The sequence below is a fragment of the Gossypium raimondii genome, chromosome 3 (genome assembly GCF_025698545.1).
Source record: "Gossypium raimondii isolate GPD5lz chromosome 3, ASM2569854v1, whole genome shotgun sequence".
In the NCBI taxonomy this organism is placed as follows: Eukaryota; Viridiplantae; Streptophyta; class Magnoliopsida; order Malvales; family Malvaceae; genus Gossypium; species Gossypium raimondii.
Window position 1 is genome coordinate 59,751,579 of NC_068567.1, and position 143,229 is coordinate 59,894,807.

Below are 143,229 nucleotides of genomic sequence, written 5' to 3' on the forward strand. Positions count from 1 at the left end.
AAATAAAGAAGAAAAACAAACTTCAATTTCACACTAATTTTGGGCTTGGAAATATTTATCGTAACTGAAAGGATTTCTTGAAATAATTGGCAAGCAATGACAAATTTTTCTTGCCGACTGGGATAGCAACACAACTTTTTGTCCATCCTCATCGATTCCATATCAATCCCCGCTTATATCGGTGCATCGTTTTAATAATAAAATGGTATAATCATTTTTTTTCGCCTAATTTCGATTGCATCGGTTTATTTTGTCCAATTTTAATCGCACCAGCAAAACATTATGCATTCATAATTACATTTTTCTGGAATAGTGTATATCTGGTGCTAACTGCTTTAATTTGAAATTTATTTAGTACCATCCATTTTATATTTCTAAATATTTTCATATATATTAATTTTTTAAAAAATATTAAGAAATTTGAAACGATACACTGACTGAAACAGACCAATACACACCAATTTTAGTAGAAAACAGTGTATCCATGAATGTGGTACATGCTAATCCAAATTCAACTTTTATTGTTCCATTTTAAACTCATTCTCAAATTCTATTTATTTAAAATTAGATTATAGCATATTCATATGGACAAAAATATTTATAATAAATTTATAAAAAATAAAAATTAAATGTAATTTTGGTTAAAATGGTAAAGTTAGAATGATCGAATTTTTAATGTATTAGATTCAAATCTCATGATTCTCAATGTATGTATTTTTCTAGATTTATTAAACTATAAAAATACAAATAACTTCAAAATAATATTTTTATTTTATGAGTTGATCAATGACATCAACTTAGTTAACCCCTTAATGTATAGTATAGATTTTAACAGAGCCCAAGTTGAAATATTATATATTTTTATTAGATTAATTTTTATAAGATTATATAAAATACATGTTATAAAAAATTATAAATATAAAACAAACCACCTCAATAAAGATGATCTTTGAGGAATATTATAAAAATATCGATGTATTAACAATATTATAATATTATAAAAATATCAAATCACAATTACAGTATAAAATAAATAAAATAAATAATATTTTAAAATGAATAAAATAATTAATTTTTAAAACATATTCCTCTCGTTTTTGTTTTTTTTTTTTGAATTATATTCCCTCGATTCTTACTTAGAAAAGGCATTGGACATTTTCAGCCCTTAAATATTAAAAAGGAAAATTACAAAGAAATAATACAGACTAGTCAACCATAGTAGCAAAAAGGTCATCAAAATTGAATTTCCTTTTAAAAAATAATTTCTAATTAATTATTTAATCTTCTTTTAGTTTAATTACCCGGTTCCGAAGCAAATCCCGAGAAACTATTTTCTTCGAGGAATCCAACATCTTCAAAAGAACACTCAACCGTCAGATCCAAACATTCATTGCCGTTTCGCATCATTTGCAACTTCCCGTTTGTTTTTTTTTTTTAAAAGAAAAAAACCCATCAAAGTCACCGATCTCATCACCGTCAAGGAACTCTCGGGTTGAAGACGTTGGTTGATCCAGTGGAAGTTCGAGAAAACTTTGTGATTTAGGGGTTACTTAGTATACAAGGGAGACTTCAAAAGGAAGTGTTTGTTTGTTTTGGTATTGATGGGGTTTTTCAGTACTATTTTGGGTTTATTTGGATTTGGAGTTGGGATTTCAGCGGGTCTTGTGATCGGTTATTATCTTTTCATCTTCTTCCAGCCTAGCGATGTCAAGGTACTCTTTGATCTTTCTATGTTCTATTTTTTGGGGTTAAAATTTATTATAGAACCTATGTTAAGCATAGCGCTCTTAATTAGATTCAAGTCTTTTATATTTCTACATATTTCCATTATTCTGCATCAATTCGACTTCTTGTGGTGGATATTTGATGCATAAATATTTTGTTGTTAGTTGACAGTGATAGAAATCGTTTCTTTAGTCATTTTGCATCCCTTGAATGAATGAAATATGAATGAATTGACTGATAAATGCTTCACTATCGTAACTGGTGGAAGCCGTAGCAATCAAATGCAAGTGAAAACATATGGGACTAATCAAACATGCTCTTATATTATTTGAAATATTGCTTTAGTTTTGATTCTAGTATCAGGGCTCCTAGAGCTGAGTTTAACAAAAATAAGTAACAATTGGGGTGCTTCAAATCAGGCGACCTGGTCCTCCCCTTCTATGTTGCTATGACTGTTTATTTTTCTTAAGTACCCGCGGCTAACACCTAAGTCTGACCCATATCTGGATATAGCTAAGGGGATATGTTCCTCTTAAGACCTAGCTACATGAAAATCTAGGAAAAAAAAGTGAAAGTACTAGTGTTAGACTGATATCCATGTCTGACACTGAATCCCAAGTTCAATCCCACTTTTCTTGTTGTCAAGAAATTAATCATGTTTTCATTTTTTCATGGTAAATGAGGAAAGATACAGGAAATAATGTTATATGTGCTGTCAATATTTGATATCTGTCACTTTTTTTTCTTTTTCTTTTTTGTATTTTTTGGAGTTTATTTAAGCACATGTTTACTTTATCAGGATCCTGAAATCCGTCCATTGGTTGAGCAAGACTCAGAGACTTTACAAGGGATGCTTCCAGAGATACCACTTTGGGTAAAAAACCCAGATTACGATCGTGTACGTCAATGTCACTAGTGTCTGTAACATTCTTCCATGTCCTACATATGTTTTACTCTCTTCTATTCTGATAGCTACATTTTTCTTTCCATTGCGGGGTTTGTGAAGGTTGACTGGATAAACAAGTTTTTGGAATATATGTGGCCTTATCTTGACAAGGTTTAACTTCTTGTTCCCGAAAACTTTACTTTTATTGGTATCTGCTTTCCCCTTTATATGTTTGTTCTCAGATCTTTTCCCATTTTCTTGCTCCTTGTAGGCCATTTGCATGACTGCCGAGAACATTGCCAAACCCATAATAGAGGAGCAAATTCCTAAGTACAAAATTGATGCCGTCAAATTTGAAAAACTTACATTAGGATCTTTGCCGCCAACTTTTCAAGGTGAGTCAGTCAATTTCTTTTGAACTTATTTCTTTCTCTCTCAAATGTTATGTTGCTTGTCTTTTTTGCTAAATTCTTTGATAACATGAAAAAGCATTACTTAGAAAAGGCATTGAAAAGAGAAGCTGGATAGATCTTTAGAACTCTGCTTGGTGATCTTGAATTTGTATTGGAGATAGCATGAACTATATTATAATAAGCATGGATAATCATTAAAAATGCTGCTTTCTAGGATTAATTGCTATGATTTTTGCTAAATTGTTGGAGATGTCAGTTTTTTACAAAAACAAAAAAGTGGTTATTATCTATGTTAACAAAAATAATTTGCTGTGCATTCAAAGATAAATTTCCAGCCTCACAATAAAAGGTACCCCCCCTCCCACACACACACACAAAAAACCCTATAGGTCCTGGATGTTTAGAGGTGAGAACAACTTATTCCCTCAACATTCTTGGTGCTGAATTCCTTGGACCCCAGTGAGCCTAGATTTTAAGATCAAAAACTATCTGTGTAGTTTTATGTAATTGTCTTTCTTTCTTCCTCTACAGATTTTACACTGACCTAGTTGCTCTTCTTCTCCTTGATAGGTATGAAGGTTTATGTTACAGATGAAAAGGAGTTAATTATGGAACCATTAATAAAATGGGCTGGAAATCCTGATGTTACTATTGCTGTAAAAGCATTTGGGCTGAAGGCAACTGTCCAGGTTGTTATTTTTTCCCTATCCTAAAAGGGAATATTCTTATGTAGTTAACTACTTGTGTTAGGTAGGAGAGAGTAGGTTGTTTGTTAATTGTGTGTTGCTTGGATAATTTCAGGTTGTGGATTTGCAAGTATTTGCTCTACCACGTATTACCTTAAAGCCTTTGGTTCCAAGCTTTCCTTGTTTTGCAAATATCTTCGTGTCCTTGATGGAGAAGGTTTGAGAAAATGGATGAAATTAAATTCTATTTTTATTATTTAGATATTTCATGATCTGATATTTTCATTTGGCAAACAATTTTTTACTGCAAATTCTGTGGTTATCCACGTAAAGTAGATGTAGATTTGCCCTTTATTAGACATGTAATTAGTCGGTATAAGTAAATTAGTGTGATGAAGTATTTTTAATTTTTTTGATGAATAGTGATTAGTTCTCTTCTCTATTAATCATTTGCTTCTAATCTGCAGCCCTATGTCGACTTTGGATTGAAGCTTATTGGGGCTGATCTCATGTCCATTCCTGGGCTTTACAGGTTTGTCCAGGTAAAATGCCTTATAATGTTTTCTCTTATTCTCATTTTCTAGTTTCACCAGAGTACTTGATTAATGAGGCTTTATTAAATGTTTGAACGTGCATTTCTTTTACCGAAAATGCAATCTGTTTTGAGGCATCTTTTTCTTTTTTTCCCTTTAAATGCAAAAATTCTATCATAGAAGTTGTTTGACCTTTCGGTAGTGATGGTTTTATCTGTGCTAACTTCTTGAAGAATGTCATCATATTTCTCAGAGATAGGAAAAACTTCTCATTAATGCCCCTGCTGGCATTATCTTAACAATGTATCGTTTAGAGCTTTGAATTTTAATAAGGGCTGTATGTAATGCAGGAGCTCATCAAAGATCAGGTTGCAAACATGTATCTTTGGCCTAAAACCCTTCAAGTACCAGTTCTGGATCCATCAAAGTATGTTTCAAGGATGTTCTCATACTTTTTTACTATTAATGTCATCATTTTTTTTCTTGCACTTCTTTGTTTCTTGGCTTATAAATCCATTTCAACTTGCAGAGCTTTTAAAAGGCCTGTAGGAGTTCTTCATGTGAAAGTTCTAAGGGCATCGAAGCTAAAGAAAAAAGATTTTTTGGGTGCATCAGACCCTTATGTTAAACTGAAGCTAACTGAGGATAAGCTTACTTCTAAGAAAACCACTGTGAAGCATAAGAACTTGAACCCTGAATGGAATGAGGAATTTGATATGATAGTGAAAGATCCTCAGACCCAGGCCTTAGAGCTTCATGTTATTGATTGGGAGCAGGTAAGATTTAAGAAATTTGCTTTTCAACTTAATTGAAGTTCTATAATTTTTTTCCTATTGTTTCCCTAACTACTACTTCTCGTTCTCAGGTCGGGAAGCATGACAAGATGGGAATGAATGTGGTTCCTTTGAAAGAACTTACTGCTGACGAGCCCAAAGGTTTTACCCTTGAACTTCTTAAAAATATGGACTTAAATGATGCTCAAAATGAGAAGTCACGTGGGCAGCTTGAGGTGGAACTCACATATAAGCCCTTCAAAGAAGATGAAATGCCAAAAACTTTTGAGGAGTCAAAAACACTGCAGAAGGCTCCTGAAGATACACCTGATGGTGGAGGTGTGCTTGTAGTCATTGTCCACGAGGCACAAGATGTTGAAGGGAAGCACCACACCAATCCATATGTGACAATTCTCTTTAGAGGCGAGAAGAGAAAGACAAAGGTATCTTTTTTTGGGTTCAAAAAAAGAGGTATATTATGACAGTAGCATTTAAAGACTAAAGTAACCGACATTTAAGAAATTGTTTTAACCTTTGGCCCAATTTTAAATATCCATCATTTTGTTCCTTAGTCTTCTAGTGTACGCAGTTTATGCTAGGGTGCTCACATCTTTTCTTTTATAATTATTTTTATTTGAAGAAGAATCAAAGATGGTGGGTAATAGCTCTTTTTTATTGAAAGATAATCAATTCGGAGTCCTTTTAGATATTCATGTTTTCTTCGAAGGTTGAATGATCGCATTACTGAAAGTTTCAAAAAAAGTTCTGAGAATTTTTTCCAGTTGCTTGTATTTCCTATAAATGACATGTTCTTCTAATTCTATTTGTCCAGCACGTAAAGAAAAACAGAGATCCAAGATGGGAAGAGGAGTTCACATTCATGCTGGATGAACCTCCCGTTAATGATAAATTGCATGTGGAAGTTCAAAGCAGTTCATCAAGGATTGGCCTGCTCCATCCCAAGGTACACTTACATAACAGATGTTGCCCGGAATTTGGTTTGGTGTCGTAGTTGTTTTCCTCATCTTGAGACCCAGAATATTAACATCTAGTGCTAGGGTGATATGTGATGCGTGAAGAGTTGAAATCTATATAGATTCTAGATTCATAAAAATCGTCATTGGTTTCATGTTTGAGCTTTGAAAGGTTGTCGATAGTGTGGGATGTCGTCTCTCAGATGGTTGAATTTTGTGATATGGTTGTTTGATGAAAACCCTAAACCCTACTTATACATGCACAAACATGCACATGCACATGCACATGCGCATATACATGTATTTGTTAGTGTTTTGGGGCATTTTTTGTTTCGTTTTTATCGGTTCTGTGATTTCATTATTAATGGGATTATTGTTTGTATGAAACAGGAAACACTGGGTTATATTGATATCAATCTTTCAGATGTTGTTAACAACAAAAGAATCAATGAGAGATACCATCTGATAGACTCAAAGAATGGGCGGATCCAGATTGAGTTGCAGTGGAGAACTAAATGAGAGCCATTTCTTGAATTCATTCCCACACATACAGAGACAGAGAAAGTCATTTCTTAATATCTTAGATCTGTACTCGAAATTATACTTCATTTTTACTTGTAACAATAATAAATACTACTGAAAATAGCACCAAAAATGGAAGACTGGACAACCCGTTTTTTTTCATTTGAGCTTTGCTTTGTCTTTTAAATTGCTTACATTTTTCAAGGTTCAACCCTCCAATGCGCCCATAAATGTTGATTATTTTCGGCCAAGTGATGTTTAAAAGAAGCTAATATACGTATAGCATTATTGGTTCGTATACGTTGTTGGTCACTCTAGTAATTAAATGGTTTAAAAAGTTACAATTATAGTTAAAAAGATAATGTTTTAATATTTTTTCTAGTCAATAATTATTAACGCAATAAAAAAATTTACAAAAAATAAAATTTATGAATTGCAAGTTAATCTAATAGAAGTATTTTTATCTTTTAATTTTTATATAATATATATTTTACAGCAGCAGGAGCACCACTAGGGGGTTATTCATCGGAATGAAAAAAATCCTTCCACTGATGTCCTACATAAAGACACAACCCAATCTTTTCCCAATAGACAGCATAACCAATAATCTAGTGTGAACCCAACAACGAACCCTTCAATTCGACCAGATGAACAATACCCGTAGAGGCAAGCAAACCTTTTTGAAGATCAAATGTAAGTACTGAGAAGAGAGATGCAAGAGGTTCATAGTGCAATGCCTCTAGAGTTTCTCTATGAATGCTTATGAAAACACCAAAATATATTAATTAAAAGAAAGACTCCATGAATTCATTTATGATTATAACATAGAATTAAAACAATCATAACTTCAAATTAAAATTATAATTCAGAGCATTATCGTCCATAATTCACCTATCTAATCATGACCATGAATAAAATTTCAATAGCACAACCATGTAAATTTAATGGTTTTAAAATTATAATTAAGAGAAAATTTACAAATTAAGATAAAAATAGATGAACACTGTATAAATTCAACTCTTTTTCATTAATTCTTTTCTGAACTTTGTCACCAATCAAACAACAAATGAAAAATTAAACTTTTAGAGATTCAATATAATTTTCTTTCAACATTTGATAAATTGCACATATAAATTAAATTATTCATAAATTTAATTACTTTGTTCATTATCATCATTAGTATTAATTAAATATTAATTACTTTTGTTGATTGAGTCTTAATTTCATTGACATAAACATTATTATCAATATAAAAAATGTTACTTGAATGGACTTAAAGTAGAAAAATAAATAAATATTTATAATGAGATTTAAAGAAAATATATCATCTAGTTTTAGCTTCACCTTTTCAATATCTTAAATATCATTTACCTACTAAAACAAACTCTGTTTCTATATCATTATTAGGGTTTAATTTAATCAACCCTTTTCAACTGCTTTATTTGTCCCTTTCCCCCTCATTTTCCAGCTTCCAATTGTTAGGGTTAGGGTTTTAGGTTTCTTTTAGTAAGTTCTTGGAGATATAGAGGCGTTCTCTTTTAATGGTTGATGGTGTAGCAATGGATACAGTGAACCAACGGGGACTACTAGGGAGACCATACGGATATCTGCATGATGACGGAGGATTTGAGAGGAAAGACATTAAAGGAGCTCACAAGGCGGTCATGAATGGAGTCATGAGTTCAGTTCAACCTACTCGAACCAGTGAACTCACCATTGCTTTTGAGGGTGAGGTCTACGTCTTCCCCGCAGTTACTTCTGAAAAGGTTTGGTTTTCTTTTAGGTTTTCTTAATTCTTTGGTTGCATGTTGAGTTTTTATATGTTTTATTGATGGATTAAACTGTTTATCTGGAAATGCGGGGGAGTTCAAAGGTTATGTGGATAAGTAGCTTTATTTTGTTAGTCTTACTTAACTGTAAACAGAGGAAGATAGCTCTTGAGAATTTTGAATTTGTTTGATCCATTACCTTTGCTAAAATCGCTTTCAGCTTTAGGATTCAGACAAATTGTTAGAATGATACTGTTAGGATAGCTATTTCTGCTTGCTGTTTTCAGGGAAAAACTTTCATACCATTGGTGGAGTTATGGCATTTAAATCTGCTATTCCACTTGTGGCATAGGGTGGGTAAATGAGATTGACATCATCCATTTTTCCTGGCATGGGGATGGCCATTGTGGACAAGCTGTAATAAAAGTTTTAGGGCCAGTTTAACATTGAGGTTGAGAAGTGCTGTGAAAAAGTGCTTTAGAAAAATTTGATAGTGTTTACCATTGCTGTCTATAAGTGCTTTAGGGAAGATAAAATGTCTATTTAAGACTTTATGTTGAGAAGTAGAATATTTAACAAGGGTATGAAAAAGTAATTTTATTGAAAAGCACTTTTCCATAAGCCAAAAGATAAAAAATTTGGCTTGGCTTAGAATCCCAAATTAAAATCAAGGTTTGGTTTGAAAAGCTGCTTGTTTACCAAATTTTTTGGTTTGAAATCATGGTTTGGGTTGAAAAGTGGTTTTCAACGTCAATGATAAACACACCCTTAAGGTGTTACTGAAGGTCATATCGGTATGCTTGAAAAAGTTTTCCTTATTTTGAACATATAAAATGGGATTTTCTTTTTCAAATTTTATGTTACACATATTAGCTGACCTCTGTTACCCATTATATGCTTACTTTTCCCTGTTAGCTGGGAAAGGGGTTTTAGCTAGGTAGTGAAAACCAATTCTTTTTGTCATTGATTCAGCTGTAAATAAAGCATGAGGAAATATACTTAAACTCTTTTGAGTAACTGAGTTTTGTATGTGCCTTTGCTTGCATTGATTTCATAGGTCCAGGCAGTTTTACTACTACTGGGAGGATGTGATACATCAATTAATGTGCCCAGCTCCGAGTTCCTACTACAAGAAAAGGTCAAGGTATCTTATATGCATATGACATTGCTCTGCAAAATTTACTTGAATATATGGGTTTGGTTGCTAATATTTCCTTAAAATATGTTCAAGGTTGTAGGTGACTCTTCACGAGGTTCAAAGATTTCCCGAAGAATTGCCTCGCTAGTCAGATTTCGTGAGAAGCGGAAAGAGAGATGCTTTGAAAAGAAAATACGCTATACTTGCCGAAAAGAGGTTGCTCAGAGGTAAGTTGCCTTGTTTTTGTTGATAAGTAATTCTTAGGCTCTAGGACTTGTAGCTCAACTGGGATTTTTACTTGTAACAAGTTCAATAAGCTAATTAGCTTGTTCATGTGATAAAGCTTACTGCCTTTGCTCTTGAATCATGATATTTTATGAGGTCTATTCTTTCAAGTCTTGGTTATGCTTGCATATTTCTTTTTGGAGCATCACTATTGCCCTTATTTACTGAAGTTTGTAAGCTATTAGAAAATAGCTTTATGGTCCTTAACCAAACTGTTTTTGACATCTCAACTTTTAGGTCTCCTGGATGCTTGATGTGTTCCTCTTAAAATATCATTGGTGCATAGTCTAGGCTTTGTTACCTTTACCTTTGGTAGTTCTACTAGATAGGTGGGTTCTGTAAGGATAAGCTTTCACTTTGGACCTTAAAAGTTTATCACATTCTCTAGAGATGAGCTGCTAAAGAAAAAAAGAAATAAGATTTGCATGCTAGTGATCTACAAATGTGCCAATTTTCCTTAAGCTGGTAAATTAGGCTCTATCTCATCCAAAAGCACTTTTATTGTTTGTTCACAAGTTTTCCAAGTGCACTTCTAATTTTCTTGTTTGCTAGGATTCTGAAAAAACATATTATTTTATTGAATAGCCTATCTTAAAACAATGTTACAAGCTTATGTATTTATACACAAGTACTGCCAATATACACTAGGAAACTAGCAGGAAACTCCTCTTCCTAAAGTTTGTCCTAAAATGAAGCTTAAAATCTGGCCTAAGTATTTATACACAAGTACAGCCAATATACACTAGGAAACTAGCAGGAAACTCCTCCTCCTAAAGTTTGTCCTAAAATGAAGCTTAAAATCTGGCCTAAAATCAAGGTCCTAAAATCTCTACAATTAATACTTTTTGACTAATATCTACTATTATAACTTGTATCTTCCACAAGGATGCATCGTAAGAATGGTCAGTTTGCATCAGTCAAGGACTCTAACTCAGGTGAAGGAAGCTGTGATCAAAGTGATGACACCCCTGACTCTGTGTAAGTTTGAAGGAGCTTACTTTGTTTATTTCTTGTTGATGTTAATTGTGTTGAAGGTGTTTTTTCTTGTTTTGTTCCTTTTCTTATAAGCTTGCGTAGTTGTCAACACTGTGGGATCAATGAGAAGTTAACCCCGGCAATGCGTAGGGGGCCAGCTGGTCCCAGAACACTTTGCAATGCTTGTGGCCTTATGTGGGCAAACAAGGTTGGTGTAGAATAGTCAGATGCGTACCTATGCAGCTTCTTTTCTCATTTACTTATAATTAATTTTGTTCACTTTTTATGCAAGGTTGAAGACATTCAAATTTGAATTTAGTTTAATGATGAAGTTTATTATGTTCTACTAGATTTTGTCAGTTTACGGATTATATTCTTACTTGAGATATTTTGGGCATTGATTTCCCTTTCTATTGGAAGGAGTTTAACTTATTGCCTTATATAATGCAGTGGCCATTCCCCTGCTCTTACCATTTCTTATTGAATCTCTTTGGCATGATACTTATTTCTGTAATCAACCTGATTTTTCCCCGATGTTGAATTTACTAGTAGGCTGTAGGCACAATACTAGTTTTTTTTCTTATTGTTTATTTTATTTTTTAATTTCAAGGGAACACTGAGAGATCTTAGAAAAGGAGGCAGGAGTACTCACTTTGATTCAAAGGAGCTGGTATGTATATGGAGATCTAACGTGTTCTTGTTCACTACCCATAGGGTCACTTTTCTTCATCTAATTTGAGCAATTTCATGTTCAGTTTTTGAACCTGATGGACATTTTATTTAGTTCAGCATTAAGTCCTTTTATCTCGCAGGAAACTCCAACTGATATTAAGCCTTCAACTTTGGAACCAGAAAATTCTTTTGCCAATAATGATGAGCAGGTATTGATTTCCTGGGTCACTTAAGATGAACATAGCTGTAACATGATAATTTGCAAGTGCAAATTCTGTCGATGCATTAAGGACAATGCGGTTATTTTTAGCTATGTTTTATTTTTGGTTGGTTGTCCTGTTTGTCCTGTCTAATGCACATTTGTTTCATAAATAGAAACAATGTTAACTACGAAACACAGATCAGTGATGCTTCTTCAATGTGGCATAATTCTTTGCTTTCCATTTTCTGTCATCAGGGAAGCCCACAAGAGAAGAAGCCTGTACCTATGGATTCTGAAAATCATTTAATAACATCAAACGAGCAGGTAAGAATTCTATTAATGGTGGTTGGAGGGATTTATCTTGTGATTTTAAATTTTCTGGCAGATTCTAGTAGGACATTATATTTCAAACTTGCGATATCGAGTTGCAAGGGATTGCATTTTTGCTCATTATCAGGTTGCCAATGATCCGATTTTGTTGATTCACCAAATATTGTCCACTGATATGCAGGAATTCGCACAAAATTCACATCCTTTTCTCATCCACGTGGAGAATTCCTCAGTCAACCTTGATAACGAGGTATTCTTTTGGTCACACACTGTTTAAGTGGTAAAAATACGATGGAAGCTCTTGTACTAGGAGTCAAATTGTATTTTTTGCCCTCTATTAAAATATGCGCAAATTACTCCCAATGTGTTAAGATCAAACTGTAAATTGGTCATTCTGTTAAATAGTTCATCCGTTTCTACTGTTAAAAATTGGTCATTGTATGTCAAAATGAGATATACGTGGCATGTCACATGTAATTGTTTGGTTATTAAGTCAGTGTGCGAATTTTTAACTGTAGAAATAGATGATATTTTTAATAGAAATGATCCTTTTCTTTATCTAACGTACAGTGGCTAATTTGCCTAACTTTTTTTAGTAAAGTGGGCAAAATGCAATCTGACTCTTAGTATAAGAGTTTTTATAGTACTTTTACCTGGTAAATGAATTTCATAAGGGAAAATTCGTGAGGAACTCTCTTAAGATTGTTTACGTTACATCAGGACATACAGGAAACACTAGAAGAGCTTGCTGATGCTTCAGGGTCGGATTTTGAGATACCTTCACATTTTGATGAACAGGTAGTGGTCTTTTAGCAACCTAGCTTCAACATATACCTTAAGTGAACTTCTTAACTTCATAGTCAAATTCATGAAAATAAAACTTACAGGTTGACATTGATGATAGCAACATCGTGACCTTGTGGCCTGGGACTTAAAAAGATGGAGGTTTGATTTGGTTTTGACATGTTTTGATCAGCCAGCACTGATATCGACTAACTATAGGTTTCCGGAGATCTGTTGTTCATAGACACAGGATCGGGATCATTCCCTTGTAATTGAATTGCTAAAATCAATACAGTCGTCTCCTTTTTTCCCCTTTGATATTTTGTTATAATTATAATGTGAATAAATATAATATTTGGTGCTTTCCTTCTTTCTGACCCTCCATTAAGTCGATGTAATTGTGTCCAATTAATAATGGGACATAGCCTTTCTCGAGTGAGCTAAAACAAGTAATAAAGGGAGCTACAGATGTATTCAAATTAATTTATGAGTGCACTGAAATAACAGTTTGCCAGCTATTGATGATTGCTTTTTTTGTTTTTTTTTTCCCCCAAATCATCATAGTCCAAGGTTGGGCAATAAAATTTACATTAGTTCTAATGAAATGAAATAAAATTGGATACAAACATCAATGCTATCATTCTTGATCTGAATACATTCATAGTTCATACCCAAACTGTAGGGCTGTGTCAACAAATATTGGGGTAATGAGAGACTGCAAAAAGAATAGTTATATATAACGTAAAAACTATACTTCCTGAGAAAGAGAAAAAAAAGCGAGTTTCTCAGGTCCATTATTCTTTCGGAAGCAATAAACAAATTCAGTTAGAACCCTATATTATGGTAGTAGAACAATAGGAAAACATGTTGAGCAAAAAGCAAACGCATAATTGCCCGACTTACAGGCATCTAGCTTTGAAATTTTAACATCAATTTCCAATACACCGGCTTTTGTTGGAAGAATTCCAAAGAAATATGGGAGAAAATGAATATAATGCATTTATATGTGATAAAAGAAACGGGATCGACATGCACAATTGCACATTCAAACAGCTTACAGATCAACTGCAGGATAGAGGCCCGGCATGTAACTGCGTCCATTTCCATTTGAACCTGAACTAGCATACACGTGTGACTGTAGTTCCCCTGAGTGGGATGATTTGCGAGATTTTGTGTGTTTAGGAGAAGCTGCATAGGAGTCATTTGAACCACTACTTGTAGAATACATTGATGATGTCGGCAGCCCGTGGATCTTTGGCAGGCCTGTTAGATCAGAACCCAAACTGTATCCCCTCTCTACTGTTTCAGCTTCCAATGGCAATTCGTCCAATGTCTATTCAAAAGGGTAAAAGAAAAAACAGTAAATGTGGCTGCAACTTCCATATGAAATTCATGTTGAGGAAACCAAAATTTAGTAGAGCATCAGCCATGAAGTAATCAGGTAATGTGATGATAAGTTGACACACATGTAAAGGGGTGAAACCAGAAAATCTTTGTGGAGGAACGGAATTAAATTGTATATTTTTATGAGCTAAAATGCAATTTCACAATTTTAGTAACTTATATCTTTATAATTTTTAAAAGACTGAATCAAAATTTTATCACTTTTGGAAGGAGGGGGTCTGATTTTACCTTTTACTAAATTAAATTTTTATAAAACTTAAAAAGTGGAATTTATATTTTAGGGGGGCCAGACCGCTGCCAGACACCCCCCCCCCCTGCATGTAAACAATAAAAAAGATAGTTTTGGCATGTCTCTTAACGAACAGATGAAAAACTCTCGTGACCATTCTAGAGACTATAATATGTTGAAATGTCAATATGCAGTCAAGAAAACCCACCCTGAATGCCTGTTGGAGAACTCGGAGTGTTTCTCGAGTACGTTTTCTCTTAGAAGCGATCTCATCAGGTTCCTGTAACATTTCTTCAAACAGGTTTTCTCTGTTTTGGGATCATAAAACATACAGGATACTCATCAGTCAACAGAGTGTCAAAAGGATAAATAATTAAAATCAAGTCAAATTACACAAAGCTCTACGTCACCTGTAAAGCTTTCTGATAAAGACATTGTGAAGTTCACGTTTTGAATGGTTGACCTGGATATAGATATTATCGACAGATATTAATACTCATGAAATGCTTTAACTTAACAATGCATCACAAACTATTGTTAGCAATAAACTACAACATTTTAAGGCTCCAACATAAGAAACATATAGCAACTATAACCTCTTAAAACTCGAGCAAACTTTTGAACGAACTGGCTAGATCCATTCTTTATTTGGACAAGCATACAACCATGTAACTCGAGTCTAGTATGCTATCATTAAAACACATTATCCAATATAAACAGCAAGACTGTTCGGTAAGCTTGATATATACTTCTCTCCTGAATAAACTAGTGGAGGAAGGAAATCAACACAATTAGCACCAAATATTGTTTAGATCAAGCCAAATAGTTGCTAACCTGATATAAAGGAAAAAATAGAAATTAATTTGGCCAGAATAGAAAGATATATACTCTCCTAATTAGAACACCATAAAGCTTTTTGGAATTTTAGTTATCAGGAATTTAAATGAGAACAAGGATAAAATAAGAAAAAAAAAAGACAAAAGGAAATGTGATTGGCAAACCTACTCAGTCTAAAACTTACCAAGAAGTGCATAATTGCTTTAGGCACAGAGTCCTCTATATTCTTCCTGACAATATCATAGTATGATCTTAAGAGCAATTTGGTGATAGCAATTTCAATAGCTTCAGTTTCTGAACATTCTGAAGGCCTCAAGAGAGATGGGGGCTGAAAATAATAAAAAGAATCTTGTCAAGATCAAATCAACACATTTTTTAAATTTAACACAAGATCCTTAATGGATTGATCTGTATTCACCTCTTTCAAATGGATCATGGAGAACGCATGTTCCATGTTTTGAGCGGGTTCGGTATACGGTTTGTTTGTCAAGCTCTCTTTCACAGATGAGCGGTTATCACTGCTACCAAATATTGATGAGATACCCCAAGTTAACCCACTTGTGCTTCCTGATAAAACCAACATATAGAACATCATTTTACATGAAACCAACAAATAGAACATCATTTTACTTTTATGTTGCTTGATAATTATATGACAGTTGGGTCAGAATTATAAACACAAATTCACAAAATGCAATCCCCCAGACCCCTTATTTAAGCGAGAGCAAGGGAGAAAACCCTTAATATTTGGCCATCATATCACACAACAATCATAGAAAAAACATTAGACATTAGCACAGCATATTTAACTAATTCATAATGACAGCCTAAAAGTATTACCTGTGGATGGAACTTTCTCAACATCTGCAGCAGGACGGACTACCTGCACACAGAGTAAAAAGTTGAAGGTACTTAATAGATGACTAATGATGAGGGAGAAAAAAGATTGGAAAAGTGAAATGGAAAAGGCAGGAAAGAGAGCATATATTGGGCAGCAGAAACCAAAGATTCATGCCTGCTCAGCCGCGATTCCATTAACTTGTCTTGCAATAATAGTCCAAGATTTAGTGCTTTTTTCAGAAGGAGGTGCCTTATCAGGCTCCAAACCATCCTGATTAAGTCAACAAAAAAATATGGAAAGAATGAAAATCGAGAGGAAATAGGAATAAATAAAAGCAATTATACCAGAGAAATGACCACTAGTAGAGAACTACCTTTGCTTTAGATACAGGCAAATGAACCCTTGAATTCCTTATCTGCTGATTGGCAAGCTCTACAGCCTTGCTCCCACCAATAAAATTTGGGTGGGAAGTATTTATGTAATCCATCTGTAAAATAGAAGGGTGTGTGATTGTGTATCACACAACAAGTGTCTAAGGTTCTCTGAAAAGACCATACGAGTATAACAAGTGTTGCACATCAACTTTACCGAGTTCATGATTTATACACACAATTAGGAACAGAAACATAAAATAATAAAAAACTAAATGGGAAAATATTTGGTACACTGGCAGTGGAGTTTTTAGATTCCACAAGTAGGGTCAAGGGATTGACACATGTCCTATAGGGGTATAGTAAAATATAAAAAAAATATTAAGAAAATGACACATGGCAATTTTTTAAGGTTGCTTGTGGAATAAAAAAAGTACACTGCCAGTGTAACAAATACTAACTCAAACTCAATTAGCAAAACCATACCTCCATTTCAATCATATGTCCTATCATTGTCTCAGATGGTTCGAGACCTTCTTGGAGAAAATTTCCAACAACTTGGTCCATATGTTTCCTCAGAACAGGAAATCGCTGCAGTTCATTCATCATACAGCGATGGCTAATCTGGATACAAAACAATTTCATTAGAAAACTTAAGAGTGTGTTTGGTTTTAGAAAATAGAGGTCATTTTCATTTTCATTCTCTTTGAAAATGGAAAACACTAAAGAAAATGTGTTCGATTGAAAAAAACACTACAGAAAACGTGTTTGATTGAAAAATTAAAAATTGATCTTTGGAAAATGAAAGAAATATATACATGTGGGAAATTTAGAGGTAAAGAAGAGAGTTGTTTGCACTAAAGTTCTGCAAAATTGGAAAAGTTGAAACAAGGGTGTTTGAACTTTAAATTTAATTAATGAATTGATCCTAATTTAAATTCATATAAACACAAAATATATTTTCTTTCATTAACTTAAAATATCAGATCCCTTGCCCTAGTTCAAGTCTATATAAGCGTCGAATTTTTAATTCTTTTCTCATGTTTCTAATTTAAGAAAATAGATACCATCATATTTTCATTTTTGGAAATAGATTTTAATTTTCATTTAACAAACGTGTTTTCAAATTTCAAAAATGAGTTGAAATTATTTTTAAGATGAGAATATATATATATATATATAAAAATAAAGCTGTGAGACAGACATTGATAATCTGGAACATAAATCACCTTTATTAACTCATCATATATGAACCTGGCACATTGAAGACTTGGATCTAGCAAACGTGCTATTTGCCTTCTAACAAGCACTTCAAACGGGACCTATACATCAAAGTTGAAGTACAACAATATGCACCAAGTTTAACATAAAAGAATTCCAGGCAACAGTTTGGAAAACAGCAATTCAGATTCCTATAAGAGAAAAAGAATATTCTTAGATAAAATAATTTAACGTAGAACATACTTCAGGTACAAATAGTGCAGATCTAGGACCAGTTGCATTCTGAATAGCAGTTCGAATGTCATCGTCAGTCAAGCCTTCACATGGATCAACCTCCTGTACAAAAATCAGTTAATCGCAAACTCAAAACCAGCATCAGGCAAAAGTATTTACATAAAGGCTCTTGTTCAGAGGCACATCTGAGCAATTCTAGAGTCGCAATGTAAAACTAATGTCTGTGTTTTACATGAAACAGTGCCATGGCAAAAGTTAGAAAGTTCTATTTTATTTCCAGAAAAAAGGGAAGGTGAGAAATTAACATCATGAAACCAGATAACCACTTATATTGATCAGGTTTTGTCATATATATTTTAAGCATCCTGTCCTTGCAGACAACTTGTGCACAATCACATTGGTGAGTAAAATTTTTGTACAATGATGTGACGAACTACCCTGAAGATAAAAGAGATGTATAATAAATGGACCTCTAACACGGAATGGAAAAGAAATGCAGCTTAGCAAAAGATCCTCAGAGTAAAAGGGCATTCAAATATCGAAGGCATAAATATCAGACTACACACCTCTAAGCTCTTAACAAAGATTGATTGGAAAATGTAATGAATCCTTGCTCCACCAGACAGCTCAGACGTAGACATTTCTTCATTTTTCCCCTCAACCATTGATGAGAATGCTGTTTCCAACATAGCATTGATTCATGGTATCATACCAACATAGTGGAATGTAATAATAGGTGATTCAGAATATTAATAAGAAATTTACAGAAAGCCAAACAAAACATTTACCCTCACAGTATTTCGAAAGAATATTCAGTAGAAGAGCTCCCTGACCAGCCTATAGGTACAAAACCATAGTCTTGTCTTAAAAAATTATTTCAGATGATTTTTGCACAACCAAGTTCATGCTAAATGAACAAATATACATGCCTTTGATTCAGTGATTTCTCCATAGCTTGCATGCTCCTTCGCCACAGAAACCAATGCAGAACTAATGCGTGATTTCAGCCCAGGAAGTATTGCCTTGATATGTTGTACTAAAATCTACACAAGAAACAGCACAAAAAGACTCAGCAAAGCGATAAAAGAAATAAAGAAATCTCCCTAATGCCATGCATGCATGTCTCTTTTTAATGCTCAACAAAGAGGATGCAAATAAGTCCTCAACTAGCATAAACCCTTCAACAAATCTTATGAGCATGCAGACGACTTGATTCAGGTAAAAGGTACACTGAAAGCAGGAATGTTTGAGATAATATAAATAAGCCTGCATAGTATTGATCTAGGTAGGCTGTAACGATCCAAAGTTCATAATAGGTTCATGTTCTAATCTAGTTGGAAGTTAATCGAGATTTTTTTTCCCCACCAAATGTGTAGCACAAACAAGGGAATAAATACACGGACAGGATATGTAAATATTTATATGAAGTGAGGGAAAAGTAGCCGAAGGTTCATAGGCAGCTGAATATTTATAGCTAGAACAAAGCATTGACATGTGAAATTGAGTTATATTCCATAAAGCTTATGAAAACTTCATCTTGCAAATATTTTACCTGGTTCAGCTTCTTCGCCAACTGAGGTACACCACAACGATCAGCTAAACCATTATATACCTACGTACAAATTAAAAAAAACATAAGCAAATTGACTGGAAACTGTATCAAACCAGGACCAATAGTTAAAGGTTGGTTTAGCCATACTGGACGACTACGGAAGAACTGTTCCTCTGCCACAAGGGCATCCTTGATACTCCGGTTGAGTAAAATATCCTGTTTAGAGAATAAATTAAGAGTGCAATCAAATTATTGGCACACTAGTAAAATAAGATACCTGAGAAGCAGTATATGAATATAAGATCAAAGTAGAGATCATCAAGAAGCAAAACTATGATAATTTGTGGAGGGAAAGATGTACAAGGGTTTTCTGAGACCGAGAGTTGCCCATAAAAAAGCTTGTGTACATTTTTTCAGTCGCTTCCTGATCTATTGACCAGCCATTTTCAAAATTTTAAATGTCTTTAGTATCTTTTTCTCTAAATCAGCCGTATACTTGGCTTTTTCCCCTTAAAAACATTATAATGATTCTGCTTTGAATTTGATGCCTTTGACTAGTCATCTAGGTTTACCAAATTCAAGCTTTGCCTTGATCTATGCTAAACATACTTCAGGTTGCCTAGAACATAAGTCAAGGATATCAAACACCATTTGAAACAAATAGGGAAGTATGGCATATGACAACAAAAGAAAATGACAGGACATGTAAATAATCAGGAAGATCCTACCATCTAAAATGGCAGGAAAAACTAATATATGTTCTAATTCGAGGAAACAATATGAATAAAGACCAAAAAGCCTTTAGAGCATCTTGAAGTAAAGAATATGGCATAAACTTTAGAAAACTCTAGGAATGATAAATCATACACATTAACAATGTACTCAGAATAATTTATTTAAAAGGAGTAACAGCATCTTCAATTATGTAAGGTTTTATAGTTACCTCTTGACTACGATTCACAACACCTATGTAACCAAGTCGAAGGGGAATCACTTTCCCAAGCAGCAGATTACGAGCATCAGTACCTCTGTCCATTATATCCAACTGATTCATAGTCCAAAAGTAATCAGAAACCTAGAACAGCTAATATAGGTCACGTCATTAATTTTAAAAGAGATTTCATATTCAAATGTGCACCTTTGTGATTACACCAATGGTTCTATAACCTGCCCAAAAGAAAATTTGCTAAAGAATTCAATTAAAAAATATATTAAACAGCAACTCGAATGCAGAAGTTGGGATTTTGATCATATAATTTACCATCAGGATCAGCATTTCCAGCAATTTGAAGCGCATCAGAATTTGCTAAGTCAGAATTTGCAGGAGTAACAGCTATAATCAGACAGCTTGGCTGTTTAATGTATGACATAATCATTGTTCTTATTCGAGCTTCAATGTCAGAGGGCTGGTCACCCACGGGAACCTTTGTGATTCCAGGCAAATCCACGAGAGTGATATCAAGAACATTTGGCGAGAAAATCTTAAGTCGAATCTGCTTGTCAGAAACACCTTTGTTTCCTCCAGCCTCCCTATCCGTCTCAGCCTGCAATTAATTGAGACTTCAGACATTTTTCATTTTTTAATATTTAAACACACACACGTAAATGCCTTCTTTCTTGATCTCTTAAACTTCAAACCTAATATAACTTACAAGCAAAAAAGGGATATTGCAGAGAACCAAGGGGAGAGAAACCAAGAACATGTAAATTAAGAGGTTGTATCTTCCGCTCACTGTGACTATCCACCTAAGCCTATGGAAATTGGGTATCTTTCTTCTATAACCCAAAGGATTTTATGTGAAAGCAAAAAATAGCAGAGGCACCTCTAGAAACCAGAAATTTCAAATGTCACCCAATTAAAATGTTTCTCGCTTCAATGTTTAATCTTACAATTCCAATAAACCTTACAAGCAGTTTGAAAAGGGGAAAATGATAATAAAATTGCTAACTTCTGCTCTTCTCAATCATAACAAGCAAGACAGAACCTGAATCTCCCTGCGAATCTCAGAGAAGTCATAGAAGCGCTTGCCAGGCAAGTGAAGAAACTCGCCATATTCTTCCTCAGAACCATCAGGTTTACGCTTGGTCTGGAGAAGCTGAAGGACAAGAGGGCGACGCGTGCATATATCGGAACCACGAGGCAAGAAATCACGGCCAACTAGCGACTCTAGCACACTGGACTTGCCACTGCTCTGGCTTCCAACCACCGCCACCTGCGGCAACTCTATAGTGGACTGGCTACCAAGTTTAGCGAATATGTCTTGTAGCTTGTTCACTAACGGTATAACGGAAGATCCCAACGGCGCCGCAGATGATTGAGGCGGCGTCGATGCTACTGCTGCTTCTTCAGCCATTGATTTAAATGATTAACGGATTGAAAGAAAATACCAGAGATTTAGAGATGATTTTTTTATGAATCTTAGGGTTTTGGATTTTTTTTAGATAGAGATGTTGATTGAAACAAATGAGAGAGAGGGATTGAATATCTGATCAAGGCACAGTGTTTCTTTCTTTTTCTTTTTTCTCCTTTTTAAATTACAATATAATTTGCCTTTTATTTTAAATACATATAAATATAAATATAATATTACTCTCTTAATAATTACAGTCTGATTGACAAAAAAAAAAGGTAATTACCGTCTCAAAAAGTTTAATATAACTACAGTAGTATGTTTCTTTAGGTGTAATATTACTCTTCTAAAAACAATATGAACCTTAAATGTGGGTTTAGGTAAGCGATTGGATGTGGTGCGAGACATTTAGTTTATTTTTTATCTCATACTATAGTATTTAATCTTATCACCACCGCTATTTTCACACTAAATACACCTCCCATTTAAACTCACCCTAAAAATATATTTGTTATGACTATAATCACCAGATTTAGGTGAGATAATAATGATCTCTTTTTATATTAATCAGTGGTTAAATCGATTCTCGTCCTAAGTATGGAGTAGTTTTAAATCTAATGACTAGCATATACCGCTTTAATAGGCCTATCGAACGTGAAGGGTTAATCATTGGACTTGTCTATGGAATACTTTGGACAATAAAAAAAACATGACCATTGAAGCATCTTTGTTATAGATTAAATTGCATTTTGTTATATTTACTCAAAAAAATTACAATTAATATATAAATTCATTATTCATGTTCAAAATTTCATCTATTTTAATTGTTAAAAATCAACGTGGTTGACAAGATAATAATTACATGTGGCGTGTTATGTGTACCTCATCATAATATATAGGGATGAGTTTTAAAGCTGTATAAATGGATGAAGCTTTTAACAAAATGACTAGTTTACTCTTTGATTTAACATAGAGAGACTAATTCACTATTCTATTAATAAAAGGGATAAAATATAATCTAATTATTAATACAAAGATAATCATAATACTTTCACTAACATTTTTCTGGCTTCCCATGTTGAAAAGAAATATTGAGGCCTTTTCAGTAAGGTAGGAAGTCAATTCTAATCTAATTTTTTTTATTTTTAATTTATTTATAGTATTAATCAGTTTCAACTGTAAAGGTGCGTTTGGTTCGCTGTATTGGATTAGAGGTGTAATAGCAAATCAACTGTTTGGTTGAATGTAATGGAATAGAGGCGTAATAGTAATATTGTGTTTGGTTGAATGGAATAGAGGTGTAATAGCATAATGGAAAAAACTAAAATGACTAGAATACCCTTAGCATAAATTTATTTTGGTAAATGATTATTGTTATTGTTATTTAAATTTTAATAAGATTATTATTATCAATAATAAATATTTTAATCATATTTAAACATAATTATTATTAAATATATTTTAATTAAAATATATAATTTAATAAAATTCTTAATAATTAGCGAAATTTGTTTTGGTAAATTATTATTGTTATTGTTATTTAAATTTTAATAAGATTATTAATATCAATAATAAATAATTTAATCATATTTAAACATAATTATTATTAAATATATTATAATTAAAATATATAATTTAATAAAATTCTTAATAATTAATATTCTTATATGAATTTACTCAAATCATAATATATGATATTGTAAAATATAAATTAACATAATTATTATTAAATATATTATAATTAAAATATATAATTTAATAAAATTCTTAATAATTAATATTCTTATATGAATTTACTCAAATCATAATATATGATACTATAAATGAAAACTTGAAATAATTAATATTAAATATATTTTAATTAAAATAATTTAAACATGTAAGTTAATATGACATTAAACATGTAATAATATGTTTGTTGCATGATATTTTGCAAATAATATAATTTAATGGCTACCTTTTGGATTAAGACTAAAATTTCAAAATTTAAAAACTACATAGATTAAAAATATGATCAAACTAAAATATAAAGTCTAAACATGCAATTAGGGGTGAGGGTTCGATCGAATCGAATGAAAAAATTTTGAGTTAATCAAGTTGACGAGTCCTATTTTATTATCTTAACTCGATTTGAATTTTAAAAATTATTTTGAACTTTTTGTTTTGTAATTTTTGTTGAGAGAGAGAGACCAATTTGCTCATTTTCAAAATTGACAGGGATCAAAGGGATATTTACACTAATATATTATTCGAATTGCTTGAACTTGAAACTCAAATTACTTATTCGAGTTGACTCGAATAACTCAATTCAATTAACTTGAAATTCGTTTTTTTAATCGAATTGAATTTTAAGGTGCTAAGAGTAAAAGTACCACTACTAAAATATGAGGTAATAGTTAGACTTTTGTTTGATGTAACTTGGCAGGTGACGTACAAATTTATTGTTTAGCCTATAATAAAATGACAGAACAATAGTTACACTAATATATTGTTTGATGCAAGATATTGCATGGAGCTGTACCAAAGATATCCTATAATAATTTGTTCCACTAATGTAAGGGCAAGGACTGTTATAAAGTACATAATCTACCCGAAAGGTAAATAATTTCTCTTGATTAATATAGTAACAGCAAGACAATTATTTATTGTCACCTGTTCATAAAGTAACTATTTTAGAAGCAGTTTTAGTTTTGCCAATGACACTCTCATGAATCCAAAACTTAGCAAATATGATTTCATACAATGTCCTCTTACCTTGTCTAGAAAAGTAGACGTGTGTAGTACTAGCCAGGCAAATAATATAATATTCTATACATTGTTCATATATTAAATCGGGTTTCCATGTTTGAATTTACCCCAAAACTTAGAAAGCACAATAAATAATAAAACATAATCACTTCCATAGCTTCCGTAAGGACATGTTTTTCTCGCTCTCCTTCTTCATTACTTTCGCCACCGCCATCTCGAAATCTTCCTGTGTTACGTGGACTCTCCTTTCCCTCAAAGCAAACATTCCTGATTCCGTGCACACAGCCTGCAAAAAAACGGAATAGAGTTTTTCACAAATTAGCACAAACACAAACCAGTTAAGAATCACAAGCCTAAGGCCTTGGGTCTGACTATCCAACTTATGTACTAATAAATCCTCAAATAAATCATCTCTCTATGCGGTTTGGGAGTTGGGGTAAGGGAAGGAGATAGGAAACTAGAAGAAAAGATGCTATTCACAGCTTGCCAACCATATTCTGAATGGAAGCAAGATGTCTGCATATCCAGAAGCACATCTTATTATCTGAAAACATACCCAGAAGCACCGTTCATCTTCTCAGCAATCTTCTTTAGATCAATCCCTCTCATCAAATTCATTCTTCTAGAATGTATTTTTAAGATGTCGAAACGAGACTGCATATAATTGAACAGACAATATAAGTACCTAAAGAGACATAAGATGCATTCCAGAAATAAGAGAAATTCTGGTACACCCGTAGAAGCAAACACTGCTACTATGGGACTGCTCTATTCACTGCATATTTTTCATAATACCCAGAACGGGTTGAGAAAAAAAAAGACCAGGGCAAAAGAACCAGAACAAGTATGTTACTGAAAAAATTTGGCTTCTAATGTAAGATGCAATTTGAGAAATTCATTGCTCTGAATTTGAGAAATTTATACCAGTGAGAACGTAAGATGCATTTTTGCGTTTGACCAAAAAAAAAGAATCACTTCTTTTACAACATGACATGAATGAAGAAATACGCAATGCCTGTTGTTTTCCTTCCTATTTGATGTTTTTATCATGATTGTAAGTTGTAACGCGTCATATTAAGTAATTTTATTAAGAAAATAGATGAAGCACAGAATACTGAGACTCAAGCCTTATGCAGGAATCAAAATTGACTCACCGTCTGCCTTTCTAAACAAAGAATCTAGTGGAACAAGCATATCTGCGGCAAAAACCCTCAAGACTGCGATAAACAACAAATTTCATATAGGTAGAAACCAAAATAAAAGAAAAATGCAAAACTCCAAGGAACTCGCGAATCTTCACTCTTGAAGAAATGATAAATTTATTACGAACCTCCTAATTCCATTTTGTAAAGAAATGATAAATTTCAATTAAGAAAAAGGAGCTGGAAATTATTAAGAGACGAATACAATCACCATGCATTGTGAAATATTACGAATACAATCAAGCCTACCATCTTGTTATTATGTGTAAAGACACCGAGAAGCACCAGATAGCTTCCATAAATTGGGCGAGGATTTAACACAAATATGCAAAAGAATACAGTATAGCTAATCTACAATTCAAGAATACTCGCTTGTAAAGGAAATGCTCAACAAGTTCCACCAAGAAGAAAAGAAACATGCATTTTACTACAGCATAACAATCAATGATAAGTCCACCAATAAGGGACAAAAAAGAAGAAGCTAGAATCATACACTAAAACGATAGGAACAAAATAAAAGGCAACTTTTGCAAAGTATAATGAAGAACAAACACTTTCTCAGAGTAGCAAGAAAACGTAGAGTATGCCCTTTACGTACCTGGTTCCTTTCTATGGAAAAACAACACAATCGACCATAAGGTGCAAATCAGGTACATTGACAGCCCTTAATACACGCACATCGCCTGGGTGCAAGCAGGGGTTTTTGGCATAACAGATTAAATGGCATAACATAACAGATCATTATTTCTCAACGATGCGAGTTAAACATAACAGATCAAATGGCATAACATAACCTAAATTCCATTGAAATGCAAGCCAGTTGTAAAGAAACAAGGTTGAGTCTCCTCAGTTTTACCTCAAATTTATCATGAAACAAACAGAAAACCGATACAAGAGTAAAAAGAATTTTGCAAAAAAAAGGAAATATTACCTGATAAACGTAGGGTTGAAAAGGAGTAGAAAGAAAAGGGGCAGCCATTGAATGATCTCGAATTTGAAATCAAATCCTTGAAGTTTTCGAGGTTTTAATCAAATCTAATTGAAGGGAAAATGAAATTAAAAACAAAATTCACTTGTTCCATACATTCTTTGTCGGCGGTCGATGGACGGTGACATTGGTAGTTGTAAAGAAAAAGAAAAGAAAAGCTTGAGAGACAGACGGAGCAAATCGGCAGAAGGCAGAAGGAAGGAAGAGGAGACGCAATGGGGAAGCCAATCGGGAGGGTAAAACATGAAGGGTAAAGGAAGCAGCACCTAAACTGAGCTTTGGGGATGTATTACGAATCGGTGGATTTCACCGATTAAGTCAGGAATGTATTACACCCGTAATATCATTACCATGAACCAAACAAGGGAATAAAAGGGGCTTAAGTGGGGCCCACTGATTAGGGGTGTATTGGCAGCCAATACACCCAACCAAACATGCTCTAACAGTTTGTTTTTACACTATTAAATATATTTCTACTTTTTTTTTTGTAAATTAAAAAATATATTTTCTATCCAATATCAGAATAGTTTTTTAAATTGATTTCTTTTTCAAAATTACATCTCCCACTGAAAGAAAAGAGTCAACGTGGCGTTAATGATGAAAGTCAACTATTATTAACAGAAAAAATTGTCAATGTTTTACTTCAACACAAAATGTCACTCTCATCCGCCTATTAGAACATTTTGTTTTAATCTTTTAAGGTTGAGGTTTTGAAATTTCAAGATTAGTTTTATTTAATAAAAATATTATGTATAAGTTTTTAATTTATATTATATTGTATTAAGGCATATTCATAATGTGATGGGATTTTTGTTTAAAAATATATTTACAAAAAACCGGATAGAAAATAATTAAATTTTAATTGGGTCCGTAAATTTGAAATTTTGAAGATTATGATATTTTAAATTAAAATGTGCAAAACAAAACAAAACAAAATAATATTCATAGTAAGAAGGATTTTAGTCATTTTTCAACTATGTTAATGTTTGGTTAAGCTTGAGAATAATTTAGATGTATATTATATATAGTATAGATTTTTATTTAAAGCTCATTAAAAAAGGTAATTTATTTTATTTTTTCATATATACATATATATTATATATTATTTTCATTTCCATAACTAGGGTTTTGTGATATGTTTGATTAATTATAATTTTACTGTAATTATTATTTAAGTAAAAATAAATAGAAGATTAATGAATATTACATTTACAACACAATAATAATATGAGTGAAAATTTTATATAGTAATATATTTATTAAAAATTTAAGTTATAACCAATTGATATATAAGTTGTTTTTACGTCGAGTAAGTAGTTATTTATAAAAGATTGTATAAAAATATTACTGTCGATTGAATATTAGTTCAGCTATTCAACAAATTCATATTACCAAAAAGAATTAATTGCATAAAGAGTTAGCTACAACAGACATCCTCAAATTATGGCCCTTATTTTAAATTAGTCCAAAAACTTTAAAATATTTTAATTACATCTAGAAATTATTATTGTTATATCAATCATGTCATTTTATTATTAAAATCGACATGTCAAATTTTATAAAATAGGAATATATTTTAAAAGAAAAATAAAAATAAAAATTACTAAATAACAAAGCTTCCATAAAAACTTGAAAAATCCAAAATTTAAGATTTTAAAACATTTATTTTACAATATTTATTTAAAATTTACATTCGAATTATGTTACATAAGATCTGATGTGTCGTTTAGCAGCTAACTTAAGATTTTAGTAATGAAATAACATAATTGATATAACCTCAATAGTTTGAAGATGTAATTACAATAAATTGAAGTTTGGGGATCAATTTAAAATGAAGGTAAAAATTTAGGGATGTTTAGTGGAATTAACTCTTGCAAAATAATAGCAGTTCCGGGGGCTATCGAAGCAATAAACAGTTATCGTGTTGCTATTTAAGCCCAAACGGCTAAACCCTCGTTGTAGATAAAATTTGAGGTCGTCGCTGCCCCCATTTGACCACATCCAACATGCCTCGCCGAAACTCTGGTTAGCTTCTCGTATCTTCTTTCAGATCTATTCTTAATCAGAACATTTTATTTGCATATTTTATCTCTAATTTATTTGTATTTAGTTACCCGCATCCTCTTCCACCTGATTTCTAGGGTTATTATTCATTCATTGGTTTAGGATTATTTAGTTATTTGGATTTTTTTTTAGCTTGATATAGAGTAGTTTCTTATCCTTCTCTGCTATTATTACATGTTTGAGCTTGTTATTGGAACGTTTTTATTGTTATACGTGTGAAGTATCTTGAACTTGGAGGTGATGATAGATTATTGATTTGTATGTTAATGTTGTATATGTTATAACTATACCTGTCATTTCCTTTTATTGTTCTTTGTGGAATCTCTTTTCTTTTCCCTTGACTTTTTCTTTTTCCTTCCATTTTGTTGGTACTGTTTTGCAGGAAGATCTGCTTCTCGCCCAGCCCCTCGTCCTGCTCCGGCACGTAGCCCACCGCCTCAACCTGGTAACTAACTTCTTCAGTATGATTTATGTAGCAAACATGATATGGGTTTCATTGATTTGGTTAATTTTAGCATCTGTTGTTTTGGTAAGAGATCGAGCAACATGATTAATTCTACTTAATAATCTGCTCCACAGCTCAACATGCTCCTCCTCCAGCTCCTGCTCAGAGTGGAAGTGGGGGATCCCTTCTTGGAGGCATAGGCTCAACAATAGCTCAGGGTATGTGAATAGATCTTCTCAGATGGTGGACAAATTGCTCTATCTGAATCCTGATTGCTTTGTCATGATTTATTGTTCTGATTTTAGTAATTCTTTTACATTGTAGGCATGGCTTTTGGAACTGGAAGTGCTGTAGCCCACAGGGCTGTCGATGCTGTTATGGGTCCTCGTACTATTCAACATGAAACTGTTGTTTCCGAGGCTGCAGCAGCCCCTGCCAATAGTTTTACCGGCTCTGATGCATGCAGCATACACTCTAAGGCATTCCAAGACGTAAGTGGAAACTTCACTCTCTGTTACTTGGTTACTTGATGGTTTAGTTGTTTGTTAATATGTTGATAAATTTCACATGCCATGGCTGGCTGACCGGAACTTTGAACTGGAAACATGATTATCAAAATTCTAGCAGTTTTGTTGTGTTCTCTTTACAGTTAGCCTACTACCTTGTTAAATCAGGGTTTTGGTACCTATTCACTTTGTTAGTATGGATGATACAAAATTCTCTCGGTATGCCTAGCGACACTAATGCACTGATATTTTATTGTTTGCGTTTCTTGTAGTGCCTGAATAGCTATGGGAACGAAATCAGCAAGTGTCAGTTCTACATGGATATGTTGTCTGAGTGCAGGAAGAACTCTGGATCAATGTTGGGTGCCTAAATTTATGCCTCATTTGTTGCTTCTACAATGCAATGTCAGCTTTGGCCTTCACTTCTGTTTCTCTTTTATTGATGATGATGATGAAGCTGAACTCCCTTCAATGATTCAATAATATTTATCTTTACTGGCTGAACCTTGATATTGTTAAAAAAAAAAAAAACCTGGAAAATTTTATTAAACCTGGAGAACACAAGTTCCAAACTACGCACAGCTATTTCATTGTTTTGTTGTCTTAGCATATAATAAATCTGTGCTATCACAACCTCCCTAAACTTCCATCTAAACTCTTAAAAAACTTTCTTCTCAAAAATGGGTTCCTATTTACGATCCATTTTTTTGAAAATTTTCATAAGTTCGATCATAATCTACCCTTGAGGAAACTGGTGCACAATTTCTTCCATGCATCCTTATCAGGCTCTACTTTCCCCAGATTTGCTTTCAGCTCATCAGCATATGAATCCTGCATTTCATTATAATGTCAATATGTGTTATAACTAAATCATCAGGGGGCTTGAAACAGATCAAATGGTAGATATAATACTTCGATAAAGCTGAGCTGCATCAGACGGTCAATCAGGTGAAGAAGAATGTCTTTGGTGTATTCAGGGTGGCCTTGTATGCCCATCATATGATCCCCATACCTAAACATCTCGACACCAGTTTTTTCGGACCATGCTATCACCTCTGCCTCTGGTGGAAGTTCTCGAACCTATAAGCATATTAAAGAAAGATTGTTTAACAACACGAAATGTAAAAATGGTTTGATCATTTACCGAGCTAACCAATCAAAACCTCGTCTTGGTGGCACTCAATCACCGAAAGAGTCGTCGGAATATTCAGAGATGAGAAGAGTGTAGATGTAGACGATGACAAATGAATGGCTGTCACTCCAATATCCCACCCTGAGATGGCTCGCCCTGTTTTTCCTCCCAGTGCTCGACTGAGAATCTGATTAAAATAACAACAAATTACTTTTTATGGCATAAGCACGGAGCAAAAGGATACCAAATTCCATGACTCGACAAAAAAAATAACACAATGAGGTGGCAAACACGTTTTATGCATAAACTAAAACTTATCTTGTCGACAATTTTCTTGAGCTGTGCATATTTTAATAGGGAACGTATTTATCCCAACATATTATTGTGAAGTTTTAAAACATATAAAAAAAGTTATAATGGTTTTGATTGAGAGTACGTACATTCTAGAAATTATACAGAAACGTTAGATTAAGCTATTATGCATCTAGTGGAAAGCATATCCAATTCCCAATAAAAAAAATCCAAAAATCCCACACCTTCATCTCAGCCATGTGTTAGGCAAACACCAATATTTTTATTTCAGTTTTAATTTATCAAATGTTTTGATACTATAGAAATAATTTAGAAAATAAGAATTATTTAAAAGAACAGTTTCCTTTTCCCCTAAAGTTTTAGATTTTCTAAAGATAAATTGAAATCTATTTTATTTATAAAGTTAGAGATAAATTTGAAAGAAAAAGGAAGGTTGTCAGTCATCTTCCCCTCCCTAAAGTGTCAATTTATTATCAATTAATATATTACAATAAAACACAAATTCATCGACTTGAATGGTAAGAATTTCTATGTAATATACTAAAGAGCAAATTACACGCTAACCAAAAGGAAAAAGAAACACGTACTACGTGTAAATAATGGCTCATATCATACCAGAATGAAGTGCATGCTCAAAACACTTTCCCTCCACCTAAACTTGGGCCCTTTGTGAATATTAGAATCCAACCATATTGACAATAACATTTTGTACACGTGAAATAATTCTAATAATTTTTGCACACCTAACCATTTCCATTTCAAAATTATTAAAAGAAAGATGATAAAATATTAATTCGATTGATATGTGTATTATTGTCAATGTAAGAAGACGTGAGTTCAATTGCGCTAAAACGCATTACCCTCCCATTTATGAGTTGGGAAGAGTTTATAGAGAATTGTAAGCATGGGATCAAAAAGAATAGATATGATCAAAACTTATGAAATTGTTAAGAAGAACATTTAAAAAAAAAGCAATGCTGAAGATTTATTATTTCACATTTTTTCAAAATTTAAAAATCTAATTATATATAGATAATAAACTAAATTATAAAATGCTGGATAAAAATTGATACGGTGAATAAGGAAAAAGTCAGAATGGCATCATTTAATTATATATTATTATAAAAGTTAAAATGTAATTTTATTATTTTAATAGTTTATAAATTTTTTAAAATTTTATTATTTTGGGATCAAATAAAAATTGAGCCCCTGCCAAGAGGTTGGCACCACCCTAAATGCTGACGCTTACATTAATATTTTCTTTGATTGAATGGAAGCGAGTATTTTTAAAAGAAATTAAAAAAAAATTTATTGTGGAATACAAAATTCAAACAAATTGTAAATAAAATTATATATTTTATTATATTTACTTTAAATTTTGATTTAATAATCATTCATCTACTCATTTAAATTTTAAAGTTATTTTTACAAAATTTTAATGTTTTCTCTAAATTTAATTAAAATAATTAGTCTATTATCTATTTACATTATTTTCAATATTATACAAAAATTGAATATATTGTAAAAACCATTATTAGTTTGTTGAGGGTTACTAACTTATTATCCAAATTGGTTATCTAATATTTAAAATTTTCAAAGTATGCATTTGCAATAAAATACCAAAAAATCAAGTTTTTGTAATTGAACATATAATTTTATTTTATTATCAATAGTTTATTTTAGGAAAAGTGTAACAATTCATTTATATCTTTTTCCAAATTCCATTACTTTCATTATTTGTATTTTAATCAAGACATTATTTTTTAATTGATTTAACTAATTATTTTTCTATTCTTAATTATTTTCTTTAGTATTTTAGATATTTTATATCAAAATTACTAATTCAAGTCTTAAAAATTTTATAACTGTTTTTCATTTTATTTTTAAAACTAAGATTGTATTTTAATTATGACAACGTAATACGGTTTTTAAAATTTGTTAAGTTGAATTTTAAGATAATATATTTTATTTTCATTTAAAAAGTATTTTAGTAAAATATTTTAATTTTTTTATAATTATAAAATTTTAAAATTATGAAAATATATTTTAATATTTTAGTTATTTCTTAAAATTATTCTCTAAATAGATTAATTCAAATTTATAGTATTTCTTAAAGCGGAGCAATCTGCAACTGTTTTGTGACTCAGTTCAGATCGATGGACCACCCTTTTTTGACGAGTCGACTCGAAGCCCGAGGGATCACAATCCTAAAAACTGAGTTGAAACACGTTTTTTCAAATACTTGGATAGCTCAGGGCTTTCCATGTATATTAATTTCAGTAATCGGAACTGACAAAAGGAAACTAGTTTGTTTTTATTTTTTTTACCCCTAATATTAATGAGGATTTGAGTTCATTTTCCGGCTAAGATATTCTCAGAAAAATCCCAAAAGCGAAGGTTCCAGTTTGAAATGTTCAACAGAAAATTTTAACAAACAATCGAATGCTGTAAAAGAAAATTCACGAATTCAAAGGAAATGAAAAAAAAATACCTGATGACCGAAGCAAATCCCGAGAACTTTTTTGTTCATGGAATCCAATTTTTTCAAAAGAGCAATCAATTTGCAGATCCAAACATCGTTCCCATGCGCATCATTGCAACTCCCGGTTATAACGAAGCCGTCAAAGTTCGCGATCTCATCATCGTCAGGGAACTCGCCATTGGCCACCTTAAAAACTTCCCACGCCTCGCCTTCCTCCGCCAGCATTTCGACGAACACCCCGTAATATCCTCCGTACCTCTTCTTAACATAATCGGAATCCTCCGCACACAGAAGCACAGCAAATCTCTTCCCATCCCCCATAATAATAATAATTTCAAATCCTTAAAACAAGAACTATCTCCCCCTCTCTTTCTCTTTATAAATATAGATGTGTTGAAGGCTAAAGCTTGAATGTTTAGAGAGAGAAAGAGAGTGAAAGAGATAAAAAAAAAAAAGTTCTCTCTCTATGATTTGCAGAGTGAGAGAGATTTTGCTGTTCCTCTTGGTGTGTTGTTTTAGGAATGTTAAAGATTTTTGAGCGTTTATTATGGTGAGGATTAGGTAACCTCAATTAAAACTATGGCCTTGGCAGATATGCTTTGCCCAATTTGCCCTTCTCCTTCTCAGCTGGCTTACCGAATTAGATGGTTTTATAGTCATTGACAATTATTGTTTTTATATTTATATAATTTTGATATATTAAAATCCATATTTTATATAGACTTAATACAAATATGAATCTGACTTTTTTTATGTGGTATTTGTATTATTTTTTAGTCTAATGTGATAACAAAAATATATTTTTTAATATTTGGAGCTAACGATATTAATTTTTTAGTGTTTAATTTTAGGATTTAAAATTGATTTAATGAAAATTTTAATAAACTAATAAGATTAGTAATTAAATTTTATCAAATTTATTTTAAAACTAAATTTATTTGATAAACTAAATGTAAAATTAAATAAATTTACAATTAACATTACTTTTATTCCATTAAAATCATGAAAAATTCAAACATAATAATATTAGCAATTAATTTTCATCAAATTAACCCTAAAACCGAATTAAACAGAAAAAGTTAACCCTTTTACCTCCAAATACCAAAATAAAATAATTTTGTCAAATACATGTACCACATTAAAAAAATGTCAAACTCGAGTACCAAATAATATATTAAGCCTTTTATATATTAATATATTAATATTTTATATATATATATATATATTCATTTATATATATTGGGTTAAAATTTGCTATTACTCTTGTAGGAAGCATAACTTGTAGATTTAATCATTGATTCTTAATTTAATTATTTTTAATTCTTATATTTTTAAAATTTTGAAAATTCAATCTTTATCTCAATCGTTACTTGTTAAATCTATCAACTAAAATAATGTAGTTTCTTTTGTGATTTTATGTGAATATCACAAATTGACACGATATTATATATGTGATAATAAAATATTTGAATCAGAATTCAAATTTTAAAAATATATCAATTCATTTTTTGGTGAATTATAATAATAGAGTAAAGTCCGAACAACAAAGGCGACTAGCGCAACTTAAATCAAGAACACACTTGAGACAATAAACACCCTTAACCATCAGACCATCGTATGAAGACCAACTATATTCATCTTTTATTATATTATTGGATAAAGAAATGTTTCTACGGGCTAGTTTGGCAATGCTTTTGAGAAGTGCTTTTGAAAAGTTTAGTTTAAAATTTGAGTGTTTATCGTTGCTATCAAAAAGTGCTTTTGAGAAATAAAATGTTCATTTTAGACATGTTATTATCAAGAAACAAATATGCATTTAAATAATATTTAAATTAGTTAATATTATTATACTTTAGTAAGAATATAAAAATTTATTATAACTTCTTGTTAATATTTTAATATATGAAATATAAATTTTAAATATTTTTAAGCAATAAATATTAATTATTTATAAAATTTAATTAGAATATATAAATTATATTTTAAATATTTAAATATTTGTAATTAGTATTTTAAAAAAATATTTTTTTATTAACACATTTGTAATTAAGCACCAAGAAAAGAAAAAGGAAAGTACTATGTTATTTGAGGGGTGAAAAAGTAGTTAAGCACCAAAAGTGCTTTTGGAGAGAAAAAATATTTCTGAAAAGTTAAAAATTTCAGCCAAAAGCAGCTTATTCTGTACAACTTTTCTTCCAAAAGTGCTTTTTGAGTCAGAAGTGCTTTTTTTAAGCACTGAAGAATAGGCCCTACATTTCTGTCAGAAAAAAAAATATGTTTATATATAGTAAACCTGATAAAGTGACATTAAGATAATTATCAATTTGGATCTTAAAAATTCTTGTTAAGGGTATAGATAATAAAATACTAGATTCTCAAATAAAAGTCTATTAAAAATATCAATAGATAATTAAGCAAATAAAGTTTAATTGCAACTAATTAATACTATCTATACTATTAATAAAATCTATGATTAAATTAGTGTTAAAATTAATTGAGTATCAACTCGATTAGAACATTACGGATATGTTCTTCCATAATTAGAATGAGTCATATTATTTGAAGATATTTTAATATTTTCATTTTAATAAAAATCAAGAAATCGGTACAAACTTAGTTAAAAATTACGGATATATCCTTCCGTAATAAAAATGAGTCATATAATTGAGGATATTTTAATCTTTTCATTTTAATAAAACCAAGAAAAATATGCATATAATAAGATTTAAACCCGTGCCAATTTGATTAGTAAAATCTTAAACTACCACTCAACTTGAAGTTTAATTTGATGTTTTTAACACATTTTTTAATATATGCATTATTTATTATTTCTACCTATTGTATATCTAATTTTTATTTTGATGTTGTACATATTTTATGTTTTATTATTTGTTTATTAAATAAACATATATATTTTTAAATTTATAATTTTTAACTTGTGATAAAATTTCTATTATATATAATATATTTTCATTAAAGGGATTGATTTTACTTACCGGACTTTTGGGATATATTAAACATTTGTTTCAGTAAAATAATTACGCTACATTTTAAAGGATCGCGCTTTTAGTAACCTTTTTTCTGCTTTAATTGATTGATTGATTTATTGTACCTTCAGCTTCATGTATTGATTTTGGTACTTATTGAATTAAAGAGGTAGAATCCTGAAATTATTAAGCCAGAGTGAGTTAGAAAAAATAATATACGTTAGCATTTAAATAGGGTTTGCCATGGACAGTTTGAACTTGATAATAGTCCTTTCTTGATAGGTAAGTGGATCTCTCTTTATATATTGATGGAGCTGTTAAGTTGAATGTAGGGTGGGTCGCAATGAGATAGAGGCGATGTACAAGCCAAATTGGAACGAATCATTAGATACAATTGATATTTGGGATTTTACTTTATTTTCGATGTAAAACTTTAGGAAATTTTGGATGGTTTGACTCTTGTCCAAAGAAAGAGACATAATAATCTTTTGATCCATACATATACTAGATAGTTTAGAGGTTGTCAAAGCTCTTCAATATATTCATTTATCTTATTTAACTTCAGCTTTGATTAGAATGATCCACATGATTTTATAGATCATAGATCAATAGAAATTCAAGCACATTTCAAGAGAGAGAAATTAAGTTGCTAATCGATTTGCCAAGATGGCTTCGGAGAGGAGTTTAATTACGCAAGTGTTTGAAGACATCCCAAAGGAGCTATCAGTTGTTATTGAGATTGACAAAGCAACAAATTTTCTCATTATGATAGATTAATATAATTTGATTGTGGTTTTTATTCAACAAAAAAAAAGAAGTTGAAAGTGCTATCAATCTTTTGCGGTGGTGCTTTATTATAATTTAAAATTTAATCTTAAAAAGTTAAAAAATAAATAATCTTACCTTTTAATTTAAATACGATAATTCAATTATTAATATCATTAAATATTTTTATTATAAAATTAATTTGATATATTTATTTTTCATCAATCATATGTCATATTATAAGAAAAATAATCTGATAAAATTAGAAAGTTTGATAAAAACATTAAATGTTTTAATTATTGGATTAAGAGTTTTAAATTTTTTTTTGAATGAATGGTAAAATTTATTAATCCAAGAAAACAGTTAAACTGTTACAAAGAATAAAAAACATTGTACAGTAACTTTAAGCTATATAAACAAATTAACCAATAATACTCCAAGAAGCACGAAGTGAAGCATTAATAGGATCAGTTCTATTGATTGATCTTCTTTTTAAACGAGCCCACACAATCTCTTTAATTTGCACCAAGACGGCATCTTCAGTCAAGAAAGATGCACCAAAATACTTCTTGTTCCTCTGACTCCATATCACATACAAATATGCAATCCAAATAAGCTTGAGTACAACAACAAGCAAGGACTTTCCTTCTAAGTTTCAATATCGCTCAAGTTAACTCTTGCCTTCAAGTTTCCACGATCCTATATAAATGGAGCAAAAGCGCAAAACTGACTGTCACACCTTCCTTGAAAAACTACACTTAAAGAAAATGTAAGATTAAAAGTTTTAAATTGAAAAACTATAAGGAAATATTTTTTTAATTTGTTAAGCATAGATGGAAGCACATTAACAACATATTTTAACTAATTAAAAATTGTGATTCATTACCCATATGCTTTATATTTATATTATCACTTTGGTCATTATCAAAAATTTATTTGATACATTGTGGAGCTTTTAGTTTGACAAATAAATGAGTAATTTGTGTCAATTTTGATTTAACTTTTAAAATTTTAATATTATACAATGGCAACATAGTAAAAAAATCCATATACAAAATAATAATATTTTAATTTAATATATAATATTTAGGAAATTTTTATAATTGTCAATGAAAATATCATTTTAATAATTTTGAAACTATAAATTAATGTAATGGTAAAATTTTATTTTTAACTTCTCTAAATAATAAAATTTTAGTATTCTAAATTTATATAATAAATTTAGGGTTAGTATTTAATACACTGGTGGTGTATTTTATTATTCCATAAGCAATTTTAGAAATTTGCCACATATCTCTCTCTTTTCTTTTAATATTTATTTTACCTTAACATTTGTTAACCTCTTGACTTTGTTTATGGAATCTAAAACATCATTAATAGTATTCCTTATAAAATTAATGTATATTTTACTTTCATATTTTAATTGATTTTTTAATTTTCTCTCCATATATGTTAATATGACATTTTAAATTAATTAATAATTTATATATGTTTGATTTATTAAAAACCTCGACTTTTTTTGTAATAAAAATTGAGATTGAATTATATATATTTGAAATAAAAAAAGAATATAAATCTACTCTATGTTTTTTTGCTATTAATATATACTATACTCTAGTATTTGAAGAAATCTTCTTAACACTCAAGAAATTGAAAGAGGTAAAGTCCAAAACCCTTACCTGCCTTTTAGAATCGCCCTCGGGTAAGCCTAATTGCTAATTGCCAAATTGGTTAGCCTTTTTATAGTTGGATTTTTTTTTGTTTGACTTTAATTACATGCATGCATGCAGGCAGGCAGGCAGGCAATCGTCATGATGGCTCAGCCAATACGAAGACTTTTTGCTCCGTCTTATAAAATAAACAAGCTGATAACCTAAAACAAAACATCAATTATAATATTATAAGCTAATCATCGAGTGGTTTCAGTGGTGTGGAATTACTAGAAACTTGTATAATGTTAGACTTGCCAGCTGCAAGTCAATGGAATTTATGATTTCTTTATCACCAGGTCGATCGACATTGACAATTTAATGAATTAATTAAGTTGTTAATTGAATAAGTTGATTCTATGGAGTTTGTTATCTTGGCCAAAAAAGTGTGGGTTTTAATTTCTTTATTCAATTCTTTTGTAGGGTGTTAGGGCCTTAGGGGGTGAGAAGAGGGAATTTTGGCTAAGTAATGATCTTTCAAAGACTCCAACAGCACTCCTTAATCATCAATTTTTTTTCAGTCCATTATTTTTCCTTGAAGTACTGTGATTATTGACGGTTAATCCTGTTGAAAGTAGGGATGATCAAAATTCAACTCGATTTAAAAAAAAATATTTTTTTAAATTTTGAGTTAATCGAATCGAGTTATTCGAGTTAACTCGAATAAGAAATTTCAGATTTCGAGTTCGAGTCGAGTTAAATTTTTAAAATTCGAATAACTCGAATAACTTGAATAACAGATTAGTATAAATATTGTTTTGGTCCCTATTAATTTTGAAAATGAGCAAATTGGTCTCTCTCTTAACAAAAATTACAAAAATATCAAAGTAATTTTCAAATTTTGAAAATAATTTTAAAATTCAAAATATTTATAGAAATTTTAAATTTTATATTTTAAAATTTTATATGATTTGAGGATCGGGTTTGGAATTTGAAAACCTTAATTTGAAATTTGTAATAAAAAATTTAAAACTTAAATTTTGAAAAATTAAAAATTTGGAGAAACTTTAAAACTTTGGAGAAATGAGTTTTGATTTCTGAAATGGGTATTTTGAGTCCTGTTTTTCATTTTGAATCTGAGACTTTTTATAGAGGGCTATCATCTCTTTACATCATTTGAACCGAGAAATTTTCCCTTTCATCATTACATATTTGAGACTTTGATTAAAACTTTTCAGAGAATATATTCTCTGATTACAAAATACAAATTACAGAGAATATTTACTATTCATGCATATTTTCTTGCAGGGAATATTTACTGTTTTCGTCAGGGAATATTTCATGTTCACTTGTCTTTTCTTGCACCATTTTTTCTTGGTCCTAGTGATGGTCACTGAAGTGGTATCATCTGCAAGATCCACCGTCTTGATTGAGGATGCTGAAGATTTCTCGTCTTCGGATTCAGAATCCAATGAGTTGAGCATTTCAGCCATGAGTTTTTTTGTATTCCTTTTTGGTCTTGGCTTGAGCTAACATCGCAATAGCTGTCGACTTTGCTTGAAGGAATTTTGCTGTGGTTAGATCCGAGGCTGCGGACTTACATAATCTTGGATTCTTGTTGAAAAAATTATCCAAATATTTTGAATCATATTTTTCATCATTAAATTTGTTCCACCATTTAGTCATGTAGTTCCGAACTAGTAATGGAATTCCAGTATATTGATCTTGCTCATAAGAATAATTTCACGAAACAATCCAAGAAATGCACAGTTTTGAAAAAAAAATAGATTGTCCTGTAAATGTGTTTTTGGTCTGGTTCATGCTGAAATTTGTCAAAGAATTTGGGCCATAAGTTTTGAATTTTTTCTGGTAGTATCTCAAAGGATGATGGTCCATACCAATTCCACCATTCTTTGAACCAGTTTGGGAATTTGAATTGGGTACCGTATTTGAAATATATGAGCCAAGAATGTCTTATGTGTTGGTTGTTCATTAAGAAGGCATTGTACCATGCCATTTGGTAATCTTAATATGTAAAATATGGGTAGTGGTCTATTTTGGTGGTAAATTTGGCTGGGAATTTCTTTGGAGAACTTGAGTTTTCACTCCAATCTCTTGGTCGAAGAATTTTTAGTATTTGGGCTGTTGAATGGGTAATAAAATTTGGATCTTTTGGGTTTGTGTAATGTTTGAACAATACTGATCCAGTTTGAACCAGTATGTTTTCATAATATTGTTGAGGTTTTTGAGAATCCAATGGTTTGAAATGTCATCCATTGAAAAGTTCTTTTGCAAGTATATGTGGAGGTTTTTCTGAAAACTCTTCCTCCATAACAAGAATTTTTTCAAAATATTTGTTTGGAAAATATTGTGAAGATTTTTGTATAGCAGTCTGTGAAGATACTGCTATCTCTTTTGGAAAAACATCTTGGAGAGAAGCCTCTTTTAAAACATTTTTGAGAGATTTTGGTTTGTGTAAAACAATCTCTTTATTTTTTGAAATGTTCGCTGCTTCAGCAGCAATTTGTTTGAGAGGAGTTTCCTCTTTCATTTGTGAAAATGCCAATGCTACTTCTGGAGATTAAGAAAGGGACTCAATCCATTTTTTGATTTGAGAACTAATTTCATTTGGATCTTGTGCATATTGAATTATTGTATTTTGGAGGATTTTGATGATGATGATGATGATTTCTCATTTTCTTCTTCATGGCAAATTTCATACCATGACTTAATTGGTTTTGAGGGAATTTGGGTTTTGGATGACTCTCCTATTTTCCCTTTTTCTTTGTCTCAGAGTTTGGGTGGCATTTTTGAATAAACTCTCTGGTGAGAAAATCAGGCAAAGAATTAATTTATCCTTTGATGTATTCAATATCAAAATCAAATATGCTCAAAATTGCCTGCCATCTTGCAAAAATCTATTTTAAGGCAATATTTTGAACATCTTTTTGTAAAACTTCTTTTGCTTATTTGCAATCGACTCGTAAAAGGAATTTTTTATTTAATAAATCACTTTGGAATTTTGTAATGCACAAAACAATTGATAAAATTTCTTTTTTAATAGTACTATAATTTTGCTGAGTAGGATTCCAGTGTTTGGAAGTAAACTAGACTATTTGCTCTTTTCCTCCTTTAACTTGTTTTAGGATTGTAATAGCCCGATTTTAGGCCTAGTCGGAACAGTGGTTTCGGGACCACAAATCCGACGAGAGAAAAAAAATGTAATCGCCTGAATTTTCAGAGGTGTCGGAACGGTGATTCGAGATCACTAAATTCGACAAATGAGTAGAAAATATTATTAATTTAGTAAGTATAAGTTAAATATGAAGTTAGGAAAATTTTTGAAATAGTGAATAGTGCACTAGAAATAAATATTAAAATAATTAGAATCGAAATGAGGTATCAAGACCTCGGGATTTTAAACCGAGCCATAAATATTTTTATAAATATTTATGGAGTGTTAAAAGTTAGTATTAAAGTTTCGTTAAGAAATTTTAAAGTTCCGATAATTAATTGAACAAAAGGACTAAATTGTAACAAATGCAAAATTTTGGGAAATGATTAAATAGCTTAAATGATAAAAGGAAGAGGGCTTAAAAGGCAAATAGACCCAAGGTCTATTTGGGCTGGACAACAGAGGCATGAAATCAGCAAGAAAGTAAGGAGAATTAAGGGCAAAATTGGAAAATTGCAAAATTTGCTTAATAAAGTTAGGACCCAAGTGGAATTATCTAGATTTCTCTTCATTTTCTGAATTCTCATCAGCTAAAACACCATGGAAGGGCTTCTTCAAGCTGGTTGTTCATATTTTTACTACAAGTAAGTTCAATTCTTGACTATTTCTTGAAATTTTGTATTTTATGACTTTTACAACTAGGCTCACTTGTTAAATTCATTAGTTTTTGATTTTATGAAAGAAGTTGAAAGTTGATATGAATATGTGCTGAAAGTATATGATGATTTAGCATGGAATTAGAGTTTTAAATTGTTCATATGCTGATTTTATCGAAAGAATTGAATAGAAAGTGAATGTTTGGGACCTAATAGTAAAAGAGTTTTAAGATAGAGTTATATGTGGAAATTCTGAATTTCAATAGTTGTGTAACAACTTATAATGTCTAGGTAAAGTATTAATTGAGAAAATTAAATTAATTGAGGGGTTAATTGAGAAAGGACCGAATTGTATAAACTGTGAAATTTGGGGCAAAATGGAAATCTACATTTTGCACTAAAGCAGTTTTGGACAGCAGCAGTAGTGTAACTTTGAAAAATCACAAAAAATTGTAGAGATTGAATTAGAGTATGAATAAAATATGAAATTAAAGCTTATTGAGTCTAGTTTCTTATAAAAGAAACGGTGTGAGCAATGGAATTGTAAATCATGAGATATAATAGATTTTGTGAGACAAGGTCAGAATGAATTCAGGTTCCCTGTTCTGACTTTGGAAAATCATTAAAATTGTAAAAAAAAGATTATGAGTTATAATTTATATGGTTATAATCCTTAATGAGTCTATTTTTAGAAGAAACAAACGAAAACATCATCTGAATTCTGTACAATGAAATAATTAATTTTTAGTGAAGAGTGGTCGAAACTGTCAGACAGCGAAACAGGGGAAACTTTAAAGAATAAACTGTATTATTTGGCTCAACCAAAAATTCTGAAAATTTTATGCTATGAATATATGTGAGTCTAGTTTCAGGGAAAATTAACGGATCTTAATTTGGAGCTCTGTAGCTCCGGGTAAAAATAATTTAGTGACTCTGACTCGGATAAACAGCTTTGAATATACATGTTAGTGAATATTGAAATTATGGTTAATGTTGTTTAAGTGTGCTGTACACATTAAGGATGTGGAATGGAGAGGAGGAGGAGGAAAATTGGGAAATATATGAATGATTCGTGTATAAATGGTCATATGTTGATTATAACTGATAAACGATGAAATATGAATGATGCTTGTTTTTGTGCATTATTGGTCATGGTTTAAGCTCATGTGTGAAAATAAAGTTTCATAGTATGTGTGTATGGTATATTCAGTATATGATTTGGCATGAAATAATACCATGAATGGTTTATGAATTAACACATGTTGGTAAGCCTGATATATGAATAAATGATAAAATTGAGCGGAACGCCGGATTTGAGTACTTCTGATCAAGTGACAAAGTGATAAGTGGTAGCTTTAGCTACACTTATCGATCAAGTGACAAGTGGAAAGTGATAAGTAATAGCTTGGCTATACTTATCGATCAAGTGACAAAGTGATAAGTGGCTACACTTATCGATCAAGAAACAAAGTGATAAGTGGCTACACTTATCGATCGAGACAAGTGATAAGTGATCATACGTAAGACCATAGTTATACTATGGCAAAGTGAAAGTGAAGTACTCAATTTTCCGTAACTGTTCCTAATTTGATTAAGGATGGTAAGTGACAAATGGGCCCAAAAGAATTAAAGCAATTGGATAAGTGGTAGTGTATTTATACCGGGATGATGTTGTTATTTAAGTTAAAGTGATATCTTCATTGCAAAATTGAGAATTTCATAAATGTGTTAGTGAATGGTATAATCGATAAACGTTGAGTTAAATGGTAAATACGTATTAGTGTTAAACTTAGTGACATTGAATTGTACGTGAATTAAATGGAAATTGCTAGTGATATGATCTAAATTGTGAGCATGAGAAATTGCGAATTGAATGAAATGGAAATGAAGCATTGAATTGCATGAGTATGTGACGGGTCTCGTAGGCCCTAATTATTATGATTATAGTATTTCGAGGATATATGGTGAAAAGTTATAGAAGCATGTTAATTATTTTGAAAGTTTTTATTTAGATGAAATTTTATAACTCGGTTAAATACGCTTACAAGTGTATATGTTTTGGTGATACCTCGTACCCTATTCTGGTGTTGGATACGGGTAAGGGGTGTTACAAGGATCCCACCGTATCCTACTTCAGAAGCATTTGTTTCTACAATCTTAGGGCATTTGGGTCGGCTAAATATAAACAAGGAAGCTTAGTGATTTGTTTTTTGATTTGGGTGATAATATTGGTGTGGTTATTTGTCCAAGGTTGTGGATTCTTTTTGAGCCTATCATATAATGATTTACATAATTTGCTAAGACTTGGATAAAAGACTATGACATAATTAAGACTTCCTAAGAATCTTTGTAATTGGACTTTGTCAAGGATTTGGTCTGGGAATTTGTTAGCAAACTCTATAGACCGTTCTATTGGGGTAATGGTTCCTTGGGTAATGTAATGACCTAAAAACCTTACTTTGGTTTGGAACAAACTTATCTTGGATTTAGAAACTACTAGACCATTATTTTTTATGACTTTTATAATGATCGATAAATATTTGAAGTGTTTTTCTAAATTTTCTGAAAACACTAATACTTCATCGATGTATACTATTGTGAATTGATAATATTGGTAAAAAATATCATTCATTATTCTTTGAAACTCAGATGGAGCATTTTTTAACCCAAAAGACATTACATTCCATTCATATTGTCCAAATGGTATAGTAAATGCTGTTTTATATCTTTCTTCTTCTTTTATTTGGATTTGCCAAAATCCAGATTTCATGTCAAATTTTGAGAAAATATTTGCGTTACAAAGTTTCTGTAGCAAATCTTTCTTATTTGGTATTGAGTATCTAGTCCATTTTAAGGCTTGATTGAGATGTTTGTAATTAATTACTAATCTTGGCGTTCCTCTTGAGTTCGCATTTTTATTACATAGAATCTTTGAATGACTCCAAGGAGAACTGCTTTCCTAATTAAATTTTTATTAAGGTCTTGTATTTCTTTTTTACAAAATTCTTCCATTTCTTTGTTCATTTGTATGGGTCTTGCTTTTGTGGGTATTTGTCTTTCATCAAAATTGTTTTCATATGGTAATGCTACTTGTGTTTTTCCTATTCCAAAAGGCATTAGGAATGTCGAACAAATTGTTGATTCTATTTCTTCTTTGATTTGATTTATCCTTTTTTACTTCTCTTTTTCTAATTGTTCAGTCAATTTTTAAAATATATTTATTCTTTTAGAAAAGAGATTTGCTTCATTTATAATTAATTAAATTATTAATTTGCCCATTATGGATGAATAAAGATTTTAATAAGTTGAGATTTCTTATTTTTGTTTTTCTACAAAAGGAAATTCTACTTTAGTGTTTAAAACTTTGGTGGAGATAGAATTATTTGTTACTTTATAAGGTTTGAGTAAGGATATGAATGGGGTTCCTAATATGACATCTTGGGTAATATCTTTTACCATTAAAAACATGTTTGATATTTTATACCTTTGTTAGATATTTTTGCATTGGGAATTTTGTAAGTAATTTTTAGTTTTTTTTACCATTTGCAGCTTTAAGAGATTCTGATGTTTTGTTATAATATTTTGTTGGAATTATCCCATCTCTAATGCAGTTTTGGTCCGCTCCTATATCAAAAAGGGCTATTGTTTCTAATTGAAATTCATTGTTTAATTATGACAATATTTATTTTTACTAAATATCTTTGAATAGATACTTCAGTTAGAACCATCATATATTCCTGTGTATTTTCTTCAAGTTCAGGTTCAGTTTATGACGAACTTTTTTCTGAGGTTTAGTGTTTTAAGGTCTACATTTGTTCTTTCATTTCTTGTTGTTCCATTTTAAGCTGAGAAAGTTTTAATTTAATTTGTTTTATTTCCAACTTTAATTCAGAATTTGTAATTTGTCTTGGTTTTATTTTTCATATTTATTAAATATTATATCTTGTATATTATACATTTGTGATTAACTAGAAATAATTTATTTTTCTTTTTCGGTTTATCTTTTAATGAGGATTTTAATTTCAAAAGGTATTCTCTTTTAAGTTTTGGGTCTTGAATTTTATCAATAACTTCAATCATAAATTATTGATCTTTGGTTAACATATTAATTGAGAGTTCATTTTCATCACCGTAAGACTGGGATGTATGTAATTCATCTATTTGTAATTCATTTGTTTGATAAATGTATCATTTTCGGAAGAAGTTGTTTCTAATAGAATCTCATTTAACATATTAATTGAGGGTTCTATTTCTTCATCTAGATTTAAATTATTGTTTTTTCTTTTAATTTTACAATATTTTGAGATATGTCCTGGTTTTCCACATCTATAATATTTTATTGTTTTATCAATTTTGTTTTCTGCTTTTTGTTGTTTCTTTCCTTTTATGTATTTTCTATATTTGGGTTTTTATAATATTCTGAAATATTCTTTTCCTATTTTTTGGTTTTACAGGGCAACATGTTTTTGAAGAAGAAGGTTCATTCTTAATGTCAAATTGGTGGCAGAATGATCCTAATTCCTTTCTACATTGATATATTTCTTTCTTAAGTTGTTTTTGTAATTTTAAATCTTGACAAATTTTTAATCTTTCTTTTGGGTGAAACTAATTAGTTCACCATATGTAAGCTTTTCATATGGAATAATACCTCTGTAATTTTTCTTATTTGATTTCTAACTTTTTCTCCTAATAAAGTGGGAAGTCCTACTAGAAACTTTTCTTTCCAAAATGGTTGTTGGTTATCAGATCTTTGCATAACTCTAGTCATAAAGACATCTTTATACCGTTTAAAATCAGTTAATTTTTTGCATTTTAAATTTGATAATAGTTTTGAATTTCTATCTTTAAGATGAGAAAGATCTCCTATAAAGTGTTTAGAGATTGAGAAAATTAAAATTGCTATTGCATATTGGATTTCTCTTCCTTGTTCATCTAAAATAATTCTTCCTTGGTCATCATTTTTTATTGCTTTTAAAATTTCTTCCTGTTGGGTTTTAGTGAGTGCATGATCCCACCATCCTTTTAATTGACCAGTAAATCCAGCAACTAAAAGATTAGCTATAGCATGATCACTGATTAATCCATTTTGATTTTGGGTTTTATACACATTTGAAACCATTGTCATTTGTTGTAATAAACTAAGATTATTGTATTCAGACATTCCATCTATATTCCATTCATAAATTGTATTAGCATTGTATTTATTCTGGAAACCAGGTTTTTCTTCTATGTTAAGATCAGGTGCAGTGGTTTTTGGATAATATAATATTTTTGGTTCTTTCCAAGCCATCTTGTTAATTTGTTGTTCATCTGACTGGTCAGAGTCAGATTGGGAGGATTGGTGTAATGTATTTACTGAATATTGGGCTTGTATTGGGGTATCAGGGGCAATTAATTTAGACTTGTAACTTTCTAAAGCATCAAGTCTATTTTGGATTTCTGTTAAAAAATCATTTTGAGATTTTTGGAATCTCATAAGGTGTGAATATTGGTTCTTTAGAACTTTTTTCGGTTATCTTTTTTAGTGGTTCTTTTCTGATCGGTTGACTTTCCACCAAATTCTCAATATAATCTAATTGTTTTCCTATTGTATGAAGATTGATATTTTTATAATTGTTTTGTTCTACTATCATTTTAACATCTTTTGATGAGATTTGTTCTCTTACATCAGGAGCTCTCATTCTTAAAGGATTTGCTTTTATTCCAGTATTTTTGTGAAGATATTGAACCTCCATTAAAGGGGGATGTCGAGATTCAACTTCTCCTTTATTAGTTTGCCATCTAGTATTATGTTTTATTGTATTAATAGATTCTGAATAATATTCTTCAAACCATTCAAACAATTTTATATGGATTTTATGGGTATTCATAAATTCATAATATTCTTGAAGAATGCTTTCTTTTTTATCATTTTAATTTTTAAAGTAATCTTCTCTTTTTTGCTTTTTTGTTAGAATAGAAGTGCTTTCTATACCATTCTTTGTTTATCTCAAAAGTTTTTTCTAAAACAAATATTTCTGAATTTTCTTATTGTCTTGCATTATTAGCCACTGATGATTATGTTGGTGACATATTAGGTGAATTTTGGGGACTCTCTTCCTGTCTGGCATAGATAGGTTGAGCTATATTTGAGGAATTATCTATTCCTTATAAATTGGTTCTAAATGTTGTTGGGATAGAAGAGACAGAGGCTCTGACTGTCTTAAAATCTACTTTTTGTGTTTTTGGATTTGACTCTTCTTCTAAATTTAACCTCCTAAAAATTGTACTGGTACTTCCTATTTCGAAGGAATATCTTGGAGGCATTCTTTGTGGCCTGTTGAATTTTAATTCAACTGTGCCATCTTGGTGCTGAGAGATTTCACTTAATGAAGTGTTTCTTATGGGAGTTGGTGCCACAGGGTCTGTAGCACTCTCAAGTTTCCACTTATCAGGAAGGTTTATCTCATGCCATTGTATTGTTCTTGGGATTGTGGTATGAGATCTTGTGGTATCTGTCTCTATTAATAGGGTTTCTCCTTTTGGGCTTTGGAGTAAAGCCTTGGTATTAACAATAGAATACATAGCTTTGAAATGGAGTCTATACACTAATGTTAATACTTCCGTACCAAGAAGCATTTTGTAGTTATGGGTATGCATTTGGAAGGTCAAAGATTGTAAAATATTTTTGTCAGTCAAAGAAATCATAAATTTTGGATAACAATTAAAATGTATCGGGCCTGTACATAGGCTTGTTTCTATAGTTCCTAATAATGAGTCATTAAACATGATGTGTCTTTGGTCTCTTAAGACAACTAAAATTGAGGTATTTTTAGTGGCTTCAACACTAAGAGGTTTGACGCCAACTTGGACTAGTCCAAAATAGACATATTTGTATCTTTGTTCTTTGAGTTTATTACTGACGACTCTATCTAATAATTGAATTGTTTCATATTCTTTTTGAATAGGTAAACTCATTTTTTTTTGTTTTTACAATGTAACTGCAAAAAGCATTTAAATTTTCAAAAGTTGTTTTCTTGTAGACTTGGTTTGTTGGAACTCTTGGAAGAGTCCAATTATCAAATCTTTGGGGAGTATTTTCATAATGTTCTTCTTGTTCATTAACAGTGTTGTTTGAGGTTTGGTCGGATTCTTGAGATTGATTGGAAACAAAGCTTGCAGAAGAATTGATTCTTCTTAGGAAATGAAACATTCTTTGTTTTCTTATTTCCTACAAGGGGGTTCTACTATCTGGATTTTCGGATTATTAAAGTTGCCTACAGGGATACTTTGTCCTTGACACGCCTAACCCATGGCTAACTGGACAGTGTATCAATTCTTAGCAAAATAATAATATTGAAAACAAATTGAATATTTTCAAAACTTAGAAATACCTGCTCCTCCTTGACTCTGATAAAATTTATAAATTTTTTAAAAAATATATAAAAAATTAATAAAATAATAAATTTGGAATCTAAATAAGTGATTAATGATTCAAGTTTATCATACTAAAATATCTTCTTTTTTATTTTGCTTTAAAAAAGTTTTCAAATATATATTATTTCAAATTTTTGTGTTCTAACATGGAAATAGTTATATTGTACAAGATTTTAATTTAACATTATTAATTTTTCTAATTTAACTCTAGCGGTTTCACTCGATTTAATTGAACGCTCACCCCTAATTCGAGTTATCCGAAAATCCAAATAAAAAAAGGCAAAACTACGTCGTTTTGATAAATGCTTGCCTTTTCTAAAGTTAAAAAGGCAAAACTACGTTGTTTTGATAAATGCTTATTCATTAGTCTTACTTTCCTTCCCGAATCGCCCCACTCTCCTTTTTTCCTTTACTCAAAATTAATCTAAAAGCTTATATTTTGTCTACTAGTAAAATAATCAGTCCATGTAAACGGAACATTGAGTATAAATAATATGATCCGTTAATTCGACTCGACTCGATTCGAAAAAATTTCAAATTGAGTTTAGTTGCTAAAATAGGATTCGTCAACTCGACTAACTCAAAATTTTTTGACTCGATTCGATCAAATACTCACCCCTAGTTGAAAGTGCAGGAAATCAACAACAATTGATGAACTACAAAACTAATCTGAATAAAAAAATGTATTGCAATCCCATTAAATTATTATAACAAGATGATTTTATATTCTATCTTCAACTAAATGCTAACTAGGAACTAATCTAACTACTACTAACAACTTTCTGTTATTCAACCAACTGTCGGTATCTTTAACAAATCCACCTATAAGCAGAGGCGAATTTTTGGGGTGGGCAGCGACCGACACCCCGAAGTTTTGTGAAATTTCCTTTTAAGTTCCTTTAGGTTTTAAAAATTTTTAATTTGATATTATAATTAGTGTTTAAAAAAGGAAAATTTATGTTTAGCGCCTCAAATTTTTTTCAAAGTTTTCTTTTGTCAATTTGATTTGTTTATGGATTTTGTAATTTTTATGATAAATTTAGTAACATTTCTAGTTTAATTTGGTAAACTATTATAAAATAGTATTTAAATATTAATTTGATAAAATAAAATTTAATAATCGCAATATCTAAATATAAATGGCATCTAAATCTTAATTAGGTAAAAATAAATTTAAATAATTATAATATCCGATATAAAATGAATATTTAATTTAATTTAATTTTATAAATAATTTAATATTATTTAAATTGAATATCTAGAATTTATAAATAATTTGTTTAAAGTAGGCCCGATTTTAGCTTCGACCTGATAAGGTATCATAATTTCTTCAGGCTCTATCATGCTGGTATTGTATTATTTTCGATTCACGGCTTATCAACCAATAAGGAATTGTAATTTCTTCAAACTCTATCCTTAGTATGGTGAACATAATTTAGTATTATTTTATTGGGTAAATTATATAAATGGTTACTCGTGTATCAAAAACTTTTTGTTAAGTCATCTAATCTTAAAAGTTACAAAATAATAATTTAATTTATCTTTTATTCTTTTAAGTCTAAAATCATTAAAAACTAACAATTAGCTGATGTGGTTGTCAAGTTAATAACTTATTTTTTTAACATTTATTTTTAATATATATTTTCTATGTCATAAAATAATTAAAAAATTATTAACCCAAGGGAGGTGGGGTGGGGTGGGGTGGGGTGGGGGTGGGGTGGTTTGGGTTAATAACTTTTTAATTATTATATGACAGGGAAATGGTATGCATTAAAAAAACAAATCATTAACTTAATAGTCACATAAGCAAATGGTATGAATTTAACAGTTTTGGATTTAAAAAATAAAAAGGTAAATTAAGTGATTATTTTATAACTTTTAAAATCGGATGATATAATCTAATATTCGAGTGCCTATTTATATAGTTTACTTTATTCTCTTTGAATGTTGTCCTATCTCTTAAAACTTTATCACTTGGAGGTGTGTCTCCAAATATTATAAATTCGAGCTACTTCAAGATTCAACATCAATCTGTTTCGAGTGGATAATTTTTATTTTATTTTAATAGGTGTTTCTATAATTTAATTATGTTCATAAATAAATTATAAATATATATTATAATATTAAATTAAAAAATCATTAATAAAAGAAATAAGAAAGAGTGATCCCTAAAAGAAGAGGAGAATGATGTGGAATAACGTGAAGTGGGTATGGATATAATTAACACCTATAAACAGAATGTTTTCAACATCCATGCAAATGTGGGATAGAAGTGAATGAGATAATTTTCACCCCACCCCACTCCACTCCATTACCATTTTTACATATCTCTTCGTATTCAAATACGAGACCTCCCTCTCACATAGGAGTCTTTTTCATATCAAATATGATTTTTCTAAAAATAAATTTTTACCTTTTATCTCAAAATTCATTAAACGAAAACATAAAGGGTCAATTCAAAACAAGAAAAAGACAAACTAAATCCAAGTTGATAGGCTATCTCATATATTCAGTTGTAGGGTCCTCATCCTCAGTGAGTATGACAAAAGCATCAAAAGATAAAATACTCGAAATACAATCCCAAATATAATTAAAAGAAAAATGGGTTGCAAATGATAAAGCCATCTTAGCAAGACTATTGCTGGGGATAAACCCATGTAAGCAACGGACAAGTAAACTAGAAGACCGAATACAAATATTTTACGTGTAAAATTTTTTTCGAAGAGGATAAAAAATCACGGGTAAAGATAATTTCACTAAATTAGCAAAAGCGAAAAGTATAACGATAGAGATAAAACCTAAATCCTGAAACCCAAAAATAAAAACTCTCAAAACGTAAATACAAAATTCCTTGAAAACTTGTAAAAACTAATACTTAAATGTGTTATTGGTTAATCTTTCTAGGGGTAGAAAATAGTCTATTTATTGGCTAAATTCGTAGGTCAAATAATCTTAAAATATTTTATACTAATCAGAGCTTGAAAAACTAAAACAGTGTTTAACTGAGAGAAATAAAATCGAGAAAATTGAGGAACACACTACACCAAAACAGGCTTTTAGCGGCGTTTTTTTAGGCCTTTAGAGGCGCTTTTTAGCGCCGCTAAAAGTATTTGCGGCGCTTTTAAAAGCGCCAAAAAAAACGCCGCTAAAGAACGCGCCACTAAAGACTAAGACCTTTAGCGGCGCTTTTCCCACAAACGCCGCTAAAGACCAAGACCTTTAGCGGCGCTTTACCCACAAACGCCGCTAAAGACCAAGACCTTTAGCGGCGCTTTACCCACAAACGCCGCTATAGATCGTGACCTTTAGCAGCGCTTATTCCACAAACGCCGCTAAAGATCATGACCTTTAGCAACGCTTTTGTCACAAACGCCGCTAAAAATATAACCTTTAAACAAATTATTTTAATCAAATAATATTTATTTTTATGATAAATATTATATTGTGTTTTATTTTTTGAATTTCAACTTTAAATATACTTTTTAAGGATAAATAAAAATATTAATTAAATTAAATTTTCTATGAAAATTTTAACTTTAAAAGTAAATCTAAAATTAATGAATTTAATTTTAGAATTTAAAATAATAAATTAATAATACAATTAAAATCCAAAAGTTAGAACTCAAGTTGTCATAAATATTAAAGTGAAAATAAAAAATTAGAATCAAAACTAAAATAAATAATACATATAAAAAATTAAAACACAGACAGTAACGAAAAATTAAACACCACACATAAAATTTATCAAACTAGTTAAGAAATACATGGTGCAGCCATGCAGTATAAATGCAATAGAATCATAGGGTAATTTTCCACAAATATCTTCAGAGTACCAAGAACAATTTGTCACAAAATTATAAAACATGATAAAAAAAAAAAAGAACAGGTAGCAGATATTTGTTACTTTTTGTTTTGCTTCCAAGGCTTCCTCAGCTGCCTTCATCTTGGCAACAGAATCATCTTCATCATCCCTGCTTAAGAAAACAAAGAACCTATTGTTAAACAATTTAGAACTTGAAAAAGAAAAGAACCATGTTACTCAGACTTAGGTATGAGTGTTAGGTGTCAGTATAAAGACATGTCAGATATGGGTATGAAGGCATGTCTGAGATGAGTATGTTCAATGATTCTTTGACATCAACAAAATTAATAATACAATTTCTATATGTTAAGAAACATCCTGACTGAAGGTTAAATGAAGAGGCTTAAACTTAAGAAGCAGCTTACCTATGTTCGGCACCTCTTGAATTATTTACTTGAAACGAAAAGCTTTTTTTCAATAAATCATGTACACATCAACTCAAGATGAAGAAAAACAGAAAATATTAGTCCAATGTTATAACTGAAAATTGCATATCCTTGTACAGCTTAATGTGCTTGTTAGCATGAGAATTTAAAAAAAAAAAAAGAAGCTCTTTATACTTGAAGGGACAATGGAAATTAGAACAGAATAAAACTAAACAGGCAAGAAATAAAACGGATATCAATGGACACCTCATCCCGAGAACATGAGAAACCATAGCTTAGTTTTGTGTTAAGATTAAAGAATAGCATTACCTAGGAAGTGTTACACAATTAGATCACAATTTAGAACCATTGCATACAACATAACATACCAAAAGAACTTCAACAACATTACAACATAAGCCTAAGACAAATTATAATTTAAGTGTCAGCTAACCTTGAGGTAGGCACAAATATGTACTAAAGACAAAAATAACAACATAAAGGCATAGAAAATAAATAAAAGTTCAAACAAACAAAGCAAGAAACAAAACTGTCTAAGTTAGAACTCTGAAGGACCAATCGGAATAAATGAAACGACTAAAATAGGCAAAATAAAGAATACACAGAACGGGAAATATATAAAAATGTTTAGAAAAAATTAATTTATTCGAAAATAATAGCAATGAGAACTGATTTTAGACCGCCCCCCCAAAAAAATTCTACCCTTAGCTTCCACAAATGGTTTAGGAAAACGGACAAAGATTTAATTTTTACAGAAAAAGCAAGAACCGACTTACCGAAAATTCGAAACTAAATAGACGGATAAATAGTCAAACTAGTAGAGTTAGTATATGCATGTCATGCAGGTCTAAATGCTGGAATATTAGACATGCCACTTTTGGAATATTAGAAATAAGACAGTTTTTCATGTTACAAAAGGTTCCAATTTTTATGTCTGGAAAACTTTTACCTCTTGGGCCCTGATATACAGAGTTCAACATCCTCAAGTTTCAGTTCCAAGTAAGAAGAGTATACTTTCTCAATCTGAGGCTGAGTTCAGAGAAAAATTCTCAGTAAGAAACTGAATGCTGAACATTTTTTAATCAAACTATAGAAGAAAGAACATATGGTGTATATTTACCTCGTTGTAGTCTACAAACATCTTATTAGTCCGTAAATAGGATTCTATCATAGCAATCTACATTTTTGCAATAAGTCAGTAAATCAAGGGTCAATAGATCAATTAAAACAAAGATACACACCAAGGACTTACAGTCTCATCACTTCTGCCAGTCAATTGTAGATATTGCAAAGTGAGATGATCCACAGGGAAAAATCCCATGGTTGCACCATAGTCAGGAGACATGTTGGCAATAGTGGCACGGTCAGCTAATGACAATTTACCCATGCCTTCTCATGTATATAGAAGTGGAAGGAAATATCTACGTGAAGCAGCCCAGAAATAATGAATCTGTATTAAAATAGAGGCTGAATTGAAGACTCTACCATAGAATTCCACAAACTTGCCAACAACCCCATGCTTCCTTAGCATTTGAGTAACTGTCAACACCAAATCAGTAGCCGTCACACCATCCCTCAGTTTTCCTAATAGTTTAAACCCAACAACACCTGGCAAGACCATGCTCATGGGCTGCATTCAAAACCACAAGCATTCAATCATTAACTAAGGGGTTTTCTGGCAAACTAGTAATTTCTAAATTAAAAGTTCACCCTTCCAGCTACGTCAAGAGAAAAACGAAACTAATTAATCCCAATTGGACACTTAGCCACACATATAGTTCGTCAGTGTTTTCTCTTTTTCTCCCTTTGTATCATGCACCTACTTTTGTAACAGAGGAACCTAACAGTAAGTAAATTACTCATGATTTACTTAACCCTTCACCTTAAGACTCATGATTTTAAACTTAACCCTGCTCTTTTGATCCATCTGTTTTTCATTGTTCTCAGGAGGCTCCACGAACTTGAAGACTAGTAAATCCATTCAAAATAGAAATAGAAATTCATAAGAATGTTTCAAAAGATAAAGAAAAATAAGCTAAACAAATATGTCTGCCAAGTGCCAAAGCATGATAAAAACCAGAAGTGAAGGGTATGCATAAGCGTGCAAAAAAACATTTACCCGTTACTATGATGCTCTCACCGGGGGCTAGAATGGCACCCGGAGGGCGCATGAAACAACTCTTTGGTGCAGTTGTTTGAAACTAAACCAACAAAAAAAAAAGGACTCGTTATGGAATTCATCAAAGCATTTGAAGTTATGACTTGCTATTTAGTTATTCTGTCAGCCATACTAGTTTTTAACATAGAAATGAATGTACAAGGATTAAATTATCCATTTTTTAGTAGAAGGGGAAAAATGCAATTTGACACCTAGTATAGGGGCCTCAATATTATTTTTATCAAAATCAGGTTAATGGCATAATGAAAACAAACAACAGCCAAAGACTCTACTGCAGTTGAATGCAAGATCAACTTCATGATAAGTACTTAAAAAAACTAATTAAAGCATAAAACAATAACATCTAAAGCAAAAAATAAAAATAGTAGTTAGGGTAAATTATATTACAATGAAGTAAATAGTGGAGAAAGCAGCAATTGTCCAATATCTTCCCCAATATGCATCTGCTAAAACAGCTCCAATGAGAGGTGTAACGTAACAAGTTCCTTGCCAAGTAGTCACATTCCTTGCAGCTGATGCATTTCCTTCATGTAGTTTCTTGGTCAAGTAACTTACAAGATTAGTTGCTATCCCATAATAAGCCAATCTCTCACAACATTCATTACCTGTAATTCCATATAAGAAAATTGCAGAAATAAGATAAGCTTTACTCGAATAAAAGTAAAACTCATTTAAATGAAGAGAAAATAGATAAATTTATAATAATTCACCCAAAATGAAAGGGCATGCTTTCCAATTTCCAGTATTTTGCTTCAAAACAGGATTCCCATTAAAGTCAACAGAGCCAACCCCAGTGTAAAGCCCACTGTTTTCAGCCTAGAAATACAAAATATTGAAACATTAAATAACATAACCTCCAAGATAAAGAATTTTAACAAGAAAAAACAACAAACCCAGAAATTTTTTCAGTGTTAAAAGGTGTCTTTGAACAAATGATCAAAATCTTATGACCACCAAAAATAAAAGATCAAAGGGGGAAAATTACCCGATCAAGTTCAGCTTCCAACAGCGATCTCTCTTCATCGACAGATCACTGAATTTTGTCCGGCTCGATTTTATGTTTTTTAAAAATAAAAATAAAAATACAAAAAAAATAAAAAATTGCATTTTGACCCCAAACTTTTCTAAAATTTACATTTTGACCCCAAAAACTTTCTAAAATTACATTTTTACCCTTAAACTTTCTCAAAATTACATTTTGACCCCTAAACTTCCGCAAAATTACGCCCCAAAACTTTTCCTGCATTTGCAGTTTAGTCCTTCTGGCAGCAACTTGCACACCTACCCCGTGATTTCCGGCCACCGGCCTAAGGCATGGCCTCCCTCTCCCCTAGCCACCTAATCCCTGCAAAAAGGAAGGAAAAACACCTATAAATGGGTTTTAAAAAACCCCAAAATCGGACCCCCCACCCACGAAAAAAAAAAAAAAAACTTGAAAGAAAAAGAAAAAAGCTTTGAGAAAGAAAAAGAAAAGGAAAAGAAGAGAGGGGAGAAGGAGAGGCCGACCATCGGCGAGCCACCGGAGGAGGCGACGGCAGCAGCGGCATCGACGGCGGCGTAGAAGACCGAACGGAGAAGAAGAAGAAGAAGAAAAAAGAAGAAAGAAGAGAAAGAAAGATGGAAGAAGAAGAAGAAAGAAAGAAAAAAAAGAAAATATTTTGTAATAGTCGGCCCGGCCCGGCCCGACCCGACCTGCACGACCCGTGACCTGACCCGACAGCACCAGCAACCTAGCAGGCCACGGTAGCAGCCCAGCGGCCCAAAGAGTAGCCCAAAAAAAAAAAAAAGAAGAACAAAGCAAAAAAAAAAAAAGCAGGCCATTTTCAGCAGGCCCAGCGCAACCCAGTAGGGCAGGCCCAGCGCAGCCCAGCAGGCCAGGCCCAGCGCAGCCCAGTAGACCCAGCGCACCCAGCAGGCCAGGCCCACACGCAAGCAGCCCAACAGAAAAAAAAGGGAAAGAAAAAGAAAAGAAAAAAAAAAAGAAGAAGGGGTTCAATTTGTATTATCCGTTCGGCGAAGCTCGTGTTTTGAGGTTTTTTTTCGGTAATTTTATTTTTTAATTTTAATTTAATGCTCGTATTTTTTTAAATATTATTAGTATTTTATGCATTTTTATATTTTGGCATTTATATTTTAAATTTAATTTACTTCAATTTTTATTTTATTTTATTTTATTTTATTTTAAATAATTTTAATAAATGAGGCAACGAATCGATTTAGCATAAAATCATTGATTTCATTGCTATGTTGGGTGAATATCATCGGTTTGTGTTAAACACGATACGCCCTTTTTTAAAAAAAGAAAAAAATCGAAAAAATTCTAAAATTCTCGTATTTTTTTATTATCCTCGTGTTTAGATAGAATCACGATTAAATATTAAGTTGAATCGATTTGGCACTAATTCGATTATTTCATCGCCATGTAGGGATGAATATCATTGATTCGTGTTAAATACGATACTTCTTTAAAAAAATCGTGTTTCAAAATTGTCGTGTTTTAAAAATTTTCGCGTTTCTAAAATTTTCCTGTTTCAGAAATCTTCGTGTTTTAAAAATTCCAGTGTTTCAAAAATTTTCGTGTTTTTAAAAAAATCTCCCGTGTTTTCAAAAATTCCCATATTTTGAAAATTTTCTTGTTTTCAAAAAAATTTTCGTGTTTTAAAAAAAAAGTTCTCGTATTTCAAAAAATTGTCGTGTTTTCAAAAATTGACCGTGTTTCAAAATTGTCGTGTTTTAAAAATTTTCGTGTTTCTAAAATTTTCGTATTTCAAAAATTTTCATGTTTTCAAAATTTTGCGTGTTCCAAAAATCTTCGTGTTTTAAAAAATTCTCGTGTTTCAAAATTTTTTTTTTTGGTGCTTCAAAATTCTCGTGTTTTTTTTTTAAAAAAAGATTCTCATGTTTCAATCGGATCACGATTAAACATTAAGTTGAACTTGTATTTTCGAAAATTAAGACAACATGCGTTTAATGAGATACCAATTTTGGGCGTCGCGAGGGTGCTAATACCTTCCTCGCACGTAACCAACTCCCGAACCCTAATTTTCTCTGAATTTTTACGTGGACCTAAAATTACCTCTTTTTTAGAAAAGTTTAAAAATAAATTTTTCTTCTAAAAAGAGAATTTTGTAGGTGTCCGATCACACCTAGGAAAAAAGATCGGTGGCGACTCCTTTTTTCAAATAAAACCGAGACATTGTTTTCAAATTTTCAATAATTCCTTTGACTAGCGCCCGTACCCGAAATTTTTAGGTCGCTACAGCTGGCGACTCCACTGGGGAAAAAATGTTTTTGAGAGTCGAGTCTAATGTTAAACGCGTGTTGTCAAATTTTTAAAATCCTTTGTTCAAATTAATTTTTAATCGTGATCCTTGAATTTTATTTTTTGAAAAGTCATGCATTTGCATTCGGTTTTTTTTAATTAATATTTTTCTAACTTGTTTTTTCTTCTTTTTTTTTTTCAACTTTATGTTTTACGTTTTTTTAGTTGTTTTAGTAAAAATAAAATTTAAAAGGTTTGTGAGTTTCTCCCCACACACCGTGCACTTGTATTTTTTGCATAACATGAGCTCTCTACCCGGGCTCCGTCCGTTTAAGTGAAAGTAAACGCTACGCCTTCGTGAGTTAACTCGTCCCTCCGCACAGGCTAGTAATTACTTCCGGGTTACATATGACTTATGCTTTCGTGAGTTAACTTGTCCCTCCGCATAGGCATAAGTAAATGTAACCCCTCGAATTGAGCTCGTGAGCCCATGACGGGTGACAACCGAGGCTTTGTACTAACCTTAGTAGGTGACAGTATAGACAATTCGAGTACCTTTCTAGAACTGAAACCACATATAGTGAACCGTACGAGCCACCCAATTAGAGCCATGTCGAACCTCTGTCCGTTTGATAGTTACCAAAATAAGTACACGGGAGAAACGCCTCTTACCTTTTATTTCTTTTACATTTACACTTATTTGCAAATGAATTGAGTCTGTTTAATAAGTTGGGTCAGGTAGATTGTCTGATGGTATGTGGGGTAGGTTTTTGTAAAGCATGTTGGGGCAAAAAAAAAATGTGGGTCTGTTCCACCAAATTGCATGATTGACTAACTTAATTTGTTAAATTTTCCATAGTATTTATTTTTTATTTTTCTTCTGTTTATATTTGTTGTGATCTCTAACCAAGGTTATTTGTTCTTCATTTTATTTTTCATCATGCATCGTAGACATCGTTAGGAAGGTGTTGATTAGAGATTGGTTGCCAAAAACGGGTTTCTGATAGAGGAGTCAATTACACGAGTAACCGAGAAAATATCGTAGTCCGAGATTGGTCTTTGAGAACTCAAAAGCGAAAGGGGACGGTTTGAAGGAAGGATACACCTCGATCTTCCGAGCGTGTGACTTCGAATACTCGTCAGAATAATCTCGAAGACTTGACTGAGATTTAGAGGCGATGGGACTCGACATCGGAGGCATCTTCACTGAAAAGTTCGGAGATATAGCTCACTTGATAGCAATCGATGTGAACAAGCAGTTGATCCAAGCCATGGTTCGATTCTGGGACCTAGCCTATCAGTTTTTCACTTTCAATCAGGAAGATATGACTCCGACCATAGAAGAGTATGCTGCCCTGCTTCGCATCGACAATGTGCAACTCAACAAGATATATGTGAAGGAGTCTAAACCGATGACCTTCAAGAAAAAGCTAATGAAGTTTACAGGGATGATTGATACATGGACTGAAGTTTAGTCAATGAAATTCGCAAGGCAGCTGTGCAAATTGTACAAATATCAGATGAGGCCGAAGCTCTCAGTTGGCGATTCTTTCTAAGCCAAAGATCAAGTATGTCGGAGTTCCTAGGACGAGTGAAGAAACAAGGCGATGTGGCCAGGGAATTTGTGCAACTGTTCAGTCCAATATGGAAAAATGTTTTGTAATGGGCTCTTTTGATTAATGAAACGCCAAAATATGGGGCTATCTTGAAATCAACACCAAATTCTTGTATATTTATTCATGACTAACATTCACCTGTCATTCATTCATTCTTTCTTTCATTCATGCATTGCATGTACATGTCACCCTAACCGTTCACTAAGGCTGGAACCGCATAATCCATAGTTGTGACACTACAAGTCTGGAATCACGTCATTCTTATAGAACGCATTGAAGAGCTAGAACTATGGATGTTGAACTCAATGAGAGTGATCTAATTGAGGATGTTTCAATGATACGCTCTTGTCCCCTAAGATTTGTTTTGAACAATTGGACTGCTGTGGACCTTCTTGTAGTTTCTAAATCCTCTCCAGAGTAATGCTCAATGTTACTTCTCTATTTATTTTGTGTGCCCCTAAATAGTGGGATTCCTTTTGTAAGAGCTTATGTTTGCTCTTTATCATTTCAATGAACATTAATGAAGATGCATTTTGTTTTATATTGTCATATTCTTTTCATTAACTTTGCGACTACTCCTTCTGTTCATATCCTTTTCTGGCATATGTCTCATATCATCTCATATCATTGTGTGTTGATTCCAATACCTCAATGCTCTTCTATAGCTTTTTTCCATTCACCTTTTAGGTGCTCAGATATCAATAGCATGAATAATCCCGTTACGAATCCTGAAATCAATTTTGAGAAGACTGTTTGTTTAGGAGAATTGAAGTCGATTTAAAATGTCAAGATTGTGTCTCGCCTCTCGACTTCATCGAGAATGGTGGAACAATAGGAGAAACAGATCCTACCCCATCAAGAATTTGTTGAGGTAGTGAACTTGGGGAATGAAGAAAAGAAACAAGAAGTGAAGATTGGAACTTCCATTTCAGAAAACACAAGGCAAGATTTGATCGCCTTGCTCCATGAGTACAAGGATGTGTTTGCCTGGTCTTATCAGGATATGCCAGGATTGAACACAGATATTGCGGTCCACAAGCTCTCACTAAAACCAGAATGCAAGCCCGTTCAGCAGAAGTTAAGAAGGATGAGACCCGAAATGCTGTTGAAGATAAAAGAAGAAGTCAAGAAACAATTTGACGCTGGCTTTCTACAAGTCTCCAAATATCCAGAGTGGGTGGCTAACATAGTCCCGGTACCGAAGAAAGACGGCAATGTTATAATTAGATAAAGATGGCTCCCGAAGATATGGAGAAAACCACATTCGTGACAATATGGGGGACCTTCTGCTACAAAGTAATGCCGTTCGGATTAAAGAATGCTGGGGCAACATATCAGAGAGCAATGGTGACGTTGTTCCATGATATGATGCACAAAGAACTAGAAGTTTACATCGATGATATGATTGCCAAATCTTGGGAAGAAAAAGAGCATGTTGGAAATCTCAAGAAGCTGTTCAAAAGGCTAAGAAAGTTCCAGTTGAAGTTAAACCCGGCCAAATGTACGTTTGGGGCTACTTCAGGAAAACTGCTAGGTTTCATTGTTAGTGAAAGAGGTATCGAGGTTGATCTAGATAAGATAAAAGCTATACAAGAATTGCCTCCCCCGCGCACACGAAAAGAAGTCAGAGGATTTTTAGGAAGGTTGAATTACAATACTCGATTCATTGCCCAACTTACGAATCAGTGTAATCCAATTTTTCGACTCCTTCGAAAGCATAACCCGGGAGAATGGAACGAGGAGTGCCAAGTGGCCTTCGATAAGATAAAACAGTATCTATCTAATCCTCCTGTGCTAATACTGCCGACCCCTGGAAAACCCTTAATATTGTACCTGACCGTGTTTGAGAACTCAATGGGTTGCGTACTGGGGCAACATGATGAGTCAGGGAAAAGAGAAAAGGCAATTTACTACCTCAGCAAAAAGTTCACAGAATATGAGGCAAAGTACCCTTCAATTGAGAAGTTTTGTTGTGCATTGATTTGGACGGTTCGAAGGCTCAGGCAATACATGCTGTATCATACGACATGGTTAATTTCAAAACTGGACCCAATAAAGTACATGATGGAGTCGCCTGCACTCTCAGGGAGGATGGCCCGATGGCAGATCCTATTCACTGAGTATGACATTGTATAAGTGAGCCAAAAGTCGATAAAAGGAAGGGCAATAGCTGACTTCTTGGCAAGTCGAACAACGGAGGAATACGAGCCTTTGAGATTTGAGTTCCCAGATAAAGATTTGATGTGCATTTCAGAAAAAGAGGGTGAGTCATCAAAAGAGAAATCATGGAAAATGAGCTTCGATGGTGCATCAAATGCATTGGGGCATGGAATCGGGGCAGTCTTAGTGTCACCTGAAGGGGACCATTACCCACTTACTGCCAGATTGGATTTCTTCTGTACCAATAATATAGCGGAGTACGAAGCTTGCATCATGGGACTTCGTGCAGCTATCAAGAGGAAAATCAAAATCTTAGAGGTACATGGGGACTCAACATTAGTCATTTATCAAATTCGTGGAGATTGGGAAGTGAGAGATCCAAAATTAGTCAAATATCACGATCTCGTTGCAGAGCTGATCAAGGAGTTCTATAAAGTAACTTTTAACTACTTTCCACGAGAGGAGAACCAACTGGCTGATGCCCTAGCCACCTTGGCTTCGATGTTCAAGGCAAACAGAGAAACTGAGATAATGCCTATCCAAATGAGTATATATGAGACCCCTGCACATTGTTTTAGTATTGAGGAGGAGTCAGATGGACGACCATGGTTCCATGATATCCTAGAGTACATCAAGAATCAAAGGTACCCCGAGCAAGCAAACGAGAATGACAAAAGAACAATCAGAAGAATGGCAATTGGATTTGTTCTTGACGGGGATATTCTATACAAAAGGGGAAAAGATCAAGTGCTCTTGAGGTGCGTGGACGCTGTTGAAGCTAGAAAGATACTTGAGGAGGTTTATGAAGGAATTTGTGGAACACATGCCAGTGGTTTCACCATGGCCAGGCAGATTATGAGACTTGGTTATTATTGGCTGACGATGGAAAGGGATTGCATTGGTTACGCACGAAAGTGCCACAAATGTCAAATTTATGGCGATAAAATTCATGCAGCTCCGTCGCCCCTTCATGTCATGACTTCTCCATGGCCTTTTTCTATATGGGGCATGGATGTTATAGGGCCAATTTCCCCGAAAGCTTCCAATGGGCATCGATTCATCTTTGTGGTTATAGACTACTTCACAAAATGGGTAGAAGCCACTTCATTTGCTAATGTGACAAAGGTTGCAGTCTGTAGGTTCTTAAAAAAGGAGATTATATGTCGATATGGTCTGCCTGAAAGAATCATTTCAGATAATGCTTTAAATTTGAACAACAAGATGATGAAAGAAGTATGTGAGCAATTCCAGATAAAACATCATAATTCTTCGCCCTATCGCCCACAGATGAACGGAGCAGTAGAAGCCGCTAATAAGAACATTAAGAGGATTATTGGAAAGATGACTGAGACATATAAAGACTGGCACGAGAAGCTACCATTCGCTTTGTACGCATATCGCACCTTGGTACGGACGTCTACGGGGGCAACTCCTTTTTCTCTGGTCTATGGAATGGAAGCCGTTCTGCCTATCGAAGTAGAGATCCCATCTCTGCGCGTCTTGATGGAGACAAGGTTAGAGGAATCAGAGTGGGTTCGAGCTCGATATGATCAGCTAAACCTTATTGAAGGGAAACGCTTGAAGGCAATTCGTCATGGACAGATGTACCAGAAGAGAATGATTACGCCCATGATAAAAGGTGCGCCAAGAGAATTTCGCGAAGGAGAGCTCGTACTGAGAAAGATTCTCCCGATACAGAAGGATTTTCGAGGAAAATGGTCACCAAATTGGGAAGGGCCATACGTTGTAAAAAGGGCATTCTCAGGAGGGGTTCTGATTCTCACTGAGATGGACGGGAAAGAATTACCTAATCCAGTGAACTCAGATTCTGTGAAGAAATATTATGCCTAAAAAAAAAAGAGACAAAAAAAACAAAAAAAACAACAAAAAAGGAACAAAACAAAAACAAAACAAAAAAAGAAAAAAGAAAAAACAAAGAAAAGAAAAAGAAAAATCAAGATGAAAACCCGAAAAGGGCGTCTTGATAAACAAAAGGATTAGGATGAAAACCCAAAAGGGCGTCCTAATGAAGTGGGCTCGGGCTTGAAGAAGCCAATTGGCTTGAACGGGGAGTCGAATGGCGAGGTTGCAATATTGGAAGCATTCTCAGAAGCTCGAAATCTTCTACACAAGATGCCGTGCTCGAAAAGATCCAGGATAAAGAAACGCGGAGAAGTTCATGCATTGGATATCTAGAGCATTTGTGGCCATTGAATTCACTTTCCTGTCTTTATGATGCTATTTTATTATTATTATTATTATTTGAACCATTCATTGTCAATTTTCTTTGCTTGCTTCTTTTGAAAAAATGAATGTGAGCTATTTCTTTCATGTCTACTTTGTCATTTTTCATGCATCTCGTGTTTGATTCATTTAAATGATAAATAGTAAGATGACATACTCTAAACAAAGGGAATGTTGAGCATTACCTGAATGAGAACTTGATAAATACAAGGACCCTAAAGCAAGAAAAAGTTCAACAGGGGGCAAGAGGGTGATATACGAAGAAATGTGGGTTACTCACCAAACTTGAGGATGAGTACAAAACTGGAGAGAAAAGTCAAGAATTGAGGAAATGAATGCGAACCCTCACAAAAATCAAAAGTGAGGCACGTGACAAACAGCCCAGGGTGCATTGCATGATCATGTAGACACAAAAGCATTTAGGACAAACACGTGCATATCATAATAACATCATACATGACATATACAGGTATCTTAGTAGAGCAGGGAATACTGGGAGAAAGCTGCACAGAATCAACGAAGAAGAAGGCTTTTAGTTTCACCTGATGTTTTTTAGAAACTCTGTTTCTTTCAAGAAATATTTTTCAATCTTTGGTTTTTTCAAAAATCAACTCATAATACAAAGGTGAGTTGAGCCTCGGTCATGCCGAGGTATTTCTTTTAAATTTCCATTTTCAAAAATCAACTCATATTGCGAGAAGTGAGTTGAGCCTTGGGCCATCCTGAGGTATTTTTCAATTTTCGTTTTTCAAAAATCAACTCATATTGCGAGAAGTGAGTTGAGCCTTGGGTCATCCTGAGGTATTTTTAAATTTTCGTTTTTCAAAAATCAACTCATAATACAGAGGTGAGTTGAGTCTCGGATCATGCCGATGTATTTCTTTTAAACTTCCATTTTTCAAAAAAATCAACTCATAATGCGAGAGGTGAGTTGAGCCTCAGGTCACGCTGAGGTATTTCTTTTAAATCTCTGTTTTTCAAAAAAAATCAACTCATATTGCGAGAAGTGAGTTGAGCCTCGGGTCACACGCTGAGGTATTTCTTTTAAATTTATGTTTTTCAAAAAAATAAACTCGTAATGCGAGAGGTGAGTTGAGCCTCGGTCACATGCCGAGGTATTTCTTTTATATTTCTGTTTTTCAAAAATCAACTCATATTGCGAGAGGTAAGTTGAGTCTCAGACACATGCCGAGGTATTTCGTTTAAATTTCTGTTCTTTTTAAATCAACTCATATTGCGAGAGGTGAGTTGAGCCTCGGTCACATGCCGAGGTATTTCTTTTATACTTCTGTTTTTCAAAAATCAACTCATATTGCGAGAGGTGAGTTGAGCCTCGGGTCATGCTGAGGTATTTCTTTTAAATTTCTGTTTTTCAAAAATCAACTCATATTGCGAGAAGTGAGTTGAGCCTCGGGTCACGCTGAGGAATTTTCAATCTCTGTTATTTTAAATCAACTCATATCGCGAGAGGTGAGTTGAGCCTCGGACACATGCCGAGGTATTTCTTTTAAATTCCTGTTTTTCAAAAATCAACCCATACTGCAAGGGGTGAGTTGAGCCTCGGGTCTCATGCCGAGGTATTCTTTTATATTTATGTTTTTCAAAAATCAACTCATATTGCGAGAGGTGAGTTGAGCCTCGGTCACATGCCGAGGTATTTCTTTTATATTTCTGTTTTTCAAAAATCAACTCATATTGCGAGAGGTGAGTTGAGCCTCGGACACATGCTGAGGTATTTCGTTTAAATTTCTGTTCTTTTTAAATCAACTCATATTGCGAGAGGTGAGTTGAGCCTCGAACACATGCCGAGGTATTTCGTTTAAATTTCTGTTCTTTTTAAATCAACTCATATTGCGAGAGGTGAGTTGAGCCTCGGTCACATGCCGAGGTATTTCTTTTTCAATTTCTATTTTTCAAAAATCAACTCATATTGCGAGAGGTGAGTTGAGCCTCGGACACATGCCGAAGTATTTTTCAATTCCTGTTTTTCAAAAATCAACTCATACTGCAAGGGGTGAGTTGAGCCTCGGGTCTCATGCCGAGGTATTCTTTTCAAATTCTGTTTTTCAAAAATCAACTCATATTGCGAGAGGTGAGTTGAGCATCGGGTCGCACGTCGAAGCATTTTCGATTTCTATTTTTCAAATAAAAAGAAAATTTTGGACAGTCGAACAAAATTCAGTGCTTTTAAGTCTTTGCTCTATCCCTGTTTCACAGCGATGAGCAAAGAGGGGCAGCTGTAATCACTGAATTTTGTCCGGCTCGATTTTGTGTTTTTAAAAAAAAAATCAAAAAATACAAAAAAATAAAAAATTGCATTTTGACCCCAAACTTTTCTAAAATTTACATTTTGACCCCAAAAACTTTTTAAAATTACATTTTGACCCCTAAACTTTCTCAAAATTACATTTTGACCCCTAAACTTCCTCAAAATTACGTTTATTTAAAACTTTTCCTGCATTTGCAGTTTAGTCCTTCAAGAACTTCCACACCTACCCCGTGATTTCCGGCCACCGCCCAAAGGCATGGCCTCCTCTCCCTAGCCACCTAATCCTCGCAAAAAGGAAGCAAAACACCTATAAATGGGTTTTAAAAACCCCAAAATCGGACCCCCACCCACGAAAAAAATAAAAAAAACTTGAAAGAAAAGAAAAAAGCTTTGAGAAAGAAAAGAAAAGGAAAAGAAGAGAGGGAGAAGGAGAGGCCGACCATCCATGAGCCAACGGAGGAGGCGACAGAAGAATGCATCGACGATGCACAGAAAAGACCGAACGGAGAAGAAGAAGAAGAAGAAAAAGAAGAAAGAAGAGAAAGAAAGATGGAAGAAAAGAAGAAAGAAAGAAAAAAAGAAAATATTTTGTAATAGTCGGCCTACCTACCCGACCCGGACCAAGACGACCAGTGACTGACCCGACAAAGACCAAAGAACCTAGCAGAGCCACAGAGTGACCAATGCCCAAAGAGTAGCCCAAAAGAAAAAAAGAAGAACAAAGCAAAAAAAAAAAAGTAGGCCATTTTCAAGAAGCCCAGTGACCAAGAGGGTGCCCAACAGAATTTCAAAGAAGCTGTGCCCAACAAGACCAAGAGACCCAATAAGACCCAAAGAAGCCAGCCCACACGCAAGCAATTTCAACAAAAAAAAAAAGGAAAGAAAAGAAAAGAAAAAGAAGAAGGGTTCAATTTGTATTATCCGTTCGTCGAAGCTCGTGTTTTGAGGTTTTTTTTCGGTAATTTTATTTTTTAATTTTAATTTAATGCTCGTATTTTTTTAAATATTATTAGTATTTTATGCATTTTTATATTTTGGCATTTATATTTTTAATTTAATTTACTTCAATTTTTATTTTATTTTATTTTATTTTAAATAATTTTAATAAATGAGGCAACGAATCGATTTAGCATAAAATCGTTGATTTCATTGCTATGTTAGGTGAATATCATCGGTTTGTGTTAAACACGATACGCCTTTTTTAAAAAAAGAAAAAATCGAAAAATTCTAAAATTCTCGTATTTTTTATTATTCTCGTGTTTAGATAGAATCACGATTAAATATTAAGTTGAATCGATTTGGCACTAATTCGATTATTTCATCGCCATGTAGGGATGAATATCATTGATTCGTGTTAAATACGATACTTCTTTAAAAAAATCGTGTTTCAAAATTGTCGTGTTTTAAAAATTTTCGCGTTTCTAAAATTTTCCTGTTTCAGAAATCTTCGTGTTTTAAAAATTCCAGTGTTTCAAAAATTTTCGTGTTTTTAAAAAAATTTCTCGTGTTTTCAAAAATTCCCGTATTTTGAAAATTTTCTTGTTTTCAAAAAAATTTTCGTGTTTTAAAAAAAAAGTTCTCGTATTTCAAAAAATTGTCGTGTTTTCAAAAATTGACCGTGTTTCAAAATTGTCGTGTTTTAAAAATTTTCGTGTTTCTAAAATTTCCGTATTTCAAAAATTTTCATGTTTTCAAAATTTTGCGTGTTCCAAAAATCTTCGTGTTTTAAAAAATTCTCGTGTTTCAAAAATTTTTTTTTTGGTGCTTCAAAATTCTCGTGTTTTTTTTAAAAAAAAAAGATTCTCATGTTTCAATCGGATCACGATTAAACATTAAGTTGAACTTGTATTTTCGAAAATTAAGACAACATGCGTTTAATGAGATACCAATTTTGGGCGTCGCGAGGTGCTAATACCTTCCTCACAGAATCGACTCCGAACCCTAATTTTCTCTGGATTTTTACGTGGACCTAAAATTACCTCTTTTTTAGAAAAGTTTAAAAATAAATATTTCTTCTAAAAAGAGAATTTTGTAGGTGTCCGATCACACCTAGGAAAAAAGATCGGTGGCGACTCATTTTTTCAAATAAAATCGAGACATTGTTTTTAAATTTTCAATAATTCCTTTGACTAGCGCCCGTACCCGAAATTTTTAGGTCGCTACAATTGTATTGCAATTGAACCAGTCAAAGACTACAGATTCAAAATCCCCAAATTATAGGGCAAAGAAATATTATAATTGGTGATGAAAACGCTGGGTATTATTTATTTATTTGTTAGCCTTATAAAATCATAATGTCAAGCGCCCTTTGGAGGAAACCGAAATGGCGAGCCGTGATGATTCGATCCTTTGGCATGAGGTTGAGTTTGAACGTATAGATTAGACGTCAAGAAAAAGAAGGAGGAGTTCGTATTATTCGGTTTAGCGAAAAGCGACTTAAAAATCCCCAAACCTTGCCATCGGAGGTGACTTTTGCTCGGTATCTATCGCCATCTCTCTCAAGCACATGTACGGCATCGTGTACTGCGTCGCAAGATTCTAAAACCGAAAAACCTTTGCTGGAATTTGGGAGTTTTAAGACGAAGAACAAACAACAACTGACTTGGCTTCAGTTGGGAAGAAACATAGAATTGAATAAGCTTCTGGTTTCTTTCTTGGATGTGGGAAATTAGGGATTTTAGGGGAAAGTTGGGGATTTAGGGGAGGGGGAGGAAGGAAGGAAAAAAGAAAATAAGGTAATTTTATTATTAATTTAAGATTTTGTAATATTTGTGTGTTAAAAATAATGTTAAGTACATTTTACGTATTTTATTATTTTATTTAGGATATATAATTTTGAGATATATTTAGCATGAAAAATTTATGGTATGTACATTATATGATGATTAGGAATTTTTTATGAAATTGACTTAGGATGTTGAAATTAGTTTTGTTAGGAAAATAACATTAAAAGTAAAATGATAAAGAAATATATTTAAGAAAACATAAAATACGAAAAGAAAAACGAAAATTATATATTCACGAAAGTAAGAAAATGCGAAAAAATTATATCTTTAATAAATTTTAAACATAATGCACTGAAAAAGTATAAAATTATAAAATTTAAAATGACGATATTTTTAAAATAATAAAATGCAGAGAGAAAATACTAACAAATGACCAAAAAATAGTGTATTACTAACTTTTAAAAATTGAGAAATAGTTAATACAAATATTTTAAAAAAATGTAATGAAATAATATAAAGTAATAAAATAAAAATAAAAATATTTTTATTGAAAGTAATAAAATCGGAAAAAATACGAGCAAATGGCGTGGATAAGGATTTTTTCTTACACCAAATAAAAACCCGTTTTAGTATTTTATTTTGGTAAATAAAAAATATATAATATTTTGGTATTTTTAAATATTTTATTATTTTTGTAATGTTTTATTATGGGTTTTATACAAAATAATATAAAAATAAAAATTACCAAAATATTATAACTTTTTTATTTACCAATATATATATAATTTTTTTATTTACCAAAATATATAAAAAACTAAAAACTAAAAAACAGAAAAAAACACACTAAATTAATAAATTAATTTTACACTAAATACACTAAATAATACGAGTAAATGGCAAGGATAATGGTTTTTTTACACTAAATTAATTTTAAAAACACACTAAATTAATAAATTTAAAACATTATGTAAAATTATAAAATTAGAAATGAAGATATTTTTTAAAGTAATAAAATGCGGAGAAAAAAATACGAACAAATGGCCGAAGTAAGAGTTTTTTACTAACTTTTTTTTCAACTTGCAGGCATCGCAATGGCATCAAGTTCGTCGCTACCGAACGAGGGACCTGCTCAAAATGATTTCCTCCCTATTTTTACTACACCACCACCTGCGCCAAATGATAATGTCGGTCGTCGCGGGCACCCAGAACGTGACCGTCGACCTCCGAATAGGTATACCCCTAGGATTACACCATCGAACCATCAATTTTAGGGGTGTATAGCACATGTTTGTACATTAACACGTTTGTACTTATTGTTCAATTTCTTATTGTTCTAATTGTTCTAATTTAATTGTTCTAATTTAATTGTTCTAGTTTTAGTTATTGTGCTTATTGTTCAATTTCTTTTTACCAATTTAATCATTTTAAAGTTGTATTATATTAAAGCTTAATTTAAGGTTATATGCCTCCATTTTCGATATAATATTAATAATTCGAAACGCCATATACTATTTTATAACTTAATTTGGATACAATGTAATCATAATCATTTGTATACTTTTTTATCATTACACATAAAAATTTTACAATATTAGGTCAATTACGACCCAATCTGGACGACTGTCCAACATGAAAGTTTCGGTTAGGGCATTTATTCCGACTATGACCACTTAACCTGTATATTCCACAACGCTTTCCGTCAGACTTCTCCTTGATGTCCATTTCATTACGGATTCTGCTTGACTGCGGACGACCTATCGGATTCCTCCGCAGCCCTCTGTCTGGGAGAAGCTCGAAAGTCGTCAGAGGCACCTCCCACGTAGGTAGGTCAGGCAAGATGGGGAACTCATTTTCCCAGACACGCAATGTGCGCTCCAGCGTGTACACATCATCGACATATTGTTCAACATTGACGTTAACTTTAGCACACGCTGCCACGACATGCGCATGGGGATAATGAAGTGTTTGAACCTTCACACTTTCAAGACCGTCGATTCGGAGATCAACTCCGTAGGACCTAGTTGGTATACCGGGTCGACGACTGATGCTCTCAGTAACTCGAAATGTTTCCAGTCGTCGTAAATATATTTCTACATTCATTGACCTCGCCAACTGACGGTTTGCGACCATTGTATCCCTGACATGTTCGACAAACACGTGTCCCGCCTCAATCTGGTCGACTTGCTGCTGACCCATTCTTGGCATCAAAGTAGCCAGCCTGTAGAAAGTAGCAGAAAGTACAGATGCAATCGGAAGATGACGTATTTTTAACAAAACAACGTTGATCCCCTCGACTAAGTTTGTGGTCATTTGGCCATAACGAAAGCCCTCGTCAAAACTTTGAGCCTATTGCCACGGCTCCATTGTGCCCAACCATTGTCGGAAAGATGTGTTTGTCTGCCCCTCCATGTCACTCTCAAGTCGGATCATTTTTTGCCGGAACATATGTGGCCCTAACTCGTACGCTGCATACGTATTAAGAAAAATAAGTTCTAGTAACTCGATAACATGAAACATTACAACTTATATTGAAAATATAAGGTTATCATTTACCCATTGCCACGACTTGTCTCTTCCAGTCTGCATTCCTGTAATCTTTGTGGAAGTTAGCCGCAATGTGACGGATGCAGTAAACGGATCTCCACGGCACACCGAAACACCTGATTGCTGCAATTAAACCCTTCCCTCTATCGGAGATGATGCAAATGTTATCGTTGCTAATAACATACCTCCGCAGGTTTGTGAGGAAGAATTCCCAAGACTCTATATTCTCTTTATCTACGATAGCAAATGCTATCGGGAGCACGTTTCTGTTGCCGTCTTGAGCAACCGCAAGAAGTATGATCTGTGTATATTTTCCATACAGCCAGGTCCCATCTACCTGCACAAGTGGCTTACAGTGGGGAAATGCCCGCACACATGGATCGAACGTCCAGAACATCCGATGGAAAATCCTTTTTACTGACTGTAACTGGCCGTCCGGGCCGTAATATGGTCTTGTCTGCAACTCAATCACAGTCCCCGGTACATACTTCCGCATAGCAGTTATCCAACCTTGAAGCTCGTTATACGATGAATCGTAATCCCCATACAGTTGCTCTATCGCCATCTGTTTAACAATCCATGCTTTCCGATATGAGACTCGATACTGGAATCGTGCTTGCATTTTGGCAATTAGTACCGAAACTTTAATGGTTGGCATGTCCTTCACCATTGGCATGATACACGTACAAATTGTTTTTGAATCAAGTTTTTCATGATCTTCTGTCATACGTGTTGATGTGCATGTATGAGGACCAACAAATTTTTGTATCTCCCACATCTGAGAACTTTTAATGAATGTAGCTCGCACCCGCCAATTGCAGCCTTCTGCTGCCTTCCAACACTCCCCAACATATATTTTCGGAGTAGACACTGCGACTTTATAATCAACCGATATATTCATGCTGTACCGTTTGATGGCATATACGCACTCTTCTTTACAGCTAAATCTCTGGCCTATGAATAACTCCTCATCATCAGATGTTACGGTCAGCCCGTGACGATGAACTATTTCAGGGTACTCTGGGAACTCAGCTACATACGCTGCGTCGGGGGTCTATGAGCGACATGTGTGGCCCAGGATTATTGTGTATCAAAATATGAAGCATCTGCTCCCCGATCGAAGAAGCGTTAATGTCTTCATCGTCGATATCATCAGGTACATCGTCCACATCGGGATCATCGTCACTATCGACCTCTTCATCCCAATGATCGCCACCACCTTCTTCTTCGCAACCACATTCTTCTTCACCACCAACCATATCAACATCGGGTGTAATATTCAGGTCGATACCCATCCCACCCATAGTCGATTCACTATCAACGTATGATATTGGAGCCACCATCCACGGTTCTTGAGCTATGTGTTCTTCATCAGATGCATTGACATCTTCATTTTGCTCCATACCGGCTAACTCAGCAAATAAGTCAATCGGTGCATTCTTGTCACTCCCATTCCCACAGTAGAGATCGACCATTGTCTCAACGTCTTCGTCGTCTGCAAGTTCCATTTCACGAATTTGACCGGATTTGTCAAACCGAAACTTGTAGAAAATTTTTACTATCCTACTCCCACAACGTCTAAGAATTTTTGCATTAATCATTGCCTTCATTTCATCAAACGAGACATTTCTATTAAATCTCATTGCTATTTGTTGCTGACATTCAAATACACATCCAACACTTGTTGTCAAGATGACTCACGAAATAAACGCATACAAAAAACTTAGCATCCATCTTCAATATTTAATCATCAAAATAAACAAAATCTCGTAAAATATCTCATACGGATAATAAATAACTTAAATAAAAATTAATGTTTCAATATTCAATTTTTACATGAAAGCCATTTAACCACTAATCCTAATAACTAACACAATAATAATATTAATAATTTTATATACAAAATAATACTAACTAAAATTATTAATAACTAACTATAAAAATAATAATAGTTTTTACTAACAATAATACTAAGTAACATCTTAATAATAATAATAATAATAATAATAATAATAATAATAATAATAATAATAATAATAATAATAATAATAATACTATAAAAAATTTTTTTGTAATATTTTGGTAAAAAGACCCTAACTAAAACTATCAATTTGAGTTTTATTGATTTTAATCTTAATAACTAAACTAAAACAAAAAAAAAATACAAATTATACAAAACAATAACAATAACATAATCAATTATTTTTAAAAAAATACCTTATTTTTCTCTTCTCTTTCTCTCTTTTTCTCTTTTTTTTCTGCAGCACCTCTTCTTTCTTTTCTTTTTCTTCTGATTTTTCTTGTTTCAGCTGGACAGAGGTCGTGTTAATAGCACGAGTAGTGCCGCTAATCTGGTTGGCAGGACTGGTGCCGCCAACCTGGTTCCCTCGACTGGTGCCGCCAACCTGCTTCCCTTGTTTGGTGCCGCCAACCTGCTTCCCTCCACCCAGGGAGTTGTCAAATCGGTTCAGGTTTTTTTTCTGCTTTTTTTTTTGTTTTTAGTTTTTTATATATTTTGGTAAATAAAAAATTATATATTTTTGGTAAATAAAAAAGTTATAACATTTTGGTAATTTTTATTTTTATATTATTTTGTAAAAACCCTTATATTGAGGTTAGACAATTTTAAAAACAATCCAAACTATGAAATTTTTTGGGTAAATTACACGGGTAGTCACTTAAGTATTAATAAGTTTTTTTATTATCCAACTATGAAAAATTACAAAATGATTACTCAACTATTCAACTTTTTCTTTTTGGTTGCTATATGTTAAATTATTAACGAAAAGATAACTTGGCGGCTTTTAAAATTAGCATAATAGTAAATTTAAACCTTGACATTTATACATTGTATCAATGTAGTATTGATCCTAAAACTACCAAAAATGACCAAATTACATAATCAGAAATGTTGAGGGTTAAAATTTTTAGAATCAATACTAAATTGATACAATATATAAATATTTAGGGTTAACGCTACTATTATGCTAATTTTAAAATCATCACATCATCTTCCGTTGACCATTTAATGACTAGTGATAAAAATAAAACAATTATTTATCACAATCACAATTTAAATCGAGTGATACTTGAAATGGAACAATAAGAGTGTGTTCGGAGATTTTTAAATGCTAACGTTTTAAAATTTATTAATTACTTTATTTGAATAAATATTAAGTACACCTTCATCTTCATTAAGATCACCAATTTTACTATTACTCTACATAAATATTCTCTTACTTTTATCATTATGCCACTCTTTTACTAAATCAAATATTGGAGAGCATTTTAGAGCACAAACTCTAACATCTAACATCTCTATATGCCATAATTTACATCAATCTTGAAAGAAGCCCAACAGCTCCAAGCCAACACTTAATCTCCAACCCAATTCTCAAGTGGAAATAACATCATTTTGTTCTTTTTATTAAAAAAATAGGTGGATCAGTCATTTTACATCAAATCAAATAGTAAATTTATTTTTTTGTTAAAAACTTCCATTTCTATTGTTAAAAATTGATCATCGTACGTCAAATGAGATACACATTGCAACACCCCCTAACTCCAAACCGTCGCCGAAACAGGGTTACGAAGCATTATTAGACCTATCAGACAACTTACGAATAATTCACAATTAAAATAACATTCATAGTATAATTTAATAACAAAATTCATATAATGGAACTTGTTCAAGTATTCCAAATTTTTAAAAAAAAAAAATTCGACAACATTTCTGCTTATTTTTACATAAAACCCCCTGCAAATTTAAAACAAAAAACAACCAATACCAATGTTTCAATCAAAGATTTTATTCCTTAGAACACTACTAAATCATGCTAAATAAATTAATTTACTACTTTAATTATAAAGGTTTAAGTTAATATAAAAAACAAACTAATTCACGCCTTTCATTCCATTTCAAGATTTAATACTAAGTTTTACTAATTTATAACTTTAAACTATATTTATCATAAAAAAAAAAGAGATCATAACCATTTAATTACAACCAAGATCATTTAAAATTTATATTTACGTATATATATATACGACTCGTGTACAATCACCTAGTACATGCCACTTAAACAAAAGGAAGAAATACATCACCAAAATTTTCTTGTTGGAGTCGAGATCTTTCTGGATGTTGAACTGAACTTTAAATTCTAATGACCTGCGCACGGAAACAACCGTACTATAAATTAAACTATTTAATAATAAAATTTCAAATATCGACTATAATCTTTATAAATCCCTTAAACTAAATATACATATTTATATATCACTTCACAAATCTTAAATTCATATATATATATATATATATATATATATTACATACTAATTCAATTCATAATTTAACTCATACATTTTTTCTCGTACTTTTTAATAGTGTCAAATCAACCAATCTCATTTTCAAATTTTCATTTCAATTATTTACCCTATTAACAAGGCTCGGACTCTGACAGATATGCGGATTCCACCCTAACACACCAGAATATCCAACCTAAACACACCCGAAATAATATAAATCCTCCATAACACACCAATAAGGTATTAAATGCATCTTCGGATAAACCGAAGCATATAATAACATAATCATCTTCTGGCCGAACTACAAATCTCCTCATCACATCACAAATCCTATGGCATGCCATTTGTGTCCAATCTAGTCCGATAAGTTAATAGGGTATTATTTTACTTTTCAAATTTTGAATTCATTTCCACAACAATTTCAAATATTCAATCAATTCAAAACATCTATTATTTCAATTCACATATAATTCAATATTCATACATATTCTTACTTAATTTCAAATGTTATTACTTACCTTACCTTAAATGTCCCATGAATACAATTTTAATATAGCATTTATTAAATAGATTAAGTTATAGTAATACAAACCTGGAATACGCATTTACTCCTCAATGATCTTTTCTTTTTCTTTGGATGCCGATGCCTCGTTTTCCTTGTTAGCTACAAAAATAATAATTATTTTCACTATTAATTACAGCATTAAAATAATAATAATAATTAAATTTTATTCAATTCCTACTTATTCCCAATTTAATTCTAACTAAGCTTATTTATTTTTCTAACTTAATTCATACTTCTTTTCTACTTAATTTCTTGCCATATTTAACTCAACTATTCAATATTCATAATTAAACCCTAATTTAAGACTTTTATAACTTAATCCCCACTATGTAAAACTTATAACTTAGTTTACAATTCAATCTTTTTATCTATTCTAACTAGAAATTCTATCAACTAAACCCCTAATTTAACAACCTGTTCAACATGAATCATGTTCAAAAACCTATGAACTTCCATAACCTCCCCTTAATTTCAACAAAACTTTGTTTTAAAGTTTCTAAAACATCAAAATTAAGAGAAAATGACTAAATTTAGCTTACCAATTAAACTTAAAGCTTTAAAATCTCAAATTTCCCCGTTTCTTTTCTTTCCCTTTTTCTTCCCCTATTTTCGTCTCTCTCTGTTTCTTTTCTGTTCTTCTTTTGTTTCTTTTTCTTTTGTTTTACTTACTTTACTTTATTTCTTTTATTTTAACTAATAATATTAATAATATATTATTATAAAAAAATCTTTTACTTATTATTTAAGCATATATTTACTTTTATTACAAGTGTACCTATATAATTATTACTATTACACTTGTCTCTAATCTTTACCATGCAATTGTCATCTATTTAGGGTGAGTTTGGATGGACGGTGCGTTTACCTGCGGTTAATGTAAAAATAGCGGTGGCGGTGAGATTAGATACTGTAGCGTGAGACAAAAAGTAAGCTAAACACACCGCACCACATCCAATCGCCCATTCAAACCCACCCTTAGTTTATTTAATATATAATAATATAATATAATATATATAAAGCATAAAAATCTAAGATGTTTATCACTTATGCCCGCCTCATTTCTTGTTAATGGCTTAATTGCCATTTTAATCCATTTTATTTTCTATTAATCTATAATTTAACTTTTACCCCTAATTCAATTTAGTCCTTTTTCCTAGTTTCTCTTAATTAAACTAAATTCACCCAATTAATACCTAATTAAGTACTCAACTAAACTCATAATTACTTCAAATAATTTTTTATGACTCAGTTTACTAATACGGAGGCCCGATAATGTACTTTTCCGATGCTTGTGAATTTTGGGTCATTACACACATGACACACCGTGTGTATCTGCTTGTTTATTTTGTCAGTCACACCAGTTTTTATTGTAGAAATGGATGAAATTTTTAACAAAAATGATTAGTTTACTCTTTGATCTAAAGTATAATGACTAATTTACATATTTTTAAGTAAAATGGAAAAAATACAATCTAAATCCTAATGCAATAGCTTCCATAATACTTTTACATCATAATTGTTATACCAGTTAATAGTTCAAACTACAAACTGATCCAAATTTATCGATTAACTCTTAACTCGATTAGCATGAGTATTGTTGTCAATACAAGATGACATGGGTTTGAGTACGCAGAAGCACATTATCCTCCTATTTATGGGTTGGAGAGGGGCTATGAGTAATTTTAGACATTGTGTAAAAAAAATATAATCAGAATCTATAATGAAATTATTTAAAAAAAAGATTCAAATTTCTCAAATAGAAGGCACGAGATGATGTCCAATTGTCCACTATCATGATTTTATTGAAACATTCTCTCAACCTTTCATATTTTTTTTAACTTAAGTTTCAAAAAGCAAACTTAATAATGTTAGGAATTAATTTTCATCAAATTAATTTTAAAATTCAAATTAAAATGAAAAATTAAAAGTGTTATCTTCGGTATCAAAATATATAACTTTTGTCAAATACAAATATCGATTAGACCAAAAATAATACAAATACTACATTATAAACAAATATCAAACTTAACTACCAAACAATATATTATGCCTAAAAAAATAAAAATTACAAAAATTAAATTTAAATAAAAATATTTTCTAATAACTTGTGCCAAAGCCGAAATTACAACTTTTCAGGGCACTGGCAATATGATTTTTGGAAATGTAATGGAAAATTTAGTAAATGGCATCCTCTATCGGCCCAACCACTACCCTGTTTTTTATCCGTACGAGGAACCTATATAAAGTAGCTTAGCGCGTATCCGTGTTTCGTACTCGCCCACCAAACAAGTCTCGATCCCTGTCGGCTACAACGCGTGACGTTTACCTTCAACATTAAGCATCTACGGAAGTTGTAACCAAAATTTCCAACTCCAGTATCATATTAAATAAAGTTGTTAAATTAAGACTCAATGACAATTTTGGTCACTAATATTTATATATTTTGTTAAAATGATTCTTATTGTATTTTTGAACCTTTTTTTGCCCTCAACTTTTGTTTTTTTTTCTAACTGTTTTTTTAACTGATTTAATGAAAGTACTGTTAAAAAATTAATAGGATGAAATGTAATTTATTACTTAAATAACCCTATAAGATAATTACGTGTGAAAAATAATAAAATAAATGAATAATACATGAAATTAAAAAATAACTCTTAATTTAAAGAAAATAAATGTAATTATCTAAAAAATTAACTCAATAGAAAAATTTCTCTCTAAACAAACATATAAAAATTAAAACCTTTTGAAAGAAAAAGAAAGATTGAAACCTTAAATTTATTCATTAAATATGTTAGAAAGAACCGTTTGAAAAAAAATCAAAAGTTAATGCAAAAAATTCAAAAATGCAATTAGGACCATTTTGAAAAAAATATACAAATATGAGTGACCAAATTAATCATTTAGCGTTAAATTAAAGCAAAGTATACCATATTGACTTTTCAGTGGAACTCTTTTGTAAGCTTTTTGTTTTTTTTTTTGTTTTTTCCAGTCATTGCTTACTGCAAGAGGTTTTCTGAGGTTCAGCATCTTCAGTCAGCTCATAAATTTAACTAAAAGAAAGTTGAATCCAACATGGGTTTTCAAGCTCTTGTTAACCTTGCATTGATATGCTTTCATTCTCTTGCTTGGTATTTTTTTCTCAATTTTTTAAACCTACAAGATTTTTTTTTTTTGTTGAAAAAATTTTCATTTTATGTTATGAGTTCATGGATTTCTTAATAAAAATTTTCTTTTGGTTTGCAGGCCTCTCTTTGCTTTAGGGTATCCTCTGTAAGTATCCTTTACATATATATATATATATATAAAATACTTTCAATGCTTTAAGCTTTACTCTTTTGACATGTCATTTTGATGGTATAATGAATAAATTGAAAGATCAATTAAAACCTGGGTTCTTTTTATTATTATTATGAATAGTCCAGTGAAGATGTGGCATTGATAAGTATATACTTAGTCAAGCATTTGAGTATTTTGGTAAAAATAACATGCAGCTTTTTGTATTAAGAGTTGATTTTTTTGCTTTGTTTACTCAAAAATGGGAAAACTAGTTTCTGTACAGTTAGATTTGGTCATTTCTGTTAAAATTTGCATTTATTTATACTATTAAAACTGACGTGATGTTACAAGGACCAATTTTAACAACATAAATGGATAAAATTTCTAATAGAAGATTCAATTTGCTCTTTGATCTAATGTAGAGAAATTAATTTATTTATTTTTTGAGTAGAGGGGGTAAAATGTAATTTGAATCATAGTACCCGGGACTCCATGGTAAATTTACTGAGTACTTTATATATATATGAAAAATGTGGTGATGATGTTGTGTTTGCCTATTAACAGACGTGCTTCCATTCAGGCAATTGAGGCTAATTCCAACACTGACACCAAGAAATTAGTTACTTATTGGATTATCTTCTCATTGATTTCCTTGTTCGAACATGCTTTCATGGGGATCCTTCAATGGCTTCCATTTTGGCCATATATGAAGCTAACCATCGTCTGTTGGATGATGATACCCCATTTCGATGGTGCCTTTTATGTTTATAATCACTTTGTTCATCCATGTTTGTATATGGATTTGCCAACTATCATTAACTGGTTCAAGAAGCAACAAGACTTGTTTTTGAAGGACAATTTTCTTGTTGAAGTAGCTGATGACTTTGTGAAGGCACATGGACCAACAGAAGTTCAAGAGAAACTTATTGCTAATGAGGTAATATTTACTACATATATATAGGATTATATGTAGCAATATGTATCGAGCACTTATATAGACGAAAAATATCATTGAGGCCGTTGTACTTGAAGTCGGATTGTATTTGCTCTTTTTACTAAAAAAAAATGGGTATATTAGTCTCTAAATGTTAGATCAAAGAGCAAACTGGTCATTCTGTTGAAAACTTCATCCGTTTCTACTGTTAAAAACTGGTCTTATATGTCAACATGAGGTATTGTTTGGTTATTCCGTTAACCACGCTAGTTTTTAGCAATTGAAATGGCTGAACTTTTTAATAGAAATGATCAATTTGCTCTTTGATCTAACCTACAGGAACTAATTTGTCTATTTTCGAGTGAATAGGGTAAAATGCAATTTGATTCCTAGTAGAGAGGCTTCTATAGTACTTTTACCCTCTTTTTGAATATGTATTGAGCACGAATATTGAACATGAATGCGTATTGGACACAATGTTGTTGTTGGGTAAAATAATTCAACTTATATAAGTCTTCTATATGATACTAATATGGTTGATTTTGACAATGTAGCCAAAGGGGACTGAGACTAGCATATTGCAGAAAGGCATAAAACCTGTGCAAATAGCAGAGAAATCGGAAGTTGCTCCGGTGAAGTTCCATACTCATTTTCCTTTCGAATATGCAATGAGAATTAAGCTTTTATGCGTTGCCTCCTTTCTCATAGTACTGATTGTTGACTTGAATCACTTTTGCAGATTCTGAAAACCGATCCCAATGTCATTCAGACAGTGAACAATACTACTGTTACACTTTCAGAAACTGTGGGAGAGGTGGGTCCCGATTTACCCAAGATATCTTCAGATAAGCAAGTTCAGAAGGAATGGACTTGTGCTATGTGTCAAGTGACAACCACGAGTGAGAAAACCTTGAAGAGTCATTTGCAAGGAAGAAAACACAAAAACAAGTTAATGCAAGCAAATAACCAACCTTGTAAAGGCAAAGCTGGTTTGGCTTCAAAGGTAAAACAATCTGAGGTTTCCCGCAAGGAACCCCAGAAAAAAGGTTCAAAGAATTATGAACCTCCCAAAGGCCAAATGTCTGCTTCGTCAGCAGCATGCAGCAATGCAGTGAATCCTAAAACCGAGATGAGCAAATCTAATCTGCCAAAAGAAGAATGGAAGAAGGTAATACCAACAACTAATATGGTGGGAAATCATGTAAAATCAAGTGAAAACGTACAAGGGCAGCAGCAACAGGTTGAGAAGGAACATAATAAGACTAAAATACCTCAATTTAGGTGTGCTATATGTAACATAACCTGCGGTCGATCAGAGGATCTGAATTCTCATCTATGGGGAAGGAAGCACTTAGCTAAACTGAATAGTCTTGGAAGGGGTCAGCTTGCTTGAGTTAGTGTGTCTAATCGATCTTGAACTATTTTACTGCTGTAAAGTTCAAAAACAGAGATGGTTCCGAAGATTGTTTGTCTCTTAGTTTACAGCAGCATGTAATATAGCGGGCTATATAGTACATAGTTTGTGAGGTTTCTTGTTATCCAATATCATCGTTCCATCCATCAGAGTTTGCGAATGATGAATACAAATTCTTAGAAACATTAAAACTGTAAAATGATTTCGGGATCATTATTTGAGTATTACTATTCAAGTTGGAATTTGAATTAAATACTATTATCCATTAAATATTTGAATTTATAAGAAAAATCAATTTCAAAGTTTACAAACATTTTGCAAAAATCCAAATTCAAATCTACCAATTTTAGATATAAAAAATAAAAATTATAAACTTTATGTGACCATTAGATATGAATATCTAAATTTGAATAAGTAGTATGAATTTGGATAATGGACATCCAAAGTATCTAATTGCATTTGTTCCAAACCTACAACAAATAATAAATTTAATATTCAAATTCAAATTTTATTCAAATAAGCAATCCAAATTGTCATCACTGGAAAGACTCATCGTGTTTGATAGAATACATCAAAGCTTTTAGAACCAGACCGACGATTGAATCAATCAAACCATTAGTTTACCAATTTGATTGGTTCTTCGATTGACTCAATTAAAAAATCATAAAAAATTTAAAAATATATATTAAAAAATAAAAAGAAACCTGATTTGACATGTTCAACTGATCTTAACCAATTTTCGATCAAATCAGTTCAATACTAGAAAGGTACCTTAATCAGTTTCCAAACCAATCAATCTTACTAACCAGTCCAGTTCGAACCTCTTTGGATTACGTTTCATACTAAATGATAAAACACGATACGTCTTTGGGACGTTGGAAATGGAAGAAAGCGAAGCATAAACCGATTGAGCAGTAGAGGCTTTCGGTGGAGCATCAATGGTTAACCAATTAAACAAACAAAAAATTAAATCCAAAACAAAGAATCCGGGTAAGGAAGCATAAGGCCCCTGCAAAAAATTTATTCGCAGGGCGATATGCTCTTGGAGAATCTAGTCTACCACCGGTATTGAATTTTTCCAAAAGAGATGGATTTAACAACCGATATTTACCACAATTGCCAGTAATAGCATGCATTACATCCGCAACCACTATAAATGTGACCGCGAACAAAAATGTGTCCACAACCATAGTTAAATAACATTAAGGACAATCTTATTTCCCGTTTTCCCGTCTTATAAACTAGCAGTATAGGGAATCAGTTGAAAGGTGGTTAAGTGAAGATCTTGACATTGGTACATGGCAGACCTACAACTCCTGAAAGAACAATCCGATCATGGTTATAACTTCTGCGATGTTGGCATTGCTAGGGAAACTCCGCTGCCGCTAGGTAAATCCTTCCATTGTTGAGTAACTGTTTTAATCTGGGTGAAAAAGTTAACTCCAGCCTTGCCTGCAATTAAGAACGAGCTTCTGAGTCAAACGATTGGTTGAAAAGTGGGGGTTATCAGCAGATGGCAAGTTGAAGAACTATGTTAGTTATTATGTATATATTACCGTAAAAGTTAAGGTCGCCCGCGAAAGATGCTTTATTGCCAGTAAATGAGAAAAATGGCAAGGGAACTGGTATGGGGACATTGATGCCAACCTAAATACAATCAAAACATATTAATGATTTGAACTTTCAAAGCAACAAAGAAATGACCTTTCAGTTAATCCTATCATGTTTCGTAAGTGGTACTTGTATGAGTTATGTAATTGCAGCTCTGAGCAATTTTCAATATACCCTACTATATTTGATCCACAGTTTTACCTGCCCGGCCTCAACCTCTGTCTGGAATTTCCTCGCTACAGCACCGGATGTAGTAAATATAGAAGCACCATTACCATATCTGAAACAGAGCGCAACTCACAAGTGAGACAAACATTGATGCATAACTTAGGATGACCAAAAGAGAGTCAGATTCGGGATGTACTTGTTTCTGTTAACAATGTTTAAAGCGTCTTCCAAGCTGTCAGCCTGAACATGTGGCATGAAAAGAAGAAACAGTCAGCAATGCTAATCAATTAAAAGTTTGATTAGCTAAGAAACAGAGAGGGAAGTAACTCACCTTCATGCAAACAAGAACTGGGCCGAAGATTTCCTCCTGCACAGGCCAAAATATAGTCAAGGTATCTTCTATGAATGTTCAAGAGTCATTCTTACCCACTCCTGGTATTTTCATGACCACAATTTAAACAATGCGTTACAAGTCATAAACAGAAATGAATACCTTATAGCATTTCATGTCAGCTGTGACACCAGTTAAAATTGTCGGACCAATAAAATTTCCTTGCTCATATCCCGGAACCTATTTTGTCACTCATAGATAGTTAGTAACAGGTTTTTGTTGAGAAGTTCAAAAATCTAGTTAGCAGCAAGGAAACAAAGACCTAACAAGGACCATACCAACCCACTTCAGAAAGATATCAATAAACCAATCAGGGAAGAAGAGATGGAGGAGGTGGAGGAAAGATCTTAGCTTAGGTACACCAAACCATTAGGATTTTGTAATAACTCATTCTCTCTGGATCTTATTATATTCTATAAATATTCTTCAATCTCTGCTGCCAATAAGGGCCCAAGACAAATCCAGTTTTAAGTGGTTCCAAAATATTCAATGATTTTATGCGCTTTATCAGGATTTTTCAATCTTGAAGATGGAATATACTATCTATATGATGCCACAAGTAAAAAGTTAATTGAATAGGGAAGAAATATTAAATACCACGACATTTCTCCCATCAAGCAGTAGTTTTGCACCACGCTCAACTCCAGATTGAACTAACCTGCATATTCGTTCTTTAGCCTGTAAAAGCAAAAGAATTCCAATGAACAAATGAAAACATCAAGGATCCAAACAAATGAGAAGAATGAAAAGAAAGCATTAAAAGGGACATCAGAAATGGTAGATTGAGGTCATTAGTCCCCATCCCCCTAGATGGAGTCAAGTTGGCTCAAGCTACAACCTTTTTGCTGGAATTCCCAGCTTCAAGGCCAATGTTTTTGATTATCCGAATAATATGTTATATCAGTCGCCTTCTGGAAAGAACCTTATAAGTATAAACCTATTCACTCAAATAACCTGATCATAATGAGTGATTGGGCTCATCCCTGCATCACCTCGTGTAGTTTATCAGATATTTCTGGATTATTCTGTCTTTTTTTTAATAAAAGAAGAGTCTGGGACGAAAGAGAAGAAAAAAGGGAAGAAAGATATGCTCTACGAAATTATACAACCCTGTGATGGACCTGATACCTTGATACAGGTAGGCCCAGACCTAGGCCTAGGATAAATAATAGATTTCACGTCGTCCTCCCAGAGAATTAGGGCTTTTCAAATTGTCAGAAAAAAAAAAGAAAAGCTTCGGCATGATTTCTACTATATTTAGTGAGAATTAGAGGCATGTTAGCAGTTGTCCAGAAAAGGTGGGAAATATCTTGAACATGCAATACCTGTTTGCTAATCACTGGACCAAGGTCTGCATTGGGTTCAATTCCAGCATTAACTTTAAGACCTTTGGCACGTTCAACCAGGTCATTCAACCTGGAAAGTTCAGGAACCCCCTTAATCATAGCTTCCCAAAATTACAAGAAGACAGAGGAAAAACACAATACCATGATTCAGAGTCACCAACAAAGACTATTGTGCTAAGTGCCATGCACCTTTGTCCCGCAGCACCAAAACCAGCAGCAAGTAGAGCATTTAGTGTAGCATCCTTGTTTGCATCAGGCATGACAATGCCATGATTTTTGGCCCCCATATTGGACTGAGAAAAATATTTAATTGAGAAGGAAACTTAGTTCAACTTTAGAAAGTCATATAAGTTGTTAAGCATCCAAACTATTACTAATCAGCAAGTTGGAGAGGCCAAACCTGAGTATAAGGAAATAGCAAATTGTAAACTTAACTGATGTGGATATGGTAGCTTAACAGAAGTGATCATCTCACTAGGAGATAAATCATGTATTGCTTATAATGTAAGTTAAATGATACCTGCACACGTTTTCCTTTAGCAGAAGCTCTTCCATATATGTGCATGCCAGCCTTCAAAAAATTAAAAAGAAAACATCAAGAAGAATATAACCAAAATACTGAACTGCTTTGTGAAACATAAATGCCTTTTCATGAATCGCAAAAAGAAGTTTAGGACAATAACAGTCATATCACAACAGAAATAGCCATGGCAATTTACCCATGAAGTACCAAAAGATACTATATAGGCAAAGGAAGATGTCTAAGGTGCCGGAGAAAATTAAACATGAAGGAGACGATGCACATGATAAAATAGTTTACATCTTGAAAACAACTAGGGACATCAAAGTGAGGGGAAGTCAAAATTTAAGACTTCATAGTGTTAGACGTGAAGAGTTGATCCTAGGAGAAACAAATGGCAAGACCTACTTCATTGAAGACATTAAAAAATGTTATGAAAGAAGCGAAGAATGAATTTCTCATATTTGGTCCTGCATTGGTCAAAGAATCTTTGGTACTTCACAAAGTTGTTACATCAGGTTATCACAAGCAATTTTAGGAGCAAAAACCAAAACAATTAAAGAAGAGAACTATTTAGAACTCAAATTTCTGAAAGGTCGCAATGATAGTCATCTGTGTGCTTTGGACACAAAAGGCATACTTACAGTATTAGAACCAACAAATGATATAGCTCTGATATCATCATCATCACAAATAGCATTAACAATGTCCTGCCACAGAAAAAGACATTAGAATTTTTATGGTAGAATCAATTAAATGAAACATTATACATTTATGCTACTTATACAACATTGAAGATAAATAAAGATAAATAAAAATATGTGTTTTTGGCCTGCAGATGGTAATCAAACTGTACATTTACTGAAAAATTATTACTTCGATATTCAAAGTGACATTTAAAGAATAGCAACTATGCAAATAGATGTATATATTAGAAATAAAGATAAATAAAACTGTGGACTTCATAAAATCATGTTAATGAGGAACCTACATTGGTGCCATGAACTATATTTAAGACACCCGGGGGCAGACCAGCTTCAATTGCTAACTCAGCCAGCATTATGGATGCCCCTGGAAAGTAAAAAAAAATGGCATTTTAAGAAAAGAGTTGGAGAGTAAAGTGAAGTCATGTAAGAACAAAGGAACGACAACCAAGTTGTCCTTTTCTTATGTAACTGAAAAAATTAAGGTAGTAACAATAGTAATTACAAGGAAAACTCAAATGATAATGTCCCACCCATGTATGGCACATCAACATCCAAATAAGATCTTTAACGACCAGCCACAATAAAACAAGCTATAGCAACATTTTGTCCTCCAAGGATGGACACATGACAACATAATGAGTGAAAACAATGCCCCAGATACTACATCATACAATTATTAGGTTGAACTCACCAGGATCCTTTTCCGATGGCTTTAAAACAAAAGTATTACCACATGTAACTGCGACAGGGAACATCTGCAGTAAAATAAAAAAAAAACCATATGTTAACTTCTCTCTTGTATGGATTTGATAAAAACGGCCTTTCTGGAAGTAGGCAACAACTTACTACCAAAACTAGGAAGAAGCAATAAAGTTTATACTTTACCATCTATACAATCAATATTAGTGAAGAACCAAACTGCTTGGTATGAGTTCCTAAGTTTATGAAGAAAAATAATTGCACTAAAATGCTGATTAATGAGAAATGAGAATCCATTAAAGTTCATAAGCCCGAAATTTAATAGGGGGACAAAAAAGTATAAATTAGAAATAGATAGCCAACAATTGCTATGCTGTGAAAATTGAAACTACTATGTATAAAATGAAGACTTACCCATAAGGGAATCATTGCTGGAAAGTTGAAGGGACAAATCCCAGCACAAACACCTAGTGGTTCTCTAACACTATATGTATCGATTCCACTAGCTACATTGGGGACATACTCTCCCATTTGCAGGGTTGCCATTCCACAACTATGTTCCACCACCTCTATATGAAAAAAGTCCAGAAAATAAAACAAAAAAGGAAAAGGAAAAAAATATTAATCTTTAACACTGTTAAGGTTGACGATTTCTGCTACCAACTCAAACAGTACATTGAAGGATATAGATACCAACCAAGTCCCCGAAAGACATCTCCATGAGCATCCTTCAATGTCTTGCCCTGTTCAGTTGTAATATTCTTGGCCAGTTTATCCTAAAAGCAAAATAAAGATTGAATAGATTCATTAGCTAAAAAAGCATCTATACAAAAAACTTACTACACAAAGAAAAACCTGAACTGAGCTCATGCTTTACCATATCCCTACGAATAAGCTCTTGGAGTTTGAACATAATACGCTGACGAGTTGTAATTGGGGTATTTCGCCATGACGGGAAAGCTTGCTTTGCTGCAGCCACTGCAGCTTTGAACTCTTCATTTGTAGTTAAAGGAATTTGTGAAACAACTTCTTGCGTCGCCTATTTAATTTTCCAAACTAACATATATTACAATTAATTCCAAGAGCTGAATATTCTTATCTATAAAAAAGATTAGGATGAGACACTCACAGGGTTTATAACATCAATGGTTGATGTTGATTTCGAATCAACAAAAGCACCTCCTATAAGATTAGGAACCCTCTGTATAAAACCCAATCCGATCAATACATAAAAAAGAATTGAATAAATACCATTTTGCATTAAAAAAAAGGGATCTCGATAGAACGAAAAATACACGTATCATTGGAAGAACGATAAATAGAAGCAAAAGCGTTATACCGAAGGATTACGGTGATTAAAAGAAGATTCAGTAGCAGTAGAGAAACGAGGACTCGCAGAAGCCAAAACCTGAGGCCTTAAAGCCGGTAAATTCTTCACTGCAACAAAAGGGAACAGCAAAATAATCAAAAATTAAACAAATAAATGAAATTCGTCCTTTTTTTTCTTTTAATTGATTTTGGTTTTTAAGTTTTTGTTTACCTTTTTGAAGTGAAAATCGCATCATCTTTTTCCTCTGTGAATAAGCTCGCTGTATGTTAAGATCATCAAGAGAGTGAAAGCAATATTTTCTTGATATAGTGAACTGCTTGTTCCAGTATTTTTATCAGTACAAGACAATACCAAAATAAATAAATAAATAATTGCGATCTTCTTTGATGGTAAATATTATTAATTATAATTAATTATTAGTAAGAAACGTAATCCGAAGGAATCTTATTTGGCAGTGCCAATCCAGACAGTTGCCCGCGTTGGCTTATTTGCCATTACCAAATCATGCGAGTGCGCTTACTCATCCATCCACCCCTTATTCTTATCTACTATTTTAAAAAAATAAATAAATTATAAGATTACTAAAGACCAAAGCTTATCATGGTCAAGTCAGATAAAAATCGAATAATGAGCATTTGCTTTGATGCAAACTGGAAAATCGAAAATTTCATTGTGTGTTTTCACCAAAAAGAAAAATAAAAAAATCATTGTGTGTATAAGATATACTAACATTGTATAATATTACAATTAAATTTAAATAAATATATTATACTTTTAGTTAAATAATATATTAAACAAATCAAGTTAGTAAGGCTTTGACTTAATGAAAGTTTGAAATCTTAACTTTCAATCGGTTTAAGTATTACTAATACTTTATAATTTATAATAATTAATTTTGATTATAATTATCTATATATTAATAAATAATTAGAATTGTGATTATACCTTAAATTTCATATAAATATATATTAAATCCAATTCTACATTTCATTAGTCAAATCGACTAAATTCGAACGACGTTGTTATTATTACATTAACAAATTTAATTAGAGGGCTGCGAATAATTTAAAAAGTATACCCGAAAAAAATAAATAAATTTCATTGGTCAAACCTCAATTCTAGGCATAGTGATCAACCAAAGGGGTCTTAGATAACCTATAAAATCGGATAAAAAGCCCACCAACCATTAGAAAATAAAATACACAAACACAAGAAGAATACAAGCATAATGAAGATTAAACCAAACATTAATTTTCTATTTTTTTTTAGTCTTGATTTGGAAAATTTCAATTGCATACAGCCAGTTAATCTATACTGATAATTCATGGTATCCCATTACGTTACGCAAAAGGACATCCAAAAAAAAGGAGAAAAGGCTACAATTTTAATAGATATATATATATAGAAATTGCGATCTTATTTCTTCATTATTAATCGAAGAAAAGGAAAATAGGGAGGAAAAGGGTTAAAAATGAGATATGCTGGTTAGTCTTTTATATCAAAATTATGAACTCAACTACGAATCAGACGCATGCAAATTTTGCTATTATTATTATTGTTATTTATACATCACTGCTAGTGCCTGCTGCTACATCCTTCCATTGTTGAGAAACTGTTTTAATCTGGGTGTAGAATTGAATTCCTGCCTTGCCTGTGTGAGTGAGCCAGTCCCACATGAATACACAAATAGTTTATTAAAAAAAAGAACAATAATATTTCATTATCTCATCTTGATCAAGGGAGAAATGAAATATAACAAGCTTCCTAAGGATGTAAAATATACCATCGAAATTGATATCACCGGCGAACAATGGCTTTAAGCTTGTAAAACAAGAAAAAGGGAATGGGGCTGAAATTGGAATATTGATGCCAACCTGTGTCAAATACACCCATTAAAAGAAGATCAACCATTTTTTATAACATATAGCCAACTCATGGGGACAATGGCTGCTGCATTACCTGCCCAACCTCAATCTCGGTTTGAAATTTCCTTGCTGTTACACCTGATGTAGTAAATATTGAAGCTCCATTGCCATATCTGTAAGAGGAACGTATAAGGTAAATAAAAAGCTGCAAAAGTTTTGTATGATGAGGGAATCTAGGGATGTTGGAATTGGAACATTACTTATTCCTGTTAACAATGTCTATAGCCTCTTCTATGTTGTCTGCCTGTGCAACGATAAGAAAAAAAATACATATATCAGCATGTCTTACATACACAACAAACTTTCCCAATTGGAGCGTCATACAAACTGAAACAGCAATAAGTAGCAAACCTCCATGCACAGGAGAACCGGGCCACAAGTTTCCTCCTGTATCAGCTAAGAAATTCTCATTAAGTATTTTGATTGAATATAGACTTCAAGTCTCTACTTATATGAGAAATCGTATCTTTGCAAGGAATGTTTATACCTTGTAACATTCCATGCTGACCTTGACATTGGATAAGATTGTTGGGCCAATGAAGTTACCATGCTCATACCCTGGAACCTACATTATTCATAAGGTAACCATTTGAACAAGGCCCATTTGACTTTTCTCAAATTTCGAAGTAAAACTGCATTTCTGGACATGCATCCTAAAATTTTCTACAGTATAATACCAAAGATCACCATAACCACTACCAACTTAAGCATGTCACCATGGTCCATATGCATCACTGGATTCCAAGTTACATGGAGAATCTTGGACATTCTTTTGTAGCATAACTTCAGAAGCTTGAAAGGTAAAACATTCTAAGAAATAAACTGGACTAGAAGATGACCATTTTTATGAGTTAACATTTCACCTTCTGATGTTCAGTATTTTTTTAGTTTCACTGTAATTTCGGTGGATTATAGATTGCAAAGACTTGAGCTTCAGCATGGGGAGGTCAAGAACTAGTATTCACAACTAATTTGAGATAGAAGCATGCAAGGTCCTAACAATTTTTTCCCCAATGGCATTGCCAGAGTCTTAAGTCGTGAATGAATGTGGTGAATAATTAAATTTGCCTTCATGTAAGAAGTGGGGCAGGGAGAGGGGGTTCGTGGCAGAGGAAAATGCTGCCTCCGCTTGAGTGGGCTGAGGTACAAAAAAGAAGAGATCAAACTTCCGCAACTATATTCTGATAACCCCAATGACATCTATCACAATAATCCCTTTATAACCAGAGTCCAAACTCCAAACAAGCAGAGCATCTGCCCTTGCTTGAAATTTGCGTCAATATCAGCTCATAAATACAAGAAAGCACCAGAAAATCTTAAAACCTATGAGATCATAGATATTCAAGGAAAAAGTATCATTTCTCTTTTCAATTAAAGCTACTGAGGCCAAGAAAAAAAAATCCATAATACATAATTCAAGCAGATCATAGATCAAACTGATAAAACTCAAAACAAAATGAAATACCAGAATATTTCTCCCATCAACTACTAGTTTTGCACCACTGTCAACACTTGATTGGATCAATCTGCATATGAGTTCCTTTGCCTGTCAACCACCACGACCATTTAAGAATGTGGTTTCATAATTGAGCAGGACATGCAAAAATACATGGTGTTCAACAAGCAACTCACACATGCTCCAAACCAAAATTTTATAAATTGTTTCACCTCAAGCAGCACAAAATATCTCAAAGGAATTCACTTCCAAATCACCATATCGGCTTCATATAATTAATGAAAATTTAGTTAACCATAAATTAGATTGTACCTGCTTGCTAATCACCGGACCAATGTCTGTATCGGGTTCTGTTCCGGGTTGTACTCTAAGTGCTTTCGCACGCTCCACCAGTTTATCTTCCCTAGGAAAAGTTCATGCAAACATCTTTTATACCAATGCATCTCAAATCAATCACATAACTTCAACCTAACATTAGAAAAGGAAGAAGAGAGAACAACAAGAGAAGGGAGAAAGGTTGGCGGTTCTAAATATGAAATAAAAATAAAAATAACATCGACAGAAAACCTAGATGCCTCTATTCTTGGTAAGTCTATACTTGTTTTTCCCATTAAAATGCTCTTGCTATTTAGGAGTCTTGGCTGCAGATACCAGAAAAATAACTTTGTGATGGTGTAGGCTATTTTCCCCTTTTTTAGAAAACAGCCAAACTCAGTTTTACAATGAGTTTTACTATTGAAAATAATTTAAATTAAAATAAATATGTCCACACCATTATTTGGTGTAGGCCAAAGCTGGGACTGACTCTTTTCAGCCCAAAGCCTTAACTTTATATGAGGGAACAAGGGAAAATCCTCACATATGTGAGCATATATTTCCTCATCAATCCAAATGAAAAATAAATGAAATAAACAGAAGATTGGAAGATTGAAAACCTCTCCTTGATATATTAATAAGTAAAATTAAAATGTAAAAGAAAATAAGGCCACTGATAAGGTGACTTACAGCAATCAGATAACATATAGAGAGAGATGTATTAAGAATAGTTAAGAGAAAGAATGATCATAAATCAATGGTTGTTAGAAAATGAAGCTTAAGACCTCAGAAAATATAGCTCACAAAAATATAAGCAAGAAAACAGCTACCATGGAGTCAAGCCTCCAACAAAGACAACTGTACTTAGTGACATGCGCTTCTGCCCTGCCCCACCAAAGCCAGCTGTAACTAGAGCATTTAGTGTAGTATCCATGCTTGCGTCAGGCATTACAACTGCATGATTTTTTGCTCCAAAATTGCACTAAAACCAACAATAGACAAGCAAAATTAACAACCTTTCAGAAAAAGATAAAACAGAAAAATTAACATCAAACTCAGATAATTTGCCAGGGCAAGACAGCTACTAGAATGTTTGTAGAAAAATAACAGATTGGTTTCCCAAAAAGTACCTGAACACGCTTTCCTTTAGCAGAAGCTCTAGAATACACATAAGAACCAGCCTAGTAAAAGTTAAAAACATGCAAAACAGTAATTAGTAAGAAGTACATACTAATACATGGTCAAAAGCTCTATGAGAGATCAATAACCAGCAAAGATTTCAAAATTCAAATGACCTATGGGAGAGAACAACAAGAATACTTCCATGATTTTGGACACAAATTGAACCACAAACCTTTGATCACCAATTATTGATACATAAGTTGCATCTATTTACAGTTTCAAGGAGTTCAACAGAGCAGGGCAAGAAAACTATATGGATTTTGCTATGTTTGCCAAATCTATAAATTCATTCTAATATTATCCATTGTTCTAAACAGAAGAACCTCCTCTTTCTATCATTAAGTATTCTCACATTCTCAAGAAACCTTTAGGTTGCCACTGTTCACATTTCCTAGAAGAAGAAAAAAAACTTATCAAAATACAGACCTGTCTTAAGGATTAGATGTCATGACTGTACTTTTAGTAGTTGTCAACCCTTCAGAACTCTTAACACATAAATCCATAATCAACCATGTTAAACCTAACTTAAGAAAGACAATTTTTATACGGATAAAACATACACAGACAAGGCAACATGCCAGTTCCTAGCAAATGAGAATATAGGTCGCCGGACATGGCAATAGAGATTTTTTAATTTTTTTTATATAGAAGTATTCAATGAGAACATAAATATTGGTACTTTTCATTAATATATAATCAAATCGTTTGTGAACTTAAAAATTCTTAATTGGACTTGATCTAAATTTTTAATATATAATTAATTATTTTACAAACTAAAAGTTGGAATTAAACCAGATTATAGGATCGAAACAAATTGAATTGTGCTATTTTGCCGAAATGAGTCAAGATTGGATTATCTTGTTTCCTTCTCCCAAAAAGTGTGTTTCATGTCTAGACAAAAATTAGAACTCCCCCTCGTTCTCCCTTATTCTTCTGTCTATATCCGATCGTATTCTCTCTGCCTCTGTTCTACAGATTTTGGCAACTATTCATCATTAAAGGCATCATTTTTCCCTTCCTCTTCTTCTCTATCTATTCTTTCTCATTCCCTATCTAAGCTCTTATTCTTTCAAGAACACCAGACTTCATTCTGCCTCTCTGCTCCAGGTATCAGAAACTAGCTCATCATTGTCACCCATAACACTAATGTGAACCTCAGTGTTTGAGCTCTTTTAACCCCCAAAATTTTTATTTCCCTCATCTCAATTTTTCATCCTTTGTCCACACATCTGTAGACTGTGTTGGACCATGTGCACTTCAATTCTTTTCAATGTGTGGAATTGTTGCCAACGTGTTTTGCTGTGTTTCCGAATTTCATCACAGACAATGGTACAAGACCAGAAAGAGGGGATTTCCCGTGTCCATGCTTAACTTGCCACGATGATCATAAAAGTAAACAGGAAAAAAAAACATAATGTGAAGGTAATAGTAAGTAATGACTGAATAACTTACAGTACTTGGACCAACAAAAGATACAGCTTTGATGTCATCATCATCACATATGGTACTAATGATTTCCTAAACAAAATCAAAGGGAAGCACAATAGAACCCAGTAATAAGTAAGTGAAAATAGAGATATTGCATATAGTACAACGCCAAATAATCAAAAGGTTAAAATATACTCCAAGTTCCTGTACTCTGCATATTTGGAATTAGTCCCTCTACTTTTATTTCTAGGAATTTTAGCCCCTCTACTTTCTGGATTTAAAAATTTAGGTCCAATTGTTAACACTATTAAAATTATTCTATTAAATTTGCTGGCATGACAATTTGAAATTAAAAAAATACCCACTTGATAACCATGTAACCGAAAAAGTGACATAATAAACATGAATTTAATAGAAGAATTTGAACAATGTTAACAATTGGACTTGCATTTTTACATCGAAAAGGTAGAGGGACTAAATTCCAAATGTTTGAAGAATATAGGGACTTGGAGCATATTTTAACCTAATCAAAATACAGACTGGATCATGGAAACGACTAATATGATGGACAAATCAATGTCATAAACCCAACAGAACAGCTTCACTCAATATATTGTTGAAAAAAAAACATTGTTGATAATAAAAGAAGGTTGCATGCTTATCCTCTGAAGCATTTCAAGGGATGCTATTAATAAAGGATATGAACCAATAAACAACTGTAAGTCCAAACTCAAAAACTTACATTGGAGCCATGAACAATATTTAAGACACCATTAGGCAGGCCAGCCTCCACTGCTAGCTCAGCAAGCATCACAGCAGCCCCTGAAAGAACATGAGAACATATCAGTTATACACTTTGAGAATAACAGCCTTATGTAGGAACAATGAATCATCAAATAAGATTTGCTTAAAATAGGAGCTTTATCTTCTCATTTGTAAATATTTAGCTAAAGCTGTAGAATGCTTCAAATGTTTGAGTTCAGATTGAGAAACAATAATAAGTCATGCCAAAGCTCACTCAAATTTGCAACCATGCTCCATATGCATTTCAAAGCTCTTATCATTTTAACCTTCTAAGTATGAAGTGGCTTCAACACTTTTCAAGTTCTTAGCAACAACTGACGTTTTTTTCCCTATACAGTAATGAGTCAAATCTCCATTAAAGAATGCATCCAAATGTAAAAGGAAATTATCTCAATGCAATCCTACCACGTGAGACTCGAGGATTTCACCAGTGCTTAAAAGAAATGGCTCTTGTTATATACATGACAGGTCTGCACATAATAGTGTACATGTTCAATGCCTTACCTGGAAAGCAAGTTTCACATATCTGGAATAGGATTTTTAACATCATTAAGAACAAAGATAAAGTTACTACAATTTCATGTAGGCAAATGGTACAAAATAGCTATCACCTGGATCCTTCTCTGACGGCTTTAGTATAACAGTATTACCACAAGTAACTGCAGTGGAAAACATCTGCAGGTAAAAAAATCAAAAGGAAAGTGAATGAGGGTAAACTAAAACAACTAAATTAAAATGTTTCTATCAGTTATCATTGATCAGAATGTGAAACCCAGGAGGCTAGTCTGCTACTGTTCTTGTAACCGATTAACAAAAGTAAACATCAAAACAAAAGAACCTCTTGCATTATGAAGTTACGTCAAACTCTGAAATCAGTTTCATTCTTTTAGTAGAGGATTATAAGTTTATAACTACTAAGTAATCCTATTGCTCATAACTACCAAATAATCCTATTGCTCATAACAACTAAGTAATCCTATTACTCATCAAGCTAAGTAAACAGATTGATATTAGACAACCATACTATGAACTTGGACTAAAAGCAAACTAAGCTTACCCATAAAGGGATCATAGCTGGAAATTCGAAAGGACAAATACCAGCACAAACACCAAGAGGCTCTCTAATGCTATAAGAATCAACTCCATTAGATATATTGGAAACAAATTCACCAATTTGCAAATTCGCCAATCCACAAGCATGTTCAACCACCTCTACCAAGGAAAATCAAAAACTATAAAGCAAACCATTACTAGAAGGTTTATTCAAAAAACATACTAAATGAGAAAGAAAATTATAAGACATTAAAATAGAAAAGAGATACTGACCTAACCCACACAAGACATCATCGTACGCATCCTTCAATGCCTTCCCGTGTTCATTGGTAATGTTCATAGCAAGCTTATCCTGGGGCCATAATGATATTTCCCATCAATAAAAGATAAATGCCAATCAAGAACAGAACATATGGAATTCTAAGTATTTACAATGTCTCTCCTAATGAGCTCTTGAAACTTGAACATTATACGCTGTCGGATGGTACTTGGAGTGTTACGCCATGATGGGAAAGCCCGCTTTGCTGCAAAAACTGCTGCTCTGAACTCCTCATTTGTAGTCAGAGGAACTTGAGAAACCACTTCCTGTGTTGCCTATGAAGAATTATAAATGAAATGATTATGAAAAGGAAACCCAATCATCTATTTATAACTTGACAGTCATGAGTAACTAAAATGGAAACTTTTACGGGTACTCACAGGGTTTATAACATCAATTGAAGCAAATGACTGTGAATCAACAAATCTGCCCCCGATGAGATTGGGAACCCTCTGACATGCAGCACCAAGATAGTTTAATTCCAATGAAATTTCAGAGAAAAATCCAATAAGGAGGGAGGGAGATTATAGAGTGAAGACAGAAGAGAATAATTCATTTAAGCACTAAAGCTCTCCCTCATTCCAAGTAGGTGGGCTACAACTTTGTGACCTAAGTGGTGTTGAACAAAAACTAAAGCTTACCTGAGGGTTATGTTGCCTCCAAGATGGCTCCATAACTGATAGGTAATTGTTTCTTACAGCAGATTTCTGAGGTTTCAATGACTTGTAATTTCTCACTGCAATGCAAGCATGCCATCACTTAAAATAACAATATACTCCAACGAAACTGGAAAAAGTGAAAACATGAAAAAAGAACCAGAGAGTGCTTTTCATGATGTGAAAAAAAATACCTGACATATTTCCTTGCCGAAGCTTGGCCTTGACATTATAAACATGCTTTGGTGTTGATAGAAGATCAGGGTTGCTTTGTCTCAGTCTCTTTAGAATTTGCCGAGGTTTTAATCCAGCTTCTGTCATTTCTTTTATTAACAAGACTTCTTTCTCAGAAAAACGACGAGCGGATGGATGTTCTGCAATGTCCTTCAAGGGTTCGTGGTTGTGTGTACCATTTTTAACAGTAAGTACCCACAACCCATCATCCTTTTTACCAACAACTTCAAAGGGACAGTTTGTAAGTCGAGAACCAGTTCTCCTTCTGCGAATACATTCAGCAGCAGACTCATCAATAGGTTTCCTCCTGTTACGATAGACACCTCCTCTGTCACAGCCAAGGACTACCACTTTGTCCCTCTTAGATTGCTTAATAGTAACCACATACCCTTGCGATACAGCAAATTCACCAACATGCTGGATAAGTTCTTCACGATCTATAAAGGTCCCAGGTGGAGGAGGAAGCATCTGAGGCTGTTCATTCAACTCTGAGCTACATTCTATATTCATCATTAATAGATGAAACGTATTACCTAGAGTAAAGCATAATATGCATCACACTTTAAAAATCCTTCTAACAGTCAACACCAATATACTCGATCCTCCTCCTCTAGGACTTCACTGTCCATTGAAACAAAATGGATTACAGATTTACATCACCTACATTCCCCCTGCAAGAAAAACGGAACAACATTAAGAGCAAGAAACTTCATAATTACATAGCAATACACTAACGTCGATGCATGAAACATAGACATAGACATTTACAAAACTATATGTTCCATCCAAAATGTTATAAATTGATGAAATTATTAAAATAGCTCACAATCAATTTTTCTAGTTTCTCAGAAATTAAGCTTTCATATATGATTCATTCAAATGAACACTGAAATTGGAATGTCACTATCAAAATGCCAAGATAGCAATACGCTTGAACTAATGCAGCAGAATTCTGAATTGCCTCTGTTTATAAATATAAAAGGAGAAAAACCTAACCAAATTCTCAAGATTATCCTGTGGCAACGAATTCTCCACTAAATTAGACTCGGCCTGTCAATCACTTCTCATTCTCTCAGGAACCAAACGGAAAATTTAATTTTGGTCGTATGATGAACAAAAGTTGGAGAAAAGTTCAGGAAAGTTACCGGAAAGTTACGATCGGGCTCGAATCGGCGGCGCTGGGCGTCCAGTGTATTGAATAATTTTTACTTTTTGAGTGGAAGGGGTTTAATATGCTCTTTCTCGCAGTGGAAATCTTGCGTAGAGAGAGTCGACGGTCTTTCTTGATGGGTCCGAAACAAGAAAACGAGGTACGTGTTTGGCTTAGTCGTAATGGCGTTGGGTTGGTGGCGTTGTTTAAATGCGTGAAAATGATTTACAAAATTTTAGGTCTGTTTTGTCCAAGCTCACCCTAAAAAAAATTTGATTAAAAAATAGACGCGTGGTCCAGTCCGAAATAAGGGCTAAAAGTTTATCCAAGCTCACCATAAAAAAAATTGTTAAGCCTGGTCTGGCCCAACCCATATTAAATTTTACAACATAAAAAAAGTATATATTTAATATATATTTGATTAAAAAGTATAATTGATTAAAAGTAAAATATATATATTTAATATATAATTCGGGGCGGGCTGAGCCTAGGCCAAAAAAATTTTTACTCGAGGCCCAGCTTGTTTTCTAAACGGGCCTCGTTTTTTTGCCCAAACCCATATTTCGGGCCTATATTTTTACCCGAACCCCCCCATTTTTCAGGCGGACCGTCGGGCCGGGCCAAGTAGCCTAACCCATGATCACCTCTAGTCTGCTCTCGGTGAAAGTAATTTTTCTTTTTTTTCGCCTTTTACAAATTTAATTTTATTACCTAGCAAGAAAAAAGAGCGAGTAAATAATATAAAAAAATATTTTATATGAAGAACCTTAAATTTAAAAATGATTATAGGCTTAAATTTAAAAATGATTATAAGTGGACCAACAAGTGGTCAGTGCAATGGTAAGATAGATTGTATTCTTAAGAGGAGAGCGTAAGTTTGAGCCTTAGAGATAATATTGTTGAGAGGGGTAGTTACGAGCTCCGAACATAAACTGTAAAACAAACATGTATAATGTTAAAAAAATGATTATAGGTGGATTGTAAACAACTTATGTATGGGTAAATTACATATAAAAGTCTGTTTTTAAAAAAATTTACCGAAATGGGCCCGGTAAATAATTATTTACTAGAATGGCCCTATTTCTCCGAAAGTGCGTCCACGTCAGCGCGATGTCAGGGGACGTGACAGAAAAATGCATCATTGAGGAAGCGTTTTGCCTATGTGGACAGAAATCACTCCCTTAAGGGCGTGCTTTATGTCCAAGTAGGCAAAATGCTTCCTCAGGACGCGTTTTACGCTTGTATCCTGATTAGGGTTTTGGGTTATTAGTTTAGGGTTAGGGTTTTTGTGCTTTTAAGTTTAGAGTTTTAGAGAAAAAATTAAATAAATAAGAGATTAGGGTTTGTCAATTAAATTAATTATAAATTTTTCAAATTTGGATTAGGTTTCGTGTTTATTATTTTTAACAAAAATCAATTAAATTAGGGTTTAAGGTTACTTGAGTAATTTAATTAAAAATAGTTAAAAATCGATAATGGTTTAGAGTTAAGGGTTTTAAGGAAAAATCAAATAAATTGGGGTTCAGGGTTACTTGAGTAAATTAATTATATATTTTTATAAAATTAGATTAGGGTTTAGTGTTTAGGGTTTTTAAGTAAAAACTCAAATAAATAAGGATTTGGGGTTTAGGGTTACTTAATTAAATTATTTGTTAATTTAAAGAAGCTCCCACGTGGACGCGCTTTTGCTACAGTAGCTCCTGAAAAATAATTTCGAGTAGACGTTTCTGAGCAAATAGTGTCAAAAACGCTTTAAGCAGGATGCTTTGTCAGCAGAAGTACTCAAAGAAGCTCCTACGTAGACGCGCTTTTGCTACAGTAGCGCATGTTTGGCCTGAGGCTATAAATGATGCAAAATTTTTTCTCAGATTGCATAAGTTACAGCAAAAAAAATTTAGAGAGGCTAAGAAGGATAGAAATTGAAGATGAGTGAACGTATTAATGTTGTTATTTACTATGATGGTGAGGTTTGCCACACCGAGAACAGTGTTATTTTTTTATCGGAGAATACAGTGCGACTAGTTTTTAACCAGAACATAGATTTGACAGAACTTCGTAAAAGAATTAGGCGTAAATTAGTCGGAACGACGCCAATGAAAGTTCTGTCTATTACGTATCGATTTTTTTCTTCTGTTGATCCGGTGACATATGACTCGTTCGACATAAAAGGTGCTCGTAGTTTGGAGGCAATGATGCAGACTCATCTCGTTAGTGGAGCACCCTATATTGAGTTATATGTACAATTTACATCGCCAAATGATGCACTTGTGACTAGTGTTCGAGAGGTATATGTGACCCCTGCCAGACACTTGGTTAGTGGGTTACAAAACATGGAACAGCCCATGTTTGGTAGCGGTGTGGAATACACAACCCCTGCACAACACTCTATCGGTGGATGGGACATACACCTCGGTGGGTTGATGTTTGATGCTGGAAATACATACTGGGGAACGGCATCAACTTCTAGTGGTTGACAATCTACATCCAATTGGGGATGTTATGAAACGCCCAGAATAAGGGATGATGTACTCCCTACGACGTCCACCGGTGAGGGGACCTCGTACATTGTAGATGATGGTGAGTTAGAAGATGACTCCGATGTAGATCTACCTCGAGAGCCCGGGCCCGATGGTACAGAAGTTGTATTATTCTCTGAACCAGTGCCTATTCCAATCAAACCTGAAGATGTTGAAAGAGGTTCAGATGAAGAAGAAGATCCACGATTCAATGCATACTCACCTCCAACCCACATGCATAATGTCGATCTGTCTGCAGATGATGAGTTGGAGTTTCTAGATCTACCACACCAGTTGCGTGATCGTACAAGTTCGGTACTAGATTTGGGTGAATTTGAAGTTGGTAATCAATTTTCCAACAAGGATAGTTTTATTGGTGCTTTGAAACAACATAACATCAATAACGGCGTTAACTACCACGTCGTTAAGTCCAAAGCTGATAAGTTTGAAGTGAAGTGTGCAGTGTAAGACGGTACATGTTCATGGAAAATCTACGCCTCGTTGAGGAAAATAACAGGGTTGTGGGAGATTAAAAAGTACAAAGGTCCACATATATGTGCTGCAGGTACAGTATTTAGGGTTTCTGAATAATATTGTTATTATGTAATATTGCATTATTTAATGTACTTCGTTTATAGGTATTTCACAAGATCATCCCAAGATGGATTCAGCTATATTAGCTAGCTTGATACTACCCACAGTGAAGGCAGATCCGAAGACTTCAGTACTGGTATTAATTGCCAATATTCGTAGCCAAATGGGGTACACGCCCTCTTACCGCAAGGCTTGGATAGCTAAGCAAAAGGTGTTGGAGAATATGTATAGTGGGTGAGATGCTTCATATAATGAAATATGGCAGTAGTGTCAAGTGTTAGAGAGATACGTCTCAGGTTGCATAACAGACCTTCAAACGGAACATGCGTACTACAACGACCGATTGCTACGTGGATGCCAAGTGTTCAAATGCCTGTTTTGGACCTTTAAGCAATGCCGAGACGTATTTCTATACTGCAAGCCATTGGTACAAATTGACGGTACCTTTATGTTTGGTAGATATACCCATCGGCTATTGGTAGCAGTGGTATAGGATGACAGTGGGAGAATTCTTCCACTTGTGTTTGTAATAACACCGGAGGAGTCAGCTGATGACTGAGATTTCTTTCTATCTAGGTTAAGGAGGCATGTGTGCCCTCAACCTGATATCTGTGTTATTTTAGATCGGGGCACCGGCATACTAGCTACAATTAATCGATTGGGAAGCTTATGGCAGCGCACACACCATCGGTATTGCCTAAGGCACATTGCTTCCAACTACTACAGGCAATATCCATCCAAGAGTGAACGACGACAAGTGATCAACATGGGTATTTAGTCTCTATTAATATAATTTCATTTGTCATTTTAGATTTATTCTAATTGAAAGAGTTGTATGTAATATTCGCTATGAACTTATATTGGCAGGGTATGAAATAAATAAAGATTGTTTTCATGAGATGTTGGTAGTTTTACGTTCAATTAACGGCGAAGGCACGGACTAGCTTTGTAACATACCTTTCGAACAGTGGGCACAAGCATACGACGGTGGCTTACGATATGGTCATATGACCTCAAACCTGGCTGAATGCATAAATTCTGTTCTAAAAGGAATGCGCCATCTACCGATAACATCGGTTGTGCGAGAGACATATTTTCGTTTGGCGGCACTATTTCCAAAGAGAGGAACGAGTTATGCAGGCCAGATACAGGGAGACCATGTATGGTGCAGTAAGGTAGTGCAAGAAATTAACAAGCCCAAGGCGCGGGTGAACACTATGCACACAGTGTGTCATGATCGAGACAACTTATGGTTTCACGTGACAAAGTTTGACAGACAGTACCAAGGTGTTATTGGCGGGCAATATCGTGTACACTTGCGAAATAGGACTTGCGATTGTGGGATGTTTGACGCAATTCGTTATCCATACGCTCATGTGATTGCAGCTTGTCAGAATTTTCGTCTAGATCCAATGAGCTATGTCGACGAAGTGTACAAATTAGAAAACATGCACAACGTCTGGAGACACGTATTCCCACCAGATGAACGTAAGTGGCCGTCTGTATCGCTTGCTCCCTTTAAGCTATTACCAGATAGAGAATTGCGTCGCAAACCAAAGGGTCGACCTTGCTCGACTAGAATACATAACAATATGGATATCCGAGAAACAGCCAGTCAACAGAAGTTGTGCGGATGGTGTAGGAACCTAGGTCATACAAGCCAATCATGCCCAAATCACAATAGTTAAACGTTTTTGTAAAAAACTTTGTATTATTTATATATTTTAAATTGAAAATCGGTACAAATATTCAGAATATTAACTTATTTAAAAGAAAATATATTTTATTAAAAATATTAAAGTAAATTATAATTACTTTATTCAAAATAACGTTTTATTTTATTAAATGAAATAATATAGAAATATTCAACATATTGCAATACGTAAAAGAATTTCTATTATATTAAAAATGTATAAGTAAATTTCTATTTTAGTACATGAAATAATATAGAAGAATTTATATTTCATTACATCAAATAATATCAAAATATTCAAAATGTTTGTACAAATAAAAATCAATCTCTGTACCCGTCGGATTTAGTGCCACATGGCGATCGTCGACGGTTACGCGCTGGATTCATCCTTTGTCCAGCTTTTGACGGGGGTTGTGGTTGCTCCGGTGAGGATTCTGGTTCATCCGGTAGGGGATTTGGCTGTCGGTGTTGGGACGATAAGCCACATTGATAGAATAGATAATGTGGAGGTGTTTGCATCACCAACGGCGAAGCTGTTTGAAACCCATACGGTGATGGGGTTTGGTAAAAAGAAGAGCTCCCCGACAGCCTCTCTTGCGATCCCTCGTGCGACGCTGGCTTATACATCGGCGGTCTACTCGGCGTAATCAAAAATAGAGATGAACCGGGCCATTGACTCCAACCTGCCATAAGACTAGAAAAAGGAAACATATAAGAGTTAGGATACATAAAAGGGCTAGGATACGCACCTGGCATTATCTGAAAAGGCTGTGCCATGGGTATCGTCGGTTAAACTGCTAGGTCGGGCGACTGTGTCGATGCTGTTGTTGGGCTTGGTAATTGTATGGGCGTTGATGATGGGCCGGGTGAATGTCTGGGCCTCGTTGATTGGCTTGCGTCGTCGTCCCTTCTTCTTGGATTTAAAGGGCTACGTCGTTCCCTTTGGACACGCAATTACTGCTGCCTCTCCTCTGCCGACAGTAAATACGGCTTGCCATGGATCCTAAACCATGGCATGTATTCTGGCACGCACGCTAACTCTGGAATGATGATCGGTTCCCGAGTTAGTATATAATCATACCGATCTTCCCACATTTGGATGTAGTATGACCAGAATCTCGGCCAATCCGTATGCAATTGTCGTAGGTCGATTTTGTGATGGTCATCCAACACCTCAGGTGCCACGGGAATCGATTGTCGGAATCCAAATTGCCCTAATACTCTGTCCGACTGGTGCATCTCCACAGTCGCAAAGTTAACCAATGTGACTTTCACATGCCAAGCGTTTGGATTTTGGAAGTACTCATTTGGAATTACTGCCCGAATTGTCGGATCCTCGTATGGTGTCTGTCGAAACTATATGACCATGATGGAAATATTAGTTATATACTAAATACTAAATACTAATTGACTATCTCATGATGGAAATATCTATTTTATTTAATACTTACTTGTGCTTCCGACTGTTGGTCTAATAGAAGCCGTATATCTTCAAGACAGGTAGGTAATCGAGCATAACTTATCGATGGTTCCACCTAATTAAATAAATTTTTAGCATTCGATTATATTTTAAATCTACGTAATAATTGTAAAATCTAATATAAAATTTACCTCGTTATGAGTGGGAATATATACGGGTGGTCCACTTGAGGATGTAAAAATAGAAAGCAAAACCGTGCCTATGACTGCAGTAGTAACAGGAAACCTTCAATTTTCGCTTTATTCGATCGCGTCGCCCAGCACATCTCCCGGTACAATGTCGCCAACACGGCAGACCCCCAACTAAATTTACCAGCTGCTCGAAAATCAACGATTTTCAGCAACCATCTTAGATGTACGAGGTTCCGTGACAAGTTCGACATCAGATAACCTCCAATTATCTGAAGAATGTATGCCCGAGCATATCGAATTCTTTCTAGTTCGGTTGACTCATCATCCGGAATCGAAAATGTGTCTCGTAACCAGCCCATCTTGATCCGACCTCCGTTAATATTCTCCAAAATAGAGCCCAAAAGCTTGTAGCATACCGCTCCCCAGTCACCAGATTGAACAGACCCGGTGACTACATACCCGTCGACCGGTAATCCCAATTGCAAATTGACATCTTCCAAAGTGATAGTGCACTCTCCACATGGAATATGGAATGTGTGTGTCTCAAGTCTCCACCTCTCAATCAACGCACTGATGAGTTTCGGGTCCAATTTGCATCCCCGGCCTACCGTCGCCACGTGCCAAAAACCCGCATCCCACAAGTAATTCTCTACCAACGGAGATGGAGGACCATGCATATTACGGATATAGCATTGCAATATCCGATCTACAAACTTTTATTACAAATAATAAAATAATAATTATTTAAAATTGCATAAATAAAAAAATCTTAAATAATATTTCAAAAGTAAATTTAACACTTACCGTTTTCATTTGTTTGACGGATATATGCTTGTTATCATGACGAATCAATTCTCCGGCCATTGCTAAATTGGTACAAATTTTTACGATTTAAAAAAATTCAAAAAAATAAAATTTAAAACTTATTTAAAAAAATAATTAAAAAATTAAAACTCTTTTAAATAGAAATTTGAGTGGAAATTGAGAGGAAATTTGAGAGAATATTAGAGAGAAATTGAGAGAAAGGATTTAGTTGTGAAAAAAAATGAAAGGGGGGTTTTATAGCTTTTTTTTACCGTTGGGGGGTCACCAACGGTCAAAAAAGTAGCCGTTGCTACTGTTCACGTGTGGGCAAAACGCGTCCCCAAAGGAGCGCTTACGTGGCAGGAAAACGCGTCCTTGAGGGAGCGAATTCTGTCCACGTAGGCAAAACGCTTTCCAGGGACGCATTTTTCTGCCACGTCCCCTGACATCGCGCTGACGTGGACGCACTTTCGGAGAATAGGGTCATTCCGGTAAATAATTATATTCCGGGCCCATTTCAGTAAATTTTTTAAAAAATGGGCTTTTATATGTAATTTGCCCCTTATGTATAATGTTAAAGAAAATGATTATAGGTGGATTGTAAACAACTTATGTATAGATCTAGATTCGCCTATACGTGTTTGATCTTTAAATATGTGATTTTTAGTTTTTTAATTTATAAATCATATAAAAATATGAAAATGAAAAAGCATTATTCTAATCATATTAGTTATCATTTAAAATGGGCTTATATGTAAAAAAAACCTTAAGAAAATGCAAAAAAATCAATTAAACTCTTGTATTAAATTCACACTTAATTAAGCTCCTCCATTATCAGTTTTCATCATTGATAATGTTAATGTTAAAATAAATTAATAGACCAATCGGATAGTGACACGTGATGCTTTTGGTTTAATCTAATATTTTTCCTATAATTTTTTAAAAATAAAAAATTATCAAAAATATAAAAATTATTAATTATTAAAATTGAAATTTGATGTAAACTTATAAAACTATAAAAAAAGTTATAAAATATTATAAAAATATATAACTTCTACTAAATTATAAAAAAATAAGAATAATAAAAACATATTTAAAAATTTATAAAAACATATTAAAATTCTATAAAAATCATAAAAAGTATTAAAAGGGATATAAACTTATAAAAATTATTTTAAAAAAATCATAAAACTTGAACCAAATCGGATCATTCGGTTGGACCGATTAAGTCGAAATCAACAAGGGTATCGGTTCGAAGTAAGCCATTAGACTAGTTGTCTAGGAACCAAATGGTTGAATCGATTTTGTTAATATTTTATTTTTAATGTTTTATTTAATTAAACTGGACAAATCGGTTGAACTGGAAAACTAGTGGCCTGATTAATTCGACCACCAATTCAGTTCTGAAAATCTTGGTTGGAATATTTCATTCGAACATATGCTAATAGTTAGATAATAAAATTTTGGTTTGATAAAAATATTAAAAGAATAAAAAAATCAATTCAACCGCCCGGTTCCCAGGTCAATAGGTCTAATGGCTTTCCCCGGACCAATACCCTTTTCGATTTTGGGCTACCCAATCCAGTTCAAGTTTTTATGATTTTTTAGTATTTTTATAAGTTTATATCAATTTTAATATTTTTATAATTTTTTATAGTTTTTATTATTTTTAAAGAATTCTAATAAATTTTTTAATATTTAATATTTTAAATAAATTTTATTAATTTTATAGCTTTTATTATTTATTAGAATTTTATATTTTAATATTTTATAATATTTATAAGTTTTATATTATTTTATAATTTTAATAAGTTTATATTAATTTTAATATTTTTATTTTTATAATATTTTTTGAATTTTTAATCATTTTATGTGAAAATATTAGATTAAACTTGAAATTACCACGTGTCACCATCCGATTGGTCCATCAATTTATTTTGACAACCAACATGGTCAATGATGGAAATTGTTAAAATTATTTTAGTTAACAACAAGAACTTAATTAGGTGCGAATTTAATACAAAGACTTAATTGATTCTTTTGCATTTCCTTAAGGCTTTTTTGACATATAAGCTTTTAAAATAGATAATATATTAGTCTTTCCACAATTAAAATAAATAATATTAGTTATCATTTAAAATAAATAATATTAGTCATCATTCTAATAATATTAGTTAATCATGAAGTCATTCCACTAGACTACAATGATTGAACTCTTATTTATTATATAACATTACGAAAGTAACTTTATAGGTTTTGTCCAATAACCTTGTCATAAGTGTGTTACCCTCACAAGATATTCTTTGTCTATTTGGGTTAAATCTGTTCACCCAATATGATGACTCATGGTCACGTTACTTTTCCATCTATCATGTAATGCCAATGAGAGAATGACATTAACCCTTTATTGAGCTATGAATTATACTATTGTAAACAACATTATGTCAAGTAAAAGTCACATACCCAATGTAACAACTTTTAGTTCTTTAATTATTTGAATTCAGGCTTTTAATACATCAAGTATATAAGTTACACACATATTGTCAATCACTTACTTAAGATTAAAATAAATTATACTATTAATGTTACAAGTGAATTAATCCATAAATGGATCTAAGATTAATTCAGCTTGGGCCCTATTTGGTGCATTGTTAATTTAGACAATCACATTTATATTTTTATCTTCTAAGACAATGTATCTCCCTAATTAAACTTAATAGACAACATAAAAGCAATTAGTGTTAGATAAATTATACGAGTTGGTTAAATATCCAGATAACACATATAATTGTATCCAATACCAGAGACAGACTCAATAGGCACATCTAGTATACCACCTCCATGGAATCTATCGTTGCAACCCACTACTCCCAATCTACACTGGCCTCTATGACCTGTTCATTTGCCCCATTGAATCAAGTGGTATCGAGGAAGATGAATCACAATGATTAGGTAAAACCATTTTCCCCTCCTAGCCTTGCTACTTAAATCCCCTCTGTTAGGATTGATATTCTCTTCCATTTCAACTACCAAATGATTTTCTTTATTTGAGGTTGACTTTATCCTAATTGAATTTGAATTAATGAGCCAAGAGTTGTCACGCTATGAATTTTAATTAAAAGTTTGTAAAATTATGATAATATTGAGTTATTAGCTTAATGATTAAGAGAAAATAAGGAGACAGTATAATTGGCTTAAAGACCTGCATTTGATTCCCTATACTCACAATTCTTCTTTTAAGATTTTCTTTAAATTATAAAAAAAAGGTTATCAGTTTTTTAAAATATAATCAAACAAACAAAATCGAATTTCCTTTAATTTTTTTCTCTATCTTATTTTCTCTTCTTCCTTAACCGTCCCACTCCCTCTCTTCTTTCTCTCATATTTTTCCTTCTTTCTCCTCCTTGTGTCGCCCAAACTCTAGGTTTTTTTTTCCCAAGTGTGTCACCCTCTCCTCCTCCTTGTTTGGTGCCGTTTTGCTTCTCTTTCTCCTCTCCTTTTGTTGCTGATTTTGTTGCTGTTTTTACAGTCAATTCATTGTTATTTGCAGCCTCCAAAATCATTCTTTTTGTTTCCAAAAGTTCCTCTTTTGTTTTGCCCTAATCAGATCTCTTTTGTCATCGCCTATGGTGGTGTGCTGCCCTTTGATCACCACTTTTGGGGCTGCCATTTTTCCTTCTTTTACTGCACTATCTGATACCTTATTCCATCACTTATTCCTTGTTTATAACATCCCCAAAATTTTTCAATTGAGTGTGCATTCGATCTCTTTTAGGTCGTTGATTCAAATCTAGGAAACGAAAAGTCTAAATGCAAATTATTCCGTTTAAAATTTGTTGTTTTGGGTCGATTGTTCTAGGGCCTTGGATTGGTTTTTACATACTGATTTTTAATAATATTTTGGTATTGGGTTTTGATTTTAACACCCCGGTTCAGCAGTGAAGTCAGATCTTATCCGCACTATCGTTTTGGGTTAAAACAATGTAAGTTCACTAATTATTGTTTCGGATCTGAAAATTCGATGATATGGCACTGCCTTGGCCGAACCCTTGGGGTGTTTCAAGGTTGGATTTTATCGATAATTTAACGTATTAGGTGCTATTTTTTTTGTATTTAGGCTTGTTTAAGGCTTAAGTGCGAAAGTGCAAATTTTTACGAGTTAGGAATGCAAATTGCAAATTAAGGTGTAGATCCTAACTTTGCATAATTGGTTGTAAATTCTTAATATAAATTATAATTTGATATAAAATACTTGTTGGTTGGGCATGGTTGAATGGCCTAATAAACAAATTAAAAGTTTTCGAGCAAGGTATATGACTTAAAAATTATTAACTAGGTGATTAAGCCCCTTGCCGGGATTGTTTGTACGCGAAATTGTTATATTTGATTGTCTAATTAATTGCCAATGTTATGGATTGTTGTATGTTGGTTGTGACATGCTTTGAAATTATGTTATATCGTGTTTATTGATTATTGGGTGCATGTGTAATGTTCGACATACTATGCCACTGTTTAAATTGCATACTAAGTATGACTAGATTGTATCGTATGTTACATACCAGTGAAACTATTGATTTGATTGACTGGATATATGCAAGTATGCAAGGCATACATCAACTCTAATTATTGATACGCATGTTAAGCATGTCATTGTACCGAGATTGATTTTGGCAGCATGAATTGCTCATTGATTGAATGTCATTTTTCATTCGCACGAGGTGGATATTTGTGGTTGACGGAGTTCCGTGGAAATCCGACAACATTAAAGTCCGCAATACTATTGTCAGTGCACTGCACTAGAGACTTGAGGAGATTGGGCGATTTATCGCATATTTATTGGAAGCTTCTCTGCATTTTTATCAGTAGCTTTATTTACATACTGCTATTGGTGGTTTTAACCACAACGGACTTAAACCCTTACTATTTGGAGTTCGGTAGACGGGTTCTAGGGAACTTGTGGTGTATAGCGGATGGTTGGGTAGGAACCTTTTGCAATGCATCATTTGCATCATACATGTTAAATGTTATGGTTTAATATGAACTCTTATTGATATGAACTCCATAAGATGGCTTTATGGTCTTTTGGTTAATGTATATATGCATTGATTGATAAATTACTCTATTTATTATAATCGTTGTGTTGATCTCCTTATGTCTTTCTGTATTGTTATATGTTTATTTAAATAGCTCTTAGACTCACACTGAGCTTTCATAACCCCTTACAGTGTTTAAATTTTCAGGTAAACCTCAAAACTAGGACCGAACCCGGCATACGGAGTATCACCTCAGACACCGGATTATTTTTAAATAAGTATTTTTAATAAGTTTTTTTTATTGGTTTTGGATTGTAATTTTAAGTTTCTAATTTGTGGTTTGATTATTTTGTTTTGGAACTTCTATGCATGAATTATTCATTCGAATGGTTCGGATTTAATAACCAGTAATTGTATGTTATTCGACCTAAGTAAAATCTGACTCAATCAATGATTTTCTGTTGCATTAGATTACATCGAGTTTTTGCAAAGTAAAGCGACAAACCAAATGATTTTCTAAAAACGTCACTAATAACAATAAAATGAAGCCTAAGGTACACATGATCTAATAAATGAATGTTTAACCTAACTCAAAGTAACAAAACAATATTCCTAAAATAAGTCAGTTTAGGATTGTTAAAAGTATTAGTAGGTTAGCTTAGCCATTATAACGTCTAGGCCGAGTTAGGGAGGTTATATAAATGCTAGGTAATCAATGAGTCAATATTTATTTACATTTTTCTTTGTGTGCAAAGATCGTTGAGGATAAATACAAACAATATTAATGTGAATAATGAAATTTTGTTAAATAAATCTGTTCAAGAAATTACAAATAAAATAACAAATAAACTAACCTTAGGGCACTAGATCCTAACATGAACATCATTCCCAATCTTAATCTTCGAGATTAATGGTAACCGTAAATAAACATAGACAACCATCCTTGCAAACTTGCCTCTTGTTCCATTATCTATGTTATAATCAATCTTAATAACTTAGCAAATAGTACTACCAATTACATTGAGCAAACTCTTCTTGTACATTGCACTCAATAAACTTGGTAGTCTAATCCAAACAACCAGATTATATAGATGATCATGAAGTGTAGAAAAGGATGGTGTCCATGGTTGCACCATTAGAAACTAGTAAAAACCATCCTAAGTCCCTCGACCATCAATTTTGAATAGTCATCATCATCTTGGAACTTCACTAAATAGTAGTCATTTTCCAATTCCATCAATTGAATCGAACTTTATAGCTACCATAACGCATTAATCTTGTTCAACAGGACATTGAATCCTATTTGCCTACCTAAGAGCTTGATCACTATAGTCTTGTTCATGCTCTTATGTATCAACGCATGCACTCTTTCTAAAAATTGGATCAAGGGTAAGCCATCAACTACTTCAGTAAGCACATCTCCATTTAAGAGATTAATATCTTCCTCTTCCACCATCGACTGAGTCAACCTCAACCCATTACCTTTACTCGTCCACATGTATTCCCTTTACCCAATAGTTTATCTCTAAACGATATCTTACCTTAGAACTCAATTTCCAACATCATAACATCTTCAACCCTCAGCCCAACAACATTTTTACCGTTATTGTCCCTCTTAACTTTTTTTGTCACCCTTCCAATACCAATATTGGAGGTGCAAGAATCATCATTACCTTAGGGTTATCATTCATGGCCCTTTTATTATCAACCTCTTGAGTTTTTTTCAATTTGGTTTAATTTTTGTCAAAAAGGTTCAAATAATCAAATATAATACTGTTTAATAATTTGTCATCTTTTGAAGAAGTAAAGTTAATATTAATTTTATAAAATATTTAAAAAATGATACATATAAAAATAAAATATTATTTTGAATACTTATAACAAAAACATTTACTAAGTTGATTACATTTTAAAAGTGATCAAATACATAACAATATATCAAATTAATATATATATATATATATATATATATATATTTATACTTCCTTTCTTTCATTTTGAATTGGATTTTATGAAATTTTATATAAATAAGAGAACCAAATAGATTGAGTTCACCAATTAAGTTTTACATAAAGGATTTTTTTTAGATTAAAGCTTTACTTAGTCAATTTAAATTATATGTCCAAACCTTTAGGAAATTAAATTTTAGATTTGTTGTGTTATAAGAAATGAAGAGAACAATAACAATTTTGATTTTGAATTAGAATGTAAACAAAAATTTCGAGTTGACATAAGCCCTGAAAAACTAGAGCAAATTAAAGAATTTTAATCATAAAATTAAGTTACAATCACTAACTAAATCCTTTGGTTCTTTTTCTTCCACAAAGCTTTTATTTAAGGCTTAAATAAAAAGTGGCTTGGAGAGGAATAATGAAAACAATAAAACTAACAATGGAGATAGGAGGTTTAATTTTATACTCAATTGTTGGCAACCCTTACTATAAAAACAAGATAAAAATGTTTAGTTTAGAGAACTATTAGATTTTATATTTGAAAAATCGTTAAAATCATATGTGCTATGTTGGTTGGTTGGAGACATTAGTTCAAATGAGAATTTAAATTAAGTGTGCAAACATCCGATTTTCTTGCATGGATATGTGGGTTACATCATTTATGATATTTTAAGGAAAAAGGTTTGGTTTTTAATTCTTTAAAGACAACTCAATATGCTTTATTTGGAAATTTATACCATTCATGAAAGGTTTATTTAAAGGCAATTGAAAAACTCATGGTTCATCAAAATAACCCAAAGCTTTAGCCAACAAAAGTTGGCAACTTCAAGCACTAGCTATTTTTGGGTTTTGCCATATTTTGTGTTGTTTAAGTTTTAAAAACCTAGAGCCTACCAAGCTAATTGGATTACAAAAACTATCCCTTTAAAAAAGCTTTACATAGTGAGAAAATAACAATGGAGATAACTAAGCTAAGGCTTGTTTTTCTCTTTTCTTTTTTTACCACAATTCCAAGGCTATGGGCAAATATTGTTGAATTTGATGACTTTTGGAAGCAACGTGAAGAAGAAGCTTGGAAGATTGCCCTAGCATCTTATGAACCGAACCCAGAAAATGTTACTAATCACCTGAACTACAAAGTTAACAAGTAAATCTTGTTATAATTTTCTCCTTTATCTCTTTTTTTTTCTTATGTATATTTTAAAAGTTCCATATATTAGGTATAAGTAAATAAATTACAAATATTAAAATCTAAATCATAGACCTATTGCATGTAACTAATTGAAAATATTCACATGAATTAATTTAGCAAAATGTTTGGTTTCTCTCATCTACATTATTGTCCATGTGAATTAAAATTTTTCATATTTGTATTCTATTACATTATCACCCGTAATATTTATAAGCTACAATAACCATAGATAATTAATTTAACGATCAAGTTCTCATAACTCACGTGGATGAGGGCCAAAGGTTCCAAATTAAATTCCCTTAACCATTTACATGATCCTAAATTTTTCTTGACTTTTATGTTAAAGTGGAGATTAAGTATACCATCTTGGACTATTTGTTGTAGGGCTCTTAATAAAAGAAGTTCTAACAAAATCATTGAATTTAAGGGTGTTATTACTAATGACACAATAAGATACTTGAGGGGTAAACACAAGAAGTACACTGGTCCATGTATGGCGACTAATCCGATTGATAGGTGTTGGCGATGTAGAGAGAACTGGGCTGAGAATCGCAAAAGATTGGCGCTATGTGGGCTTGGTTTTGGTCGTAAAGCTACTGGTGGAGATGAAGGAGATTACTATTTAGTGACAGATAATTCTGATGATGATGTTTTAGAACCTAAACCAGGAACTTTACGTCATGCTGTGATCCAGAATAAGCCGTTGTGGATCATTTTTGCTAAGGATATGCACATCAAATTATCAAAGGAGCTAATTGTTCAAAGCAATAAGACCATTGATGGCCGTGGAGCAAATGTTCATATAGCACATGGATGTGGAATTACACTTCAATTTGTGCACAATGTCATCATTCATAACATTCATATTCATCATGTTATTGAAAGTCAAGGTGGCCTAATTAGGGACTCTGAAGATCACTACGGTTATCGAACAATCGGTGATGGAGATGGGATTTCTATCTTTGGATCATCAAATATTTGGCTTGATCATATTTCCATGTCTGAGTGCCAAGATGGACTTATTGATGTAATACAAGGTTCCACTGCCATCACCATTTCAAATTGCCATTTCACACATCATGATCATGTAAGCTTTACCTTAAAATGCTCAACTAGCTACACATTTTGTCATCTAGTTTCAGTAACATACTCTCAAATTATATTTTTCAGGTGATCTTGTTAGGAGCAAGTGACACTTATTCTAATGATCAATACATGCAAGTCACAATTGCGTTCAACCATTTTGGAAAAGAATTGATACAAAGAATGCCTAGATGTCGATGGGGATTCTTTCATGTTGTTAACAATGACTACACTCATTGGAAAATGTATGCCATTGGTGGTAGCACGCATCCTACTATTATTAGCGAAGGTAACAGGTATATTGCCCCAGATGACCCCAATACCAAAGAGGTAAATGGAAATAGCTTTATTTAATTTTCTTACCACAATACACATGATGCAATCAAAAATGTATTTATGGTTGTACCACTAATTTATTTTTGTTCATTGCAATTCTGCAGATAACTAATAGGAACTATGCACCAGAATCAGAATGGAAGAATTGGGTATGGAGATCAGAAGGAGACTTGTACATGAATGGAGCCTTCTTCAGAACTTCTGGGCCACCCTCACCTCCTAATTTGAACTTTAGCGAGAAAGATGTGATCAAAGCCAAGCCTGCAACATTTGTTAGAAGACTCACACGTTTTGCAGGGACTCTTGATTGCAAGGAATATGTCAAGTGCTAGAAATAACTCTCAATCTAGCCAAAATCTAAAATAATAATAATAATAATTTTCCTTGACATAAAAGAAAAAGAACATATCATGAGGAAAATGTTAATATAGAACTAGCTAACATAATACATATAAATGAACGCAATGTATTTTTTTATTTTTTTATTTTTTGAACCTCAGATTATTTTATTTTTAAATTTTAAAAAATGCATTAAACATAAAAAATAAAAGGCTTAAATAGTAATTTAGCCCTTGAATTTGACACATTCTCCCAATTTGGTACTTATGCTTTTTTTGTCCCAACTTGGTACTTGAATTTTTTTGTCTACCATTCTGGTACTTTTTTTGTAACACCGTTAAGTTTGGACATATGTCACTCTACAATTGCAACACATGTCACTAACAACATCATCATCTAATAAATCTTTAAAAAATCCATAAAATTAATAAATTAATAAAATAAAAAATTAAATTGAAAACACGATTTCTAAGATTAAATTTCTACAATTATTCTAAATCAATTTTTTATGATTCCATTTGGGTTTCATTGATTGATTTTTCATTTTCATTTTAATTTCTCTAAATTTTTTCACAATTTTTTCCTTACTTATTTTCAAAAATCAATTCCTAAAACAAATTTTTAGTAAAGACATTTTAAAGAAGTAAAATATATTTTTGAACCTTTGGTGATTTTAAAATCCCTTTCCCAATCTACCTTTCAAACTAAGTTTTAAAGGACTAATCCAAAAATTTTCAAAGCCTTAAACCCCAAAATCAAAACTTAAAAAATTATTATTTTTACATGAGAAAACCATCAAATTGTTTTCGGTGTTTGTAATGTTGTTTGGGGTTTATAAAGAAGAGTGACTTTTTTACACCCTTTTGATCCACTATTTTAATTTCTTTCTCACCCCAATAGGAAATAAAAACTATAATAAAGATAAACTAATCAATACCCATAAATATTTTAACCCAAGAAGGACAATTTTAAAGAAAAAGGGTCAAACCTAGAACCCTAATTAAAAACCCTAACCCTACATCACCAACAAAATCAAGACACTGATTAGGATCATCTAAGGCACCGATGGCTCCGAGAAGAGAGTGGATTTCGATATTCATATGGGTGGGCTTAGCTTCTTTTTATATGAAGAAAAAAAGTTGTTTCTTATCCATTATTGTAGCAGAAATTGCTTTCAAAGCTAAGGCCATTGGATCTTGTTGAAAAACCAAAGCAAAACCAGGGGGTTTTTAAAGAACCAAAATAGAATCGAAGCAAAATCAAGGGATTTTCAAAACTAATGCTATTCACAAATTTTTATGTTTTACGGTTCCATTGGCTTGATTTTCAAATACCCTTTTGAATTTTTAGAGTTATTTTAAAACTTATGTTATCTATGTTTAATTTATATTATTTTATTATTTTGATTTTTTAAATATTTTTTATAATGATGTCATTAACACGTATAACGACTCAATCTCCAATAGTATCAAAATTACGATTTTGGGATCTCATTTCTGTAAACCGAGTTCATAAATATTAAATATGAATATTTACAGAGCTAATATACAAAAACATTAAAGATTGGTCAAGTAATTTTGTTGAATTAATAGTTAATTAAGGCTTAAGGACTAAATTGTAATGCCTAATCGCTAAAAAGTTTTAATTAACAAAAGACTTGGGAACCTAAATAACAATTAGCCAAAGTTCCAAAATGGTAAATAAATCATTTTATGTCATAGGTTAGTGGCTAATGATGTTCATTAAGTTAAAGTAATAGTTAAATTAATACAATTAAACCAAATTAAGTTAGATTAATTAGTCCCAAATTAGACTATATATATAAAGCTAGTTGAGAAAAGATGTTATTTTCTTCATTCCACCATTTTCATCCAAAGAAGAAGAAAAATAGGGAAAGAAAGCTTTTAAACCCTTAAAACTTTTTGCTGTCAATTAGGTATGGAGATTTAATCATTTTCTTGTATTTTTTATAGATTTGAGGTCATGGAAGCTTGGTTTAGCTAGCCCATATACCAATTTGATAAATTTTTAAAGTTTTAGAAATTTTCCATTGTTGAGAATTGGATGTGTTAGGTGTAAAATTGATAAAAAATTAAGCTTATATTGTAAAAATGACTACATAGTAAAGCTTAACAAGCTTGATTGTTAGCTTTGTTATATTAGGGACCAAATTGGATAAAACGAAAACCTATTATGAATTTGTGGTAAGAATAGAAAGTAGAAGGCCCCTAATGAGTAAATGTGAAATCAGATTTTAATTTGAAGCTTTATACCAAAAGTTATACTTGTCTTGGGTTTAGGAACTAAATTGAATAAATTGCAAATATGTTTGGTTTTGTATTTGAATGTGAATTAGATGGGATTTGGTATTGTGTAATTTTTGAATCATTATTCGTAGCTAAATATGACTTGGGGTTGTTTAGAGGGAAAGGAAAGACGAGAGCTGACGATGAGTGACGTGAGCTTTCGGTTTGTATTTCTATAATTCAAAATCAATCTAATTATTGCATATTCATGTTAAATTGCATGATTTAGAAATGAGAACTAAATTATATATGATGGTTGTATGAATTAAATTATGGTGATTGATATGATATATCGAGATAGAGGACAAAGTTGAATAAAATAGAAAGTAGTATGATTTAATTTATATGTGATATCTAGTATGAAATTGAGTTGAAACATGTTACATGATATGTCGAAATGGTGAAATGATGATGAATTGAGAATGATGGAATGTGAATTGAACTATATGATGAAATTGAAAATTTTGTTACCTTATTAACTATTCGGGCAGAATCAACTATAGTTGGCATACCATAGGATTAGATTTTGAACGGTTTTATAATTTGGTTTAGCCTATGATGCACTTATGTGCCAGTATATTTGCTTCGGTTCGTCCGATAAAGCACCTCGTGTGCTAGTATAATTGCTTCGCCTTGTTTGGTGATGCATTATGTGTGCTAATATATTTCCTTCGATTTATCTGATTATGCACTGCGGTGCCAGATTGATGTGTTGGTTGGTTAATCCATGTATCCATCTTGAGTCCAAGTTCAGTTAATAGGGAATATAAAATATGATTCAGATGAAGGATATTGGAATTTAATTGATAATACAAACTGATATTATAAAAGAAAAATGGATTGGCTATGTGGTAATTGATATGAAATGTGATTGGATTTGGTATATTTGATTAAATATGAAATGTGATATACGAAAACACGTGAAATACCGTGCGAATCGATTTTTACAAGCCCAAAGGCCAAATCGAACTTGAATGAGTTAGTAGACTCGAGAAAGAAAATTTAATTATAAACTAAATGATTAAATAACATCGAATGAAATAAGATTGAATATCATAATGATGCATTCATGAGTATATGAATTTGAAATGGAAATTACTATATCTTTGTTAATAGAATGTATGGTATAGTATGTTTAGTTTGATTATTAGCTGAAATGGTGTATAAGTATGGAATTTGATTATTGATTATGAAAATTGACATGCTTGAATTGTGGCATATTTGGATTGTATGTTTATATTGAATATGTCCATTTTGTGATTTCAATAATGGAAATACCGCTGAGCTTTATCGTTCAGGGTATGATTTGTTTTCTCTGAGCGTAGGTTTAAGTAAATCCAAAAGTTTTGTGGAGTGATCTAGCATCTAGCTTGTGGTCCCCTACTCAATAATGTTTGTATAGTCTTTTTTTGTTCATTATATGACATGTACCTAGGTTAGGTCGATTTTTACATATTGTATGAACTTGTTAACTTTAGAAGCTAGAATTGGTAATTTGGTAATGGCAAAAGGAATAGTTGAATAGATGAGTTTGGTATAGTTGAAATGCATGAGATGATGCAAAAATCATGATCATATGTACATGAAAGTATGTCAAAAAGGGTTAAATAGATTACGACATAATATTTACTTATGTATCTGAAAGAAATGGCGAAATGACAGTAATATATATGTATAAGTTGTGTTAGATGCTTAGGAAAGGATATTAAATTGTGATATTTTGGCTTGATCGAAACTATAGAAAGGTTGCCTTGTATGAATGAGTGACTGGAATATGTACCAATTTGGACCATTTGCAAATAGACGGCCACGTCACGACGTTAAGTTAGCAATAGAGTTTTCATAAGTTTGTTTAAGACCCGAAAATTATTGTTATAGTATCGTATGCTTATATCACTCGTGATTAAATGTTTAATGGTATAAATTGAATGTAATTGATTGTATTTGCCCCAAAAAATAATATGGTATCCTATAGTTCGAACCTGATGATCGGGTTGGGTATGGTGGACAAAAAAAAATCAAATACCAAGTTAGGGAAAAAAAACATAAGTACCAAGTTGGGAAAATGTGTCAAATTCAGAGGCTAAATGAGTATTTAAGCCAAAATAAAAAATTGATTTTAGAAAATCATAATTTGCATTTATATGGTTTTAATTGTTTGGATTATTTATTTTCAGATTGACTTTGAGCTCCTTATTGTCCCTAAGACTTTTATACCCTTAATGTCTAATCCAACAAGACTTGAACTTAGAATCTTGTCTCTTTTTTTTTCTTCTTATATGGTGCTTCTATTCTTATTGTCGTAACTATCACCTAGGGTATGAGGACCTAAGCAAACACCAGACACAAGGCAAAAATCCTAGAATCAAATTTAGTAGAGTCACCACTAACCAATTAGAGCTGTAATAACCCAAATTTCCTAGGCCCAAATTAGAAATAAATAAACAAAAATAAACCAAATGAAATAAACCCAAAATTTTAAATGTCCACAGTCCATTACAGCAGGCCTAACGGCATAAATCTACTACCCAAAAAACAACTTTAACCCAAATCCACTATCCTAAACAGCTTTAACCCAAACCCAACTAGCCTAAACCCAAAACCAAGCCCAAATGCCCGCAGCCCAAAATAGGGAAAATTAACACCTAAGCCCTAAAGACTAAAATATGAAAACCTTAGCCTTCAGCAGTTTTGGCTCTCAACCATGGCATGGCAAAGCCTTCCCAGCGCGTCTTTGTGCCACCACGCTGTCGTCTCCTAGTCGGCCTCCGTTGCACGCCCGTCACGATTGCACCTGCAAACAAAATGAAGACAACACAGCAAAGAGGAACGAATGGGGAGGGTTTTCCATTTTATTTTTTTAATTTTTTGATTGTATTCGATGTTTTTCGGTTAAAAAAAAAAGGATATAAGAACCAAAAAGGAGGATTGTACTACTTACTTACGCAAAAAAAAAAAAACAGAGAAATCAAATTGAAAATGTGATTTTCTGGGTTCGAATTCTATTTTACTTTTACGAGTTATTCGATTCTCTTCTGGGTTTTTCTGCTTTCTAATTTGCATGACCATCGATAGTTCTTTAAGAGAGAAATGTTAGAAGGAGTAAGGGACGTACTTGATAGAATGGTCTTGGCCCTCTCTCCGTCGTCATTGGAATACGGGCTAGGATCGGCGAAGGTTCGGATACTCAACCAGCAGAGCGGCAAAAATTTTCTTTTTCTGTTTTAGCCTAGGTCGGTTTTAGAAAAGCTGATAGGAGTTTAGGGTTTATTTTGGTTTAAAAGGGGGGCCATTAAAATGCCGTCATTTAGAGTCAATCTAATGACTCCTAAACGGCACCGTTCTGAATACCCAACCAACCGGTGACCTGATCCGGGAAGGATCCGCGCGATTATGAGGCATTTGGTTTATTTGTTCAATGGGTCCCTCTGCATTTACTGCATTTGTAATTTGATTTCTTTATTTATTTTTAATTTGTACCATATATTTGCTTCCGTGTTCATTTAGGTCTGGATTTGAATGGCACCGTTTTGTAGATGATTGTACAATTCTCTCGAGAATTATTTAACACCAAGCCCCTTTTTATTTTAAAATGAAATAATTACAACATTCTAATGGAAACTGTGATGCAAAATAGCCTTCAGGAGTTGAGTGAGATTTGGGATTGGTGAGATGATGAAACCAAGCAGTTGTTCTACTCCAATTACGGGGACTTGCTGTATTTACTTAGCATCAAGGTGGATGAACGATTGTTTCGCGCTATTGCACAATATTGGAATCCTGCATACAGCTGTTTTACTTTTGGGAATGTAGATTTGGTGCCTACAGTAGAGGAATATACGGCTTTACTGCATTGCCCTAGGCTTCAGGTTGATAAAGCATATTCCAAAGCCGCATATGCCCCAGCATTTTGGAAGAAATTAATGAGTATTACGGGAATGAGTGAACAATGGATCAAGGCCAGGATTAAACAGAAGGGCGAGTGTAAATGTATGCCATGGAGGAATTTGCGAGATTTGATCCTAGCACATCCTGATGAAAAAAAGAAGGTTGATGTGTTTGCTTTGAGTATCTACGGATTAGTGATTTTCCCAAGGGCACTAGGGCATGTTGACGAAGCTGTTTCAGATCTTGTTGATCGGTTGGGCAAAGGGGTCACACCTGTTCCTGCGATTTTGGCTGAAACGTTTAGATCTTTGAATGCGTGTAAGCGAGCTGGTGAAGGCAAATTTATAGGTTGTGCGCAATTGTTGATAGCTTGGTTCCATAGTCATTTCTGGAAGGTGAAAAAAGTTTCGTATCGGGTTTTCTCTCAACATTATTCCCCGTTAAAGGAAATAGTGGCTACCTCCAGAAGGGACGATATATCAGAAGAAAATTGGATAGCAATTCTGCAAAATCTTCAAGAGGATGATGTGGAATAGAGAGCTCATTGGTTGATTCTTGATGGAATTCTCTACCGCTGTGGAAGCTTTGATTGGGTTCCGTTGCTTGGGATTTAGGGAGCCGTTGGATAGGCACCTTTGCTGGTCCTAAGGTAATACAATTCGAGACAGTTTGTGCCGGCAACATATGGTTTAGCTCAATGTGAGTTCTCGTACCGAGGAGACAATTACAAGAAAAAGGTGAAGGAAATATCTCAGGCTTGGAATCAGGTTCACAGGATGAAAATGCTAGTTGTGGGTTCGATGACAACTCTAGAGTATGATGAGTGGCGACGCAAAAGGATTAATGATAACATCCCGGAGTTAAACTTGGAAAGTGCTCGACTAATGGAAGAGTATCTACAAGTGATCCCATCAGAGTTGGAGATTATAAAACAAGATTTTAAAAAGAGGAATTCAGAGCTTGAAAATAAAATAGAACAGTTGGAAGAAGAGAAGATGCACTTGAGGCTAGACGTCGACGTCCAAAAATTAGAAGCTGAAAAGTTAAAGAAGGGGAAAAATAAAGTAGAGGTAGATCTCGATAGCTTAAAGACGGACTACAAGAGGTTACGAGTATCAATGAGAATTGCCGAACTGGGAAAGACTTCAGAGCAATGGCGACAGGAAATCCAGGAAGAAAGAAACAAAGCCGATCAGTGGGAAAGAAAGTCCCGGGAGACTCAAGTTCAGAAAGAGGCCTTAGAGCGGCAGTTTTTAGAAACTCAAAATTATCAAGCGGACCTGAAAGCTAGAATAACGGAACTCGAGAAATCACTTGCTGCATATAGAAGTCGTAATTCTGTAGTGGAACTAAGGACAAGTCTTTGCAAGATTGAAGGATTGAAAAAGAGGATAGAAGAATTGGAGTACACATTACAAGGCTGTAGGCAACGGATCGAATCTTTGGAAGGAAACGAAGAGCGTTGGAGGGAGCAACTTCATCATTCGCAGAATCAAATTCAGAACATGGATTACATTATGGGCAGAGCTATTGCTCAGGTTCAGGAAGTAGCTGATCATTTGCAAATAATGGCGGTTCAGGCTAATGTTTTAAGTGTAAAGTACGAACTAGAATCGGATCGGGGTCAGGAGTTAGCTTCATTGTTGAAAGAAGTTAGAGCTCTGAGCATTAGGGCAAAGCGATATCTGTAATCCATTTTATGTAAAGAATTTTCTTTATCAATAAAGTTTTCTAAAAAGAAATTGAATCAGAATTGACGCTTCTTTTTGCATTCATTTCATGTATCTGCATCACATCATATGTATTTAAGATTATTAAAAGGGGTTTTAATTGGTTAAAATTGTTCTTCAGTTAATCTGGAAACCGGTAAAAACTCATCAACCAAACACCGCTACGGTACCCATGCAAAATAAAAAATTATGGATCAACGATTGGAAAAGTTGGAGCGACTTCAAAAGGAAATGCAAGATCAGTTACAGATGCAAATGAAGGAACAATTGGAAAAAATTCAACATGACATGACAGAAAAGATGCTGGAGACTCAAAAGGATATGATGACTGAGCTGACGGAATTATTAAAATGATTAAATAAGGGGAAAGGCTCTATGATCAATGAGGAATAAGTAAACAAGACTGGGCCCACCTATCCTCCAGGCTTTATGCCCCCGCATGCGCAGGTTCAGACTGAGGTGCCGCCGCGTAGATCCTCTGTTTCAATAAGACCTCAGCGTTTCCAAGCCGATATTCCAATACCAATGAACTCTCAAGTTGGATCAGGTTCCAACCCTGGTGAGAACCCAGTTAATCTCGCTGTTCCGGACTTCGATGAAGTAGCTGAGAAGGATAAAGAAAAAGAAGAATTACCAAAACAGTTCGAGGAGAAATGGAAGTGGATTGAAGAGAAGTTTAAGGCGATAGAAAACACTGAAAGTTATCATGGAATAGATGCAAAAGATCTGAGTCTGGTCCTAGATTTGGTGCTTCCTTACAAATTTAAGATGCCGGAATTTGAGAAATATAGTGGGACCAGTTGCCCTGAGGCCCATATTACAATGTTCTGTAGGAGAATGACTAGGTACATTAACAATGATCAGCTGTTAATATATTGTTTTCAGGATAGCCTCATTGGGGCAGCGTCTAAATGGTATAATCAGTTGAGCCGAGCCAAAATCAACACTTGGAGAGATTTGGCGCAGGCCTTTATGAGACAATGCAGTCATGTATCTGAAATAATGCCTGACAGAATTACTTTGCAGAATTTGGAAAAGAAATCAAACGAAAGTTTTAGACAGTATGCACAGAGGTGGAGAGAGATTGCAGTTCAAGTTCAGCCACCACTTTTGGAAAAAGAAACTACGATGCTTTTCATCAACACATTGAGGGCGCCGTTCATTACACACATGCTAGGAAGTGCCTCAAAGAGTTTCGCGGATATAATCATGAATGGCGAAATGATTGAACATGCTATTAAAAGTGGAAAAATAGATGGTGGAGAGAATAGTCGAAGGCCAGCTTCAAAGAAAAGAGAAGGTGAAGTAAACAATGTGAACGCATATAGTAAATCAATTATAGTGAATCAACCAGAGAAGATGGTTGATAATCAGCAAGGCTCATCGAAACCAGAATCGGGAACAAGGCAAAATACTGAGAAGCCTCAGTTCGCTCCCATTCCAATGAAATATAAAGAGCTGTATCAGAAGTTGTTTAATGCACATGTTGTTGCCCCTCGTTACCTGAGTCCTCTACAACCCCGTATCCAAAATGGTATGACACGAACGCTCAGTGTGACTACCATGCGGGGATTTCAGGACACTCAATAGAAATTTGTACCGCTTTCAATAAGGTTGTAAAAGGACTTATAAAATTGGGTGTTGTTAAATTTGATAACTCACCCAACACCGAGGGTCCATTGCTCAATCATGATGATAAGGGGGTGAATATGTTGAGCGAGGGTACGGGGGAAGGAGTTAAGACTGACGTCGCTGAAGTAAGAACTCTATTGAAACAGGTATGGAAAGAGATGGCAAAAAGAGGGTTAGTTATTTTAGGTTTGGAGGAAGGGTATGAGATGGGAAATTATTGTGAATTCCACCGTAAAACAGGGCACAAAATTCAAGAATGTAAAGGATTCAGGGCTTTGTTTCAAAGCATGATGGATAACAAGGAGATGAGGTTCTATGAAGATGCGGAAGAAAGGAGGAGCATATGTGCGACAAAGTCAGAAACATGGACCCCAAAAATAAATCATCCTGTAGTTATCATCTCACGCCCTAAGAGTAATGAGGCTAGGGCTCAGGTAACACCAAAAATTGTAATCACGAAACCATCAAATTTCACATACAAGGATGACAAAATGGTCCCGTGGAATTATGGATGCAATGTAACAATCTCAGGAAAGGAAGTTGAAGGCAATATGGTAAAAAAACCAGGAAAGGGGTTCCTATACACGTAATGGAAAACGTTATGACACTCGAGCAGAACTGCCAAGAGAAAGGACTCCGATGGTGGAACAGAGGAAAGGGAAGGTGGTTGAATCTGAGCCATTGGTAAATGAACCAATAAAAGATAAGGAAGCAAATGAGTTTTTGAAGTTTTTAAAACACAGTGAATACAGTGTTGTGGAACAACTACACAAACAGTCGGCCCGTATTTTTGTACTAGCTTTGCTCCTAAGTTCTGAAGTACATCGAAATGCGCTGATGAAAGTACTAAACGAAACATACGTGGCCGAGGACATCTCAGTCAATAAATTAGATCGTTTGGTCAACAATATAAGTGTTGACAATTTCATCTTCTTCAACGATGACGAAACACCATCTGGAGGTAGGGGTTCTACTAAGGCTCTACACATTACTGCCCGATGTCAGGGGGACACATTACCGGGGGTTTTTATTGATAATGGATCCGCATTGAACGTATTGCCTTTGTCCATTCTTAATCAATTACCTATGAACAGTTCACATATGAAACCCTACCAGAATATAGTAAGGGCATTTGATGGAATAGAAAGAAGACTTGTAGGAAGAATTGAAATACCGTTAAGAGTTGGCCCAATTACTTATGAGGTGGACTTTTTAGTAATGGATATTAAACCTTCCTACAATTATTTATTGGGGAGATCGTGGATACACTCGGCTGGGGCAGTGCCTTCATCGTTACATCAAAAAGTGAAGCTAATATCAGAGGGTCGATTGGTGACAATAAGTACGAAGGAGGATATTATCGCAATGGTAACGGGTGATGCGTCTTATGTAAAGACCAATGATGAGGCAGTGGAAGGTTCTTTCCGGTCCTTGGAATTTGTGAATGCAATGTTTATCGCTGAAGGAAATAGGATCCCAGTACCAAAGATATCCAAGACTACTGAGATGGGCCTGCGGTTGATGGTTGGAAGAGGAGCTTCGCCAGGAAAAGGGTTGGGAACGTACCTTCAGGGAAGGATTGAGGCACCCATGCTGAAGGGAAAGTTTGATCGTTTTGGTTTAGGCTACAAGCCAGATATGAAACAAATGAGAAAAGAAGTAGAGAAAAGGCAGGAGAGAATAAGGGCACGACTAAGCGGAGAGGAAGTCAAGTGGGAGCCTTTGACCTTCCCTCACATATCTAAATCCTTTATGTCAGGTGGATTTATTTACCCTGAGCGAGGGGTGTCCAGAAGTGAAAGCATTGAAGAAATGTTAGAGAAAGTTCATATCAATGCTATAGAGACAGGTGAAAGAAGGTCATAGCTGGAGATCAGCCCATACGAACCTGGGAGTGAGCTAAACAATTGGACTGTAGAGTAATGTTCAAAACATTATTGTTATTTTTAGCCTAAGAATGACAAGAAATCCTTTGTGAAGTAGGCTTAAGTCTGAATATCTTTATCCTAATAAAATACATCTCTGCATTCATTTCGAGCAATTATTCTTTTATTCTTTCCAAGCAAGTAAATATCTTCCATTTGATTAATTGTTTTCCAAATATTTTTTTATTTATAACCTAATTATACAAATAATTATTCATAAATTTATACTTTGCATATTCTTTGGTGTATCCCCATAGGTCCTCAGATATCAATGACATGAGTAATGTTGTTTCAAACACGGAGTCTCTTTTTGAGCAAGACATGTGTTTGGAAGGATCTCATGACTTTGAAAATAACGAAGACTGTGGTGTATCTTCGGACTTGTTGAGACTTGTGGAGCAACAGGATAAGCAGATCCTACCTCATAAGGAATCATTAGAAATTGTGAGCCTAGAGGAAGGGAAAAGGTGAAAATCGGAACTGACATCACCACAATGACGAAATATGACCTCATTGAATTACTCCGAGAGTTCAAAGATGTTTTAGCATGGTCCTACCAGGATATGCCAGGGCTAAATACTAACATTGTGGTGCATCGTTTACCTATAAAAGAGGATTGCAAACCAGTTCAGCAGAAGCTCAGAAGACTAAGACTTGATATTGTACTGAAAATAAAAGAGGATGTCAAAAAGCAGTTTGACGTTGGGTTCTTACAGGAGGTTAAGTACTCAGAATGGGTAGCAAACATCGTCCCTATTCCTAAAAAGGATGGAAAGGTACGGATGTGCGTGGATTATAGGGACCTGAATAAGGTGAGTCCAAAAGATAATTTTTTGCTGCCGCACATTGACACCTTGGTAAATAACACGACTGGCTACTAATTATTTTCTTTTATGGATAACTTTTCTGGATACAATCAACTAAAGATGCACCCGGAGGACATGAGGAAAACCACTTTCATTACCCTATGGGTAACAGTTTGTTACAAAGTAATGCCCTTTGGACTGAAAAATGCAGGAGCAACGTATCAAAGGGCAATGGTCACCCTGTTTCATGACATGATGCACAATGAAATTGAGATTTATGTTGATGATATGATTGCAAAATCTAGAACTGAAGAGGATCATCTCTGAGTCTTGAGGAAGTTGTTCTTGAGATTGAGAAAATTCCAGCTCAAACTCAACCCAGCAAAATGCATATTTGGAGCCAGATCAGGAGAGTTGTTGGGCTTCATAGTCAGTAAGAAGGGGATTGAGATTGACCCAGATAAAGTTAAAGTAATACGAGATCTGCCTCCTCCAAACACCCAGAAAGAGGTCCGAGGGTTCCTAGGAAGGTTGAACTACATTACTCGGTTCATTTCACAATTGACTGAGAAATGCGATCCAGTGTTTCGCCTTCTGAAGAAGCATAATCGGGGGGGAATGGAATGAGGAATGTCAGAAAGCTTTTGAAAAAATAAAAAATACTTGGCTAATGCTCCAATACTATCACCGCCTAGTCCAGATAGGCCATTGATATTATATCTAACGGTGTTTAAAAATTCCATAGGATGCGTCTTGGGTCAACATGACGAAACAGGGAAGAAAGAGAGAGCGATATACTATCTTAGCAAGAAATTCACTGATTGTGAAATGAAGTACTCATCCATTGAAAAGTTGTGTTGTGCTTTAATTTGGACAACCCGAAGATTAAGGCAATACATGTTGTATCATACGACTTGGCTGATTTCAAAGTTAGATCATTTAAAGTACATGATGGAATCAATTGCTTTAAATGGGAGAATGGCTAGATGGCAAATTCTGCTATCTGAATTTGACTAGTATATGTAAGTCAGAAAGCTATAAAAGGAAGTGCAATAACTGATTTTCTAGCCAGCAGAGCCCTAGAAGACTATGAGCTTTTGAACTTTGATTTTCCAAATGAGGACTTATTGTACGTGGCAAAGACTGAAGAAAACCATCGAATAGACCACATCTGGAAGTTAAATTTCGATGGAGCTTCAAATGCTACAGGTAACGGAATTGGGGCAGTCTTGGTATCCCCAAGTGGAGATCATTATCCTGTCACTAGCAAGTTGGACTTCAATTGCACAAATAACATGGTAGAATATGAAGCATGTATTATGGGTATTCGTGCGGCCATTGAACGTAAAATCAAAGTACTTAAAGTGTATGGAGATTCTGCGTTGGTGATATACCAACTCAAAGGAGAGTGGGAAACCAGAGACCCTAAGTTGATCAGTTATAAAGAACTGGTTCTTGAATTGATGGACGAATTTGATGACATTACTTTCTATTATCTCCCACGAGAGAAAAACCAAATGGCTAACGCATTGGCTACTCTAGCCTCGATGATTAAGGTGAACAAGTTAGAAATCATAAAGCCTATTCAGATTAGCATATACGAAGCTCTGGCTCATTGCTGCAGTATTGAAGAAGAGGGGAAAAATGATCATCCTTGGTATCAGAGTATACTACAGTACGTGAAAAATCAAAAATACCCTGATCAGGCGACAGAAAACGATAAGAGAATGCTAAGAAGAATAGCCATTGAGTATGTCCTAGATGGGGAAGTGTTGTACAAAAGAGGGAAATATCAAGTGCTGTTAAGATGTGTAGATGCCATGGAGGCTAAAAAGATCCTAGAGGAAGTCCATGAGGGCACTTGCGGAACCCATGCAAATGGTTTTACAATGGCCAGACAGATCATGAGATTTGGGTACTATTGGTCTACTATGGAAGGGGATTGCATTAGCTATGCCAAGAAGTGCCATAAGTGTCAGATTTATGGAGGTAAGATACATGTACCTCCATCACCTCTGCACACTATGACTGCTCCGTGACCTTTCTCCATGTGGGGCATGGATGTTATGGGGCCGATATCACCAAAGGCTTCGAATGGGCATCGTTTCATCTTTGTGGTCTTTGATTACTTTACCAAATGGGTGGAAGCTGCTTCATATGCAAATGTCACGAAATCGGCGGTTAGTAAATTCTTGAAAAAGGATATCATTTGTCGATATGGAATGCCAGAAAGAATCATATCCGACAACGCGTTGAATTTGAATAATAATACGATAGCGGAGGTTTGTAGTCAGTTCAAGATTAGTCACCATAACTCGTCCCCATATCGCCCAAAAATGAATGGTGCAGTGGAGGCGACCAATAAGAATATTAAGAGAATTGTGGGAAAAATGACTGAAACCTACAAGGATTGGCATGAAATGCTATCTTTCGCTCTCTTAGCTTACCGAACATCTGTTAGGACCTCTACTGGGGCAACCCCCTTTTCCCTAGTTTATGGGATGGAAGCTGTTTTACCCATCGAAGTAGAAATTCCATCTCTTCGGGTATTAGCCGAATTGAAATTGGATGAAGCAGAATGAGTTCAGTCCTGATACGACCAGTTGAACTTAATAGAAGGGAAAAGGTTGAAAGCCATCCAACATAGTCATATGTATCAGAAACGGATGATGCGAGCCTATAACAAAAAGGTTCGTCCCAGAGAATTCTACGAAGGAGATCTGGTGTTGAAGAAAATTCTCCCTATACAAAAAGACTTTAGAGGAAAATGGATGTCAAATTGGGAGGGTCCTTACGTCGTAAAGAAGGCCTTTTCTGGTGGAGCTTTGATTCTAAGTGAGATGGATAGAAAAGACTTGCCAAATCCTGTAAACTCAAACTCAGTCAAGAAATACTTCACTTGAAGGAAAGAGATCAAAGTGAAAACCCGCAAAGGGCGCTTTGATTCCTAAAAAAAAAAGAAAAATAATGATAAAAATGGAGAGGCTAAGGAGAAAACCTGCAAAGGGCACCTTAGGCCAAAGGGGATTTGAATTGAAAACCCGAAAGGGGCGGCTCAAATGTTTGGTCAGAATGGGACATGAAATGTGTAGAGCAGCTGGTATCTTGATCAGATCATGATGTGTGGCAATCTTGCTATGCCTGAATTAACAGGAAGGGATAGGCGACGTCTTGGGGCATCGGTAAAGTATTGAAGATCTCCTAAACACATGTCAAACTCAGAATGGCCTTTAGAAAGTTTGTACAGAGAAATTCAAGCTACGATATCTAGGGGACTTAATTCCCCTATTATTTTTTATATTGAATTTTGTTGATTCTTGGAATATTTTTTTTCCTCTTTTCCAAGATATACATTCCCAATCAATTTCTTTACTATTTGTGATAACTTATTCATTTTTAGCTATGTTTAGAACCAAAGTTATTCTTATCTATTGTTACGACCTTTTTTGCAAACATGTTGCATTAGAATAATGATTAATGGACTAATAAAACTTTCACAAAAGAAGTTTTGCATATTACTCTGAAAAGTTTCTAAATAATATAAGAGCCTAAAACAGGACTATTGTTTAGAACACACCAAATTTAAAGATTGGAAATTTGAGAAGGAGGAGTCTAAATTTGGACTTTCTCTTTGGATTTTTTTGTCAAATGCATTGATTGGCAAGATGCCATGTTGATGACGAAGCTTAAGTAAACAAGCAAGCAATGATCACCAGGCAAGAGGAATAGGTTACCTCAGGGAAATGAGCCTTCATCTACGCATAAGTCTTTGGTACGACACCTTGAAAATGGTGTAAAAAGCCAGAATGATTCAGATCCTATATCCTTGAATTGTGGGGATTGAGGAAAAGCCACATATTTTTACCCTTGGATTACAGTGGGAGAGTGGTGATACAAGTTTTTTGTGCCCCAATGGTTTAAACTTTAAGGTTCACAGTGGGGGCAATCTGACTAAGCGAGGCGTGGAAGAAGCCGGTCAAGCGAGAATGCGTTGTAGCACGTCGGTGTCAAAGCCTTAATAAACTTAAAGTAATGACCTAAGCGGGATCATTCTCGGAAAAAATAAAATTATGCGTTCATGCAAACACTATTCACACATGTCTAGTTAGGAGCATTTGGTTCATTTTGATCATGCCGTCCAAATCATTAGGCATAATTAGGTTCATTATACAGGTCATGTTCCCCAGAGAATAGATTAGTGAAGATAGCAGATCGAAAACAAAGCCTTGCCTCTATCAGTTACAGTAGAGCTGGTTAAAAATAGCAGATCTTACCCTCCTGCGTCAACAGTGAAGTAGATTGAAGATTACAAGTCCTATGTCCCTGACCAGCAGTGGAATAGATTGGAAATTACGAGTCTTATCTCCCTAAGCAGTAGTGGAGTAGACAGAAGAAATCAATCCTATCTCTCTGAGGTCACAGTGGGGCAGACTGAAGTTAGAAATCTTATCTCCCTGAGATTACAGCGGAGCAGATTGAAGCTTGTAATCCTATCTCCCTGAGGTTATAGTGGAGCGGATTAAAACAAAGGATCTTATCTCTCTGAAGTTACAGTAGAGTAGATCGCATCAGATTGAAGCCAGAAATCTTATCTCCCTGAGATTACAGCGGAGAAGATTGAAGCTAGTAATCCTATCTCCCTGAGATTACAGTGGAACAGATTAAAACAAAGGATCTTATCTCTCTGAAGTTACAGTAAAGTAGATCGCATCAGATTGAAGCCAGAAATCTTATCTCCCTGAGATTACAGCGGAGCAGATTGAAGCTAGTAATCCTATCTCCCTGAGATTACAGTGGAGCAGATTAAAACAAATGATCTTATCTCTCTGAAGTTACAGTAGAGTAGATCGCATCAGATTGAAGCTAGTAATCCTATCTCCTTGAGATTATAGTGGAGCGGATTAAAATAAAGGATCTTATCTCTTTGAAGTTACAGCAGAGTAGATCGCATCAGATTGAAGCTACAACAACAAATCTCATTACCCCAACCTCACAATTAAGCAGAGTAAGGTTACGAGTTACGAATCCTATCCACCTGATGTTACAGTGGAGTGGATCAAGGCACCAATTCCCATACCTCTGAAGATACAGTAGGTCGGAATGAGGCAACTTGAAGAAAAAAAAGCACCAAGGGCCAACACAACCGGGCAATTTTTGGCCATTTTTAGTCTTTGCTTCATTTTCGTTACACGACAATGAGCGAAGAGGGGCAGCTGTAATGACCCAAATTTGTCCGGCCCAAATTAGAAATAAATAAAAAAAATAAACCAAATGAAATAAACCCAAAATTTTAAATGTCCACAGTCCATTACAGCAGGCCTAACGACCTAAATCCACTACCCAAAAACAACTTTAACCCAAATCCACTATCCTAAACAGCTTTAACCCAAACCCAACTAGCCTAAACCCAAAACCAAGCCCAAATACCCGCAGCCCAAAACAGAGAAAATTAACACCTAACCCCTAAAGACTAAAATATGAAAACCCTAGCCTTCACCAGTTTTGGCTCCCAGCGCCGCAGCGGCCAAGCCTTCCCCCCGCGCGTGCTGTGCCACCACGCGCGTGTACGTCTCCTAGCTGGCCTTCGTACACGCCCCCGTACGATTGCACCTGCAAACAAAATGAAGACAACACAACAAAGAGGAACGAATGGAGAGGGTTTTCCATTTTATTTTTTTTATTTTTCGATTGTATTCGACGTTTTTCGGTTAAAAAAAGAGGATATAAGAACCAAAAAAGAGGATTTTACTACTTACTTACGCAAAAAAAAAAAACAAAGAAATCAAAATTGAAAAGGTGATTTTCTGGGTTCGAATTCCATTTTATTTTTACGAGTTATTCGATTCTCTTCTGGATTTTTCTGCTTTCTAATTTGCATGACCATCGATAGTTCTCTAAGAGAGAAATGTTAGAAGGAGTAAGGGACGTACCTGATAGAACGGTCCTGGCCCTCTCTCCGTCGTCATCGAAATACGGGCTAGGATCGGCGAAGGTTCGGATACTCAACCAGCAGAGCGGCGCAGATTTTCTTTTTCTGTTTTAGCCTAGGTCGGTTTTAGGGAAGCTGATAGGTAGTTTAGGGTTTATTTTGGTTTAAAAGGGGGGCCATTAAAACACTATCGTTTAGAGTCAATCCAATGACTCCTAAACGGCACCGTTTTGAATACCCGACCCAGCGGTGACCCAATCCGGGAAGGATTCGCGCGATTATGAGGCGTTTGGTTTATTTATTCAATGGGTCCCTCTGTGTTTACTGCATTTGTAATTTCATTTCTTTCTTTATTTGTAATTTGTACCATATATTTGCTTCCGTGTTCATTTAGGTCTGGATTTGAACGGCACCGTTTTGTGGATGATTGAAACTATTTTGATGCTTGTGTTTAATTGCCTGATTAGTCCCTTAATTTTAAAATCGATTTCAATTAAATACAAATCAAAATTTCCTTTTTTTTAACTTCAACAAATTTTTTAAAAAATAAAAATAAAATCAGTTTAACTCTCATTTATTATAAAATTTAACACATGCTTTGATATTCAATTCTTAATAATATTTTAAATACATTGTTACCATAGTTTTAAAATTTAGTAAATTATTATTTTGATTTATCATCCTTACTTTCAAATTCATTATACACTATTAGTTGGAACTTGTTATATTTATCTATTTAATTTAGTTTTTTTATGTTCAAATTCTATTTAAACTCTACTTTTTGATGTTTTATTATAATTATTATATCATTTTAAAATTGTTTTGCCATATTTAAATTCATCTTCAAAAATGTTTTAAGCAAATTAATTCTCGTTTTTTAACATTATTTTGATATTTAGTTTAATTTTCTTTTCAAATTTTTATTAGCACAATTTTAGAAAATAATATACAAATCCTTCAAATTATTATTTTGAGAATGTTAAGCTCATTAAACATTATCTCAAAATTTTTATTGTATACTTTATTTTCAAATCTAGTACTATAATTGCTTCCATAGTTTTTTTATATACATATATAATTTATATGCAAACATTTTAGTATTCATATTATATGTACGAAACGTTGTATTAACTTTGAACCTTTTTCTTCTACATGGTTTTAAACATAATCATTTAGTTGTTTAAACATTTTATTTTATTGGATTCATTATTCGCATATTTCTTGATATTCAAGTTTATATGATTAAACTCAATGTTGGTATTTGCATAACACTTATTTAATTGTTTCTTAGTTTAAACATAGATTGAATTTCTTCTTTTACGTCATATGTATCGCTATCCAATCATGTTCTTTTGCGAGAATTGCATTCCATTAGAATGTTGTAATTATTTCATTTTAAAATAAAAAGGGGCTTGGTGTTAAATAATTCTCGAGAGAATTGTGCCCTAACTTACTGGCTTCAACTCTTCTCGATGAGTTTATATCGTCAAGTATCTATTTCTAAGACGTACATTTGTAAAATAAAATTATTTAGATTTCAAAATGTTGGATCCTAACTTACTGGATATGACATTTTGTTATCTCGTTTTTAAATAAAAGAAATATTTGGTGTTTAGGATTTTTAAGGAAATTGAACCCTAACTTACTGGGTTTTGGTTTCTCGAATGATCTAAGTAACCAAATATCCTTCTCAAGATGTATTTTTTTAAAAAGGATGAATCTAATTTCGAAGATTGAATTGTTGCGCTCTAACTCACTGAGTGTGACGGTTTATTTCTTTAAAGTGGGTAAGTCCTATTTTAAATTCAATTATTAAAATTCTCTTTTCAAAGGATCGCACTCTAATATTTTAAATTCTCTACATTAAGACATTAAACAATTAATACGGTACCAATTTTGGGCATCACGAGGGTGCTAACCCTTCCTCGTGCGTAAACGACTCCCGAACATGTTTTCTCGACTTCGTAGACCAAAATCATTTTTATGGTGAATCGATCACACCTTAATAAAGATCGGTGGCGACTCCCATTTTCATTTTAAAAATCGATCCCCGTTTTTTCCAAAGTAAAAAAAAATGATTTCAACAAGAGCTAAATGAGTTAACCATCTATCGTCTAAGGTTTTAGAACTGTTCCTATGTAAAAATCTTAAAAGCTATATTCTATTTTGTTACCATATTTTAGATTCGTGAGTACAATTACATGAAAGGTCATAGCACCTTTACAACGTTCATCTGAAAACAATCCTACACGATTCCATGATTAGGGGGCTTTATCTTCAAATTTTGAAAGAACCCAAAACTAACCCAAAAGTGAAATGTACAATCCAAAATCAAATAAAGAAGGAATCTAAAAGTCAATGGAGCCTAAAGTTTAATATGAAAGACAAAACGAATAATAATTAGATTTAAAACCTAAAATCTAAATTAAAATTAAAAACTTGAAATCTAATAAATTTAAATTCTAACATATTAAGGCCTCAAATCTAATTTATAAAACTTAAAAATAAATTCAAAAAATCTATAATTTTAAAATTAGGTTTAAACCTAAAGATACACTAAAAATCTAGCATCAAAGATCTAAAAATAAAATAAAATTAAATTAAATTAAAATTTAAAATTTAAAATTTAAACTCTAAAATAAACTAAAATAGCTCTAAAGCTAGAATTTAATTTTCAACTTGATATCAAAAAATCCTAAAATACAAAATCTAATAAATCTAAATATAAATCTAATTTAACCTAATATTTAAAATCCTAAAATCTAATGTCAAAATATGTAACATGTCGAATATTTGGGAAGAAATTCAGAGAGTAAGAAGAGAGAAATTGCAGGAGAGAATGAGGAAGAAAAGAGCAACTGATTCCTCTATTTTCATAACTACCTTAGGTGTCCTTCACTCGTGATAAAAGAGGGAAGAAACAACCCTTAATAGTCTGACAACAATTAACTAAAACGGAGCATTTTGTGATAATAATCTAAGCTAAACACATCGTTTCATTAAATGATCCTAGGCCCCCCTTAAATGCAACGTTTTGTTATTACAAATAAAATAGAATTAAAAGGAACAACTAACATAACAACATGCAAACAACACAATTAACAATAAGAAAACAGTCCATAACAAGTATCCCCTCTCGGAAAATATCATTGTCCTCAAGGATCAAACTGAGAGTAACGATGGAGAAGATTATTACTCCAATTCTCCCAGGTTGAATCCTCCGGAAAAGTGTCTGCCCATTCCATAAGAACTTCAGTAACTACAACATTCTCTTTCTTGACTATCCGTCTATCCAAAACCCGAACTAGTTCCTTAAGGAGAGAACCATTTGCATGAGTAACTGGAAGTGGGGACGAGACAGCAGCAGTACCAATGTGTTTCTTGAGCTAGGAGACGTAGAAAGTAGAGTGTATTCGAGTAGTGGTAGGCAAGGTTAACTCGTAAGAAATTGTGCCCACTCGAGTTTCCACAGGAAAAAGGTCCAAAATATCGAGGTTCTAGTTTTTGGTTCCTGAACTGTTTCAATGAGTGCTGACAATAAGGCTGCAACTTCACATACACCAAGTCACCAATGGAAAATTCTCTGTCAGATCGTTTCCTATAACAATCTACTTTATTCGGTCATGTGTTCGCTTTAAATGAAATCGCAAGAGCTCATAAACTCCCTTTCTATTCAGAAGACACATATCCACCGCAACTACTCGAGATACCCCAACTAGATAGGGTGAATGGATGGGTGGTTGCTACCCATATAAGGCTTCATACGGAGCCATATGAATGGTTGTCTGATAGGTGGTGTTATACTGTAACAACCCGGTTTTGACCCTAATCGGAATAGTGGTTTCGGGACCACAAATCCGAATAAAAAATATTTTAATATTATTTCATGTGTTTATTATATGTTAATTTACATGTGTGAAAATTTCGTGAATTAATTTTATTGTTGTGTGCTTAATTTAATAAAAGGACTTAATCGCGTAAAATGTGAAATTTACTAATTAATGTGTAAAGTGCTAACTTGCTAATGTCTTTATAATGTGAAGTCCTTAATAGGAAATTAGGCCATTATTCAAGATAGTGGATGGCATTATGCTTATAAATTATAGTTTTTATATTATGTATAAAGGTTATAATAATATATTATATTATAAAGTTAGTATATTAAAAGACAAACAAATTAAAAGCCACACTTTTCATCTTATTTTGACCGAAACTAGAGAAAAGAAAAAGAAAGAAACCTAAGCTAGGTTCGGCCATCTTTTGAAGCTTAATTCAAGGTTAGTTTTTGTTCGGTTTTTGATAACTTTTACGTTTTTGAGATCGTTGCTTTGATTACTACCCGACCCATGCTTGAATTTCTGATTTTAATGAATATTTTGAGTTATGCCATTGATGAATATTTGTGCTTTGTGATGTTTGATGATGAATAATGGAAGATATGTCTTAGATTAACATGTTTTGTCTTGGGATTTTTGATGAATTTGAGTATTTAGGGCTAAATTGTGAAAATAAATTTTTGAGGGACTAAAATGTGAAATAAATGTAATGTGTGGACTTGTATGAGAACCATGAATATTCGGCCCTTGTGTGGTATGGGCAAATTTTGTGTATTTTGTGTTTTGTGCAAAAAGACTAAATTGCAAAAGTGTAAATGTTAGGGCAAAATGGTAATTTTCCCATTTATGTATTTTGGACTTAATTGAATGTTTTGATGAATAAAAGGTTAAATTTGATTATGTTTAGATCAAGAAACGAAGAAAACGAATTTGGATCGGGAAAACGAAAGTAATCGAATAGTCGATCGTGTCCACGATATCCGAGGTAAGTCTATTAGCAATTAAAAGTTATTAAGTTAATATTTACACATGTATACTAATTGTATTTTGTGTTGAGCTATATTTAAAAGTATATTGATTGAATAAATTTTGAAGTATGGATGATATTTATATATATAGCATGTTCGAATATACAAGTATAATCTTGTATAGATTTATGGGTTGAAATAAAGGTAAGAAATGTATAAGAGTATAGTTGATATTTGAATAAGCATGTATATGTATATGTATATATAATGCTAGGATATATATACATATATATATAAGTTATTGAAATTAGTTAAAGTATGAATGTTGCATAGGTATAAATTCTTGATTTTAAGCAGAGGTATGTATAATACATATATATGGTACGAATATATATATAAGTGGTTCAAGGTATGTTTCAATTCTTGTGAAATGAATCTAATGTTATGAATTAAAGATATTTATATATTGTTCGAATATATGTGTATATAAATATATAGGGTTTTTGAATTCGATTGAAGTATGGAAGTTATGAAAATATGTATATGAAGTCTCAATATATATATGTATATAATTGTATAAATTTTTGGAATTGAAATTAAGGTATGAATTATATATTATGGAATAAGTGTGGTTTGAATGGGTATAAACGTATATACAATTATTTGTATTGAGCTAAAAGTATGGATTGTAAGTACAGATATAACTGAGCTATGGTCTGCCAATTTCTTGAAAGTGTGGTTAATGCTACATGAATTATACGTATATGTTTTAAACATGTGTAATGCCAGTATGAGAAATTATTCTCGTATTTGTGATATTCAGGTTCTGTACCTAGCAGGCTTTATGCCAGTGAATTTTTCAGACTTTAAGTCTAGCAGGCTACGTGCCGGTGATCTGAATCAGGTTATAAACCTAGCAGGCTACGTGCCGGTGATCTGAATCAGGCTATAAGCCTAGCAGGCTAAGTGCCGTTGAATCTGTTTAAATTAAGTGATTCTATGTATTGAGTATAAATATATATAATTTTGTTTATATGAAATGGATAAGTTTATGAACATTGTATCAAGGTGGTTGATGATTATATAATCGTTCGAATCTTTGTGAATAGTAAGTATGTATATATATATATATCGGTTGTCATGAAATTGTTGGATATATATATATATATATGTGTATATATGTATGCATTCGGCATAGGTGGGTATAGGTGTAAATGTGCATTCGGCACTTATAGTGGATAAGTATAAAATTATGCTTTTGGTAAATGTATTTGAACAATTATATTTAAATGGATCGATGAAGTGCGAACAATAAGTACTATAGAAATCAGTATATGCAGTTAATGATTATGTTAGTAAATTGATTATATGCATATAATGTATATACATTTGTCCGCTTATGTGTATTAGATAAATACACATCCATTTAGATTTAAACAAAATGACTTAATATAGCAATGTTTGATTAGTAATTATTATTGATAATTGTGATTTCAATAAATTTAATTAAAGAATTATATGATTCTTTTATATGTATTTTAGATATGCTATAGACTTACTAAGCTATAAAAGCTTACTTTGACTGCTTTTGTCCATTTGTTTTTTTTATATAGATTTTGGAGACGCGTTACGAGCTCGGGATCATCAAAGATAGTCTATCACACTATCGACTACTTTTGGTATTTTGTTAAATATTTGAACTCAATCTTATGGCATGTATAGGTTTGAGTACGATGTTGATTAGATTTTGATTGTAAATTATAAATAGCTATGCAAAAGTAATTTAA

At 33.1% G+C, this 143,229-nt stretch overlaps 12 protein-coding genes and 1 long non-coding RNA gene across 22 annotated transcripts; 8 read left to right on the forward strand and 5 right to left on the reverse strand.

Moving 5' to 3' along the window:
• Positions 1-1,284: 1,284 nt before the first annotated feature.
• Positions 1,285-6,674, forward strand: LOC105795119 (synaptotagmin-1). The gene is made up of 12 exons (XM_012624605.2): positions 1,285-1,712; positions 2,525-2,623; positions 2,732-2,782; positions 2,883-3,006; positions 3,595-3,713; positions 3,826-3,927; positions 4,178-4,252; positions 4,594-4,670; positions 4,773-5,019; positions 5,109-5,459; positions 5,849-5,980; positions 6,381-6,674. Exons 1-12 carry the CDS (start codon positions 1,602-1,604, stop codon positions 6,507-6,509), a joined length of 1,617 nt encoding a protein of 538 aa, XP_012480059.1. The 5' UTR covers positions 1,285-1,601; the 3' UTR covers positions 6,510-6,674.
• Positions 6,675-7,902: 1,228 nt separating this feature from the next.
• Positions 7,903-13,038, forward strand: LOC105795122 (GATA transcription factor 19). Of its 3 annotated transcripts, none has more exons than XM_012624610.2 (11): positions 7,903-8,278; positions 9,339-9,425; positions 9,513-9,646; positions 10,590-10,682; positions 10,782-10,887; positions 11,290-11,349; positions 11,492-11,560; positions 11,809-11,877; positions 12,065-12,133; positions 12,604-12,681; positions 12,771-13,038. In XM_012624610.2, exons 1-11 carry the CDS (start codon positions 8,054-8,056, stop codon positions 12,816-12,818), a joined length of 1,038 nt encoding a protein of 345 aa, XP_012480064.1. In that variant the 5' UTR covers positions 7,903-8,053; the 3' UTR covers positions 12,819-13,038. The 3 variants fall into 3 exon arrangements, with proteins under 3 accessions (XP_012480064.1, XP_052484615.1, XP_012480063.1); XM_052628655.1 differs by having other exon boundaries at positions 9,339-9,419; positions 10,773-10,887; XM_012624609.2 differs by having other exon boundaries at positions 7,904-8,278; positions 10,773-10,887.
• Positions 13,039-13,379: 341 nt separating this feature from the next.
• Positions 13,380-21,871, reverse strand: LOC105795120 (dynamin-related protein 3A). Of its 2 annotated transcripts, none has more exons than XM_012624606.2 (20): positions 21,341-21,871; positions 20,617-20,899; positions 20,494-20,522; positions 20,299-20,400; positions 19,503-19,571; positions 19,356-19,415; positions 18,733-18,846; positions 18,592-18,640; positions 18,370-18,479; positions 17,813-17,905; positions 17,578-17,670; positions 16,835-16,972; positions 16,351-16,464; positions 16,152-16,247; positions 15,977-16,019; positions 15,555-15,703; positions 15,321-15,464; positions 14,710-14,762; positions 14,508-14,607; positions 13,380-13,999 (listed from the first exon to the last, which is right to left on the reverse strand). In XM_012624606.2, exons 1-20 carry the CDS (start codon positions 21,707-21,709, stop codon positions 13,721-13,723), a joined length of 2,487 nt encoding a protein of 828 aa, XP_012480060.1. In that variant the 5' UTR covers positions 21,710-21,871; the 3' UTR covers positions 13,380-13,720. The 2 variants fall into 2 exon arrangements, with proteins under 2 accessions (XP_012480060.1, XP_052484614.1); XM_052628654.1 differs by lacking the exon at positions 21,341-21,871 and adding an exon at positions 21,008-21,327.
• Positions 21,872-28,564: 6,693 nt separating this feature from the next.
• On the forward strand, positions 28,565-30,163 carry LOC105795124 (uncharacterized). The gene is made up of 5 exons (XM_012624612.2): positions 28,565-28,669; positions 29,091-29,153; positions 29,288-29,371; positions 29,478-29,644; positions 29,932-30,163. Exons 1-5 carry the CDS (start codon positions 28,651-28,653, stop codon positions 30,028-30,030), a joined length of 432 nt encoding a protein of 143 aa, XP_012480066.1. The 5' UTR covers positions 28,565-28,650; the 3' UTR covers positions 30,031-30,163.
• A 14-nt stretch (positions 30,164-30,177) lies between these two features.
• On the reverse strand, positions 30,178-34,114 carry LOC105795123 (gamma-glutamyl peptidase 5). Its single transcript, XM_012624611.2, has 4 exons — positions 33,595-34,114; positions 30,823-30,978; positions 30,572-30,739; positions 30,178-30,490 (listed from the first exon to the last, which is right to left on the reverse strand). Exons 1-4 carry the CDS (start codon positions 33,904-33,906, stop codon positions 30,389-30,391), a joined length of 738 nt encoding a protein of 245 aa, XP_012480065.1. The 5' UTR covers positions 33,907-34,114; the 3' UTR covers positions 30,178-30,388.
• A 19,830-nt stretch (positions 34,115-53,944) lies between these two features.
• Positions 53,945-55,883, reverse strand: LOC105795125 (aconitate hydratase-like). 2 transcript variants are annotated; one of them, XM_052628657.1, is made up of 4 exons: positions 55,734-55,883; positions 55,602-55,658; positions 55,431-55,510; positions 53,945-54,204 (listed from the first exon to the last, which is right to left on the reverse strand). In XM_052628657.1, the coding sequence occupies exons 1-4, from the start codon at positions 55,866-55,868 to the stop codon at positions 53,955-53,957; spliced, it is 522 nt and encodes a 173-aa protein (XP_052484617.1). In that variant the 5' UTR covers positions 55,869-55,883; the 3' UTR covers positions 53,945-53,954. The 2 variants fall into 2 exon arrangements, with proteins under 2 accessions (XP_052484617.1, XP_052484616.1); XM_052628656.1 differs by having other exon boundaries at positions 53,945-54,207.
• A 25,429-nt stretch (positions 55,884-81,312) lies between these two features.
• On the forward strand, positions 81,313-84,228 carry LOC105795126 (uncharacterized). Its single transcript, XM_012624613.2, has 5 exons — positions 81,313-81,479; positions 81,595-81,621; positions 82,192-82,564; positions 83,116-83,193; positions 83,301-84,228. The coding sequence occupies exons 1-5, from the start codon at positions 81,424-81,426 to the stop codon at positions 83,952-83,954; spliced, it is 1,188 nt and encodes a 395-aa protein (XP_012480067.1). The 5' UTR covers positions 81,313-81,423; the 3' UTR covers positions 83,955-84,228.
• An 853-nt stretch (positions 84,229-85,081) lies between these two features.
• On the reverse strand, positions 85,082-91,177 carry LOC105795128 (methylmalonate-semialdehyde dehydrogenase [acylating], mitochondrial). 2 transcript variants are annotated; one of them, XM_012624615.2, is made up of 19 exons: positions 90,958-91,177; positions 90,757-90,854; positions 90,547-90,618; positions 90,295-90,456; positions 90,115-90,193; positions 89,832-89,986; positions 89,410-89,473; positions 89,003-89,082; positions 88,656-88,721; positions 88,012-88,062; positions 87,633-87,784; positions 87,471-87,561; positions 86,743-86,823; positions 86,248-86,325; positions 86,086-86,121; positions 85,951-85,994; positions 85,788-85,866; positions 85,532-85,622; positions 85,082-85,427 (listed from the first exon to the last, which is right to left on the reverse strand). In XM_012624615.2, exons 1-19 carry the CDS (start codon positions 90,980-90,982, stop codon positions 85,315-85,317), a joined length of 1,617 nt encoding a protein of 538 aa, XP_012480069.1. In that variant the 5' UTR covers positions 90,983-91,177; the 3' UTR covers positions 85,082-85,314. The 2 variants fall into 2 exon arrangements, with proteins under 2 accessions (XP_012480069.1, XP_052484619.1); XM_052628659.1 differs by lacking the exon at positions 90,958-91,177 and having other exon boundaries at positions 90,295-90,473; positions 90,757-90,804.
• Positions 91,178-92,147: 970 nt separating this feature from the next.
• On the reverse strand, positions 92,148-101,466 carry LOC105795129 (methylmalonate-semialdehyde dehydrogenase [acylating], mitochondrial). Of its 5 annotated transcripts, XM_052628658.1 has the most exons (21): positions 101,265-101,465; positions 101,116-101,169; positions 100,080-100,790; positions 99,871-99,965; positions 99,610-99,681; positions 99,343-99,504; positions 99,184-99,262; positions 98,915-99,069; positions 98,469-98,532; positions 97,796-97,875; positions 97,078-97,143; positions 95,574-95,624; positions 95,274-95,425; positions 94,441-94,531; positions 94,138-94,218; positions 93,160-93,237; positions 93,024-93,068; positions 92,873-92,916; positions 92,707-92,785; positions 92,531-92,621; positions 92,148-92,398 (listed from the first exon to the last, which is right to left on the reverse strand). In XM_052628658.1, exons 3-21 carry the CDS (start codon positions 100,630-100,632, stop codon positions 92,310-92,312), a joined length of 2,127 nt encoding a protein of 708 aa, XP_052484618.1. In that variant the 5' UTR covers positions 100,633-100,790; positions 101,116-101,169; positions 101,265-101,465; the 3' UTR covers positions 92,148-92,309. The 5 variants fall into 5 exon arrangements, with proteins under 5 accessions (XP_052484618.1, XP_012480071.1, XP_012480074.1 ...); XM_012624617.2 differs by lacking the exon at positions 101,116-101,169 and having other exon boundaries at positions 92,879-92,916; positions 101,265-101,466; XM_012624620.2 differs by lacking the exon at positions 101,116-101,169 and having other exon boundaries at positions 92,879-92,916; positions 93,024-93,059.
• A 10,237-nt stretch (positions 101,467-111,703) lies between these two features.
• On the forward strand, positions 111,704-113,924 carry LOC105795131 (uncharacterized). The gene is made up of 2 exons (XR_001134205.2): positions 111,704-112,470; positions 113,728-113,924. It is a non-coding gene; the product is annotated as an uncharacterized LOC105795131 (long non-coding RNA).
• A 2,364-nt stretch (positions 113,925-116,288) lies between these two features.
• Positions 116,289-118,622, forward strand: LOC105795130 (pectate lyase). The gene is made up of 4 exons (XM_012624622.2): positions 116,289-116,619; positions 117,049-117,751; positions 117,835-118,077; positions 118,188-118,622. Exons 1-4 carry the CDS (start codon positions 116,429-116,431, stop codon positions 118,413-118,415), a joined length of 1,365 nt encoding a protein of 454 aa, XP_012480076.1. The 5' UTR covers positions 116,289-116,428; the 3' UTR covers positions 118,416-118,622.
• A 6,776-nt stretch (positions 118,623-125,398) lies between these two features.
• Positions 125,399-126,307, forward strand: LOC105796026 (uncharacterized). Its single transcript, XM_012625670.1, has one exon. The coding sequence runs from the start codon at positions 125,399-125,401 to the stop codon at positions 126,305-126,307; it is 909 nt and encodes a 302-aa protein (XP_012481124.1).
• A 5,721-nt stretch (positions 126,308-132,028) lies between these two features.
• LOC105796028 (uncharacterized) lies at positions 132,029-133,291 on the forward strand. The gene is made up of 2 exons (XM_012625673.1): positions 132,029-132,590; positions 133,152-133,291. Exons 1-2 carry the CDS (start codon positions 132,029-132,031, stop codon positions 133,289-133,291), a joined length of 702 nt encoding a protein of 233 aa, XP_012481127.1.
• Positions 133,292-143,229: the final 9,938 nt, after the last annotated feature.

Bases quoted from the DNA above. Each gene is read 5' to 3' on its own strand.
- LOC105796026 (XM_012625670.1), top strand. From the start codon at position 125,399: ATGCTAGTTGTGGGTTCGATGACAACTCTAGAGTATGATGAGTGGCGA.
- LOC105795124 (XM_012624612.2), top strand. The intron at 29,154-29,287 runs GTAACTAACTTC...TCTGCTCCACAG, and splicing joins TAGCCCACCGCCTCAACCTG to CTCAACATGCTCCTCCTCCA. The intron at 29,372-29,477 runs GTATGTGAATAG...TTTACATTGTAG, and splicing joins AGGCTCAACAATAGCTCAGG to GCATGGCTTTTGGAACTGGA.
- LOC105795129 (XM_012624616.2), bottom strand. From the start codon at position 100,632: ATGATGAATATAGAATGTAGCTCAGAGTTGAATGAACAGCCTCAGATG. The intron at 93,238-94,137 runs GTATTTCATTTT...TGAATAATGTAG, and splicing joins TTGATGGGAGAAATATTCTG to GTTCCAGGGTATGAGCATGG. The intron at 92,399-92,530 runs GTATATTTTACA...TCACTCACACAG, and splicing joins CGGTGATATCAATTTCGATG to GCAAGGCAGGAATTCAATTC.
- LOC105795126 (XM_012624613.2), top strand. From the start codon at position 81,424: ATGGGTTTTCAAGCTCTTGTTAACCTTGCATTGATATGCTTTCATTCT. The intron at 81,622-82,191 runs GTAAGTATCCTT...GCCTATTAACAG, and splicing joins TTTGCTTTAGGGTATCCTCT to ACGTGCTTCCATTCAGGCAA. The intron at 82,565-83,115 runs GTAATATTTACT...TTGACAATGTAG, and splicing joins AGAAACTTATTGCTAATGAG to CCAAAGGGGACTGAGACTAG.
- LOC105795119 (XM_012624605.2), top strand. From the start codon at position 1,602: ATGGGGTTTTTCAGTACTATTTTGGGTTTATTTGGATTTGGAGTTGGG. The intron at 1,713-2,524 runs GTACTCTTTGAT...TTACTTTATCAG, and splicing joins TCCAGCCTAGCGATGTCAAG to GATCCTGAAATCCGTCCATT. The intron at 3,928-4,177 runs GTTTGAGAAAAT...TCTAATCTGCAG, and splicing joins TCGTGTCCTTGATGGAGAAG to CCCTATGTCGACTTTGGATT.
- LOC105795122 (XM_012624609.2), top strand. From the start codon at position 8,054: ATGGTTGATGGTGTAGCAATGGATACAGTGAACCAACGGGGACTACTA. The intron at 8,279-9,338 runs GTTTGGTTTTCT...TTGATTTCATAG, and splicing joins CCGCAGTTACTTCTGAAAAG to GTCCAGGCAGTTTTACTACT. The intron at 11,878-12,064 runs GTAAGAATTCTA...ACTGATATGCAG, and splicing joins TAATAACATCAAACGAGCAG to GAATTCGCACAAAATTCACA.
- LOC105795130 (XM_012624622.2), top strand. From the start codon at position 116,429: ATGGAGATAACTAAGCTAAGGCTTGTTTTTCTCTTTTCTTTTTTTACC. The intron at 116,620-117,048 runs GTAAATCTTGTT...TATTTGTTGTAG, and splicing joins CTGAACTACAAAGTTAACAA to GGCTCTTAATAAAAGAAGTT. The intron at 118,078-118,187 runs GTAAATGGAAAT...GCAATTCTGCAG, and splicing joins ATGACCCCAATACCAAAGAG to ATAACTAATAGGAACTATGC.
- LOC105795123 (XM_012624611.2), bottom strand. From the start codon at position 33,906: ATGGGGGATGGGAAGAGATTTGCTGTGCTTCTGTGTGCGGAGGATTCC. The intron at 30,740-30,822 runs GTTTTGATTGGT...ATATGCTTATAG, and splicing joins TTGAGTGCCACCAAGACGAG to GTTCGAGAACTTCCACCAGA. The intron at 30,491-30,571 runs GTATTATATCTA...AATGAAATGCAG, and splicing joins TGCAGCTCAGCTTTATCGAA to GATTCATATGCTGATGAGCT.
- LOC105795120 (XM_012624606.2), bottom strand. From the start codon at position 21,709: ATGGCTGAAGAAGCAGCAGTAGCATCGACGCCGCCTCAATCATCTGCG. The intron at 16,973-17,577 runs GTGATTTATGTT...TTTTGTATCCAG, and splicing joins TATATGATGAGTTAATAAAG to ATTAGCCATCGCTGTATGAT. The intron at 14,608-14,709 runs GTGACGTAGAGC...ATCCCAAAACAG, and splicing joins TTTATCAGAAAGCTTTACAG to AGAAAACCTGTTTGAAGAAA.
- LOC105795128 (XM_012624615.2), bottom strand. From the start codon at position 90,982: ATGATGCGATTTTCACTTCAAAAAG. The intron at 90,855-90,957 runs GTAAACAAAAAC...CTTTTGTTGCAG, and splicing joins GCGATTTTCACTTCAAAAAG to TGAAGAATTTACCGGCTTTA. The intron at 89,987-90,114 runs GTTGGTATCTAT...TTTTTCATATAG, and splicing joins AGATGTCTTTCGGGGACTTG to AGGTGGTGGAACATAGTTGT.
- LOC105796028 (XM_012625673.1), top strand. From the start codon at position 132,029: ATGGGTATTCGTGCGGCCATTGAACGTAAAATCAAAGTACTTAAAGTG. The intron at 132,591-133,151 runs GTTTTACAATGG...TCGCTCTCTTAG, and splicing joins TTGCGGAACCCATGCAAATG to CTTACCGAACATCTGTTAGG.
- LOC105795125 (XM_052628656.1), bottom strand. From the start codon at position 55,868: ATGGGTAAATTGTCATTAGCTGACCGTGCCACTATTGCCAACATGTCT. The intron at 55,511-55,601 runs GTAAATATACAC...CTCTGAACTCAG, and splicing joins TGTTTGTAGACTACAACGAG to CCTCAGATTGAGAAAGTATA. The intron at 54,208-55,430 runs GTAAAAGTTTTC...TGTTTTCTTAAG, and splicing joins TGTATATCAGGGCCCAAGAG to CAGGGATGATGAAGATGATT.